Genomic DNA, 121,896 nt, shown 5'->3' with positions numbered 1-121,896 from the left:
TTCACTTTTGCTTATTCCCCTCCTTTCAGGGTGACAATTTACAGGACCATGTAAAACCCCCAAGTACAGTATCTTTAATTATTCCATCCATAAATGATAAGCACCATTCATTTCAGGGCTCTCATTACGAATTTATACCCCTGTTTAATGTGCTCACTAACATCAGACATCCCGCAGCTCCCCAGGAAATATTGAGCAATCCTTTCTGGAAGAGCAGAGCGGATACCACCGGAGCTATTTTGGACTTGGGAAGAGAGCTGGGCAAAGGGGAGGGAGTGTTGGGTTTTAAAGCGAAGAGTGAACAGCCCACATGGGGAGGCCGAGGGGCTCTGGGCTGGGAACCAGGGAGGAATGGCTCCTGGGGCTCAAAGCTTTCCATCCGGATGCTTCCCAGGTGAAACGCTGCCACTTTTGTTACTGGATATTGCAATGGTGGGAAATTAGCTCCTTTTTTATATAAGTGTAAAAATAGAGCTTCATATTCCTATCTATCTATTTATATAGACCCATCTATGGGAAGGATTTTGCAAAGGTTTAACATGATCAAAAAAAAAACCAGGAAATCCCAAATATCCACATTTCAGGACAAACACCATGAGCTGCTTTGACCCCAAGCAGTTTTCAGGGTTACTTACCAGTACAAAGGTCCACATGCTCCCAGTGTCAAAGCAGCCCCCTTCCACATGGCTTTCTGGCTTAGACCCTGTGCGGCTCCTTCCTGGATGTGAAGCCAGGACTGCAAATCCAGTGTGGGGAATCTGGTGATTCTTGTGCCCGCGGATGCTCACAAAGGCTCCCTTGGTTGTGCTGTGCGGTGCCAAGGATGGGCCAGGGCTGTGCCATGCAGTGCTGGGGCTCTGCCTGGTACCCCCTGCTGCTCCATCCCTCTCCATGCACAAGGACACGGACACTGCAGCTCAGGCCTCTCATTTATCACCTCCCAGCAGCCCTTGGCTGGGGCATGTGGTCAGGCCAGCATCACCTGCGACTCCTGAGTAATTACAGTGCTTAAGGAGCAGGGGCAGGCACCTGGGATGGGGCTCCAGTGGATTTCAGGGGAGCAAAGGGGATGGGGACAGGGATGTACCGCAATGCCCCACCGTGCCACTGGGTACCACGCCAGCATCCTCATCCCCATGGTGCTGTGTGTGGGATGGGGATGGTGCCGCTCCTGCCAGCCAAGCTCCGTGCCGCACCGGAGCAGCCTCTGCAGAGTCTCCCCTTGGAGCTTTCGCTCTGTTTCCCTGGGTAAAACAGGAACAGAGTGGGAAAACTCCGGCAGGCAGGAAGCCCCTCGCCTTGGCAGGCGGGATGGCTGCCCGCCAGCAGCGTTTTGATGCCATTACACCGCAGATACAAGTTCTTAAGCATTAAAGATGGCTTTTATGGATAATAAAATCTATCCTTACTGCTTGCCACAGTCACCGGAGCAGCACGCAGCGGTGCAGTGGGGTGCGGGGGACTGTCCCCTCATGCCCCATCCCACCAGGGAAGGTAATGCCCTGAGTCCTGAAGCCATAGGGACAAGAAGGGGACATCATCAGACCCCCAAACCTCCCATCCAGCGGCCAAGCTGGTGTTTTCCAGCCACAGTGACAGGTCCCCATCATCCCAGCCTGGGGACCCCACTTGGTGCTGGGAGGGGGAACTGAGGTTTTAGATATAGTTCATATCTTAAATGTAGGGGCAGATATTACCTGCCAGGGCCCTTTAAAGAGGAATTAATAGTGGCTGTTGTAATTACCAATGAAGAGTAGCTTTCTGCAAGAGATAAGCTCATAATAAGCTGTCACTGCCAGATGGCTTCAGAGTATTAACACCTAAGTTAACAAACACGTATAATTGGGTGTCCCCTCCCCAGGGAGGCCTCTGTGCTGCTGCCATCCCTGTGGGATGCTGCTAGACGCGAGGCCTGATGGATGGGATGCTCCCCAGCTGGGATGCTCGCTGGATTCAGCGCTCCCCAGACAGGATGCTTGCAGGATGGGATGCTCGCTGGACATGGGCTTTGTGTGGAGGGCGCTCACCCCCCCTGAGCACCAGCACAGCCGAGAGGGTCTCAGTTCCATCAGCACCAGCTCCCATTGAAATGAAACATGTCATTCAGGAGAGCCCTTCTGCTCACGTTGGGCTCTTTAAAAGCTCTGTGCTTCCTCCCCCTCCTTTTTAATAAAGCCTAAACTGCGCAGCTAAACTCCTTGACAGAGTTCCTTAAATACGTGCAAATATATATTTGCACTCCTCGGTTTGTTTCTTTTTTCCCGGGGGCTCTTCCATTAGGTAATATTTGTTGCCAGCATTAATTTCATTAGATTTTCATGGCATTTTAACAGGAGCCCCGGTGGTTTTTTCGCATATATTAGCATGCACGAGGAAAGCACGGATCGACAAATTATAGTAAAGTCAAACCCGGTTGGGAGGCAGGAAAGGGAACTTCCGTGTGTGAGGCGGGTGGGCAAGGGGGAGCTGGGCATTCCAAGGGCTCGCATCCCAAGCGGGCCCCGTGCTCTTTGCCGGTGGCCATTGAACGTGGTCCCCGAGCGCTTAATGAAGATATCTCCAAGCGCGTCGTCAGGCCTGATTGCAGCCGGGGAGCCGAGAGCAGGAGCTCGCAAATTAAAGCCGTGTTGATTATGCAAACTTGAGCTCCTGTTTATTTCTCATACATAAAGCATGAGCCGGGGTTCAGCTCTCCCAGGGCGATATTTATTGTATGCAAATCGGGCGCGGGGCTGGGAGGGGAAGTCATCAAGTCGTTATCGGGCGCTGGGTGCGATCAGCCTGGAAATAAGGACTGGGGAAGGGGTTTCATAGGGACCCATGACGGGATCATCACCCTAAATCTGCCCTGAAATCACAGCTCCTCCAGTCCCACGGGCAGGGACACCTTCCGCTAGAGCAGCTTTCTCCTAGCCCCGGGGCATCATGCCCAAGCTTGGGATCTGCAGTGGGTCGAGGTGTATGTCCTAGTGTCCGTATGGATCCTTCACTCTGCACAGGTGCATTTCACTGGGCAGCTCCGGTGGGTCCTGCAGCACTCAGGACCGCACAGAGAATGAAAAATGGGATTTCAAGTTTTTAAACAAACCCAATCTGTGTGGTCCTGCCCGGTGGTGCCACCCCAGGGAAGGTCTGGGAAGGAACCTGTGATGATGATAAATGCAGCCAGGGTGACTCTTCCCTTTTCTTTTTTTCCCTTCCCCACCTCACTTTATAGGAAATGCATGTTGGAAATGAAATTGAAATGAAAATGAATAAATATTTCATGGAATACAATTACCGTGGCTCAGGACCAAGACAACGGCAGCAGATCCTGCTGCACACAGCCTGTTACAGTGAGCTGCTCGCTTGGTTTTTAATCTGCCTTTTTGCTAACACAAATAATGCCTCCAGCCCGCAGCGGGGAGGTGCCTGTGGTGAGATCCATGGTGAGGACCATGGATCTGGGCAGCACCCAGTGCCCAAAAGGGATACACAGGGTGCTGCCGTGCAGGGTGGATTCACTGCAGGCAGACTGACTTCAACACCAGATCAACCTAGATCCTATTCTTTGCCGTAGAAGTGAGAAAAGGGGGAAAACCAGCAGGGGAACAATGAGGAAGAGTTTGAATCCCATACAAGGTCACCTCCTGTCTGCCCTTCCCATGCCGCTGCTGCTCCAGCTCCATGGGGTGGTGGCAAACATCCCTGCTGGGGCCAGCAGCTCCGTGCCCAGGCGCTGGGACACAGCCACTTCCAGCCATCACCAGCCAATGGAGAAGGAAAAGGGCTTTTTCTGGGATCAGAGGATTTATAGGAAGCAATTTGGTGGCCAGAGCTCATTTTGTTTGTTGGCAGTGGGAGATGCTGGGCTGGGGCTGGGGAAGGCACAATGACCAGCATCCCAGGGGGCCCTTTCGGGATCTTCTGGCTCAGACAGCGCGACACGAGTTGGTGTCACCCATGGGTGCCCAGACAGGGCTGTTGGCTCCATCCTCCCTCTCCCTTGCAACCCTCTGTGCTGTACCCCATAGCAGACGCCTCGCTTGCACGCTTCCCCATCCCCAGCCTTCAATCCAAAGGGAAACCATTTAATGCCACCCCTATTCCCTGGAAGGCTCCTCAAGCCAGGTCCTCCGTGTGTTCCCCATCAGGGGTGCGCCGGGGCGGATACGGGGATCCTGGAGCTCAGGCTCTGCCTCCGATGCTGGCAGAGGCAGCAGCACGGCAGCACCGTTCCCGGTGGCAGGAGGCAGGCGGGAACGCGGGGCTTTGAACAGGAATTACAGGGAAAACTCAACAAAATGGCCCAGGCGCGGCAGCGCCGTGTTCCCAGAGCAGGAATAAAACAGACGCGCAGACAGTGCTTTGCAAACAATTTAATTTGCCTGATGCTTTGATATAGATGAGGATGCGGCGAGGCGGGCGCGGGGAGATGAAACGCTCTGCTGGGTGCAGGGGGGGCTGCGCTGTGTGTGATGTGCCAGTGCACGGTGTGTGATGTGCTGGTCCATGGTGTGTGATGTGCTGGTGCATGGTGTGTGATGTGCTGGTGCATGGTGTGTGATGTGCTGGTCCATGGTGTGTGATGTGCTGGTGCATGATGTGTGATGTGCTGGTCCATGATGTGTGATGTGCTGGTCCATGATGTGTGATGTGCTGGTCCATGATGTGTGATGTGCTGGTGCATGGTGTGTGATGTGCTGGTCCATGGTGTGTGATGTGCTGGTGCATGGTGTGTGATGTGCTGGTCCATGATGTGTGATGTGCTGGTGCATGGTGTGTGATGTGCTGGTCCATGGTGTGTGATGTGCTGGTGCATGGTGTGTGATGTGCTGGTGCACGGTGTGTGATGTGCTGGTGCATGGTGTGTGATGTGCTGGTCCATGGTGTGTGATGTGCTGGTGCATGGTGTGTGATGTGCTGGTCCATGATGTGTGATGTGCTGGTCCATGATGTGTGATGTGCTGGTCCATGATGTGTGATGTGCTGGTGCATGGTGTGTGATGTGCTGGTGCACGGTGTGTGATGTGCTGGTGCATGGTGTGTGATGTGCTGGTCCATGATGTGTGATGTGCTGGTCCATGATGTGTGATGTGCTGGTCCATGATGTGTGATGTGCTGGTCCATGATGTGTGATGTGCTGGTGCATGGTGTGTGATGTGCTGGTCCATGATGTGTGATGTGCTGGTGCACGGTGTTTGATGCGCTGGTCCATGGTGTGCGATGTGCTGAGGTGTGTTGTACCAGTGCACAAGGTGGGTGACCCTTCCCACCTCAAACCCAGCACAAGGACCGATCCCAGGGTGACCCCAAGCTCTCGCAGCCCCAGACCCGAGCCTGCTTGCACCATGAGAGCTGTTGAGCATCACGTGTTGGTGTCCCCACACTGGTGCCACTCGGGGACACTGCCTGTGTCACCCAGCCCTGCCTGACACCCCCCCCCCCCCGTGCTGGGGCTGTGGGAATCCTCCCCCAGCAGCCGTGGAACTAAAGAGACAGTGCTGGGAGAGCGTGAGGCGCGCGGCTGTCAGATGTGGGGCACGCTGAAATATTAATGGAACTAACATTTCAATTACCTTTTATCTGTGGAGGCTGAGGCTGCGGTGAGGGGGCTGGGGCGGGCCCCCCCGCGCGCTGTCACCGCCACATTCATGCTGTGCTGGTTCTTTTTATTGGTTTTCATCACTTTTGACATTGCCAACAATGAACCTTGAAGTAAATTTCCAGTAGTGACGGTGTCGGTGGCAAGCCGTCTCCCCGTCAGCTCTCTAAATTAGGCACTGATTTGGGGCTGGGGCGGGAGGAGAAGTGATGGGGATGAGGAGGAGGAAGGGGCAGCCTCTTCCTGACCCCCTCAACCCCAAGCCCAAGCCCCAGGCCCCTGTCCCCAGCGGGACAAGGAGCTGCCACCTCCCCGCAGCCACCCCTCTCCTCCCTTGTGATGCATCAAAACCTGCCCTGAGCAGCGTCCAGATGTGCCCTGAGCAGCGTCCAGATGTGCCCTGAGCAGCGCCCAGATGTGCCCTGAGCAGCGCCCAGATGTGCCCTGAACAGTGCCCAGATGTGCCCTGAACAGTGCCCAGATGTGCTCTGAACAGTGCCCAGATGTACCCTGAGCAGCTCCCAGATGTGCCCTGAACAGTGCCCAGATGTGCCCTGAACAGCGCCCAGATGTGCCCTGAACAGCGCCCAGATGTGCCCTGAGCAGCTCCCAGATGTGCCCTGAGCAGCGCCCAGATGTACCCTGAGCAGCTCCCAGATGTGCCCTGAACAGTGCCCAGATGTACCCTGAGCAGCTCCCAGATGTGCCCTGAGCAGCTCCCAGATGTGCCCTGAGCAGCTCCCAGATGTGCCCTGAGCAGCTCCCAGATGTACCCTGAACAGTGCCCAGATGTGCCCTGAGCAGTGCCCAGATGTGCCCTGAGCAGCGCCCAGATGTGCCCTGAGCAGTGCCCAGATGTGTCCCAATGTGACACATCTTCCTTGCTTAGGTTCCTGGTCCTCTCTGGCTGCTCTGTGATGCTGGCCCTCGGGAGCACCCCATGATGGGGGAACACAGCCTGGCCATGGGTCAGGTCACCGGACACATGGGGGGTGTTTGATCCCAAGTTGGGACCTGGCATCCATCACCCCCCATCCACCCATGATGCTTCTTGGTGCTTGCTGGTCCTGGTTCCCTCTTCTCCATCCACACCGATCTCCATCCCGTGCGCCGCGGTGGTGCCGGGAGCAGCTTCCAGCGTGCCGGAATGTGGGCACACCTCGGCTGAGCCACGGCCCCCCCTCGCCCCAGGGAGGGACGGGGCAGAACTTTGATTTTAATGTTCACTGAGCATGTAAAGGGGGGGAAAAATCCATTTACTGATGGCTCATCATGAGCAGAGCCCGGGGCTGGCGGGGGCCTTGCAGAGCCCTTTGTGCTGTTAGCAGTGGAGAGGGATTCAAGGAGCCGTGAGCAGGAGCAGCACAAGGCACCGATGGGTGCGAGGGCAAATACATGGAGCTGGGAAAACCCTCACTTGGCTTTGATAGTTGGACCTGCCTGAGGCAGCCGGGATCCCATGGGAATGGGGACCCTCCTCCTCTGCAGCTCTGCCCCGTAGCAGGATAAGTGCTGGAGCAAAGCAATCAATTCCTGTGCATACGATCTGGGATAATGGCTTTGCATTGAAGTCATTCCCCCCTCTTGGTGCTGACTGTGGTGGGAATGTTGCATCTTGTCTGTGGCTCGGGAGCTGCCTCCCCTCTCCTCATTCACCCCATGCTTGGTGCATTGTCCCCATCCTTTACCGCATGGCCCAGGTAGACAGCAACGCCCCTGTGCCCCCAGCTTCTGAAGCAGCGGCTTCTCTGGTGGCTGCTTTGAGGCTGAGCCCATAGCATCCTCCCCTAAGGGAGATGGACAGCCCCTGTCCTCCGTGCAGCCCCTCTGTCTCACCACTCCTCCACTCTCAGGGCTGAGATTCCCAATGGGATCAAGACGGAAGAGGTGGGAATGCCCCAGGGAGCTGCCAGCTCCATTGCTTGCCCACGAGACCCACAGGGGCTGCGACATCCCCTCAATGCTCCGGCATCCTGCGGCTCTCCCTGCTCCGCATGACTCCCGTTCTGGTTCATTTCCCCTGCTGAAGCCAGGGGCAGGGTTTCCCGAGCTCTCTGATACTGGCTCTTTCCCACTGGGAGCGCGCTGGGTATGAGATCCAAGTGAAACGGCTGCAGCAGACCCAGGGCTACTTAGAAATTGCCTCGCTTAAATGGAACTGAAATAAACTCAGGGACGTGTTTCACATGGAAAGGTGGCCCCCGAGCCCCCGCCATCCCCTTCCCACCCTGCCCCATCCCCATCCCATGGGGCAATACCTTGATCCTGGGACCCCGCTTCCCCCTTGTGTCGCCCCTCAAAGTGGGGGCCCAGATTTCTCTGCTTTCAGCGCGTTTCGCCAGGCACGAGGATGATGATTAACACATCAAAAGGCTGTTTTGCTTTGCTTAACAATATTATGTGCTTAACTGCTCCATTAATTGAATCACGGCAGAGTTTGTTTGTTCAGGTTGGCTTCATTGCAACGAGTCTATTTTATTTTGACTACTTTCGTGGTGTATTTGGGGGCTTTAGCTGTGGCTCTGCCCTGCAGCAGGGCTGGGCAGGGGAAGCAGCAGATCACGAGCACGGAGAGGGACCAGCTTTTAGCAATGAAATCCCAGCTTCTGGGTTTGCTCAGGCACTTAGGAATGGGACTGGCCCAGCATGGTGCCATCCCCCCTGTTCTGCAATTGCCAGGGCAGTGCTCTGGCCTCAGTTGCCCTCAGTGTCCCAGAGCATCCCACTACCATGGGTATCCCTGAGCATCCCACTGCTCTGAGCATCCCTGAGCATCCCCCTACCATGGGTATCCCTGAGCATCCCACTGCTCTGAGCACCCCTGAGCATCCCCCTACCATGGGTATCCCTGAGCATCCCACTGCTCTGAGCACCCCTGAGCATCCCACTGCTCTGAGCATCCCTGAGCATCCCCCTACCATGGGTATCATGGAGCATCCCACTGCTCTGAGCATCCCACTGCCCTTGGTGTCCCTCAGCATCCCACTGCCCTAGAGTATCTCCTCTCCCACTCCCAAAGAGTCAGTGGCAGCCTCAGCTCAGGGAATCGAGATCATTCTAGCCCCTGTGCTATTTGCCAGCATCCTTATTGCCCTCACACATGGCCCCATGAGGGCTGGGAGCAGGGCCAGTTGCATGGTCACCCACTGGGGACTCTCTGGTTGTGGTCCTCCATCGGAACACGTGTGGCTGCATGGACCACAGGGATGGATGCCCTGATCCCTACCTCCCAGTTTCCCAGTCCCTCTGTGGCTGCTCCATTGCAGGGAAAACGGTCCTGCAATGCATCCATTGATGCTTCCCCCCCTGTGGGTGCTGCAGTGGGGCCTCTGAGACCCCCCTGGAGCCCCCCTTGCACAGGGGTCCCCTTTGCAGCTGAACGACACGAAATCAGATTAAGGGCAGCAGACAAAGCCCTGTGCAGGAACAAACACCATGGGAGCTGGTTGGGGCTGCTGGGAAGCGGGAAGATGGCTGGGAATGGGGTGGCTGCAGCGGGAGTGGAGGTGGCTCAGCCCCGTGACCCCCCACCCAGGGACCCCATCCCGCTGCAGGCACTGTGGGGTCACAAGGATAAACCACCCCTGGAGGGCTTCTGTGTCCAAAGGGAGAAGGAGAAGTGATCCTGGAAGAGCGATGGGGATGGGGACGCGCGGCTCTGTGTGAGCATGCCCGGGGAGGGCGGCTGGGGACACAGCGTGGGGACAGTGACCCCAAGGCAGGACACAGCGAGCAGGATCGCGTCCTCGCAGCAGCGCTGCCGGCTGGGTGCTTTATTCTCATTGCAACTGGTGCTGTTACGTCCCTGCTCTGTTTTCCCTCCTGCCACCGGGACCAGGCACAGGGACAAGCTGGGAGATGCTGGGAAGCGGAGGGAGCCCCATCCGCAGCGCCGGGAGGAGACGGGATCGCTGGAGAATCCAGACAGCAAATAATGTGGCGATGAAAAGAGCTGCTGATGCCTCATTAGCAACTTTGAAAAGCATCCGGTGTAACAAAACGCTCTGCCCTTGTATCGGGTGTTTTCTGCTCATTCCTCCTCTTGTCCTTGATTAATAAGGACATTTGCATCTCAATTGGCTCCTGGCTCCTTCAGAGCCCTGGCTCTGGGCTTGTCCCCACCTGAAGCTCCCCCCGGTCTGCACCCGTTGCCCTGAAAGACCTGGGTGCTCATGGAACGGCATGGAATGAAACAGCATGGAACAGCTCGGCATTGTCCGGCACGGAGCATTGAGCTGGGACCCATTCCTCCCCTCTGCTCGGCAGAAATCAGCGTGAGCCGCCAACATCTGCAGGGCCGGGACATGGGGCAGGGAATGCAGCTGGCGTTAGGGTTAGGATGGGATAGAACAGAGGACAAGGACAGAGAGCCGGGACATGGGGCAGGGAATGCAGCTGGCGTTAGGGTTAGGATGGGATAGAACAGAGGACAAGGACAGAGAGCCGGGACATGGGGCAGGGAATGCAGCTGGCGTTAGGGTTAGGATGGGATAGAACAGAGGACAAGGACAGAGAGCCGGGATATGGGGCAGGGAATGCAGCTGGCGTTAGGGTTAGGATGGGATAGAACAGAGGACAAGGACAGAGAGCCGGGACATGGGGCAGGGAATGCAGCTGGCGTTAGGGTTAGGGTGGGATAGAACAGAGGACAAGGACAGAGAGCCGGGACATGGGGCAGGGACGCAGAGCAAGAGCAGGGAGCTGGGCCACGGGGCAGGAACATGGCACATGCCAGGGAAGCACCAGCCCTGCGGTGCCCAGGCTCCATGGTGCCACTGCTCCACGTACCCCTTTGGCTCTGCCCTGCCGGAGCTCCCGGCTCCGCGCCGGCTCCGCTGTTTATTGTACAAAGGCATTTACAATTGTTTGAACAAGTTCCTGCTCCCGCCTGCGATCCCCCGGGAGCTCATCTTCAAAAACAAATGCATTTGCTGAATGCATATGGAAAAGTGCCTCTCAGTCGGGCAATCCGTCTGGCTGTTTGATGTCTCGTTCCCACAGCATGTCATTTTAAAAGGTAACATTTACTTAAGGGAAAACATGCCCGCCTTGCTCCCTCGCTTCTCTCCCAGCCTTGGAAGATGTGGGGCAGGACAAGGGACCGGCCGTGTGCCACCGGGGCTGCCACGTGCTGGGTGCTGGCACCATGGCAGCCGGTGGTCCCGGTCCTGTGGCACTGCTGGCTGGCGAGGCAGGGATTTGGGGAGCCAGGGCTGGCGCTGCTGTCCCTGCAGAGCATGGGACCCCTATGCCACAGTGGGGAAGGGGGACTGAAGTGCCACCTGCACCCTCCCATGGGGTATGTATGAGCCCATGGGGTATGACCAGGGTGCAAGGCTGCTCCTCCGAGGCGTGACCAGATCCTATCTGCATCCCAACCCCAAGTGACGTGACCAAGGCCAGCCTCAGGGACCCTAAGCCCCCCTGCAGGACAACACACCCGGCGCTGAGAACGCAAAGCCAACCCCATAAGAAGCCACAGAAATCACTGATTCAAACCTCCCGTGCCCTCGGCAAAGCAGCACCGGGATGGGGATGGGATGTGATAGACAGGGTGGCTGAAAGGCATGGGGCCACCACACTGCCTGGCCTCGGTCACATCACTCAGCCTTGGGAGCATCCCCATAGCGGTGTCACAATCCTGTATCCCCAATCCACCCCCGTGTGGGAGTGATGCCGGGGAGCGGGATGGTTGGGATGCGGATGCTGCACACGGGGGTGATGCTGGCGCAAGCCCCCGTTTGCGTCGATCCCAACCTGCCACCGGGAATCAAAGGATCTGCCATGCGCGCTGCAGCCCTTTCTTCTCATATCACTCACACCACTTCCATGCTACATTGTGACAATGGGGTATAATTAAGGTGTCAGCATACCATTTAGCCTTTTCAATATAGAACCAGGAGACAGGCTGGGAAATCTGTAGTCTTCTTTAATGAGGAATGCAGGGGGGAAAGGGAGAGGAGGAGAAGAGGAGAGAGCGGCTTGGCAAGGGCGAGACAAAAGACCCCTTGGTGGTGTTGGGCTTTGGAGGCCACGGTGCTGCTGCCTGCGGGCACTGCTATGGCCCTGATGGGAGATGCCTGAATCATGGAATCCCAGACTGGTCTGGGCTGGGAGGGACCTTAAAGCTCCTCCAGCTCCAAGCCCTGCCACGGGCAGGGACCCCTTCCACTGGAGCAGCTTGCTCCAAGCCCCTGTGTCCAACCTGGCCTTGAGCACTGCCAGGGATGGGACACGCAAGGCACGGGGACCAGTTACAACCCAGAGGGAAGTGAGTGAGTCCAACACCATCGACAGCCCCTTGATGGCCCTAGAAAGGAGTAAATCCTTGCTGCATCAAAAGGAAGCTACAAATCATCGCGGGAGTCGCCCATTCCTAACGATGGGAACTCGCCTTGCTGCAGTGGGAAGCATCAGGGGCGCATGGGTGGATGCGGGGCCAGCCCTGTGCCAGAGGATGCGGCTCCCAGCTCCTCACCGGAGCCCCTGAGGGATTTGGGGGTTACTTCTCAGGGTACACTGATCCCTGACACCTCTGCTGCTCAGGGCACCCTCACGGCCAGGCCTGGCCCCCCATGGTTCAAAGCCGGAGGCCCCTTTGCAGGCTCCCATCTCCATCCCCCCCTTGCCTGCTCCGGCTTTCAGGGCACTTTGGGTGAGGCGGATGCACGGCCCCAGCGAGGCAGACGCGCTCCAGCCCGGATCCCAGGAACAGGTTTCCTTAGCAACAATAACGGAGTGCAAGCGACAGGAAAGCTCTCCCGGCTCCCATCCCTCCTCCGGGGACTCCGGAGCAGGTCTGGGACCTCTGGGAGCACAAGGGCTGGTGCGGGAGCGGAGCTGCCACTGTGAGCCCCAGCAGTGGCATCAGCCCTGGCAGGGTCGGGGCTTCGCTTCCCAATGCATCCCGATGCCATGTGAGCCGGGCAGATGAACCGTGTGTAAGAGCAGTGACCCCAGCACCACCTGAGCAGAGAGCCATGGAATCATGGAATCATGGAATCCCAGCCTGGTTTGGGTTGAAGGGACCTCAAAGCCCATCCAGCCCCAACCCCTGCCACGGGCAGGGACCCCTTCCACTGGAGCAGCTTGCTCCAAGCCCCTGTGTCCTTGAGCACTGCCAGGGATGGGGCAGCCACAGCTTCTCTGGGCACCCTGTGCCAGCGCCTCAGCACCCTCACAGGGAAGAGCTTCTGCCTCAGAGCTCAGCTCAGTCTCCCCTCTGGCAGGTTCAAGCCATTCCCCTTGGCCTGTCCCTACAGGCCCTTGTCCAAAGCCCCTCTCCAGCTTTCCTGCAGCCCCTTTAGGCACTGGAGCTGCTCTCAGGTCTCCCCAGAGCCTTCTCCTCTTCCACTGCTGGCCACCAGCATGGGACAACATCAGGGGTGGTGAGTGCTGGGGTGACTCCATTGAGGATGGTGACGGGCGCTCCCCTCCCCAGCCCATCAATGCTGCCGGCACGGCTGCCCCATTGTGCCGCCTGGAATTGCTAACCTGAGCTTTGAAGCAGTTCATTTCACTTGTGTTCGGCCCTTTCACCTCTCCCTTCATGACATCACAGGTGAGCTGCCCACCAACAGGGTGAAGCTGTGGTGGTGGGGACACGGGGTGCTGGGGAGGTTTAATGGGGCTCAGCCCCCCCCAGCATCGAGTCTTACAGGGGAGTTGATCAACACCTCATCAGTGCTGCGCTTCCTCCATCCCCCCCCCTCCTTGCACCAGTTTTTGGGTGAAAACCCAACCCATTTGGGCTCTTGTTCAGTTTAGCATCACGGGGCCTGTATCCATCCTCTGGGAAACCTCTGACAGGGCAAGGAACAGGAGGTGGCTCCGTGGGACCCCCTGGATCCCACTGGATCTCCCTCCTCCCTTGGCTGTGGCAGCTTTCCAGCCTCAGCAGCGCTGCTGCCCCCTCCCCTGGCCCCGCCGGCTCGCGGGGCGATGGCACTGTGCCTCGAATCACAATTACAGTAAATAAATCCTATTAGAAGGACTTTTACTGCCGCATGCGCCTCATTACAACACGCCCAAAGCCCCGGCTCCCGGGATCGCCGCCGTAATGAGCCCGGGATGGATGGAGGCTGCAAAATGAATGCTTATACAAGTTAATTTGGTTTTATTAGCACGCATCAGCTGGCAGAGGGGATGGGGGAGTGGGGACCACCCCATGAGAGCAGCATCCAGGCAATGAGCTGGACCACTGTGTGTCATCATCCCTCCTGAGCTGGACCACTGTGTGCCATCATCCCCTGAGCTGGACCACTGTGTGCCATCATCCTCCCTGAGCTGGACCACTGTGTGCCATCATCCCTCCTGAGCTGGACCACTGTGTGCCATCATCCCTCCTGAGCTGGACCACTGTGTGTCATCATCCCTCCTGAGCTGGACCACTGTGTGCCATCATCCTCCCTGAGCTGGACCACTGTGTGCCATCATCCCTCCTGAGCTGGACCACTGTGTGCCATCATCCCCTGAGCTGGACCACTGTGTGCCATCATCCCTCCTGAGCTGGACCACTGTGTGTCATCATCCCTCCTGAGCTGGACCACTGTGTGCCATCATCCTCCCTGAGCTGGACCACTGTGTGCCATCATCCCCTGAGCTGGACCACTGTGTGCCATCATCCCCTGAGCTGGACCACTGTGTGCCATCATCCCTCCTGAGCTGGACCACTGTGTGCCATCATCCCTCCTGAGCTGGACCACTGTGTGCCATCATCCCTCCTGAGCTGGACCACTGTGTGCCATCATCCCTCCTGAGCTGGACCACTGTGTGCCATCATCCCCTGAGCTGGACCACTGTGTGCCATCATCCCTCCTGAGCTGGACCACTGTGTGCCATCATCCCTCCTGAGCTGGACCACTGTGTGCCATCATCCCTCCTGAGCTGGACCACTGTGTGCCATCATCCTCCCTGAGCTGGACCACTGTGTGCCATCATCCCCTGAGCTGGACCACTGTGTGCCATCATCCCCTGAGCTGGACCACTGTGTGCCATCATCCTCCCTGAGCTGGACCACTGTGTGCCATCATCCCTCCTGAGCTGGACCACTGTGTGCCATCATCCCCTGAGCTGACCACTGTGTGCCATCATCCCTCCTGAGCTGGACCACTGTGTGCCATCATCCCTCCTGAGCTGGACCACTGTGTACCATCACTGTCCCATGCCACCCCCCATCTGCCCTGGCCATGGGGACACTCCAGTTCCATGCCGTGGTGGAACAGGCATCCTCCCAGTGAGGAACCAGCACGCTGAGCAGGGTCACATCTCATTAATAAAGGCTAATTAAGAGGAAATCATCAAAATGAGGATGGAGTTGTGCTAAATAACCCACACTGGTGCTAGGCAGTTATTAACTCATCAGGGCTGCGACAGCTCCTGTGGCCGATGGGGCACCAAATGGATCACCAGGAGCATCCCCATCCTTGCCCCCTGCCCCATGGCCACTGAATGCCCCCTTGGCCAACCCCATGGCACAAATACCGACAGCCATACCTGCAGGGACAGCCGGGCCTTCCTCTGGCTTGGAAAATATAGATTGCACTGTTAATAATACATACATTTATTAACAGGAGCCCAGCAGCAGATATTACATCCAGCGGCACTAAATTATGGATAGACCTCGTCCCCAACCTTTGTTTTTAATTAAAAAGCCCCTTTCAGTAATTCCAGGCGAGCAGCAGCTCCTGTTTCCTTTCTCTCCCCCATTCCAAGCGCAGGATCCAGCAGCACCGGGGCTGCGCTGATGAAAAGTCTTTGAAGTTTCATGAATTGCTGATGTAATTGAATAAAAATAATATTAAAGGGGGAAAAGGGGAGGGGGAGACAGAGAGAGACTTTCCTCTAACCTAAATCCTAATGGAATCACCTCCCTGCGCCGAGCGGCGTGACAGCGAGACGCTGGATTTGTGCATCTTCCCCTAATCCTAAACCCATTAGGCTCTGTATGAACCACATGTTGCAGGTTATGGCTGGAAAAAAGGGATCCGACAGAGCCCTGAACCTCCCTGGGACTGCTGTGGGGAGGGCAAAGACATGGGACACCCCAATGGCTGCACTGAGCACACTGGGGCTCAGAGCCCTGGACCCCCTCTTGTTCTAATGAGCGCTTTGTTAGTGCTTCCCTTGGGAATCAGGTGTCCTCCAAGGGAGTGGAGGCTTTTCCAATCATTTCTCATGGACATATTAATTCTTGCCTTCCCTCACTTGCTTATCAATGGCTAAGTGCGGCTCCAAGGATGCTCCTGCCAACAGGGATGCACCAGGAGGGTTTGGCTCCATTCCTCCATGAGGGGTAATTGCAGGTTCCACTGCGATCGCCAAGCACCTCTCAGCCTCACGCTCTTTAAGCCCCATGGTCCTTCACGCCTTGTAGCAGCCGCTGGTAACCAGAGGATAACTGGAGCATGGATCCTGCCAACTAAACCTCTACAGAAATCCATGTCTCCATGTGGAGATGAAGAGCAGCATCAGTGCCTTGCTGGAGGTGGTGCTCGGGCAGGAGCTGGTGCTCCGGCATCCACCAGCATCTCCAGTGAGCAGATCCCAATGCCACCACGCATCCCGATGCCAGGAAGGGGACGATGCTCGCTGGGACCGAGAGGACCAGCTCGGCCGTTCCTCCCTTCCTTCTCTCTCTCCTAATCTCTTGCTTCCCAATTTAAACTCCTCTCCAGGATAATGCAATAAAGACATGAAGCACCTAATTTTCAGTGGGGGACAACAGACGCAATGGTGTATTTACCCAGTCATACCATTATGAAATCCTACAATTAAGGCTTCAATCAGATAAATGCAATTACATAATACGATCTTATACGATATAATTAAAAACATCTGCAATCAAACTGAAGCCGATGGTACAGTAATCCTTAATCAGAAATTACCCACCAGCAGCTCCACTGGAGAAGCTCCATCCTGGAACCCAGCGGGACATGGCAGCAACGTCACTGCTCCCCTTGGGCACAGCCACAGGAGGGTGATGGGAGGGAGCTGATGGGACACCTCTTGTCTCAGAATCCATGCCTGAATCCCATTCAATCCCAAGACCACAAGGCTCAGTGTTCCCTGTTCCCACCACAAACCCACACCACAGTCCCACTGGTGCTGGTATTGGACACCGGGACACCGTGGCGCAGGCTGTGCAGCAGACAGGGGGGTCACCCATGGGTGTCCCCAGCCCTGCTAGGGTCTCATCCTGACAGCCCCATGCTGCAAAGTGACTGAGGATGCTCCCTGGGATGCACATGTGGGAATTGGCCGGGATCATCGGCTGGGTTTGGTTGCAGCGGCCACGCCAGCACCCAGGTGTCAGCGTCAGTGATGGGCTGAGCCATGCCAGGGCTGCGTGCCCGGCTCTGGCTGCGGCCCCACAAGCCGCCGGCTGGCACCAAATGAAGACAAATGGGCTGGTGACACATCAGCATCCGTTAACGGACGTGCCAGCGCTGTCAGGAGCAGCGGCAGCTCCCGGGCCTGGCATCCCTTCTGTGGGTATTCCAGGTCACAGCACCCCTCTTCCTGCCTGAGGAGCTATGGAGATAGAATCCCGGAATCCAGAACTGGTTTGGGTTGGAAAGGACCTTAAAGCTCCTCCAGTCCCAACCCCTGCCACGGGCAGGGACCCCTTCCACTGGAGCAGCTTGCTCCAAGCCCCATCCCTCCCCATTTCTCCGGGGCACCCCCAGGACAGCACACGGCGCTTCCCGCTGGTCCCAGCCATCCGCAGCCGATGCTGCCCAGAGGGGGTTCAGGAGGGGCCATGGGGCGAGGCGGGAGCACAAACCCCACCAACCTTTTCCACCCCCTGACCTTTCCCTCTTGGAAATGCCACGGAGCTCCTTGTGCAGCCGGATTAAATGTCAGGGAAGGTGCATGGAATACTGCCAGCCTCTGCGCCGGTGCCGTTCCCCCGTTGCTGCGAGCATCTCCGAGGGGTGCGTGAGCTGCGGTCCAGCCTTCCCTTCTCCCCATCCCCAGGCGGGACGATCCGCGCTCGGCTGGCTGCGGGCGTTTGAGCAGCATGGAGCGTGTGCTCAGGCACTCTCAGACACGAGTAATCTTCATTTGGGAGACGGGAGGTGAAATATGCCAGCGCCGGCCGCCGTAAATCACCCGCGCGGATGAAACATCGCCGGCGCCGGCCACCGCGCTCACTCACCTGCCAGCCCGCATCAATTACTCACTAAACGGCTGTGGTCAGCCCCGACGTGGTGCTGGGGTTTGCATGGGCACGCCGGCGCCCATCCCAGCACCACGCAGGCACATCCCTGGTGCTTAGGGGTGGGTCAGCCCTGGAAAGCTCTGGGTCCTGCTGGCAAAGCCAGAGGGAGCTGGGGATGGACCGGCGGCAGCAGCACCAATCTCATAGCCGTAGGGCTGGCACCGAGCCCCTGGCTCGTCTCCTGCTCTTGGGAACAGCCCTCAGCAGTGTCCCTTGCCTGCTTCATCCAGGCTAAGGAGCTGGAAGCACCCTGGGAAGGCAGGAGGCAAGCACGAGGCTTCCATTCTTTCCCGTTTTTCCCAGGAAAAGACCTCTGGAAAGACAAACCCAAGCCCATCAAATAAATAAAATAAATCCCTGCAAGTTTAACAATCGCTGGGTTGGATGGGGGGGATGTTATTCCTCGTGACAGACAAGGACAATTATCTGCTATCTGCCAGCAGCTTTAGCCTAATTTCATTACTGCTGTGCAATTCTTCCCGAGCCGCTAGTCTATCACTGTCTCCCAGAAAGGATTAGCCGGCACTTTCTTCATCTTCAAATGAATTTTAGCTGTCAGGCCCTTGATGAATAGAAGAGGGAGGACTGCAAACCCACGCAAGCGAGCGTGGCAGCCGGCAAGCACCGGCAGCGCCCGGTGCAGGCACAGCGGAGCCACTGTGACCCAGCAGAGGGGACCCCGGTGCTGCTGGCACGCTGCGGTGAGCGGGGCTGCCCTCTGCTTAGAAGGGAGACTCCGGGAGGAATCAGGCTTCCTTCAGGGACCACATGTGGGAAGCAGGAAGGGCTCTGAGCTGGTGCCCCGGCACAGCCTTTCTCGCGGCATCCACAAGGAGTTAAAATGACAGGATCTGTAATACGAGGGAATAATGAACACGCATCTCTCTTCCTCTCCAGAAGATGCTTATCTGTCAGTCGGGGCCACTGAGGAATAGAGAAAAGCAATTTAAACTTCAGAGCTGGAACTGCCGCGGATGCTGCGGGGAGGGATGGACGCCCAGGGCTCACGGGACAAAGGGATGCTCCGTGCTCCTGGCCAAGCCAGAAGGCGATGGATGTCCCCGTGGGGATGGGACACTGGAGACCAGAACCTCCGAGCGACAGGGACAAGGGCTGAGCTCCTCGGCGCCACGAGCCTGGATGTACCCGGGGTTCCCAGGGCAGGACAGCAGATCCCAAGGAGCACCCCAGGACATGGGATGTGCCGGTGCCAGCACATCCTTTTGCACACGTTCATTCCCAAAGGACACATCATCCCAATGGAATATTTGAGCACCTTTAATGGGATTTCCTCCTCCCTCCGAACTCCCATTTGAGCGCGAGGCAGCCGCAGCCTCTACCTGCTCCCTCACAAACCTGCGCGCCTTTAATGAACTAAATAGCAAATGCCTTTTTTTAGTCAAGAATGAAATTTCATCATATTCATAATTCATATTTTATTTCAGACATCTGCTGCTGATTACATTACATTTAACTAAAATTAGATGATGCTCAGAATGTAATTAAGCCCCTGCCAAATTCTCTGGCCCACCAATACCAGCCTCGCTCAGCGGGGGCCGCTTGGAACCTAATATGTAATTAGGAGCTATTTTCTAGCTGTTTTTAAAGTCTGAAAATTAGCTGCCTTTATTAATCACCCAGACAAATAGAAAGCAGAGCCAACGCGCGCTGAAATCTCTGCAAAGGGCTGGGTTTTAATTATACACCGCGGAGCGCCGAGACTCATTTTGAATGTTGATTTGTTGTGCACTGACATTTTGACAACCGGTTCTCAATTTGTCTGTCGTAGTTAGGCAACAACAAAGCAGACGGTAATACTTAACTTTCAAACCCTCCCGTGCGCCGCGAGGGGAGAGCGGAGCGAGGGAATGGGCTGGGGGGGGAGGACACAGACGGGCTCCCCCGTGGGCGCTCGTCTCAATGGGGTGTAACTGGGGCACCCTGCGTGTGCTCCAGGCAGGAGGGAGCCTCAAGTCCCTGGTGTTGGGGTGCAGAGGGCACAAGGAGCCTGGCTATAGGGGTGATGGCACAGCTGCAAGTTGTCCTTGAAATGGCACCAAGCTGGGTACCCCCCGACCGAGGGGAACCCCGCAATGCCCTAAGCCCTCCCGCTGTGCAGGAGGGTCCCCAGCCCCATTCCCAGCCCCAGGAGGAAGCCTGGGAGCACCATGGAGCCCCAAGGGGCCCGAGCAGCCCCTCACCTCCTCAGTGGCTGCGCGCTGACATTTCCATTCTCTCCCTGACCCTCTTTCTGTTCACTCCGTTATCTCCAATAATGTCACTGCCTCTTCAGCATCCATTCACTGGAGCAGAAAGAAGCCACTGCTGACATGGATTAAACCACAGAACAATACCATCTGTGCCTGGCAGGGGACAGGCAGCGAGTGGGGAAGGCCCAGGTCACGGGGAGACCCACAGGGTGAGGGGACTGGAGCCCTCCGGGGTGGTGAGAGGCACCCTGGCATTGCCGCACCGATGCTGCCCTGCATCCCTTCGGATGGAAGCGGCTTCTCCTCCCCGCTCCCGTGCTGGCTGTTAGAGGCAAAGCCGGGATCGTCAGTCTTCCTGCAGAGCTCGTAACGTGAAAAATGAAGCTCAAGAAAAATTAGCCAAATTACCAGGGTAATCCTTCAGCGGCAATCGCTGCACCACGGCCCATCCGTAAAACAAGCCCGGGGAGAGCAGACGGGAAAGCATCGGTGGGCTTGTGGTGGGGCTGGAGGGACAGGAGGGGATGGGTCCGTGGAGAGAACGGGCTCAAGAGGCTTCATTTGTGCTTCAGTTTTGCTCCCAAAGCAGCAAACGGCAGCCACGGGGCACGAGGGGCCTTGGGGAGCAGCCACCCGGATGCCCACAGCACAGGGATGGGGTCCCTTGGATCCCACACATTCCCTGCAAAGCAGGATGCGGGGCTGAAGGAAGCACAGGAGGGGGGTACAGTTTGGTGCAACCAAAAAGGCTGGGGTTGGGTGCGTGCCAAATGTCCCTTTGGGTATCCCAGGGTTGTAGTGAGGCCCCTGGGAATGCTCTGATGGAGATGGGGAGGGAGGACCGCAGGAAGGAGGGAGCAGTTGCTCCCATGCTTACTTCTAAGTGGGACTGGCTCCAGCTGCTGACTTGGGCACATCTGGTCCCTGTGGCACAGGGAAGGCAGATCCCAGCCCCAGTGTCGGGGCAGGCAGAAACACTGCACCCCACCACAACCCACATCACTCACATCTCAGCCCCTGGGCTCAGCCATCGCCTCGCTCTGGGTCACTTCTGTGCCTCCATCACACCCACAAGTGAAGCAAGAGAGAGCTGAAAACAGGCAGGTAAAGGCATCCCTGGCTGCAGGACCCCAACAGCACAAGGTCTGGGTCGAGCTGAGGACTCCAGGTGACACCTGAAGCAGGGACAGCACAAAACACACTCCACTCGTCCACTGAGGACATTGGCAGCGGTAACAGGAGGCCCCACAGCGACCTGAAGCGGTGAGCTGAAACCCCCCACTTTAATCACCATTTAAACCAGCAAATCCCAATCTTTACTCTTAGGTGTCCCCCCCCAGCTCCCACACGCTGCCTGCGAGCCCATCTCCCCCTGCAAGCTGCTAATGAGGCTGAGCCCCAGACACGCCGCTCTGAAGCGAAGTTCCTTGGCACCGCGCTTGGCATCTCTTTGTGCTACCCATCAGGAACGGCAGACACATCCGAACATCGCGGCGTCAACGCACATTGATTACGCTGTATTAGGAAATGGTAAATTATTTATCAGGCTTTCTGACTTGTGATTAGTGTAAAGCCGTTCCTGGATGCAAATGGGAATTGTAATTAGACATGTAGAGACCCAGCATCTGAAACCCGTTTTTAGTGAAGCAGTGTTAGGTGCTTTTCTCCTTTTGTACCCAGAATAATTATCAAAGAACGCTTTGCACATAAAAACCCCCATCCATTTATTAAAAGCAGACAGTTTACACGTGATCAGGGAAGTGAAGCTGGTCACCACGATGCCGCGATTACGGAGCTAGCACAGCGCGGCTTCTCCTGCTCCAGTCTTCACCCCTGCGCTGGAAGAGGAGGACAAGCCCCCACCTCTGCCACTTCATTACTCAGCTTCGAATGGAGCAATCCCTGAGCGGAGCTGCGCTTAAAACCCAACCGAGCCAAGCAGAACAGTGACAGAATCCCTGTGGCAGGTAGAGAAGAGACCCCAGCCCCTGAGAGTCCGGGTATTTACTTCAGGACGCTCCAGCTTCACGCTCACCTGCCAATTCCCTTGGGTGCTGTGGCACAGCTCATTGCGATTCCAGCAGTAAAAAAGCTGGAATTACGCTCACCTCCCCGGTTTAAATGCATTGAGGTTTTCTACTTGGCCCATTGCAAGTTGAGGCCAGCTTCTGAGGAGGTTGGGGCTGGCTTTCCTACTTGATCCCTTCAAACTAAACCAAACTCGTGTTTGCCCTGCCCCTGCCCCAGCACGAGGCACATCCCAGGGACAAGGGGCAAGGGCAGGCTTGGTGAGGAATGAAACACAAGAGACCCCAGAATAGCAATCGCAAGGAGAACTGGTTTCCTTTAGCCACCCTCCTTGCAGGCACCAGTTGCTGTCTGAAGCAGAGCACATGAACACGAGCCTGGCTGCAGGCAGAGACCATGGGACAGAGTGAAATGAGTGAGAATACCATTAGAAATGAGCCGCATCTTCCCTTTTAATTATCCAGCTCCTGACGAGTAGCAGGGAAGAGCTGGATTTAAAGGTTTCCTCTCCACTGGAGGCTGCGGTCCGGGAGAAACAGAGACACCAGTGTCAAGCCCTGAGCTGCCAAGATGCTTTTCACCCCAAAATGTCAAAGCCCCCTCCACATCCACCTTGCCAACCTCCGCTGCCCGACGCCAGGGGAGAAGGGAAGAGGCACCACATGCATCTGAAGCAGCAGAACCAAGCAAAGGGTCATTATCCCTGCTGCATTCCAGCCAAGCCCCTCTCCTCCTGCCCCTTGGGATGAGCACAGCAGTGGAGCAAGGCGATTCAAAACAGAACTTGGAGAGCCTGGGTCAAACTCACACCCTGCTGCTCCCGGGTCCTTATGGCAGCCCCCATTCCCAGCAGCATCAGGCCCCACACCTGCATCTAGAGGCCCTCAGCCCCACAGCAGAGAAGGTTCCAGGCACTGGGGCACACGGAGCTCCCAGGACAGGGTGCCAGGAGCTCAAGTCTTGCCAGAGGCAGCAGCTTAGCTCTCGGTGAGTGCATGCAGCACTTGGGTGCTTAAAGAGGAGGAGGAGTGCAGGGTCACCCCGGGGGCCCCGATACTGGTCTCCCAGCATTCAAATCCACAGGCACACAGGTCTTGCTTGGCTGCTTCCACGGCCAGCGGGGAGGTGTCTGCCAAGAGGAGGGCAAGAGCAGGCAGTCAGTGAGGCCATCGTATGCTTAAACACGTGCCCCCTGGCACAGGGCTCGTGCCCTGATGATCTGACACACGTCAATGAAGGCACTGAATGGCCCCGTACGAAACAGCACAAACCACACCACCAGGCACCATCCCACACTTGACACATGGCTCCACATCCCACCACGGGCATTTACCCCTCTGCTTCCAAACCTGACCCCACAGGCAGGGCTCTGTGGAAGCGGGGCAGGATGCCCAGGGAGAGCAGGGGCAGGGATTTACTGACCTGGTCTCAGCAGGGTGATGCCACAGCCACCGCCACCAGCCCCGGTCAGCTTGCTGTGCAGCCCATGGGATGCTGTCACCCGGCACAGGCGGTCCAGGGACGGATGGCCGGCCCCCATCACGTTTAAGTGGTGTTGGTTTATGTCAAAGAGTTCCTAAAAGCAACCACACACGTGAGATGAGCATCACAACAGAGGCTCCCTTCCCATCCCAATACATGGGCATCTCATTTCTGCACGGAGTTTGGCCACCAGCATCCCCCAAGGTCCAGCAGCTCTGGGCAGGAAGGTCAAAGCCAGAGTCTGAGCCTTGGGCTGCTCACTTGTCCCTGTCCCCATCACAACTTGTGCTGCCGCTGCTGCCCATCACAGTGGCAGCGCTACAACAGCTCTTGGACCTCCTGAGAAGCCCTGCTCGCTGCAAGCTGCCGGCAGGCACTTATCTCAGGCGCTAAATCAGAGCCCCCCGTGCCTCCTGATGGCTTCACCTCTCCCCTGTCACACGAGTGTCGAGCAGGAGACAGTGGAAGCTCCTCGCTGGCCGTGGGAAGGGCACCGAGCCGGCATCCCTCATTCCTGGCTGTCACCCTGCCCTGCTCTGCAACCCGTCCAGCAGAGCTGCATCCTTCTGACACTGCCAAGTCAGAAACGGCACCGCTGGAGAGGCGACACGGGAGTTATGTCCCTGTGTTTGCATTGGGCAGCTTCCCTGTCCTCACGGGCTGAAAGCCAAGGGGCCTCCCCCAGCACCACGCTGGGAACGTGGCACCCAGCTCAAGTGGGGTCGAGAGGGTCCTTGCTTCGGGGGAAGAGCAGCACAAACCACCCTGCAAGCAAGGCCACCCCCCAAGCAGAGCTGCCCAGCTTCTCCCCTCCCAGTACCAGAGGAATTAAGGAACAGAGGGAAGGGCTTGGCCTGCACTCAGAGCAAACCTGACACCAGGCCCCCAAGCACTGCAAGTGCCTTCCAGCCCATCAGCACCAGCAGTGGAGGATGCTCGATCTCAGTAACACTGGCCTGACACCGACTCCATCATTTCCCTGGCACTGGTGGCTGCTCCCAACGCTATTCCATAGGGCGTCACAAGCAGGGAGCCAGCATCAGCCCCACAGGCTTCTTCACAGGGACCCTGTGCTCCCTCCTCTGAATGATGCCACCAAGCACTCCCCTTGCCTGCAGTGAGCTGCGCACAGGGAGCAGTGGGAGCCACGCTACAGCATTGACAGGCATCTGCCACATCACCTCCCTCAGCTCCACACGGGTCTCCTGCCAGCACCGCACCATGCAGGAAGGGACAACACAGAAACAATCCCTCCCCCCCACCAGAGCATTTCTGCACTGCTCCAAGGCAGGGAGCTGAATTAGCCAGCGGCACGCAGAGCGCATCCATCCAGCTCTGCGCCGGGCTGGACAGACGTCCATCCAGAGCCCTCTTTATATGCCTGAGTGAGGGCACAGCTCTGCCTGTGATGATCCCAGACACCTGTCATCCCCGGATCCAAAACCTGCCAGGAATCAGACGACAGCTTATGACACAGTAGACTAGTTCGATGGCTCAGATACAACGCTGTCCACAAGCGCACGCTGCAGAAACAGCCCAATATAGATAGATAGATGCTGCATATAATCAGCTGTGCCTCTGTGGGCTCTTCAAGCACAAGACAAAACAACAGAGTCAAGACAGAAACCTGCTCACTGCTGGGCTGTTTCCAGGGCATCATATACACGGTTGCTTTGGCATCTTTCATGTGAGGATCTCGGAGCCCACTTCAAATTAGCCCTTCGCTGGCCCCCAGTGCTTCCAACAACCTGAGCAATATGGAATTCAGGTGGAGAAGAGCTGGCTGAAGTTTTGCTGCAGACTCCTTTAGCCCTCGTTAGGGTCAGCCCATTGTGATGGGTACAGAAACGCAGCACCCCCTTGGTGTAAAGGGAGCAGGAGTTTGCTCTGGACCTCACGGGAGACCCTCCCGTGCTTGCTGCAGTCCCAAGCAGCAGCTCACCCACGTGCAGCGAGGTGCAATGCAGCCTGAAGCAGGGAGAAGGCTGTACCCACCATCTGCTAACAGAGCAGCCCTATGCTGCTGTGCAGGCAGAGCTGGCGCAGGGGCTCTGCCCCACTCCAGAGCCTTCCCCCTGTGCCTCTGGACCATGCTCAAGGCTGTGGAGGGGAAAACTGAGCAGCAAGAGCAAGGACAAGCAGAGGTGCTCACAGGAGAGCCGAGGGGAGGGATCCAGATGCCAACAAGGAACTGCATCACTGGTACCAAATGGCTCTTGACCATCCAAGTCACTTGGCACCCACTGCCAGGCCAGGTTTGCCTCAGCTGGGCCACTGCCACACGTCCTCACCCCATGGCTGTAGGCATCAGTGCTCTCAACACTGCAAAACCTGCTCCTTCCACTCAGAAGCACATCTCCCTCCGCCGCCGCAGCCTCTCCTGCTCCGAACAAAGCCAAGACAAACACAGATCTTGGTATGCACCTCATGCATCAATGTCAGGTCAGCTCTGGGCACAACTCTGTTATCCTCCGGAGCCAGGATGAGCGCAGAGCACAGGGAGCTGGCTCATAACCAGTCCATTGCAAACCAGCGGCTGCTGGGCTCTGCTCCTCACCCCAGCCTTGGCAGTGACAAAGCAGCTGCTTCACAGGCAGCGACGGCCGGGAGGAGCGTGGCTGGTCCATGGTGCGGGGAGGCAGCATCCTCCCCTGAATCACTCCATATCCTAGCAGTATCTCTCCATAGCTTAGCAAGAGGAAACAAAACCTCCAGAGCTACAGCTCCACAAAGCACCAGACCCACTCCCTCCCTGTGCACAGCTCTGGGGACACTCGGGCAGCCTTTTCCATCCCTCGGCTCCAGGAAGGGCATTCAGAGCAGCACTCACAGAGCATGGTTTCACTCAGAATTGAACATTTCCTGCTATCAGTTTTTTTTCTTCGCCCTAATGCTCTTTAAATGCCATTTTGATGTTCAACAGTAACCGTGCCTACAAATACGGGCGAACAAGCCCCTTACCTCCAGCACAGGGTAATGCTCTGGTGATGGATTTGCAGGCATCGCTTCCAGAACACTTTGGCACTCCTGAGAAATTGCATCGATGGAGTCCAGCACCGGGTTCATTACAGCAGGGAACTGAGAAGGGGGAAGGCAAGATGCGAGGAGACTGCTCACTGATCTCATACCACGGTGATGAAACCAGACCCAGTCTCATTGAGCTGGACGATTCCTCACCCCATTTAGGGCTACTCATTCATAGAAGAACCCGCTGCAGAGCAGGGCAAAGGTGGGTTGCTCCCAACTGCAGAGAATGGAGGAAGAGGGGGGAAACAGGCCAAAGGAACTATTCCTTTCACTGTTACAACAGGCAAGCCCTGTTAATGGTGGAGAAAGGTGGAGGGGAGCTGAACCCTCATTCCCAGCGCATCCTGGCCTTAGCTAGCATCAGACAGGAATGCAGTGACCACAAGAAGGGTCCCCCCCCATGAACCCTGCAGTCCCACATGAGGAGATCCGAGCTCATGCGGGTTCTCTCCCCACCTGCACAGCACACAGCTCCATCCCCACACAACCACACCTTCAGGATCTTCTCCTTGACACCAGCCACCAGGACCTTGGTGCTTCGAGGGACTTTTGTGTTGGTCAGCAAGATCTTCAGCAGTGGCACCCTGCAACAACAAAGCCATCTCCTTGCCTCTTCCCTTCACAGTCCCCTATCAGCTCCCAAGGCCCAGACACGTCCAGCTCAGTCTGCTCTGCCTCAAAAGGCCTGTTTGAGCAGGACACCCAAGATAAGGAGTCCCACTAAAAGACGTTAAGCAGGTGCTTAAGTGCTGGCTGGGCTCAGGCTTGCTCCTCTCAGATACAAGGCACGACTGCACCAGCGCTATAAATAGGAGTGTAATGTATTTACCGAAATCCATGTTTTTCAAGCAAAATTTTCCCTTTGAAATACTATCTCAGAGACTAGCCAGCACTGGCCATTAACTGCTAATGGAGCAATTTCATGCACTGTGAAAGATTTTAATGGAGGCAGATTATACCTCCTTGGCAGGAGGCAGAGGGAACAGGCAGGACCTGGATTTGTCTCTGCAGCTGGCTCTTGCCTTCCCCATCATCCCACCACCAGGTAAGCAAGAAGTCCCCCTTCCCCACAATGTCATTTGCTGCCAGGAGCAGATCCATTCCTGCTGCCCATAACGCCATGAAATTAATATTGATCCTTTGCACTGTGTTCATCTCATGTCAGATAATGACCAAACACCTCATTGTTCCCATCCACCCCAAACCAAGCCAACACTCAAGCTACCCACACCCAGGGCAAAATCCGGCTCCAAAGCCCTAGCACCACTCTGCTTGTGATCACCCATCAATCTCCTACCCTCCAACATCCACCCAAAGCCTCTTTGACATATTCCACCCATTGTATCTAAGTGCTATTTTTAAGCTCTAATATTACCTCTTTAATGGTGTGATTTTCCCTGATTGGTATCTCAGGGCTCCACCTAAAGTAAAAGACATGCATTGTCTGAGAGATAACAGTGGCGGAAGAGACAGAAGGGCTTTCATCTTCAGAACCTCACCCAGAGCCCATGACAGTAATTGCAAGGAACACCAGCTAAATGAACCATGTTCCCAGGCAGCATGGATCTGCCTAACCCTGGCGACTTAATGAGGGGGTCTGCCCAGCCATAGTTAACCCAATGGCTTTCCCTTTGCTCTGCGATCACATTGAAGACTTTTCAAAAGGCAGAGCTTGGCCAGCCTTAAATCCTTACTAAATAAACCCCAAACAACCCCCAGGCAGAGATTCCATGGGGCAGAGCCAAGGATGGAGGTTTCGAACCGGACTGAACGTGCACACTCACGCCAGCAGCCATCCTTCAGCGTGGAATTTCACTGTCCAGGAGGAATGTCTCACTTTGCTCCTACTTTTCCAGAGGCTCTGCAATTAGGTCTCATTAGAAAGATTATTAACAGTCTCCAAGGACACTTCCAACCCCCTTGGAAGTCTCTGCTGATTGAAACTAAGGGACAGCTGCCTGACTGCATTATCCCTGGGACGGGATTAGGGCTCTTTGTTCACACCAGGATGTTTAAGTATCAGTTATTTGCAGCAGGGTCTCTGCCCATGGGGGATGCAGGCCCCTGGTGTTACTGCAGCCAGTCCCAGCTCGCTGAGGGAAGGATTCCCTCTGCTCAGGTCAAAAGAGGCCCCTGAACTTGGGGGTTTCTGGTGCCTTTGCTGTACCTCAGCACAGTAAAGCAACTGCTGCATTCAGTGTCCCTGCAGCAACCCCAACCAGGCCTCACTGTCTGCTGATGCACACCCTGCAGCAGAGAATGGAAACGCATCTGGTGCTCCACCACCCATATCCAGTGCCGGGAGGAGCAAACACACACGTACCCCAGGTACCAACAGCATTATCCACCCCCGAGGGGTTGCCATGGATCACTCGCTCCCCTTGGAAGGCCCAGTGGTTAATCAAAGCCAGCTCTTCTTCTGTCCACCTGAAAGGCAAGAAAATGACTCCAAAACACAGCCAGAACCACCTTGTGCTGAGTGATGGGGAGAAACTTCAGGGAGAAGATCCTAGCCCTGGCTCAAGTGAGGATCAGGTTTAACTCAATGCAAGCCCAGCCCCATCCCACCTCCCTGACACTGCGTGTTTCCACACATCCTGGCCTCAGATCCTGCTCAGCGCCAGGCAGGACGGTGTATTTATAGCCACAGAAGGTGTGATGTGAGAAGAGAGTAGTAAAAGTTGCATTTCACACATGCCTCTAATTGCCAGCTGCTCAGCTGCCTCACAAACTGGGTCAAAAAGTAAAGCAGTTTTAACTACAGCATCTCCAGCAAAGACTTTGATTTTCTGGGATTAACTCCTAACACTTCAGCTGCACCGGGTGCCAGCACTAAAGAGCACAGAAGGGAACCAAACGCAGACCCAGAAGGTGTTATGCTAACACCACAAAAGCAGCTCTTTCTGTCCTCTTAAAAGCAGTGCCATCAACTGGTTAAGTGCTTTGGGAGTTCAAATGGTGCCACAAAGAGTTTGGTGCTGGGTCAGGCTCAGCAAGGATCCAGGCCCCTGCCTGCACATACTAATGAATGGGCTGTAGCACCACAAAAAGCAAACGCAGAGCTGCCAGTTACTGGCTGCAAATTCCCTGCAATCCAGTGCAGCGATTCCTTCCCCAGCACCCTTCACAACCCCACTGCTCTGGGCCCTCAGGGCATGCACCCACAGAACCTTCACAACTCACCAGTCTATTTCAAACCCACTCACGCCACAGTCTCAAACCCTGGCACCCCAAGGGAAGCTCAGCACCCCCAGCTTGCCCCCTGCTGTGATGCACTTAGGCTCACACAGGCACACAACTGCTCCTCTCTGACCCTCCCTGCACCACCACGCTGCCTGCTCTGCGGTCCAGACGCACAGCACACGCTCCAGGTCCCTGTTCAAACGCCCTGATGCACAGTGCTATCAGATATCCCAGCACCAGCGATGCTCTGCACACATCAGAGCTGCTGTTTGCTGCAGCAAGAACGTGCATTCAACAGGTTTTTGGAACGCAGGGCACGGAACAGGTATCAGATGACGGAGCAGAGGCACGACCATGCATGGAAAAGCATCAGTCTTCCATGAAATAATGAGAGCAGCACTGAAGTCCTGAGAGCCACCTGCTCTCTGGAAGCCGTTTCCTCCAAGTCCCCGCTTCCCTGGGCCTCAGCTGAACGTCTTTATCCATCTCCAGGCACCTTTCATTTCTCTTGCCAATATTTAATCTGCAAAGCATTCAGCAAAGCAGCTCACGCCGCCGCTACTCAAAATAGAAGCGCAGTTTGCTGTAAACCACTTGTTTTTAATCCTCTCTGAGAGGCTGCGGTTCTTCTCCGCACAGGAGTCATTATATCACGCTGTTCTTTTCTTGCCACGTTAAGCAAAAACCTTCTGAAGTCTGACACCCTCATCTCTCACGTAGCCCTCTGCATGCCAGCGGGAGGGGAAAAACCACGCTGCACTCAAGCTGCAGCTCAGGAGTGGGAGCAGGGAATGAAGGCATCCGCGCTGCTCACCTCGGGACCGGCCTTTCATCCCTCATGCCTGCGGCTGGGGGAGAGCTGCCGGAGCACAAACTGCCCTGCTCCAAGAACGGGTTTGGGGGTCAGGAGCAAACCCGGGTTTGAAGCAGAACAGAGGCACCCCCCCCCGCTTTGCTGTTGCACTTTCAGCCCCCAAGTCCACTGAAGCCAGCCACAAAGGGTGCACCTGGCAGGGGGAGCGCACAGTAGAGGTGCTGAGCTCCAGCTGTGACACACATCTTTAAACAGACACCCACAACACAGCAAACCGGTCCGGCAAGGCTCAGCTCCAAGGGAAAGCAACCCAAGGGCAGGAGGAAAGAAAACCTCCTTTCACCAGGCACTTGTAAGGGGGAAACTCGGGCAGGAGATGAGGGGGACGGGTACCACGTGCAGAGAAACACTCATGTGAAAACGCAGGGAAACCAGAAAGGATCTCTGACTCCTTGAGGGCTCAAAGCAAAGCCTGGAAGATGCTCGGGGAAAGAGAGGAAACAGAGGTTAAACAAATTCACCATTTCAAGTGTGTTTTATTTGCGTGGCAAAATAAAGCTGGTTTTTTTTAAGCCCATGGACCTTGCACCAGAGGAAGGAAACGGTGCAAGTTTTACACAGCCTCTGCATCCAGCTGCTTTTATCAGATGTGAGCTATAAACTCGTGATTCCCAGGTCAGAGCCCTGGGGCAGGGCACGTCCCTGCAGCCAGGAACACAGAGCAGCAACAGGAGAGGAAGGGAAAGGAGCCGGGCTCAGGGTACCACCACTGCAGCCACAACCACAGCCCAGGACTTGGGTCAGAGAGACCAAGAGAGGTGCCAGAGCCAGAATTTGTGGGGGGAAAAGGACACAGAGGGGCAGAGAGAGCAGGGCTGCCCGGGGCCGTGCACCGAAGCAGGCAGGGTGATAGGATGTGTTACCTGGCCGTGGGCTCTCCCTCCTTCAGAGGGCAGGAGATGGCTCCACACACAGTGAGCAGGGCCGTGGCCAAGCAGACGGCGTAGGCAGCACTGGAACCCAGCCCAGCTCCTGTGGGCAGCTGCGACCACACCAGTATGTCCACACTGGGAACATCTCTGGAACACAAGCACAGAGGATGCAGCACAAGGAACCTGAAATCCATCTTGAGACAACATTTACAAGGCAAAACACGGCAATTAGGACTGATCACAGGGAAAGCTGGTTGAAAAGTGGCAACATCAGCATAAGCACCAGCACACACAGGGGCTTCAGGAGTGCTCAGTTAGCACAGCTGAGGGGCCTTGCTAAGCCATTGTGCTGGAACAAAGCCTCCCTGAATTGGGTCTGTGATTAGCACAGCTTGTCAAGCTGCTAGCAGGGCACTTGGTAACGAAATACTTGAGTAGCACCATAAAGAGACCCTTCAAAGATTGCTGTAAACAGGATTTAGACGTATTTCTAAATAAAGCATAATTACCCCAAGTCCATAACTGCACAGTTACATCCCACTGGAGCAACAAGCTCCTATGTGTGCCCCTTTTCTCCACTGAACCCATCTGGGTCGTGTTACAGACCCCAACATCAAACCCAGGAGCTTTCCATGGCTGGTGAGTGACATGAACTAGGAACTGGTGGTTTCAGAGCAGGCTGATGACAGCCCCAGTGCTCTCATCACACAACTCAGAGGCTGCGAAAGCACAATGCAGCTACCCATTGTAGTCTTTAACCTTTCATTTCTTCGCTATGAACACTGAGGTCAGGTTCTGATTCGGTTTAAGCTGCCCAGTAACACATTCTGACAGCAAGTGTCAGTCAGGCTTAGAAACTGGACCAGCCCTGAGCTGCAAGGACACCAAATTCTCATGTTTTTAGGGAGATTCAGCCCACGGGAGGGATCAGCCTTGGCTCAGACATGAAACTCACAGCTCATGTCCAGCATGCTAAGGCAGGATGAATTGAGGTGCCCACATCTGTGTCTGCTTCTCTTAACTGTGCAGGAAGGGTGGGATGAACCGCTCCAACTTAAGCACCTCAAAGACTGATGCCTAAATGAGAGCACCTCACCTCCATAGAGCTCAGCTCTGAAGAGCATCACCTGAGGTGCTCAGAACCCAAATGAAGTGAGATCCTCTCGCTCAAAGGGCTGGTTTCTTCCCATGACCTTGGAGAGGCAATTAATGGTGAACACTTGATTCGGGGCAGGAAGGCAGCCTTACCCATGCTTAGCCGAAATAGCCAGGTACATGTAAAGGAAGGCAAGAATGGCAAGGCTCTCGGGAGCCGAGGCTCCGGCAGCAATTCCAGCAAACTCTTTCAGTGTATCCAGCTGCTCTGCACTGGGGGCCTTTGATTCATCAAAGTCAGCTACAGAAGCAAGAGGGGAGAATTGAAACAGAAAGCCAGGAATGGTGAAACGTGAAAGTACTGACAGCACCTCTCCCCTTCTAACAGGCTGGAACAGACCGAGCCCATTCCAGACTTCACCCACAAACTTTCTACCTGAGGGGTTAGGATAAAACAAAAAGCACAATCTCCACCAGCCACTCTGAGCACCCTGTTTCAACCCACACCTGCACTGCATTACAGGAACCGCCTCCTTGCCCACACTTCCCAGTGCATCCATCCATCATTACAAAGAACCTGGCAAACCCCAAACTCTTTCTTGAAGAACGTGGATATTCTGAGGTGCTTCACACGAGGCTCTGGACTCCAAACAGCCAGGAGCAGGCATGGGTGTAAGAGAGCTTTCGGTCAGTGCTGAGAGGTTGCCACCAGTGCTCTGACTTATTAGAGCTTGTTGTGCTTTCTGCTAAGCAAATGCAGGATCCTGGGGGTTAACGCCAGGTCCCTGGGAGCCAAATGGCACGGCCAGGGGCTCTCACCTAGCACAGGATGCTGCAGAAATCCCACTGAGAGCTGCCACGGGGCACAGAGGCAGGAGAACAGCCCCAGACCCTGCCCTCCCCCGGAGCCCTCAACTCAGACCAGCTTCAGAGAGACTCCGTTTCGGCTGCGCCTCCCTAAATACATCCGGATGTGAACCTCGGTCTGCCTGAGCTGCAGCAGCACAAGCTCCTGGGAGCTGACACAGGAGAAGCCAGCCGCAGCGAGGGCCACTCACGGGAACCAGGTCGCAAGAGGCAGGGAGCGTGCAGGGGACACCTCGGTTAAACACACACCGAAGGTGGCCAGAGGCGACGCTGCGCGGGGGGGGGGACACACAAACAACCCAGCACAGGGTCCCTGCGGGGATGCGGCCAGGCCCCAGAGCCCCACACACCCCCCCCCCGGGGCAGCGCTTGCCTGCAAGGCCCCTCCGCAGGGCCTGGAGGCTGGGGGCGTCCCAGCTCCTCACGACGCCGAGCCCGGGCAGGCGGACGCAGAGCCCGCGCTCTCCGCAGGGCCGCAGCCGGAGGAACGTCCTCAGGTCCAGCGCCACGGCCAAGGCCACCTGCGGGCGGCGAGAAGCGGGTCAGGGGAGGCGAGGGCAGCCCCGGCGGGCCGGCGGCGGCAGGGCCCTTACCTTGCCGTGCACCACGGCGTGCTCCCCGTGCAGGATCGCCTTCCCCGGCGCCGACACCACCAGGCCCCGCTCCCACATCTCCCGCCGCCGGACCCGGTACCTCAGCACCTCCGCGCCGGCCACGCTGACTGACGCCCACGCTGGCCAATAGGAACCGCGCTCTGCCCCGCCCTCCTTGCTTCCCAGCCAATAGCCGTGGGAGTTTCGGGGGTGGGTCTTCGCGCTGGCCAATCGGAAAGGCGCAGCGCGCGGTGGCGCGGCGCTGGGGTGACAGCACGCGTGGGAGAAGGGGCGGGACGTCGGCTACGGCGGCCCGGAGGGATGTGGCAGCGGGCGGCGGCCGCGGGCCGGGCCCTGCGGTGCGGAGCGGCGGCGGGGGGGCGGCGGCAGCGGAGCGGGGCGGGCAGGTGAGGCCCGGAGGCCGCGGGGCGGGGAGGGGCGGCCGGGCCTAGGGCCCTCGCTCACGGCCTCTTCCCTCCGCAGCCCCGACCGCGGCCCCCGCAGCGAGCGGGCCCCCAGGATCTACACGAAGACGGGAGACGCAGGTAGCGGCCGGGGGCGGCGGCAGGGGACGCGCGGCGGGGCTGAGCCCGGCCTCTGAGCGCCGCCCCCCGGGCCTTTCCCAAAGGCTTCTCCAGCACCTTCACCGGGGAGCGGCGGCCGAAGGGCGACCGGATCTTCGAAGCGCTGGGAGCCACGGACGAGCTGAGCTCGGCCATCGGGTAACGCCTGCCCCGGGGCGCTCCACATGCAGAAGGGCCCAGCAGCACCGTCCCCCTGCGGTGCGGGTCTTTGGGGCGATCCTCTCCGTTCAGAGCTGCTCCCCCAGCCCCGCAGCAGGGGAAGGGGTAGGCTGTGAGCCAAAGCTCGCTGGAGGGGTGCACTGACAAAGAGCCAAGAGTGTCCTAATCCTGTGTTTTCATAGGGAATCACATCCTGGGGTGCGTTAAGAGGCCTTAAAGCACATCCAGCTCCAAGCCCTGCCACGGGCAGGGACCCCTTCCACTGGAGCAGCTTGCTCCAAGCCCCTGTGTCCAACCTGGCCTTGAGCACTGCCAGGGATGGGGCAGCCACAGCTTCTCTGGGCACCCTGTGCCAGCGCCTCAGCACCCTCACAGGGAAGAGCCTCTGCCTTACATCTGCCCCCAGTCGTGGTTATTTTTCCATTTCCAGCTAACTCTGTTTTTTAACGTAGGCTTGCTGGTGAATTTGGCAGTGAAAAGGGCCACACATTTGTTGAGCAGCTTCACAAAGTGAGTAGTAATGATAACCCTCACCCAGAGCAGTCACTGCATCAGTGCTATTGAAACACAGTCTTAAACTCTTTAATGTTAGACACAGTGCTTCCACTGACACACAGGGATTTAATTAATCCAGTACTGAAATAAATGAATTCTTAAGGCTCTGCCCCTTGATCGCTTGCTAAGAAGTCAATTTCTTTAACCAAGAAGGAAACTGGGAGTGATCAGTTTGGGGCAAAAGCATCTCTAGGTTTATCCAGACCTGTTCCTGGGCATGGTTAAGGACATGGGTCTTAGTGTCAGAGCACTCAGATTTGAAATCAGGGCAAAGTAACCACCTGAGTTCTGCTGATCAGCTCTGTTGCGCAGAAGAATGCAGAAGGAGCCGATCAGAGATGTTAGAAAGCCTCACCAGGCTGCCTCGCAAGTATCCTGAGCCATGGAGAGATGTTCCTTTTGGAAGCAGACCTGACATGGAGCCAGCGTTGCCTGCAGCTGGCACTGCCTTTCTTGCAGAGGTTATGGCTCAGTGTCCTACCAGCAAAGGGGTTAATGTGGACCCTCCCCAGTCTGCTTTCTGCAGTCAGCCTCCGTGGTTTAATATGCCAGTGCAGACAATTCCATGTGCTAATCTGGCTCCTCATAAAGCAATTAGGGAGCACTTACCTGATGCCCCCTGCCAGCAGGCTGTGGGATGATGAACAACCAGCACAGAGCTTGCTGCAGTTGTACCACAGCATCAAAGGCTGGTTCATGAGAGCACTTCTCGTTTTTGTCCCGATTGCCATACCCAGGTCCAGTGCATGCTGCAGGATGTGGGCTCCAACATCGCCACGCCGCTCTCCTCAGCCAGGGAGGCTCACTTAAGTAAGTCCCACAGTTATCCTGGGATAACAGTTCCTGAATGACAGTTGTCCTGGGCTGGTGCTGGGGAGGCTGGTCTGGTACCTGGGAGAGGGAGCTGTTCTGCATATCTAGGTGACTGAAGTCCTGATCTAGAGCAGGATTTTGGGATGCTTTCTTGGGACTTACTGATCCAAGAAACATGAAAGCAGAGCTCTGCCTGAATCACTTCTGCAGTTCTCTTATCTGATTCTTCTTTTCCCTCTGTAGAACGAACATCTTTCAGTGAGAAGCCAGTTCTGGAGCTGGAGCAGTGGATTGACAGTTACTCAGAGCAGCTTCCTCCACTCAGAACTTTCATCTTGCCAGTAGGTACCAGTAGGTACTGCTTATGCCTCTTACCAACTGGAAAGGGTTCGTGGTGTTAGGGCAAATCTCCTTTATCGCTTGCTGTGAGAAAAGAGGTTGTGAGGCTGTTATTTGCATGGACAAATACCAAAAGAAAAGCAGAGACAAGGTCCTGGTTGAGTTAAATGTCCACATCCTGCATGCAGGTATCTCTCCCAGTTGCCTGGCCGTAACACGGGGGCCAGTCTTACATGTGTGTGAGGTGTGATGAGCTTTGCTGCAGGTCCACAGTAGGGTGGATGGCTGCACCCGTTGTTGCCGACACTGATGTGCTGCTGCATTGTTGTTTCAGGGAGGAGGTAAAAGCAGTGCTGCTCTCCACTTCTCCCGAGCTGTCTGCCGCAGAGCTGAAAGGTGGTGAGTGTTGGCTGTAGCATAACAACATAAACCTGCTAAAAGCTGATCAGAATGCTGCAATGAAAGCAAATCGGTGCAGTCAGAGCCATCAGCTGTACTGCACTCAGCTGGAGCTTGAGGCAAGCTTTGTGTGTTTGGATTAGCCAAATTCCAGGAGTGCCAACAGCAAAAAGCAAGTCTTTTCCGTCCCCTGAACTGGGTCATCTGAGCTAAAGAGTTCAGAAAGAACAGACAGGTTTATGCTGAGATGCATCTACTTGTGAAGCTCATGTCTGATTTGCTAAGTGTAGTCTGTGGCACCAGCAGGTGTGGGATCCAGGGAAGCTTTTAGTGGCTTGAGATGTTACTGCTCACACCTTCCTTGTCCCACTTCTCTGTTGGAGATGAAAACTCCCCTGGGTAAGGTCCATAGACAAAAACTCAACATCACAGTGGGTGTCAAAAGCAAGCCAGAAAGGGCTGTGCACAAATCAGGACGTGAGAACAGGGCTGTTGCCTTGACAAAAGGGCCCCAGTTCACATGCAGAAAAGGATGATGACCCTGGAAACTGCTCCCTGTTGTTCAGCGATGCCCACTGATGAGCATCCTTTGGAGGAGTGGAGCTGCAGCCCTCCAGAGCAGTTGCAAAAAGCACTTGCATCATTTATCCCAGAGGTTCCTCTTGGGGAAGCAAAGAGCCTGTAGGGAGTTAGAATGGGGGACTCCAGGTGAGGCTGGGCTGGGAGGGTGCTCCAGCAAATCCAGTCCTTTGTGCAGGCAGAGCTCGAAGGTTAAATACATTCAACATGTTTCTTCTCCTTTGCTAGCGTGGTTCCTTTGGTACAAGCAGGGGAAGCAGATCCAAACGTGGCCAAATACTTAAACAGGTAATACCACCCCCCCCCCCCCCAAACCTTTACTCTGTACTTCTGAAGCGTGCTTGGGCTTGTGCCCTTAGTCTTGGGCTAAAACTGCAGGGTTTTACCTCTCAAGAAGCCTTACTTACAGAATAAGATCGTTGAAGTGAAGTGTTAAAAGTGTTCTTGCAAGGCCTGTCTGTCTGCAGCTGCTGCAGTGGTGCTGAGGGAGCACTCAGCTTTCTGAAGGCTGTTCCGGAAATCGCTTCTCTGTGGTCTCTTTACCTGCAGTCCTTATGCTGTGACCAGATGTGCTTTGCTGTGACCAGATGTGCTTTGCCTGTAACCAGATGTGCTTTGAGTGTAGTTGGGTGTTGCTGGAGACAGTCACGCCTGATGTGAGAAGTGGCTTCACTGCTTTTCCCCTTGCTTTCCAGACTGAGCGACTACCTCTTCGTTCTGGCACGTTATGCTGCAATGAAGGAAGGGAAGGAAGAGAAAATATATATAAAGCCTGAGCTGTAACTGGGAGCTGGAACGTTTATTTCCTTGATTATGGGAAGCTAAATCCAGCAGAGTGCTTTCCCTCATCAAGGAAGGGAAGGAGAACAAGCCTGGATTGGAAATGTGAGCTGCCAAGAACTTCCAGCTTAAATAATTAGGAATTGTTCTTAAATATGGTGCACAACATGCTCTATTCACTGGGCCTTGTCCAAATACCCCTTGTCCAGCACTCTGATCTTTGCCCTGCGTTGGAGTTGAGGCAGGAGACTTGGCCAAACTCGAGCTGATTCCACACAAGTCCCCCTTGCCCTGGCAGTGCAGGTGCTGTGGAAGGGCTTTGACAGGATGCTGAGGAATGAAGAGGAGAAAACAATCCGCTTCCCTTTGCAAGTCACGATGCTCCTGCAGCACAGCAGCTGGGTGGAGATTCAGGGACTCTGCCCACAAGCTTTGAAGTAATAAATGTGAATTTACTTGCACCAGAGGGCCCTTAACTCATACTTCAGTAGTGAGCCTAGCGTACTTTTCTTCTTTAAGCTGCTTTCAGTCCAGCAGCCCTGGCTGAAGCCGAGCTGTGTGGATTTCCAGGAATGCACTAAGAATTCCCTGGCTCTGGCAGCCTCTCTGCATGCACTTGAAGAATCTCCGTGCTGACAATCCAGTGCATCCTCTGCCAGGAGCAGGGCCCACGCAGGATGGAGGGATTAAAGGAGAAAGGGACAAACCCTGCAGGTGATGTGCAGTCAAGCTCTGTGGAGGTACCCCTCTGAGCACACAGACCCCTCTGAGTTTGGCCACATCCTCTGCTCTGGCTGCAGGTGCCAGCTGAAGGAGTGGAGTTCTTGTTCCATTTGAGCTTCTATCCCTGGGGACTGCTGAGGTTTGCAGACAAAGGAGTTGTGAGGAGTAGCAGGGGCTTGGTGCCACCTCTGTTGGTGGATTCCACACCTCGAGAGCTCTTGTTCTGCGCTCAGGGTGCCACTTTCAGTGGTGGGAGCTTCCACGTCCATCGTGCAGTTCCTCTCTTCAATTACTTAAGTACAAACAACCTTAAACTTTGCTTCCCCAAAGGGTCTCTGGCTTTTGTGTTAACTTTTTAATCAGCGTGGGGTCAGAGGGAAGAATGCCCAGCACTAATGGACATCACTGCCTCATCACTCACCCTCCTCTTTCAAGCACATATTTCATGGCTATTGTTAATGCAGAGTCATTTCCCAAGCCTTAGCTTCCACCCCATCCCAATGACAAATGCTCTTGATTTGGACTGTACTGTCAGCTGCAGGGTCACATCAGACAGTTCCTCAGTGCTGCTCCAGACAGGCCATCCAGTTTTATGATAGCTCTGTCTCGGCGATCACAATTGAACGTCAGGAATCCAGAGGCTTTTCAAGTTTAATTGAATAAAATCCTTTGCAATATAAATTCTTCATGAATGCTTTATAAATCAGCTCCGGGATGGAGTTACAGCATCTCTTTTTCCAGCTGGGGGGAAGAAACCTCACTACTGTAATGGGACCAAAGCTGGTATTGATTGCAAGGAGAAATTAATTCAGCTACTGCACTTTAACATGAAGTAGAGATTAAATTTATCAGGGTGCACTCAGCTCCCAGCTTCCCCTTTTCCCTTTCTACCCAAAGATGCTGTAGTGCCGGTGTTGGGGTGACCTTGGTGCTTTTTAGATTAGATATTAGGGTTTTAGACGAGCTCTCAGGCAGAAGCTCTTCCCTGGGAGGGTGCTGAGGCGCTGGCACAGGGTGCCCAGAGAAGCTGTGGCTGCCCCATCCCTGGCAGTGCTCAAAGCCAGGTTGGACACAGGGGCTTGGAGCAAGCTGCTCCAGTGGAAGGGGTCCCTGCCTGTGGCAGGGGCTGGGACTGGATGAGCTTAAGGTCCCTTTCAACCAAAACCTGTCTATGATTCGAACTGCATGACCACAGGACCTAGTGCTATGGGCAGCAGCGAGAAAACATCTTGGTACCATCTGCCAATGGCCCTGGAGCCACCTCCAGTAATGCACAAGAGAACTGGCGAGACGGCAAAGCAGGAATAAAGCATCACTAAAATGAAATAGAGCCTTTAAATCAAATAAACCTCCCTTGCTCTGCATTAGCATTTGCTTTTCCAAGTCCTTTGTCCCCACCCAGCAAATCCAGCCGTACGGCATAGGGATTCCAGTGCCTGCACCTCATTAATATAATGGGAGGAAGGCAGATGCTTTGTCCAACACTGACTGTAGGCAGAGCCCAGATACATTCCTGCCTAGCAGGGTTCCTTATTTATGGTTACGTTGGAGCTGCCAGCGCAGACATATGTTGCTAAGGGTCGTTTACTCTTGTTTGTAAAATGTATGGCTGCTCCTAGCTTCTACACTGTCAAAACTGGAAGAACTGGCCCCAAAATCTCTTGCTGCATGATTGGATCAGACGCCTGTACATCTGTTAACGCGGTAGGAGCTGTAAAATGAAATAAGTTTCACTATAACTCAAGCACCTCTATTACTGCTACGATGTGTAAGCAGCAGAGCCGGCTGCTGCTCTTGCAGAAATGACACAAACATACATTTTGCCAAGTCATATGGAAATTTATCCAAGGCAGCATTTCCTCTGCTCGTGCACCAAAGGGAGGACTCGTAGTGTGCGTGGCCCCTCTCCATCCCCAGGCCTGACGGACAAGTTTTGGGGTACCCAGCTGTGGTGATGGGGAGCCCGCAGCAGTCCTGCACTCCTCCTCTCAAGCTGGAGGACCAGAAGGGGCAGCATCTGCCACCTGCAGTTGCAGGCCCCCAGAATACTCATTTTGCTTGGAAGTGGTCAAAGGAAAACACTCCCCATCCAAACAGCTCAAGCTACAACAGGGGAAGAACTTGGTTAGAGAAGGCTGGGTGGGCAGTTATGACACCCCAGGGTAAGAGCCACCATCCCTGCAGCAGACTGAGCTGTTTGTGTCAAGGAAAGGGCTGTCTCAGTCCCTAAGTTCTGCCCCTGCTGCAGCCTGGCAGAACCTGCCCCATCCCTGCTCCAGCAGCTCCATGGGATGTGCATGGAGAGGCTCAAATCACCCCAGGGGAAGCATCAAAGAACTTCACCTTAGAAACAGCCCCAACATCACCTCTGAACAGGCAGAGTGGCAGTGCCAAGGCAGTGCCGTGTAGCTCTGACCAAGCCATCACCCCCTCAGGTCACCCACACAGAGAGAAGCTGCAGGAATCCCTCATCTTGTTCTGCTCAGGGATGTGGTGACCAAAGCCCAGCACACCCTGCTCCATCCCAACCTCAACCAGCCCTGGCGTGGAGCACAGGCCAAGTGGCTGTGCCCAACAGTGGTATCAGAGGGAAGACCAGTGGGTGGTGAGAGCCAGGGGATGGGCAGAGTCTATAGGAACACAAGAGGAGCAGGGAGAAGAGCCGTCTGCTCCCGAGCACACTCTGCCTGCACTGCAGCAGTGGTGGGAGCCCATGGCTGGGACACGGCAGCACCAGCACCAAGGTCAGTCCACCCCTCCCGGCTCAGCACCAGCGCGGTGCAGGCCTGGCTGCCTGCTGCCAGCTCTGCCTCGGCGGCAGCAGCTGCTGCTCCTTGCCTTTGCTCTCCCTGACGGTGCCATATGCCTCAGTGTCAAAACAATGGCGCTTGCACACTGACTGCAAGCCCCATGCCCGGCTCCCGCCGCGCGCCTGCTCCCCACGGGGCTGGCCCCGAGCACCACGGGCACGGAACCACAGCGAGCACAGCACCAGGGGCATGGTGAGGGCAGGCAGCGAAGGACCGTGCTGCCATGCACCAGACCTGAGCCGGGGGGGAGCTGCAGCAGCAGCAGGCACAGCTCCTCGCTCTTACAAGGATGCTTCCAGAGCCAGACAAGAGGATGAACACAATGCCTGTGTCATTAATGTAAAGCTACTGTTATCACAGAACCATGGAATGGTTTGAATTGAAGGGACCTTAAAGCTCCTCCAGCTCCAACCCCTGCCACGGGCAGGGACCCCTTCCACTAGAGCAGCTTGCTCCAAGCCCCTGTGTCCAACCTGGCCTTGAGCACTGCCAGGGATGGGGCAGCCACAGCTTCTCTGGGCACCCTGTGCCAGCGCCTCAGCACCCTCACAGGGAAGAGCTTCTACCTCAGAGCTCATCTCAGTCTCCCCTCTGGCAGGTTCAAGCCATTCCCCTTGGCCTGTCCCTACATCCCTTGTCAAAGCCTCATATCAGCTCCATGGCTGACCTTAGGGCAGCTTCTAAAATCCAAAGCGCAGCCTTGTCCCACCACCCTGCATTCCCTAAACCTCTTTTCTCCTTCCCCCCACCAGTGAGTGCAGGATTCCTTGGTGTGAAGGTTCAGAATTGGCTCACCAGCTGTCCAAACCCAGTCCCAGCATCTAAAAGCTCTGCTCCCCCCATGCTCTGAGCTGGGGCAGAACACCCAGCGCAAGGAAGAGAAGACATCCAGTCACCTTGCTCATCCCAGGTTTATTCTTCTCTTCCCTGCATTTCTGATACAAGGGACATAACCAAGATCCCACAGAAACAAGTCTTCTATAGGAAGAACAGTCATTAATCTCCTGTGGCAAATCCATCCCTGCCCTACAGGGAGCCCCTGTGCAAGGCCACCGGTGCAGGCAGGGCTGGTCCCCACTCACAGCCTTCTGCTTGGGGTACAAACATACCAAAGCCAGTTGTAGAAAGCAGCTACACAAGAGAAATGGTGCTGCTGCTGCTCACACAGGCAGCAGGGCACCTACCAGGCAATCCTGGTTTACACACTAGCTACAAACTGGATGTAGTGCCTCATAGCGCAGTAATTGCAGGTTATGGGGCTCCTAGCTAAGTCTGCATTAAGATCTTTTCTAGGAATTATACTCCTGAGGAATGAAGGGAAAAAAGGGAGCAAAGATTCTATTTCAGTGTTCAACAGCTCACTTCAGTGAATGCTCATCGTGCTCTACTGAGGCACACTGCACCTCCCTAGGGAAAAAAGAAGGGATCTGGGGTGGTGTTTGAAGCTAAGACTGGTACAAGTCAGTGCCTAACCCTCTCAACCACACTGTCAGCAAGTGCTTCATGCCGAAATGCTCTATGTTAAAAACAGTGACGTTAATAAAACAAATTTACTCTTAATTCCTTTGGACTCGGAGCCCAGGATCTCGAGCCCTCTGAACACAGACATTCCTGCCCTCACCAACACTTCCAGTCACTCCTGTTTAGTAATGAAGCTGACATAGAAAAGGACCCTGGCTTTGCTTTCCAAATGCACATCCAGGCATTGGTTCTAAAACCAGGGTTACCTCTCCAAAAAGCAGCTGAAGCAAGCCAGAAGAGGAAGATGAAGCAAAGGCCATCTCTATACTCTTGGTTAAACAGCGCCAAGTATTTCCTGGTCTGTTTGAGTTGTGAAATGAAACCATGGATTCATTTCACAGATGAATGCCAAAGAGCCCAGGGAGCATCTCCCTGCAGAGCCCCGTGCTGCACAGAATGGGCCTGTGGGAAGGACCAAGGCAAGGAGGTAGGTTATGTCAGCCTCATGCAGGAGTGGCTGTGGTGAGGCTCTGAGCCCATCTGTCCACAAAGCACAGAGGGGCCAGAGCACAGGGTGAGGGTTACCAGTGTCTTACCTTAGGAAGGTAAGGAGGGGATGTGAAATCCAAGGGGAATACCAGCAGCTTCTGTGGGAGCTTGCTTCCTTAGTGAGCAGCAACAGGGGAAGAGGAGAAGATGACTGGTTTTTATCCTATCCTGAACTGCAGAACGTACATGGCTTTCCTTTGTGCCAGAAACCAGCAAGGACAGAGCAGCCCAGGAGATGGGAATCTCTCCTCTCCCTCAGCTCCTGCAGCACAAGGGGCCAAGGCTGGGAAGCTGCAGACACCTGACAAATCAGGCTCTGGACTGGATTAGAAATGGCAGGAAGGGTTTGCACCTTCCCAACACACACACCTATACCCACCTGCCCTTCAGAACCACCTGGAAGAGCTGCCTGCTCCAAGCAAACACCAAGTGTTAAAATAAGGCCAGAAAGAGACAAAGCGACCAAAAGAAATAGTTTGGCAACAAAGCAAATGCGGCTGTTACGCAGAGGCCAAGTCCTGTTTGGAACAGCACATCTCCCTAACAAAAGGGCCTGCAAACAAAGTGAAACTTCCACACAAGCACGAGGAATTTTGCCAGTGGTGGTTTCCAGAGGGCTCTGGGCAGCTCCACACATTCCCCTTCCATGGAGCACAGGGGGGACCTGCCCCACTGGAGCACCACGCTGGGGAGCGAGGGCTGCCCGAGCTGTGTGCCAGCTCCTGTCCTCTGGAAACTAAATCAAGTTAAACCTTTTTCTGCTCCTTGAGCAAGCTCAGACAACCCCTCGCCTCCAAAGCACAGGCCCTGGCATGAGCTTGGCAGAGGCACAGAGGCTCAGCACGCTGACCCTGTGCATGCAGCTTCAGCTCTTAACCTACAGCCCTCTGAAACCTTCCTGAGAATGGTGGGCTTCATCTGCTTGGTTTTAACCTGCTGAATCCAGAGGCTGGGCAAGTGGTTCACCCTCTGAGACACACACAAGGGCCTTGCACAGAGCAAGGGCACGAGGAAGCCCCCGGCCAGTACCTGTCCTGAGTAAAACAGTGGCACATCCAGCGCCGCCGCCTCCTCTCCCTGTGGGCTCTGTCATGTTTCTGCCTTTGTGCAGCCTCCCCCAGGCTGACTTCACCCAGTAAGAAACTGGACCACGTCCTGGGAAAGGGAAAAGAAACACTCCCACAGCAGCAGCTGCCCAGGCCCCACGGGCTGCCGGGGGGCATCACGGTCACTAATCTGACTGGCACTTGGACTGTTCCTTTTATGCTCCCCCGGGGTTTGCTTTTAAAGACGATTTACGTGGGTGTCAAGTGAAGTGTATTGGGTCGGGCCCATCACCTCCCTCCTCCTGGAGCAGTGCCCAACAAAGAGCCAGCCCTGTCTAGCCCAGCAGCTCTTCCCTGTAAACCTCTATTATCAGCTGCATCTCTCCAGCCCTCGAGTGAGCAGCCAGCTCCCACGGAGCTCATCCAGCCTCTGTGCGGGAAGGCCTCCACCTCCAGCAGCAGTCAGCAGCTCTGAGAGCCCCCATCGCGGAGTCCAGGGCCATGGCAACTAGGACAGCTCGAAGCCAGTGTTCATGCTGATGGCGTAGCGCAGCTTCTCCCGCAGGATGCTCTTCTTGCTGTAGTTGGGAAGCTTGAGGAGGTTGAAGCACGTGGAGGAGGTCGGCAGGCGCCCGCCCGGCTCTTTCTTGCGGATGGTGAAGAAGCCCCGCAGCACACTGCCCAGCGTGTCACCCGTGTCCTGGAACAGGGCAGAAATGCATCACCCTCGTGCTGCTCTGCTCTGCTCCTTCCAAGCAGGGTGCCTACACACAGAGGTGCTAAAACCTGTCTGCTAGGAACAGGGAGAGGCAAACCTCGAAGCCCTGCGCCCTGCAACACCTAGAAGGGAGCTCCTCTTGTAACTGCAACTGCCCTTAGACATGCAGGGTCCCTGGGGTAAGAGGCACAGGATGGCCCCAAGGAGAAAATACAACCCTAGAGACAGGCAAAAAGTGCCCAAGTGCTGCTGTATCTGGGAAGAGGTAGGTGCAGCTATATGCATCGTGTTAGAAGACTGTTCTCACTTTGCCCTACAGAACATCTATCTTTGTGTCTTAAAGAGTCTCCTGCTCAGACAAAGAGGAAGCTGGGCAGGACAGGAGGCCTGCAGAAGCCTGGCAGGGAATGTGTAAGACAAGAGCAAGCAGGGTCCTACCTGATCATCAGAGACCTCCACGCAGCGGATGGAAAAAGGAGGCTTGAGGTAGGCAAAGCCCAGCAGTGGAGGCCTGGAGCAGCTGGTAACAAACTGAAAGAGAGATGGGCAGTGAAATACAGCAGCAGTGAGAGCAGCCTGCCTGTAACAGACACATGGCATTCTGACACTGCCTCTCAGTGTCAACAGCACCCAGCTCACCGGAGAACTGCCCAGGCCCAAGCACTCCAAATCACAGGTTGGGCTGAAAGGACTGTGTTTACCTTGAGAAACATGGCTCTCTCCTCAGGGCTGAAGTCATTGCCCAGGATGTCCCACAGCCAGATGATGACTCGGTGACTCCCATGGAAGCCCCCATAGTACACCGTGTGTTTTCTAGGGAGAGAAAGCTTGTGACAGGCTTGTGTCCCCCTGCAGCAGGAGGGTCACAGCTGCCAGGTGATAAGCACTGGAATCAATGCCTGCTATGATCAGGGTTCACTGCTGTGGCAGACACTGCCAGGAGTGAGCCCTCACCAACACCGGGCACTTCATCAGAGAAAAGGGAAGGGAGAGAGGAATTCTGCTCTCAGGGAGCAGTCTAAGAAAGGATCCTTCCCGTTCAATAGAATCATGGAATGGTTTGGGTTGGAAAGGACCTTAAAGCTTACCCAGTTCCTACCCCCTGCCACAGGTAGGGACATCTACTAGAGCAGGTTGCTCCAACCTGTCCTTCAGCACTGCCAGGGATGGGGCAGACAGCTTCGCTGGGCACCCTGTGCCAGTGTCTCACCACCCTCATAGATTAGTACCCCCTTGTTCATTAGGACTTTGTCCAAATCAGCTTTAAGAAACACGTTCTTCAGCTCTATTTGTTTCTATTCACTCCCCAAACTTCCACTGGAAGGAGCAAAACGTTGTGACCAAGTCAGTGCCCTGCAAACCTCCATGCAGCTCTAACAACTGCTTTGGTTTATTGAGCCACACCAGCAGACCCAGTTGCTCACTCACTTTAAGTCCTCGAGGTCGATCTCAGCGTTGTCACCAGAGATGAGCCGCTGCAACTCGGGTGCAGAGAACATACGAATCCACTCAGGCTTAATGATGGACCTGAAGCCACTGATGAGTGCTGCTGTCTGGCTCTTGATCTGCGTGTGCATCCGGAAGTGAGCCATGAGATGGATGTAGCTGATCCTGTGCGTGACAGGGAAGGTGGCAGTGAAGAGCTGGAGCAGTAAAGGAATACCCACCTCAACAGTGCAGGAACGAGGCTGCTGACCTGCCTCTCCAACCCAAAAGGGATTGGCACTGCCTGGAGATGCATTAAACTTTCTTGTCCAAGGCCCTGCTCTTCATGTAAGCAGAAAGAGCTGTTGTTCTGCCCAGACTTTGCTGTCTCCCCCTGCCTCTGGTACTGCCTGAACATTTCTTAGAGCTCCTTCCCAACCCAGGGACTAACTGGCTCTAATAATCACTTGATTAACCTTGGCCAGAGAGAAGCCAATGGGGGGGAGCACGTGTCCAACTCTTCTTTAAAGGACCAGATCCCCAGTGACAGGCACTCCTCTAGGTTTGAAAACACAACTGTCTGGGCCCTGATGCCACCTGCACTGAAACTTATGGCTGGAGAAAACACCACACTAAAAACCACTTGGGAGATTGCCACCTTCATCCCAGGAGTATGGAAGAGGCGTGCTGTTTATTAGAGGGAAGCACCGTCAGGCTTCCTCTTCTCACCAACAATCAAAACAACCGAGCTTGCTGATCCTTCTTTATCAGCTCCTAGGCAGACACCACCAAAATCACACTGACAGGGTCTTCAGCGAGGTAACCTCCCTCCACTGTTAAGAGAGAGACCTATTTCTAGATTGCTTCCACTTGCACCACTTCTGCTCCCTCCCAACTACCAATTTGTGTGCACATCTGCACAAAGGCTTCAAAGTTTCCGCTGTAAGGGAGTAGAGCAACACAGAAGACTTTCAACTTTCTCCCTGAGCTGACTTCTGACAAGGCAAAGAGCCTTTCAAATGCAAACTCCCTGGTCAGAGCTCAAGAAGGGAGAAGACTGGGACCATCAAATTGCAGAGCACGACTAAAAGACAAATCCTCAGGTAGGCTCCAGCTTTCACTTGCCATTAAAGTGAACAACCCCCAGATTACCAGTTCAAACACACATCTGCTTAATAACTATTTTATCCTGCTTTTATGATCACTGAAGGGTACAGAGAAGAAGAAAATGAAGGGAACAAAAAGGTGGGTTTGGTTTCCAGGCTCCAGAGTTGACATTTACGATAACTATCTAAAAGCCGCTTATCTGTGAAAATAGCTACAGGGCTCCGTGTCTCCTCTGATTTCCTGTGCCCAAAGTACGACTGTCGACTGCATTTGAATTCACCACTGCCTCTTCTGAAGAGGGGTGCTTTATACAACTGCCACATGTTATCATTCTGAGAGGATCTGTCTGCTCCAAGGTGTCTTTGAGCATCTGTGCCCTCTATGTTCACGACCGTGTGCCTGAATTGCTTTGAATCCATCTGTCTGTATCTATCACCATCATTAAATCCTGCAGAATCTCACAGGCTCTGTGCCTTTGACCTCAGAAGTGCTGTTTCAAGAAGTAAATTGTCAATTTTTATTTTGCAAATCAAATTTAATGCAATTTCTGCCGATGAACTGTAACCAGGAAATTCCATTAAGATATTTATGTGCTCCTTCTACTCCAATCCATCTCAATTCATTCCAAATGCAAGCCCAAGGAACTAGAATCAAGTATTTTGCAGTGGTGACCTTAAAAATCTAATTGCTGTACTTACTTATTTTCATTGGTAACGGGAATGGTCTTCCCTCCAGGAACAAGTTCATGGCAAACAAGCTGAGGGAAGAAATGATTGTATTGCTAATTACTGCCTGGAACCACAATGGAAAGCAAGGCCCTGCTAAGCTGTTCCTTCCCCATAAAACATTCATTTTCACAATGAAACAGTAGGATTTAAAATGTAAGTAATAATTCTGCTTCTGCCTTGAACCAGTTGCACTGAACTATTAACAGAGTAATTGAACAGTGGGGAACTGCAACTCTCCCACCAGTGCAGCCAGCCCTTCTTCAAGAAGCCTCCTCTCCAGACTGATCCATCACTGCTGAACCGCACGCAAATCAATTCAAAGAGCCCTGGGGGACTGACACAATCCCAGAATCCAGAGGCTGAACGAGCTCAGCTTTGCATAGCTCAATCTAACAGTGCAATCCAAAGCTGTCTGCTCCACAGGTCTCATCTGGGGCCACTGAGTGACAGAGCTCCCTGGAGTCCACTGTCCCTCAAGCCGGGCGCTCAAGGCATGAAGCAGAGCACTCAGAAAGTGAGAGAGCTGGGAAGCATCTTGTCCCTGCCCTGCCAGGCCAGGGCTGGTGCTCGGCCAACAGCACAGCTCAGGGACAACAGCAGGAACCCTCCTGGTGCTTGCTGCAGCAGCAGAGTCAGGGATCATCGTTGCACCAACACCAAGTGATGGGAAGTCATTAACTCATGTATTACAGTGGCCTTGGTGCCTCAGTTACAGGTGACTTCAAGGCCAGAAGGGAGCCCAACACAGGAGAATTCATTGAGGAACCACAGGGTTACCCCACTTGGCTCAGCATGGCCAAAGCACAAGGGAAACAGCAGTGCCCTGGTTTGTTTTGAAGCTCTGCATGCAGCAGCACTCAGCATTTGACTGCTGGGCTCTCCTATGCTGTTTCCTACCTTTCTTTTTCAGGTGGAGAAACCTCAAAGCTCAAACCTCAGCAATCCTGAGGCAGCAGCGAGGCGTTGAGCCCACTGTGCTGTGGATGCAGCCTCTCATGTGTGCAAAGCAGGGCTGTATCAGAACTTCCCTGTCTTCCCACTCAACCTCACAGCTTTGCAGGTGCATTTACACTGCTATTGCTATTGGATGGAAGCTAAGTCCAAACTAACCAGCTTAGGAATAAGCAACTGCAGCATGCAAAGCTCTCAAGGACAAGCTGCCCCAGATAAACACTCCCATGACTTAGGGGTCTCTGAGCTCTCTGCCACTGGATTTACACTGCTAACAGTGCCCAAGCTTAGCACTAGCTGGGGTCTCCCCTCGGAACCTATAGCAACAGCAGCACACACAGACAGCAAAGGCATTTTATTTTGCCTATCCGTATTTTCCAGCTATTTACACACAGCATCACAGAACCAGGGCTCAAGCAAGCAGGTACCTTCAAGACTTCATAAAGGGACCACAAATGGCCTTTTCTTCTCAAGGCCAAGAGACCCCCTGACACATTCAAGTTTCTCTGACAGAAAGGGCTACTACGTTTGAAGACAAGGGATTTCTCCCTCCTCACAGAGATTTGAAAGCAGGGAAAAGCAGTTATGCAGGGAAAGCACAAACCAATGTTTTTCAACTAGAAAGGAAAAATCTGTGGCAGTAGAAAAACTCAGGGCCAGAGGGCAGCCTCTTTTGTGGAAACAGCTCTTTGCCCACAGCTAAATATTGAACCAAGTCACAGAACCCTGTGCCTGAGTTCAGAGAACCTCTGAAGCTGAGCCAGCCTTTCAGCACAGGCTTTTCTTGTGTAAAAGGAGCACAGAGCTCAGCCCTGAGCACAATCAAACACAAGGTCATTTATCAGTCAGTCCCCTCAGGATTCTTGTTCAGATGGGCCACACAGAGCATCCACCATACTCAGAAACACAAGCAGCAGAGGAAAAAACACTGGGCAGCACGAGCTTGGACAGGCTGGCTGAATTTTAGATGCTCAAGACCAGCTCTCAGGAAGCTCAGCAGACACCAAGAGCTGTAGTAGCTTGTCTCCTTTGTGTTTGGAATGCTGGCCCAAGCAGTCATTGAATAAAAACCTACCTGACCCATCACATCTTCATCATAGGACAGCGTTAAGCCCAGGTCACTGATATCACCATCGTAACGCTGGAGGAACAACAGAGAAAGGGGATGAAGGTCAGTAGTTAGCAGCAGGAGCTCTGCATCTTCTTATTACTCTTCTGGTGATCTCCAGCAGGCACAAGGCACCAAAGCATATCTAATACATGAGTTGCCTGAGGCTATGGGGAGACTGCACAAGAGCTGAGGCTAAAACTTGGGATTTCCTGACTGCCAGTTCCAGGTTTACACCTGCAGACTCCTTTCTCATCCCTGTTTGCCCCAGGAAAAACACAGGACAGCCGCCTGCCAGCCTGCTTCAGAATCGCCAGTTCCTTCCAGGGTGTTTAAAAGATGATCAGTACCCCAAAGACATTTGCAAATGCAGTATTTCCAGCAGCAGCGAGGGATTAGGGAGTTGAACAACAGGAAAAGTAATGCTCAAACCTTAATTGAAGTGAGATTCTTATAGAACTCAGAGTCCAGGGAGGGAAGTTCATCCACGGAGCTGTAGAAGACACTGTGGTGGTGCCCAAGGAGCTGGCTCAGGAAGAAGGAAGCAAATGGTACATCCACAACTATTCCCTACAGACAAGAATGCATAGGTAAGATCCCACTGTGTGCCTGTTCTGTGCAGCATCTCCGGAGGCCTGCAGGCATTTCATGTGCTGTGGGACAAGTGCAAAGATTCAAGACAACAAAATCAGCCAAAAACCCCAGATCCTCATAAAATCCATTCATTAGAGGAGGCAACAGGGGAAATTCATGTTTCCTTTGAAAGAACTACCTTACATGGAGAGGGTAATGGATTTTTAATCCACGCCTGAGTAAGTGCCAGACTGCTCCACCATCGGTGCCTTTACCCAGGTCATTTTTCCTCTTCAGTCATTTACCTCTTCAGTAACACCTCTCCAAACATATGACAGATGCTCTCAAAGGCAAAGGGCACCGTCACAGAACTGCATCTGGACAGTGCTGTACCAACAGTGACAATATCCTGATATGGCCCCTTCAGCTCACCTCATACACAGCCTTCCCAAGCATCTTCCCCACAAACTCAAAGAGCTGTAGGTAGTTCTCGTGGATGTAGGATGTTGGGGATGGATACAGCCTCTCATCACCACTGGTTGTCTGCACACAAACAGAGGTAACAGCACAGTGAGCCAGCCTGCTCCTGCTTGCAATGGGTCACTGTGGTCAGCTTCTGCAGCCCTGCATCATACCTTGAACAGATTGAGTGCAGGGTCAAACACTTTTTTTATGATCTCTTCCAGAAACTCTTTGAAGACCCCATCTTGGTCAATCCCAGCCTCATCGACTCCCAGGTCATTCACAAACTTCACCCTGATCACTCCCTTCATGGCATTCTGGGAGAGCTGCCGTAGCTGTTCGTATCCATCCTACACGGAGCGGAGGAGCCAGAGGACAGTCACACAGGGAGACACGTGAAACACCCTCACAGCATGCAGCAGAGACAGGAGACACCTAAACCACAGCAATCTGCACCTGCCACTGTATATTGTGTTCAAACAGACCAGCATTCTTCCTCGTCAGGACTCCAGGTTTGTAGCTGATCTGAACTAAGGTTCATCATCCTGCAACACTACTTCATCCAAAAGCAGACAGACTGGCATGGGCCCCGCAGCACCCACAGAGGAGGAGGTAACAACATACTCACACCCCATACTCCTGCCAGACCGAGTCACTGGTTACTCACCTCCAGCATACGTGAGCGGCGGATAGTGATGTGTGTGACGTGAGGGGATGCAGAGCTGGTTTCAACCAGGCCAAGCTTCTCCTTCTCCTTTGTCACCATGTTACGGAAAAGCAGAACCCTCTTAAGGGGAAAACAAATGTAAGTCTTCATCCACAAGGCTCCTTACCCTGCAGTGCAGGTTGTCCTGCTCCCAGCAAGGCCCAATGATGCCATCTACTCTCTAGGAACAGTGGGGCCAAGAAATCCTCGAAGCTCTGCTTTGGGAGGGACATTGTACATTGTAGAAAAGCACCTTTCCTATCACCACATAAAGATCTCTCATCTAAGGCACTTTGCTTTTTTCTCCAAAGCCACATCATGCACTGCTGGAGGAGTCTATGCAGCTGCCCACACAAATCCGCTCTCTCTCAATGAGAAATCAAGACACATTAGAGGAAGTATATTGGGGAGGGGCAGGAGATGATTTTGTTCCACTGGTATTTCAATCACAAGCTCCATGCCACAAAATGCTCAAGACACACATCCCTTCCACCCCAGGCCACCAGGTTTTTAGCCTCCATCCTCTGCCCCTGCCCCACTCACGTTCTTGTGGGGGATGACATGTGGGATGTACTGCAGGAGCAGCTGAGCTCGTTTCTTGTCCTTGTCCAGCTCCTGGAAGAGCACACTGGGTTTGAGGTCCCTTTACAAAGAAAGGCACAGATTCAGAGATCCCTGAGAAATGCCCATGTGTGGTATAAACAGCTGGGGGTGGGAGAGAGAGGAAACCTGTAATGATTTCAAACACAACTTAAATGCTCAGGCGTACACATCTAAGAAGAGACACTCAAGCAGGTAGGTGCTGAGTCAGTTTTCAAAGCACCACCCTCCATGAGCAGCAGCTAATCCGTATACCACAGAAGAGAAGCCCAATAGCAGGGGTGTCCTTACATGCAAACACAGGGAGCAGTTCTGACCCTGATCTCAGGGGCAGAACAAGAGGCACCCGATTTCAAGGAAGGGATCCCAAACCAGCCTCCACAGGAGGACAAGCCCACAGCTGCACAGGGTCCATGCCTTGAGCTGGACACTTACTTGCGTAACCAGTGATCCTCAGGAGCAAATCGCCTGCGGCAGTCCCTTTCATACAGGACCATGAGCCAGCCATGGACAGAGTGAAACAGCTCCAAGGTCTCCCCTCTGGCATTCTCTGAACAAAAGGAACAAAGCAGCAATGGCCAGGCACCCCAGGTAACACGAGTGTCCAAGAGTAACATGCTCATCATCTGCTCCACACTCCCAGCAGCAGTGTATTTCTCTGAACCTCCACTGCCTTCAGAGGTTAGGAGGAGATTTTGTGCCTCCCAGAAGACAGACAGCACCTTCTTTGATCTTAACCACATCAAAGCCACCTCAGCCAGCTCCAACTGAGCCATCCCAACAGTAATGGACTCTCTCATCTAATTATTAGAGCTGTACCCAGATGATACCAGCATATAGGTCAACACTAGATATCTACAGAGACCTGAGCCAGCCCACTCTGCTTTGGCAAAGCACCGTCTTACTCTTGCCCAACACATGGCCCAGTCATGCTAAACTTAGCCTCTGGCACTAAACAACATACCCATCATGTCTGGTACACAAATTCTTATAGGAAATGAAAAAGTGCACTGTGTTTGGTGCCAAGCAGGACAGTGGCATCTGGACATCAAAAGACTGGGACATGTTCTCATGTCACACAATGCAGTATGGGTTTTGTGCAAAGTAATAATTAGCAGGAGCTTCAAATTCCAAACTCATCATCACTTGTTCTAACAATAACATCACCTGAAGTTACTACAAGAACTTACCTACAATTCCATCCCAGATCATCTTAAATACAAAGGAATTCAGGAAAGATGAGATGGTAACAAGCTCTTCCAGTTTGAACGAAATCTGCTCTTCATAGACCTCTATGTCATCCAGAATCCTACCAGAGCAAACAAATGCAAATGCACAAGTGTAAATTGAATTCCCTTTTGAAATTTTCATAAAGGCCCATTATCCTACAGCAGCAGCTCTTATTTCTATGACAACTGATACCCATGAAGATCTGAAGTCATAAACAACTAACCCTTATTTACTGATTTTGATCGGTATCTGATCCTAATAGAAGACAGCATGAAAGGTCTGAGATAGAAGCAAAGCAACTATTTCTTAGTTAAAAGGACCTATGCACTCATCCTCTGGAAAACTTCTGGATCATTCAAGCCAAGAAAAGTGTCACTACTGAGCAGCCAGGGCAGCTTTCCACCCCTTCTCCAATCCTTTGTGTTGGGTAAGTCTAGGAGTGAGACAGCAAAGGAGTTGTAAAGAGAAGCTCATAAGCTGGGGAGCTTTCTTGCAGCAGTATTGTAACATTCTCCCTCAAGGCTTATCAGGACTCAAAATGCCTAGTTATCTCTAGGGGAAGGCAGCAAGACCTTAACTATTCCACTTGAAACTTTAGGAACACAACAGCTTCATGTTACAAACCTAGAGAGCACCCTCAGCTTGATACCTACGTGATGAGGTGGCGGGAGCAGTCACAGAAGAGCATCAACATGGCCAGCAGCCTCTTGGATTCCTCCGTGTCGTTATTCAAGCACTCCAAGAAGAGCTTTAACCCACCCTGAGGGCCCAGCTCACAGATAAAGGCCCATAATTTGGGCAACAGATCATCCAGGTAGGTGAGGCCTAGAAAAACATAATGCACATTCAGTAAAGCTTGTTCATGCAGGCCCAGGGAGACCAACGTGACTTGGAGCTTGAAGATCCTTTTGCAAAAGCAACACTTCTGGCAACATAAGCATCACATTTGGCTCCCAAGCCTGCCTGCATTAACAAGAGATGCTCAATCCCCAGGGAAGAGGAAAAAAAGCTTTTAACAAGCAATTAGTTTGCACATTTGAAACCCCTTCCTATGATTCTGCAGCTTTAGAAAAGAATGAATTCCTGTGGTCCAATCACCATTAGAGCCATCTTAGAGATGAGAACACAAAGAATGACTTTGTACCTGTGGTCAGCACTACAGCCACAAAGCAACCAAGGCTCTGTGCTTATCCCTCTGCTCTAGTCACTAGACCAAAGCACTGCTTATCTCCTCCTCCATCCATTCCTAAGACAGGTCATTTGTTCTCAAGACGTATGAAAGCAATTCAGTGTTTCCACCATAAAGATTAATATTGCCAGGCTTCTCGAAAACACTGACTCAGTCTTAAGTTTGCTATGGAGTAACCAAGGTTTCATTACAGGAAAACTTGCTTCAGTTTGTATTCTGGGGAGTTAATGCTTGATAAAGAAGTGATGAATGTTATTGATCAGATGTATGATCCCAGATGGAACAAGCCTTCCACCCAGCAGTCAATGAACTGCTGTCAGTAATAAAACTACCAATAAGTCAATAGAATTTAATAAGAAAAACCTTTCTTTTTCTCTCCATTTTAAGTGATGTAAAAAGCACTGATGGGCCCTGACCTGTGAGGATCTGCAGGCGGATCTGTGTCAGCGTTGTGAGCGTGGTCTGGTACAGCACACAGATGCTGCACACCTTCTGCACCTCAGCCGAGTCCACTCGCTTGCCTCCAACAGGCTTGAGGATGTTGCGGACAGAGGCTGACTTCTGGAAAGCTCTTTTGAACAGATCTGGGGGAGAGAGAAGCACATGAGGAATGTGATTCAAACCCACTCACACTCAGACACTTGGCAGCCCTGCAATAAAATGGATTTTGGCAGACTGGGTCACCCCCCCCAGACAGTAGGTTTTGGTGGTCTTATCTGGCAGATCACTGCATTGCTGCTAGCAACATGAGGCAGCTTCACCTTGCTTTTCATCTGGGAAGCTGGGCTCCCACCTTGCCCTGGGAAGTTCTAAGTTATGCAGAAAGCACCTCAGCTACTTGAGAAAGAGTAAAAGCTGCTAAAATAAGTAAGTAATTTTTATAGCACCAAAGAGACACCCCAGGCTACAGAGGCATTCCGAGCAGGAATTACAATCAGGGAGATCAGATCCCCACTTAAGCAGCAGCAGCTGCTGCAAGTAACTACTCAAAGCTTTTAGCCTAAGTGGAGAAGTCAAAGCCCTGCGAGTCTGGGAGAGAGAAAGACACATGTACACACACACAAAGGGAGCCCTGTAGAACTCACTCTTCATAGGAAGGCTGTTCTGAGGGGAAATGGGCTGTAATGGCAGCTGAGCTATTTCCTGATTCTCCAGCAATTTCTTGCTGAGCACATCACAGAAGAGGATGCGGATCATATGGACTCCCCAGAGATGCTGCAGTTGCTTTGTCAGCAGAGGCATGGACTCATTCAATCTGAAAGACAAGTCAGAGAGCCATGTTAGAAGGCAGGCTGGAATAAAACACCAGCCAGTGATAGTGTGATACATTCAACTCACAGTCAAAATGGAGCATGCACCCTCCCTACAGCTGGTCCTCACAGGAAGAACTGATACACAGGTCCTATATTGGGTGTATACTAACTGATTTTTCTAATCTCATATTCTGTGTATGAATGCAGCAGTTTGTATTGTGCAGATTTCATAGTTATAACCTGAAACATCTGAGAAGTTATTCTGAATAGGGTCACACTGTTCATCTCAAACCAGAAACCACATTTCAGCATAAAAAGAAGAGGAAAAATAGAGAGAGAAGCTTCATCGTGGATCAGCAGAAGGTCCTCCTCACTCACCCATAATCCACAGTCTGTGAAAACCAGCCCAGAACAGGATGCCAGTGGGTGAGGTTGGATTTCTTTTGTGACACGTACTTCTGGCAGTAGGAGAGCATGTGAATGAGCACACCCACAAAGTGAGCTGTCTCCTCCTCAAGAACTTTATCATTCAAGGAGCCCAGGAACACAAGATTCCCTGGAGGAACGACCAGCACAGTGAGATTTAAAAGAGGAACAGATGCTGCAGGACAGCGGTTACAGAGAGAGCAGCCAAAATGAACCCAAACCCTTTTCCAAGGTCAGGAGAGAATTTTTGTGAAGAATGGCTACAGGAGGCAAGCTATTTCCAGCACACATCAGTCACTAAGGTGGTATGTTCCTATGGCCACCTGCATCCCACCAATACCTTCTACGAAGTACTATAAAGCTACAATCCATGGTTATTCCAGAGTTACATCTGTTCCTCTAGTTACTTTTACAGCAATGTGAACTTCAATACTTCAGTAGCATGCCTATTAGGGAAGTGAGATTCAAGTCTGATATGCTACAAGACTTTCTCATGGTCCAGGTGAAAAGCTAGCAGGGATAATACACAGTTTAGGTATGATGACAGGTATACAAGAGCAAGTCTCTGCCCCTTCTTCCATTACTAAGGGCCTTAAAACACATTTACAATACCCCCAAAACACATCTCTTATTATTTAGAAGCTATTTAGATAAGGATAAAACCCCCCAGATGATTTGGAGGCAGCTCTGACCCATGGAGAAAGATCTGAATCAAGACTATCTTCCAAGCACAGTCAAACAAAGAAGTGTTAGGGTGCTTACCTAACAAACAGAGAGTGTGACTCCCCTCTAAGCACACGCAGACATCCTGGCATTGTGCTTCCCGACTCAAAAAGAGGATGAATTTGCGGAAAAGCTCATGGGATTCTATCACCACCAGACGCTGGAAGTCAGAATTTAAGTGCCAGTGAGGCTGAGAAGCACCACACAGAACCACACCTCGCCTGCCATCACCAAGTTGGACTGTCACTTCTTGCCAAAGAAAGCAGCAAGATGAGCCTGTGGCACTGAAGGGAGTGTTTGACATGAAGCTGGTCTAGGAAACAAAACACTCTGCAGGTGCACAGGCTATGTTCTTGTTCTAGACAGACGTTTGCAACTGTCTACAGAATACCCATGTGGCCCAAAATGTGTCTTATTTTATTCATTTATCTGTTTTCGGGCAGCTCAGCCCATCACCCACTGGCATCACCTGGACCTCACCTGGAGCATTGTGTGCAGTTCTGGTGTCCTCAACATAAAAAGGACATGGAACTGTTGGAACAAGTCCAGAGGAGGCCACGAGGATGATCAGGGACTGGAGCACCTCCCGTATGAAGACAGGCTGAGGAAGCTGGGGCTGTTCAGCCTGGAGAAGAGAAGGCTGCATGGAGAGCTCAGAGCAGCCTTCCAGTATCTGAAGAGGGCCTATAGGGATGCTGAGGAGGGACTCTTCATTAGGGACTGTAGTGACAGGACAAGGGGTAATGGGTTCAAACTGAAACAGGGGAAGTTTAGATTGGCTATAAGGAGGAAGTTCTTTACTGTAAGGATAGTGAGCCACTGGAATGGGTTGCCCAGGGAGGTTGTGAATGCTCCATCCCTGGCAGTGTTCAAGACCAGGTTGGATGAAGCCTTGGGTGCCATGGTTTAGTTTGAGGTGTCCTTGCCCATGGCAGGGGGGTTGGAACTGGATGATCTTAAGGTCCTTTCCAACCCTAACTATTCTGTGATTCTATGATCAATAACTCTGGGTTTCTAACACCACAGAAGTTATCTGGAGCATCTAGGGATCAAGCACTTCCACAGCAGAGAGCTGAAACTGGCAAACAGAAATGCCAGTGCTCTGTTCCAAGAGCTGATAAAATGGAACAACAAGTGACCCTACGTGACATTCAGTAGGGTTTGGGTGCTATTACATCACCCACTTACCTCAGGTGTTAGAGTAGCAAGATGAGTCATTATAGCAGGCACAGACATGATATGGATCAGAAATGACCTCAGCAGGTTGTCTGAAAACTGTGCAGCGACCACAGGGCTACAGAGAGACAAATACTTCAATGCAAGTAACCTGACCAAGCAATGGGGAGTGTTTCAAAAGCACAAGAAGGACAGCTTTGGCTGCACATCATCCCAAGCTGCTCTGGCTGCCTTACCGCAGTGCAAGAGAGAAGACAGCAGTTAAAGAGCCTTTGGACAGGGAAGGTCTGGATCTTGCCAAGCCATTAGTCAGCAAAATCTGGAAATTAAAATAATAAAAGTAATCAAAAACCACACAAACCCCCTCAGCAAAAAAGATTATGATTACTTCTGAAAGACATTTTTAGACCAGAGAGAAAGAACACCACCAAAGCAACCCAAAACCCCGTTATTACAAGTCATTTGGCAGAACTAAAAGAGCTTCGGGTTAGCAACAGCAGAACAGAGACAATGCAATGGAATCACACACTCTACAGTACTTATTTCTCTAGGACCTGTACCCAGAACGTCTCCAGGCCTTTACAAATGAGCAGGCAGGGCTCACAGCTGCTTGGTAACATAATTCTCATTTAAAGGATGAGGAAAAATGCCATGAGCATCTTTCCCCAGCAGAACAGTAAATAACCCAAATCCATGCAACATGGCAGCAGCAAAGTTTGGGAAGATATTCAAGACTCCTTCCTGTCTGTCTCATGAGAGATGATTAAGTAGGAGTCAGAATCAGCAGCAGTGGCAAAAAGGAGACAGCGCATTTGTTTCAAGTGGAAAGACTCTGCTTTTACTGCTTCAAAGAAAACTGACCACACACAAATTCCCAGTGCTCCACAACCACAACACACCACCACAGAGATTATAAAAGCTTCCTCAGAACAAGGACCACGGCACAGGACTGGGGCTTGTTTTGCATGAAGAGAAGACAGAACTGTATCAGCCCAAGACTGACCTGCAGCACGGAGTAAAATCCCTTCTGATTCAGATGTCCCATGATGTTTGCACAAATGTGGTTCATGGCAGGCCTCAGGGTTTCACCTTATGGGTTAAAGCACTAGTGTTACTAAACTGGCATCACTCTTCACTTCCTTACACACTCTAAAACAGTTCATCACCCCGTAAGTCGTTCTTGCACAAAGTCCCTTATATGCAAAGCCACCATTTTAGCAGCATTTCACATCAAGTCTTAAGGTGCAAGAGTCTCATTTCCTTACAACACTCGTCCACCTTTTCTATGTGCATTTCCTATAAACCCCCAGTGCTAAGCACATTCCAGCATCCTTTGAACACTGCCCTCATGTGTGGGATTTTGAAGCATTATAAAAATGTTGTAACAACTGTTGCTGCTCTAAGGGAAACAGCCTGTCTAATCCCCAGGGAATCGTTGGTGTTCATTCTGTGCTTTGTGCAAGAAGCACAATGAATCTTTGCAGCAAGCACAGGGAGAAGACAAGGTGCACAAACAGCATTTGGTAGATTTTAATAGCAAGTCCCAAATCAGTGACTTAGAAGCACTGAATTGGATGCACCAACCTTTTCCCCGAAGGATTTTCCATGTGGAAGTGTCTGTGAAGGTGACAAGCATTGTGAGGTGCAAATTGACCAGTCTGGAGTCTTGTAGGATGTCAGGCTGCCATAACAAACACCAGTGTTAACAAATTAAATGAGCTTTGGGCCAAACTACAGACCTGTGACATGCAGGGTGCAAAACACAGAGAAAATATTCCTTACCTTAAGCTGCTTGAGAAATTCACAGCAAAACCACAAAATGTCTTTGATCTGTTTGATCCACAGGAGTGTAAGATCCTTGGAGAGCGCCAGGGACACATACCACACCTGAGGAAGGCAGGATACAAATGGGAGCAACATTAGTATGTGTGCTACAGACTGACAGAAAACATTACTTTGGAAGCTTTGTAACAAAGCAACCTCCTCAGTGCCCTGCTGAACCCAGCAGCAGGACCAAGTTACTTCTCTCCCCAAAATTCACTGAAAAACCACTAAATCCCCACACATAGAATGAAGAAAACCCAAACAACCCTCCCACCCCCAACCAAAACCCATTCTGCTGACCTTGGGCTCATTCTCAGCATCCATACTGTTAAGAATACAACGACACAGCTTCTCAAATCTCTGGGGGGAAAAAGCAAGTGGCATTAGTTCTAACTACAGGATGGGCTACTCTGGAAAAGCACAAGGAAGAGCTCAGCAGAGGGAGTCAGACACATCTGTATCAAACCAACAAATATTCCAGACACATTCCCTGCTCTTTCCCCAAGAGCACATCTGCACGTCACGCTTACAGCTACGCAGAGGAGTTCCCTCCTTGACCACGGTGCTCAACAACAGGAGGAATGTCTCAGCCATCCCTGTTAAACTGCCCCTCTCAACAGCACGAGCTGAAGCCAGGGAAAGCATCTTCCTGTTGGGGTTCAGCCACAACAACATAATGCTAATGAGTGCAGCAGTGTGTTCCAAACTCCTGACTATCACAGCTCTGGGGGGGATCACACCCCCAACTCCTTAATGATTATTTCGGTCCAACTGTATTTGCCAGATGCTCACAAGTTATAAAGCTATGCTGAGCCACAAATTTGGCTGCTGTGGGGATCTGAAGCAAGAGCAGAGTCCAGAAATAAGAGTGGGAATGAGCACAATCTAGTCCTCAGCCCAGCAAGGACTGACTTGATGGTGGAAGGGGAAGAAGAAGCAGCAGAGCAGGAACTTTTCAGCAACACACCCAATTACTGTATGAAGAACTGCAGATGGATGCCAGGCATTAAAAGAGTTGGATAACACACACATCTCTTTTTGATGCTGTACCTACAGAAAAGTGAATCTGCAGCACTTGCCCCATCAACAGGGGTTTGAGGGAACAGAGATTAAAGAAGTCACCCACTGCAGCTGCAATTTAACTACAGCCTTTCCTTTTCCAATTGTTTGCCTTATAATTGCCCTCATCATTATTTCATAGACACTATGGCAAAGGGCTTCACTCTGAAACCACAGTTGAGGGCATGGTCAGAAAAGCAGCTGCAATACAAACAGCCAACACATTGCACTGTGCCAGGAGAGCAATCTGTGACTGGCCACAGCGCACCTGCCTGGGGAGCTGATGCAGCTGACAAAGTCAGGAAGCTGCTCAGTTACTGAGGTTGGCACAGTCACCAGGAACAGCATCCATTAAACTACATCCTGAATAGGAAATTGCTCCTGAAAAATTCAAGGCTTCTTGTGTTTCATTCCTACAGGCAGATCTCGCCCAGAAGGACCAGGAAACAGAGATCACATTTCTGAAGCCAAAACACAACACAGGAACCTACACCATCACTAGGAAACTAATTAACCATAGTTAACATGTTAAAATGCGTTCTCAAAAGAAAAGCCCATCAGAGTAGCCCCCTTACCTCTTTGTCCTCTTTGTGATTAAATACGAACAGCAGTTTCCTAGCAATTCTGAAGACGGAAAGAGCACTCCTTTTGCTCGAGCCAGATTCATTTGTCCCAAAGAAATCCTCCACTTCTCTCCTACCAAAGAGGGCAACAACGAGGATCAGAAGGTGAAAACCCAGCGCACGTCTCCAGGCAGGAGCCAAGGGAGGATCCCACACACCTTATCTCCCTCTGCAGGCGGCATCGGCAGAGGAACCTCCTGACCAGAGCCTGCAGCAGCACCGCAGCACGCTCCCGCTCCTTCAGCTCCCGCCGCTCCTCCCGGGCCTGGCGCGCTTTGTCGAGGAACTGGGCTTTGGAGGACTGGCTCGCACTGAACATGTTCATCACCTGGGAGCGAGGCAGCAGAGGCTCACTGCAGCAAACACCTGGGAACAAGGAGCAGAGGGCACAAAACACACAGGCAGGGGGAAGCCTTTATGTTCCTCCTGAAGGTCGACAGCACACAGCGAAGTAGGGCAAGGGGAGAACCCAGCGGCACAGAGAGCAATGTGTGCAGCGCACGGCCCGGGAAGCCATGGTTACTTGGCAATGGGACTGCAGCAACACACAGACAACGAGATCAGAAGCACTACAGCAATGCCCACAACATAATGCAGAGAAGTAGGCTGAGAAAGTTGGGGCTGTTCAGCCTGGAGAAGAGAAGCTGCGGGGAGACCTCAGAGCAGCTTTCAGTATTTGAAGGGGGGCTATAGGGATGCTGGGGAGGGACTCTTCATTAGGGACTGCAGTGACAGGACAAGGGGGAACGGGTTCAAACTCAAACAGGGGAAGTTTAGATTGGATCTAAGGAGGAAATTCTTTCCTGTTAGGGTGGTGAGGCACTGCAATGGGGTGCCCAGGGAGGTTGTGAATGCTCCATCCCTGGCAGTGTTCAAGACCAGGTTGGATGAGGCCTTGGGTGAGATGGTTTAGTGTGAGGTGTCCCTGCCCACGGCAGGGGGGTTGGAACTGGATGATCTTAAGGTCCTTTTCAGCCCTAACTATTCTATGATTCTATAAGTAGATTTTAAGAGAAATCAAATAAATGCTCAGTGTGGTGTCATTGTGCTCCACTCCTTGCACTGCAACTCCCCTTTCTGGTCTTAGCTGCTTTCATTTTCCTCTTTAGAGATAAAGGACAAGAACAGTTCTACAGGCAAGAACTATGTTCTATAGTTCTATAGGCAAGAACTATGTTCTATAGCTCTATAGGCAAGGATATGAGGGAAAAGGCATAGGAGATGCTTGGAAGTTCCTTTATTGCCACCCAACAAGACAAAACGCACAGACCCAACCAGGGCTTTATAAATCCTCAAGAACAAACTCACCTGAGGGCTTACCCCGTCACAGGAGGTGCACGGCAGTCATTCACACCCAAACATGGTGCTCACCCGCTGGCCTCGGGCGGCTCCTGCCCAGAGAGGGGCATTACCTGTGGGCGATTCGGGGGTTCAGGCTTTACCTTTGCAGATCCAAGTGCTTTTGACCGGACTCACCCCTAAATACACCCCCAAGAGAACGTGAAGCCAGAAAGGCTCCAGGAGAGGCGCAGCACCGCTCGCTGTGGCTCCCGGCACGGGCACCCCCTCACGGTTAAGGTGAGGGAGCTCATCTGATGTACAACACAAGCCTAAAGCGCGGCAGGGCCCTGGAACCGATCGGCAGCCACCCGCACAGCCGGCACCGGAGCCACGGGGCACCCACAGCGGGGCTCCAAGGCACGGCCCCTGCCCAAGCCACCCGCAGAGCGGCCGGCAGAGCCCCCCCGGCCCCTCTCGCAGCCCCGCAGGCCTCACCTCGTCCCGCCGGCGCCCGGGCGGCTCCGTCGCCTCAGGCCGAGGCCCAGCGCCCCGTTGCCCGGCAGCCTCCCCCTGTATCCGCGCTGCGGGTCCGCCCGGCAACCCGCACCGCCGCGTTCGTTCCGTTCGCTCGCTCGCTCCCTCACCCACCAGCTCCGCACAGGGAAACCAGCGGCTCTGAGTCTCGCTGATGCCGGGAGCCGAGCCGAGCCGAGCCGAGCCGAGCCGGGCCGGGCCAAGCCCGTGATGCGGAAGCGCAGCGCGGCGCCGCCCGGAGGAGGCTGAGGGGACATCGGAAGGATTTGGCGGCGCACCCGGGCGGGGGCGGAAGTGGCGCGAGGGGCGGAAGTTCCCCCGCCCCGGCGCTCCCGCTCGCTCGGTCCGTGGGGCTGCGCCGCGCCGTTCATGGTGAGGGGGGGCCGGGGGGCAGCGGGGGCTGGGGGCAGGCAGGAGATGGGGACCCGGCCCCCCGGTGGGTGACGGGGTGCGGGGGTCCCAGTCCCCAGGGGCGCGGTGCTGGTGAAGGGGGGGTTATGGGGGGGGGGGGGCGCTCGGAGAGCGGGTGCAGGGCTGCTGTGGGGGGGGATCCGGTCCCCCAGCTGTGGGGTGTGTGTGGGGGGGAGCACTGGTGTGGTTGTCACTGTCAGCCCAGGATGGCGCCTGGGGATGGGGGCTCTGTGCCCCAGGGTGCTGGGCTGTGGCCTGGTGCGCTGGGGCTCCTGTCAGGGTGATGGGGACCGGTCCCTGTGGCTGGAGGGAGCTGGAGCCGGAGCGTGGCGCCTTTGCACTGCAGGCGGCTCCAGACGGGCAGAGGGAATGGGCCCCTGTGGGCACCTCTGCCCGTGCCACTTCCTCGCCGTGTGAAGCACAAGGCGCCCGCGGAGCTGCGGCTCCGTCACGTTTGCTACGGGATCGTCCTGCTTTAAGTGACAGCAGGGCCCAAAGCACTCAGCGTGCTGCGGAGGTGGCAGGACCCGGGGCTGCCTTGAGGTGTCCGCCACCCCCTCACCCTGACACCAGAACCGTTAACAGTTAATGGCTTGATTAAGGATTTATGGTTAGCGGCTCTCAGAGCATTTGTGGGGCTAAGCCAGCAGGGCTCCTGTTACAGCCCGTGAGCTCATTAGCTGACTAACCGGGAGTGACTGGGCACTGTGGGCAGAGGTAGTGGGGACGTGGGACATTGGGTTTTGGTGTCCTAAGGAGGGAAGGGAGTGGGAAGCCCGTGTGTGCTTTAAGGGAATAGAGCTGTGGATAGGCTGTATTTTAACACACAGGAATCGTCCGCTCAAGCTCTGGGTGTTGGGAATTGTTCAGTTACCAGATTATTGGTAAAGGAAGAGCTTAAGCTGTAGAAGCTGTGGAAGAAATGAACACAGTCTTTGTGGGAAGGCACTGGCTGTTGCGGTGTGAAATGCTGCTCAGTGTTCACGGGGTTCCTCAGTGGCCAGGGTCATGTATGGTCTTTGGCTGGGAACAAAGACCAAGTCTAAAACACTTGAGGAGTTCAGAGAGGAGCTGAGGCTGATGATGCTCTGTGTAAATAACCCCAGTGACGTGAGCAGGGTGGTGCGTGTCGGGGCTGCCCGTGTAACCGCTCCCTCCTTCCTTGCAGGAAGAGATGTCGGGAGAAAGCGTGGTGAGCTCAGCAGTGCCAGCGGCGGCCACTCGCACCACCTCCTTCAAAGGCACCAGCCCCAGCTCCAAGTATGTGAAGCTCAACATTGGCGGTGCCCTCTACTACACCACCATGCAGACCCTGACCAAGCAGGACACCATGCTCAAGGCCATGTTCAGTGGCCGGATGGAAGTCCTCACTGACAGCGAAGGTAAGGGGCTGCCCTCGTGTCCTCGTGCTGGTTTCCTTCCCCTGCAGTGGAAAGAGCTCAGAAGAGGTTGGAAAAAAGTGTTAGAGAATGGAGAGGAGCATGTAGTCGTAGGCCCAGGTGTTTCTGTGGTTTGTAAGTCCTGAAGCTCAGCTTATACAGCTGAGAAAAGGTGTGGAACAAAAAGGCTCGTGTGACTTGGGAGGAGTCATACGGAGACCAAAGGGAGACCTTACAGCAGTCTTCCAATGCTTAAAGGGGCTACAAGAAACCTGGAGAAGGGCTTTGGACAAGGGCCTGTAGGGACAGGCCAAGGGGAATGGCTTTAACCTGCCAGAGAGGAGACTGAGATGAGCTCTTAGGCAGAAGCTCTTCCCTGTGAGGGTGCTGAGGCGCTGGCACAGGGTGCCCAGAGAAGCTGTGGCTGCCCCATCCCGGGCAGTGCTCAAGGCCAGGTTGGACACAGGGGCTTGGACCAGTGGAAGGGTCTCTGCCCGTGGCAGGGTTGGAGCTGGGTGAGCTTTAAGGTCCCTTCCAAGCCAAACCAGGCTGGAATTCTATGAGTTGAATAGTTGTCTGGACAGCAGAAGGACAGTACCAAGTCCCAAGGCTCCTATCAGGCCCAGATAGTATGGGATGTACTTTTGGAACACTGACACTGAAGCTCTCAAGCGTATGGAAGATGGTGGGAGAGAGATTAAGAAGCTATGAGTGAGTCAGGGCTTGGGTATTTACGTTGAAGCCCAGGAGGCAGTTCTCTTATCTTGTTCCCTTACCTTAAATCTACGTATAAAACGTGCTCTGAACACTGGGACCCTGGTTTAAAAGCTAAAAGCTGATATTTTGGAAATGAAATAGTTTTCTTATGAGAGTATGGATTGTTTCCTTCAGTGCAACAGAGCCAGAAACTTGCTGTTGTACTAGTGACAATCAAAGGAGAGAGCTGGCGAATGGCTCTCTCCGTGTTAAATGTGTCTGGAAAGAAGGAACATGCAGGATGTCAAACAGCAGCCTTCTCAAGGAGCAGTGCCTGAACACTTCCTTACCAGATACACTGATTTTATCTTCTGATGATCTGAGATTCTTGAAAACATTTGAACTAATGCTATAGCTAAAACGTGTGTGTGATGAGTGCAGCTGGGAGCAGAGGTTCAGAGCAGGGTCCTCATGGATGTTGTGGGAGTGTCACAGTTTAACTGGAAGCACAGCTGATGGGCTTGGCTACCCTGTCTGTAAGGATGGCTGGAGCCTTGGGGACCTCTCCCCCTGCTGCTCAACCTCAGGCCCTAATCTGGCACTTGCCAAGCAGCAATTCCAAGTGAATTGAGGAAGCCCACCCTGGCGTGGTCCCGGCCCTTCCTCCGGGCGTCCTGGGTAGGTACCCCAGGAGGGCTGGTACATCCCGTCCCATTCCCAAGGCTGTAAGCTCAGGTCGGCTTGCTGGAGAGCAGCTGACAGAATCCCTGCTGATGTGAGGGTAGCTGGAGTTTAAAGTGCTAAAATCTCGTACTCAAGGCAGCAAATCCCAAGTTGATTTTGCTCTGGATCCCACAGTGTCCGTGTGGGATTGCTCCGTTCTGCCAGTCTGTGTTTTAATAGGAATTTGATACTTCCTGTCTGTTGTAACTGAGACACTCCCATTGCAGCAGACCTTGCTTTATCTCCCCGGGCCTGGTGTGACACTGGAAACTGGGACAATGGTATTGGAGCTGTTAAAGGAAACCCTTTTTATCTGAACTCCTTCAAAACAACCCCCGTTGGGCACACCCAGAGCCTGGCCCAAACACAGTGGTTCTGAGGAAAAGAGCTGAAGCTGGAAGGAGGCAACTTTTGAACCAGCCTCTGGAATGGGTCATGAGGGCTCCTCTTGGTTCAGGTGCATTCTCCTGAGCCCAGCACCATCTCAGAGCTTAACAACTGCAACCGGGAGACAGGAAAGCCTTTGAGTTCTCTCTGGTGGTGGGCGAGTGGTTGCAGCTTAGAAATGGTCCATGAGCTGTGGCACATTGTCATATTTGACCATCTTATGGTAAAGAGCAGAGAGAAGGGGGTAAGTTTTCCAGGTGCATCCCTTTCTTTCCAGGTTTCTTTTCTGCAGTGTGGCTGTTTCCCTCTCTTAGCTATTGATCAACAGATGGAGGTGCATGTTTTTATCCAGCTCCCAGTAAGACTTGAGCATCAGGCAGGCTCCATCATCAGGCTTCAGTGTCAGGCTGCTGTTTCATCTGTCAAAGCTTAGCCAGAAAATGCAGCCTGGTTCCATTTGAGTGTTTGGATGCTGTCCCTGAGAGTCGTTGTAAAACAAGAGATGAATTCCTACCATGAGGAGGTACCAGTTCAGGGGTTCCTCCCTTGGTAAATGGATCACAGGGCACTTCTGTAATGCTGCCATTAAAATAGCTTCAAAGGACTCTAATTGAAACCCACTTCTTGGGCTCTGCACAGCCATGGCTGAGCGGGACAGGGTCATTTCCCTGTGAGTCATAGGATCATAGAATAGTTAGGGGTGGAAAGGACCTTAAGATCATCCAGTTCCAACCCCCCTGCCATGGGCAGGGACACCTCACACTAAACCATGGCACCCAAGGCCTCGTCCAACCTGGCCTTGAACACTGCCAGGGATGGAGCATTCACAACCTCCCTGGGCAACCCATTCCAGTGCCTCAGCACCCTAACAGGAAAGAATTTCCTCCTTAGATCCAACCTAAACTTCCCATGTTTCAGTTTGAACCCGTTCCCCGTTGTCCTGTCACTGCAGTCCCTAATGAAGAGTCCCTCCCCAGCATCCCTATAGCCCCCCTTCAGATACTGGAAGCTGCTCTGAGCTCTAAGTCCTTGTGCTTTGGCTGTTTGGTTAAAACAGGAGGGCTTGAGCCCCCCCTTGTACCTCGCAATGCTGCTGGAAGTGTTTCCTCATCTCCAGGTGAAAATGAGCAATTCCTCCTCGGTTTCACCATCTGTAAACAGAAAGCTCCAGCAGATTTTTAGAGCCTGCAAAGGGAATCACAGTGGAGATAACAGAGAAGTTTGGGGATCAGAGCTGTGCTCCTGCGCTGCCCTTTACCTTCCTGCACGTTGACGAGCCAACTCTGTCACCGCTGCAGTTGTGGAATGGGGATGTCCTTGGTTATTAGCATGTCTGGTGCTCCCTCTTCTCCTTAAAACGGGAGACCTCACTTTCCATATGTCTGCACTGACAAATGGGCTGTTCCTGCTCTGGTTGGCCACGTAGAGCCTGGATCAGTCTCTTGTTCTTTGATTTCTGTCTCTAGTTCTCCTGCCTCCAGCTTTCTAGTCTGCAGTTGTGAGCACGCTGTGTTTGAGGTAGCAGCACAACGATGGAGATGGAAAGCCTGTAGTAAACTGCTCTTGGGTGCCTCGGTTTTCCACAGCAAAAGGCCGCATTCCCTTTCGAATTGCACCAAATGTTCAGCCTTTACCAGCGATTCCATTCATGCAGAGCACACAGGGGCTGCTTTAACCTACTTTCCTTATTTGTCCAAAATATGAGTCTCTCCCCACAAGCGTTTCCTCGCTGCATTCCTGAGCTGCAGCCTGGAAGAGCGGCCATCTGTTCATTTATGGAAACTGGAGCCTCAGCATCGCCTCCCATTGCTCAGGGTCCAGCCTGGTCAGACAGCAGATGGGGGACAAGAGGCGAAGCTCAGCTCCTGGGTCACGGGTTGACTGGGAAGGACTTTGGTGGCAGCTCTGTCTCCTTTCCTTCACACCGTTGTCAGCACGTAGCTGTACTTCAGATTCCACTTACTGTCTTGCAGCAGTTGATGTTGTGCTGATAACCCGTGTGTTCTACCCAAGTCAATGTGCTTTGGGGGTATGCAGTGTTTGCCATGATGCTGCCCAATCTCTGCTGCCTTTCTCCTGCCAACCTTCTTGCACACCCACTGCATCACAGGGGGTTCTTGTGCTGTTTTCAGGTGCAAGAAGCTTCAGATGGCTTTAGTGAGGAACAGCCCCGTGTGTGTCACAGGGCCCCAAGATAGAAGGCAAGAAAATAACGTGTCAGGGCTTTGGGATAGAGGGAGAGCAGGGTTGGTTGGTTTGAGAATGAGAAGTATTTGTTCCTCTGTTTCAGTTAATGGTTGTCAATAACTGGGGAGCTATGAGAAACAAGAGAACTTCCCACCTTACTCCCCCATGCTCTGCACTGGAAATGCAGGAGGAGGAGGTATATTCCCTGGGCTCTCTGCTGCTCCGCTCCCCAGCTCAAGCAAGGAGCTGGAGTCTCTCCCTCCTGGCAGGAACCTGCTTGGTGTCAAGGCCTTTAGCCATGTTTGCCTCCGCTTCTCCTTACTGTGCCCTTGCTCTGTCCCCAGGCTGGATCCTCATCGACCGCTGTGGCAAACACTTTGGGACCATCCTGAACTACCTGCGGGACGGGGCTGTGCCACTGCCGGAGAGCCGCAGGGAGATCGAGGAGCTCTTGGCTGAGGCAAAGTACTACCTGGTGCAGGGGCTGGTGGACGAGTGCCAAGCAGCCCTGCAGGTAGGTCACAGAGCTAAGGGGGTTCCTGTGGCCTGCAGCGAGGGGTCCACAAGAGGAGGCAGCGTCTGGGCAGAGCGAGATTCTCTGCTGGTCTCCGCTTTGGTGCCTTTCTGAGGCTGGGATGGAATGGAAATAGTTCACGTTGTTGAGCTGCTGGAGGCTGGTCCCATCCAGAAAGATGTCCCAATGTTTAGTGCTGCCCACTCACAGGGATAAAGAGCTGTTCAGCTCCCTCCTCTGAGAGCATTCAGGGAGCAGCAGCCTGGTTCCTTCGCACTGTTCTTCACTGCCATCAGGGTCTTACATGGCCAAATGATCCGCCATCAGCACAAGCACACTGACATCTTCAGCGCAGACCACACAGGACCTTCCCAGTTCATAGGACCATGCCTTAAGGTCTGTTTAATGTTCAGCTGCTGTTTGGTTCTTGTTTCAGCAGAACAAAGATGCATATGAACCGTTCTGCAAGGTACCAGTCATCACGTCCTCCAAAGAAGAGCAAAAACTCATAGCCACTTCCAACAAGGTAGGAGCCAGGCTGCACCCTGGGTTGGGAGGGTGAGAATGAGCAGTGATGTAGCCACAGAGGGGTTGCAGCCCCACTGGCAACCTGTGCGTGGCAGTTGTGCACCAACAACAGTAACAACAGCTGGGCTTGGGCCTGATGGTGTCACATCCTATTGTAGCTTCTCTGCTGCGGGGTCTGGGTCTGGGCTGGCATTCCAGCTCTTCCTGTACTGCCTGTAACCGATCCATGGTTTGTGTTTTACAGCCAGCAGTGAAGCTGCTCTATAACAGAAGCAACAACAAATATTCCTACACCAGGTAAGTGGCTTCTGCTGGACTTGTTTGAAGTTTTAATAGACTAAAACCCATGACAAGCATTTGCTTTCTCTTCACTCGGAACCAATGACAGATTGCTGCTGGCATGCACTCAGGTTTTTCCCTATTAATTTCAACCTTCAGTCAGAATGGAGCTTGCTGTCATCAATGGAAGGTTATTTCTGTGCCAGAGGAGTTCCTCTCATACTTCAGTGCAGCTGGCAGAGGCTCCTGGCCAGCTGCTGGCCTGCATTCCCCATGGGCTGCAGCACGTTCCTTGAATGCAGGAAGCTTTCTTGCTGCAGTGTTCTCAGTAAGTGGTAAAATCAAGCCCGGGACCTTGTCTCCTTTCCTTATTCTGTGTATGTTCCATGATACAACGCTGTTCCCGTCCAGCTGGTGCTGAGCTTGAGCTTAGGATTGGTTTTATTTGGGCAATACAATCTTTACACCAACTAAATGGTCCTGGGCAGTATTATTCCCAGTACTGCTGATGTATTACTGCTTCTTCAGCAGCAGGTTTTCCTGCTTGTGCTAAAGTGGGTAAGTAAGTTACCCACTGCAGGGCTGGATGCCAGCTGTAAGCACTGCCTTGGCAGAGACACAGCGAGTTCAAGGGGACTGCTCACTGCCTGAGCCCCGTTGTGTTCCGTGTGCTGCCTTCGTTCCCTTGACGTGAGCGACGTCTGCCTTCATCCCTTGCAGCAACTCGGATGACAACATGCTGAAGAACATCGAGCTCTTTGACAAGCTGTCCTTGAGGTTTAATGGGAGGGTGCTCTTCATAAAGGATGTGATTGGAGATGAGATCTGCTGCTGGTCTTTCTACGGGCAGGGGCGGAAGATCGCCGAAGTCTGCTGCACTTCCATCGTCTATGCTACTGAGAAGAAACAGACAAAGGTAAGAGCAAAGCCCTGGATGCTTCCAGCAAGGGGCTGCTGGCAGCGGCACCCTGACATCAGCTCTGCTCTGAGCACTCCTTTCTTTCTTGAGCCTCTCTGCAGAATAATCACTGCCATTCAAAGTGGTCCTGGTCCAGGGGGTGCATTGGAGTGAACGCCGCTTCCCCGCGGCACTTACACAGGGTGATTGTGGTATCCCGTAGCGCAGGTTCGGTCCAGTTCTTTATCTGCAAGCAAACGTGTGCATTTAGCTGGGTTTGGTTGACATCCCTGTGTAAAGACAGGTCGTGGTGAGCAGCGACGTGACTTCCCCGTGCTGCCTTACCTTCCTGCCCTGAAAACCACCCCGTTTGCTGGCTCGGAAGCCAAGAGCAGAACAGAAACGATTGCACTGGGAAAGATTCCCGTGCGCAGGGTGCAGTGAGGAGCCTTTGAGACCAGAAAGGCACCAGGGATTAAACCTGAGGTAGCCTGGTGGCCGCAGCCATCGCAGCGGGTGCGAGTGACGCTCTCTTTGCGGGGTGGGCAGGTGGAGTTCCCGGAAGCCCGCATCTACGAGGAGACGCTGAACATTCTGCTCTACGAGTCGCAGGACGGGAGGGGACCCGACAACGCGCTGCTGGAGGCCACGGGGGGGGCCGCGGGGCGCTCCCATCACCTGGAGGAGGACGAGGAGCGGGAGCGCATCGAGCGCGTGCGGAGGATTCACATCAAGCGCCCGGACGACAGGGCCCATCTGCACCAGTGACTGCTGCGGCGCTGCCCGGGAGCGCTGCCCCTCCTCTGCTCCAGCTCCTGCAGCACGGGAGCAGCGCTTCCCCTCGCGCTCAACGCGGGCTGTACATTACGTTTTGTAACAAACTAGGTCATGTTGGGGTATTTAAATGCAGTAGTTGTAGGGCAAGGATCGAGGAGGTGACTGGGCAGCCCATAGATACGGTAAGGACCTGTTGAGCAGCTGGAGAAATGCCCTGAACTTACAGCACTCTTGTCTTTGCTATAGAGAGGAAGGGGGCTGGCTTCCTTTGGCTTTAGTAACTATCCTGCACTTTAAACCATAGAGTCAGCCACACAGCTCCCCTCTAGGCACTCCCTGACCCTCTCTCTCCTCCCAGGCAGAGGTTGGGGTGATCTGAACACACCTGAGCTGCTGCAGAGCTCCCTTCTCCCTGTACCAATAGGGTTGGTGGCTCAGGGTGACTCCCAGGAGGACACGGGACATGTGCTGACTTGATTCCTATAGTGCTGGGGAGCTGCTCCTCCAAGGGTTCAGTGGAGCTTCTACAGCTCTGAGCTCTTTATCCCTTCTCTTCTTTATCTGAATGGTTCAAGGGTGGAAGATGTTCAGATTCCTCCAGAAGGAGGCTCGGGAGCAAACTGCATGGGATTGCTTTTCCTTAGGGTGGTGTTGACACCAGTGAGTGCTCAGAACTTCTGCCTGACCCTGGCTCTCAGCTCACAGCTCAGTGAGCTGAGCTTCCCTTATTGCAGCTAAGGCAGGAGCTGGGTTCAGAGCCCCTGTGCCAGCCCAGAGTAGGCAGGAGCTATAGCTCAGTGCTGTAACCGATGCAGGAGCATTGTCTTGCTCTGAGTAAGGACAACACAAGTACTATGGGGACGAGGAGTAGAGTGGCCCAGAGGCAGTTAGTCCTTATCTGACTTACCCTGAGCACGTCCCAAGTCTCTTCCGAACCGGCAGCTGTGGGGAAGGGCAGAGCTGAAGTGGGTGCAGGAGCCCTCTGCGGTCCAGCTTGTTCTAAGAGTACTTTTCTATTATGAATGAATGTTTTATCTACCTCCTCATCTCTTGTTGCCTATCATGGACTCAAGTAACAATTCCAGCGGAGGATGGTGTGCTACTCAATAGGACTGGATGCTGGAGGCTAATGCGCAGAGCCACAGCTCTAATGCTTGATGAGAGGGAAGGAAACCCAATGTAGGGAGTCTTAAACTTCAGACTGGTAACTTGGCAGCCACCAGAGGACTTTGGCCTGTTCTGGAGGGGTTTTGACCCTTCATGTGGAATATCTCACGCTGGGGTTAATGGCCAGACATCTCCTATGGAGCAGCAGCTCCGTGTCCCTGTTCCTCAGTGAGGGGGTTACAGGGTTTTGTTATCTTCCTGCTGCAAGGATTCCAGCTCCTGGCTCAGGGCTGTTAATGGCACATTAACCTGTTAAAAACCAAAGGTGTTGCCAGCATCACCAGCTGCGTTACTCCAGTGTGTTTCAAAGAGCAGTTACACCCCAAACTCAGTCTAGCTTGGCTGTAGAGGCTAAAATAAAGTATTGTTTGCTTAGGGGTACAGTTTTGAATCAAATTAAGCTGAAATGATTTCGAAGTTAGGCTGAGGTCGTCGGTCTGGTAACCAAAGACTTCTCTAAGCTACGTGCAGATGGGGTTGTTGTACCCCTCTCCTCTCCCCTTTCTTCTTCAGAAATTGCTTCCCAAGAGCTCAGCAGTTAACGTGTAGTTCCACAGCTTCAGCTCTGTCCTGACGGTTACAGGCTTCTTTTGCAGGCTGTCCTTGCACGTGGTTGCAGAAGTCCATAGTGCAGTGGTGTTGTGAAGGACCCAGGGCCTCTCCCTTCTTACCTTCCCGATGTGATAAGCTGGGGGGTGTGGAAGGGGAAGGCCCCCGAATTGCTCTGCTTTTCCAGGTCTCTGTACTTTGATCCTCATGGGCTGGTGCTGGGCTGGGCATGGGGTTGAGGGTCTGTAACAGACGCAGTGCCCTGGAAGGGTCCAGACCCTGCGCTGGCTGAAGCTGCTCAGTGTGACTGCTGTGTCCCAGCCGTTCCCTGTGCTCCTGCCCATCCCTCGCTGTAGCCCTGCAGCAAACCCTGCTCCCTTTGCTCACCCCACAGAGCTGGCTCTCCTGTGGGACAGGCCAGGCCGCCCCATCCTCAGCTGTGCTGAGCTGCCTGCTTCCAACACAGCACCCCCACACTGGCTGCTCAGACCAAACCCAGTCACATCCTGCAGCACGGGAGCAGGTTCAGCTCCAGGAGGTGACACCAGTGCTAAGCATCCGAGAGGTCCCAGCTCTGTGATTAACCTCTCTGTAAATAGGTTCTTAACTGGCTTCAGGAGTTCCTCGTTCAGGTTCTGCAGAAACCAGGGGATGATTCTGTTTGCTCCTTGTACAGCAGTTACAGAGCTGGGGTTCACTCACTCCAGGGGAGTTGGAGTAGTTTCAGGTTTGTTACTGCACTTATGGGCAGGCTCTGCCTTACCCTCCACGTGCTGTAGTTGAGCAGCAAAGATGTCCTCTGTCACCTTCGACCATCCTTTACCTGCTGGCCACTTGTCCTCAGGCTGTGGAGGGAGACTTTGTTAATGGCATTGCACAAATGCTCTCAGCTCTTGAGCCTTTTGACTGTAAATGGTTTTGCCTCCGCAGCTTCCAGGTGAAGGTGGGTGCAGGGCTGAGGTCCTGGCCATGAGCAGCCCTGGATCATCTGGTACTGCCACAGGTAACAGGGAGCACAGCCCTGGCTGCTTTGGTTCTCCAGCCCCACACACCAGACACCAGTAGTGACAGCACAGCAGTGTAGGGTGACTCAAGTCTTCTGTGTGGAAGTGATTTTGTCCAGCAGCAGCTTTAACCCTGGGTTCAATCTCCCATCAGGGTGTTCACTCCCACCTGTATCCACGTAGCTGTAGCACCAGTCTTACCTTAGAGCAAAGGGCAGGTAGATCCTTTCAGTCTTAATGGAGTTGTTCCGTCTCTCAGACAACAGCAGCAAATTCCTCTGTTCTGTACAATCATTCCCTCCTACTTTATACTTATGCACAGGAAAAGCTTCAGCTGCAGCTCAGTTTATGGTTGATGTTTGCAATATGTACTTTTTTTTTAATGTAACACAATAAATTAGAAGATATTTCATATTTACATGGGGGTCACTTTATTGCTTGTCTGAAGCTGGCCTTGGGGTCCATGGAGCTGGAAGAAACAGCAGACATCATCCTCCCCCTGGTTTAGTTTGACCTCCCAGCAGAGAGCTGGGACTCTGCAGAGCCCAGGATGTGCAGGCTCTCAAAGTGCAGTTCCAGCCCAGGCAGAGCCGGAGCAGGAACTGCATCAGTTTGCCCCAACACGAAACAGCAGTGGAACAGCTTCCAAGTGGGAGGTGCAGAGAATTCCCACTTCCACCCCTCCCCTTGGCCACCTCAAGGGGACAGCAGTGCTAAAGGCTTTACCAGCCTGCCCCAGAGAAAAGGTGGTTTCAGACCAGAGTTGGGGCACTTCTGGTGAGCCGAGACTCAAGCACAGCCAGAGAAGCCTTCCTGCTCCTGTATTAACCCCTCCTGACTGGGCAGAGCTCTCGCCTCGTACTCAGTGCCTAGAGATGGACATTTTACATGTGGAACTGCAGGTTTCAGTTCCAATGCCTCCCTGTAGTTGTGTAATGAGCACCTTTGCTCACTGGAATGTTACAGCGAGATAACATCATTTATTTAGCTATATCAAATAGCTTTAAGCTATAAAAAAAGAGCCTAAAAGATGCAAGCAAACTCAAATCACAGCAGCCCTGTGGCATCACAGATCCCAGGGCAGGTGTGAGTGCTGGTCTCATCCTGCAGGCTCCTTTCTGCCCCTGGCCAAGACAGCAACCAGGAACAGGGACTGTTGCTCATCAAGACATTGCCTGGGTTGACACCTGGATGAGAAAAGGAAGGAGTCGTCAGATCAGGTACAAGTGTGATGCCCTTGAGATGTCCTGGCTCTGGGAAAAGAGGCTGTGTGGTTTCTGTTCAGCAGCTGGCATGTAAAGTTACCCCTTTCATCTCCAGGCTGCAAGGACAGCTAATAGGTACCCCAAGGGGATTACATGGCCATGTGCAATTCCTCCATGGAGCTGTCAGCTAGCAGCATCACACACACTAAGCCCAGCAGTGAAGCACAAAGAATCACACCTTCCCCTGTTCCTCTGCCCATGGTAGCTGGGGAAAGCAAGCAGGAAGGTGCAAGGTGCAGTTCCCAATGCAGCCATGACCATCTATTACATGTTATCTTGCATAGGTAAGTACTAACTGAGTAGTTACATCGTGCACCTCTGCTCTGCAAGATGAATCCAGTCCTCCTGAACTCACCCAAAGGGCCCTTGCTGGAACCGAGCTGTGCTTTCTACAGGGGTTGAGCAGAGGAGAAAGCCCAAGTCACATTCCCAGGGCTTGGCTGAGGCCTTACCACTGTCAGTTGTCCAGTTTTGGCTTTGAAGACCTGAGACTCCTGCCCCACACTGAACACCATCGTCCCTTCCTTCCCCGAGCCAATGCGGAACTGAAGGCTGCAAATACAGGCAGAAGTACTCACTAGATGCTTTCCCTGCAATAGGCTTTACTCTTTATTTCTGTTCCCTTGGCAAAGCTCCTTAGATCAGAAGATCTGAGCCCTCCAGCTTACGTAGATTTCCTAACCAATTGCATTATAGCACCCGAGCCAGCAGGGTTGGATGAATGGAGCATCCTGCCTGCGCCAGGCATTTGAATTCTCCTGGAGCAATTAAGCACTAGAAGATAAGCAGATCTGACCTGGAGAAAACCACTGAACACACAATCTAATTACAACTGAAATGCAAAGGGCAGAGAGGAAAGCTGGAGCAGGAGCCCGGTTTCATGTGCCATTCTCAATTCAGGCAGAGATTTGAGAGACAGACTGCATCCACCTGCCCTTAGCTTGGTGGTGTGACCGAGAGGGGCCTGTGCTCCAATGTCACATTTCAGGGCCTTCTCAAGCTGCCAGGGAGAGGAGCATTTATCCTGAAGTGACCCAGGCTTTTCTCAGGCCGTGCTAATGGGATCTGCTGTAAAACCACTAAACCACAACCTCACCCCCAGGTCACGGCGGCAGAAGCCTGGAAAAAAAAAGGGGTTTTAAACTACAGGCACCTATGATCAAGTTGATGTTTTAGGCAGTTGGGTCATGGGCAGAGCAGCACCAGCAAGGTGCAACCTCAACCAGCATAGAAGGAAGCTTCATCAGCATGGGACAGCCACAGCCTCTCTGGGCACCCTGTGCCAGTGCCTCAGCACCCTCACAGGGAAGAGCTTCTGCCTAAGAGCTCATCTCAGTCTCCCCTCTGGCAGGTTAAAGCCATTCCTCTGTTTGATTCAGCCCACAATGATCAGCTCAGGGCACTGTCTGCTGTGAATAGGTTTGACTTAAATAGTCCAGCCCAGGCTCTTCCCTAAAACCCACCCTGCAGGACACTGCCCATTGCACTGCCTTCCTTACCTTCCCTGCGCAACTTTAACGAGGTTTTGCTTATTGGCCAGCATGCAGAGCTTCGTGACAGTCTCAAAGACGTGCTCACACTGAAGGATCACATCTCCCTGGAACAAGAAAGAGGCACGAAGTCATCAGGTATTGCCCAGCACGTAAGGCACCCAGCAGCTGTGCAGAGAAACTCCTTTTAATGCTGGAGCAGTGGCTGCTGCGCAGAAGAGACAAATACCTACACAGCAATTACAACCACTGATACCTACACAGCAATTACAACAGCCATGTACAAGTCTGGTTTGTCAAATATCCTTTTGGAATCATAGAATCAAATCATAGAATAGTTAGGGTTGGAAAGGACCTTAAGATCATCCAGTTCCAACCCCGCTGCCATGGGCAGGGACACCTCACACTAAACCATGGCACCCAAGGCTTTGTCCAACCTGGCCTTGAACACTGCCAGGGATGGAGCATTCATAACCTCCCTGGGCAACCCATTCCAGCGCCTCACCACCCTCACAGGAAAGAATCTCCTCCCTATAGCCAATCTAAATCTTTTAGAGGGACTATTCAGGATTTAGAGCAACTTGGGCTCCAAAAAGCAGGTAAGGGAAGGCTTTCCTGGCGAGACAGCAAGAATGTAAAGGTCCAGCTGATTACAGAAGTAGTAAACATCAGCAACTGTGGAATCCCAGCATTTCGTAGGAAGATGAAAATCCCAAACTGGTTTGGGTTGGAAGGGACCTTAAAGCTCCTCCAGTTCCAACCCCTGCCACAGACAGGGACATCTTCCACTAGAGCAGCTTGCTCCAAGCCCTGTTCACAACCTGGCTTTGAGCACTGCCAGGGATGGGGCATTAATATATTAGATATTAATGCTATTAAACACATCAACTACAGGACCTGACTGTTATCTACCTTCTGTTTGTTGTCCTCAGGAACATGAATGACCACAATCCCATCGCTCAGGTTACTGGTGGAAATACCTTCAAAAGAAAAGCAGGAATTAGAGGGAAAACTGCCAAAGACAGTTCCAGGCCAGTGTTAGGGTGCTGCTCCTGCAGGGAGATCAACTCCAGCCTTCGTTTTGGGAATGCAGGAGGCAGAATGCATGTATTCCAGCCTGGACTGCAGTTCAGACAGTGGCAGGATGAAAAAATACCTAGAAAAGGGGGTGATGTGTGGGTTCCCCTCAATGCCAGCAGAAAGCAATCTCCTCCTGCCTTTGTGTTTCAAACTGCATCCTCCTTCTCCTAACTTATACTCCAAGGACCTGCGTGCTGACACCCAAACAGAGTTTCAGAAGCCCCACATGCAGCAAGGGCAGACCCCCAGGGACTTCCACCCTTACCTTTCAGAGTGGCATAGTCTATCTTCTGCTTGATCTTGGCCATTTCCACCACATAGGCTGAGGACTGGGTCAGAACAAGGAGCCGGTCCCGTGCTTTGAACCCGTTCCTGTCGTACTTTATCACGGGGGTCACATACTGGAAACAACAAGTTGATATCAGCATCACTCAGTACCACAGGGTGCTGTGCTGGAGGCAGGCCAGCAAGGAGCAGCTCTGCACCCTGGAGCAGCAGAACCTCTGCTGACAGCAGTCTGCTTTCTTTCCACTTGGACATTCAGATGGCAGAACGATGCTGTGAGAAAGATGGTTTCCTTGTGCCCTCTATGCTGTGACCATGGGAAGTGCAGCACACACCTACACTGCTGCAGCCCCTATAGGGTTTAGTGATGCTTTTTAAGCATTTATTAAGAGGAATCTGAAGCAATTTGTGTCCAGGTGCATTTTGAGACCTGCCTCCAGTTTAAGAACAAGGACACACTCTCCACACTGCTATTGCATGGCTGCAAGGCAGCCTCAGGCACTATAGAGCACCCAATACTGTGTGACCAGCCAGCTCCAGGGAAGCTGCTTCAAGGGCTGCTGTGCTGCAGCTCTCTTTCCCTTACCTTGATCTTCTCACCGTGGAGGAGCTGCAGCACTTTGGGGTTTATGTCATTCTCTTCTGAGGAGCAAACCAGAAAGATAAACTTGAGTGCAGGTGACAGGCACCATTCGCACCAGCACAGCTGCAGAGAGCTGCACTCATGGTCTTCATCCCACTGTCCTTGTCCCCTTGGTACCCTCCCCTCTTCTGAACTGGGGGTTCCAGCTGCTCCCAAACCCATGTCTGTGATTCTTCCTGCCTGACAAGGCATTCACACGGGGGGTTCAGGCCCTGGCACAGGAGGGCTCATGCCAAGAGGCATGCTGAATATCTATCCCTTCTACCCAGCTCTCTGGGAGCTTCCAAGGACCCAGCATTGCACCCACACCACTGAACTCAGGACAGCCACAGAGGAAGGGAACTCGAATGGTCGGGCCCAAAGGTGATGCTGTCTTTGCCAGATGGGAATTTCTCCTGGAAGCCAAGTCTGTTCTGTCAGGAATGTTCCTGAGCAAGGAGCTGTGCTCCTCAGGGCTTTGGGGTGCACTCACTCAGGCGGGTGTCTGCGAACGGCTGGTTGATGCTCTGCACGTAGCCCTCCTTCTTCCCTCGGAAAACGGCGCTTGTCACCACCTTCTGCTCTAACTGTTTGGAGAAGGAGCAGCCTTTATCCTCCTGGAGTTTCTCCATCAGGAGCATCAGCAGTTGTGCCACAGACACCATTCCCCCTCATGCAGGACCTACCCGATGTGAGCTGCCTTTCTTCCCACACCTTTAGGTCGTTCCCATTTCATACCACATAAAGGGGTAGCGGGGACTAAAGAGCCCTACATGTTTTTCTTATTTATGGATCTTTCCCATTACATGAAGTGCAGTTTTCATTCCATAAAGGTAAGACCCACGGGTCTGTAGAACCACACTGTGCATTGCCAGGGCCGCTGAAGCCAACACCAGGCTCAGGAGTACTCACTCAGTGGGAGGAGCAGCCGTGTGCAGCCTGCCTTTCAGACAGTTGAGGGCGCAGATGTCCCACCTGCACAGCCCGTTTTAACTCACACATTCACATTCCACGTATCACTTACCTGCACTTTCCTCTCAGCAGTAACACCTCGGCAGTATTTCCTCACTAGGTTCCTAATGCAGATCTTCTGTAGCATCTCAGATGTCTACGTTAAGGAAAAGAAAACAGCAGCGAGGTTGTGCCAGCAGCTCCTGCTGCAGTCCTGGCAGACAGTCACTCAGTGCAAGCTGGTTTTTAACATCAAGTTACAACTCCGTTTGAGCTCCCCCAGCCCAGAGAGCTGCCTACAAGGAGCACTGGTACCAGAGCAGGGCTGATGCCCACCAAGCAGTTGAGTCATTTCTAGAGTTACTAAAAGCCACCTTCACCTCTCCCAAAGCCTGCAGCAATCCTCACCTCTTCCAGGATGGATGGAGGCTGGAGCCAGCTCTTGTCCAAGACGTTTTTTGGGATGTGGTCTCTGAGCTTCATCAAGTACTTGTACTGCACAAGCCTCACAAATTCAATGTTCTCTGGGCAAAGGGGCTTCTTCCGATTGATGAAGCCATTTATGAACCTACAGAGAATTCAGAACCAGAGCTTACAGGTTACTTCCAGAAAGCAATGGAAGTGAAGGACAAGTCACAGAAGGCACAAAATGGGCACAGATCATTGAGGCTGCCTCAGGTACACTGCCACCTGTGTTACAGCAGTGGAAACCTTCAGCTTTATAGCATTCCAAATGAATTTGTGGAAGTCAGAATTGATGAAGATGTGACAGGCATTTCTGACCAACCCCATCTGGCAACTGTCCTCACTGCAGTGGTACCTTAGAAACGGGGGGTGAAGGAGATGGTTTTGACTCACTGCACTGCAGGTATTCCAGATTCATTGTCCAGAGACCATCACCACACTGTGACCCACCACCCACCGCCCTCCCCACAACCACCACGCAGTGATAGTTACTTCCTGATTATCTGAACTGCCCACGTCCTCCTTTTGGCCTCTTTCCGTGCCAGCACTCCTCGCCAACACGCCTCCAGCTTGATAGCTGCAAGAATTCATCAGGTCCTTGTGTTAGTATCAGAGCTCTGGAGCTATACTACCCTTTAAGTTCACACAGCAGAGGTTACAGCTGGCTCTTCTGCAGCTCTTCCCATTAGCTGGTCTTTACAGTAAGAACAACTTCTTCTCCACTCTAACTGGCTGACCCAGCATCCCCTGCACCCTAGAACTCTGTGTTGAGATGGTGCCAGCCTCCTGCTGTCCCCCATCCACAGCAAATAGCCCATCTCAGAAAGCTGCCCTTTGAGCTACTCAGAGCTAAACAGAGCTAAAGGGACCTCTGTGAATGCTCTTCACATGGGCATCCCCTGCCTCTCACCCCAACACCCACAGCCCTGAGGGGAAGCTGCAAGTGGCATCTGCAGCAGTGTGGATTCCTGACCTCCCAAAGCTACAAACATAGCCCCAGAAGAGAATCCTCAATTCCAGAGCCCATACCTGCTTCTCTCTTCTTCAGGTACTCCCTTTTCCCAAGGAAGCCTTTGTATTTGGCCTGTAGCCTTGAAACTGGCAAAAAGAGGAGGAAAAAAAAAGCAGAGATGTTGCTCATGATAGGGGATGGAACTGGATGATCTTTAAGGTCCCTTCCCACCCAAACCATTCTAGGATTCAGAAGCTGTGCTCCCAGCAATCAGACACTGATTGCAGCCAAGGCAGAGGAGGGTCTGCACAGTCCCTGAGGAACAGAGGTGCCAAAGCACCAACAGGACCAAAAATAGACTGTGCAGGTAAATGTGCCCTGAGGCAGCTCCATGGCATTTCTGCATTTCAAGCTTCAGTTATACACAGATAAAGGGAGTGGGAAACGTACTTAACAAGTGCTTTCTGATTTCAAATGCATCTTCAGTAGCAAACAGAGTCTTTGGGAAACGAATGAAGATTTTGGTTCTGAAAGAGAGATCATGAACAGCTTATTGGCAGGGAGCCACGGTTTCAGCTGCCCTAACCAGGCTCAGAGTCCTCCAACCCACCACAGTGCTAATGAGTTACATCTCCTCCTGCAACCTCTTCATTTGTCTGGCTGGCACATCCTAAAAGGGTGCCAAGGGCTTGGAAAAGGGTGGCAGGGAGAGGGTAGGAAGCAAAACCCCAGTTACTGCACAAGGCCCCAGGTGCCCTGGAAGGTGCAGTGTGGAGACTTCTGCCTCTACACAACTTGTATTCTCAAGCCATAGGTTGAAGATGATGTTAAAGAGAATCAAATCTAGGAAGCACCACACAACTGAGCAGCAGAGGTCACAGCCAGAGAAAGGATTTACCTTCCTAATTTGTATTCCTCAGGCTTGTAACCAAGATGCTTGATAAGCCTCTCCACACCCTCAACTGCTGGCCCATGCCAGTGTGGCCACGTAGCTGGACAGAGAGATTTATACCTGGAAGATCAGCAAGAGATCAACACAAGTGACTTGATGCTTGAAGAAGTCCTTCCTGAACCTTTTCTCCCCCAGATTCCTAGTGCTTTATCCAAAGCAGAGGATGCCAAAGCAGGACAAACTAGATACAGACAGAAGACGCACACTAAGGTTATTTCTGAAGCAGAACAGTGTCTGCTGACACCTCCACATCTCCTACTGCTGGGACGTGCCTTTCAACAGGCCTTGCTCTGGGGCCCTCGCAGGAGGACAGGTTTACCTGGCCATAAGGCAGCAGTTCCACTCACCTTTGCAGGAAGAGCTCGTACTTGCGCCGGTAGGCAAAGCCGGCGCGTCTCACCCGCAAGTGCTCCATCAGGCCCAGGTACTTCACCTGGTGACGGATCAGGAAATCATCAAACTTCCCTGCAGCAAGAACACGCATTCAGTGGGAAATACCGAGTGTGGAAGCTCCCTCCCTTAGAATCATAGAATGGTTTGGGTTGGAAAGGACCTTAAGATCATCCAGTTCCAACCCCCCTGCCATGGGCAGGGACACCTCTCACTAAACCATGGCACCCAAGGCTTCATCCATGTATTGACATAAATAAGGAAGGGGTATGTACACACCACAGAGTGTGTATACATATACACTGTGTGCCTAGCTATAAGTTAAAGTCTCCCTCACTTCCTTCATCTCAATTGTGTCACCAGCCCAATGCCTTACCAGGCTCCTTGTTGTCGTTTGGTTTAATGCATCGGACATAGGAAGGCTCCTTGGACATCAGGATTTCTATAAGACTCATCAGACTCGTTTTGAACTGCGTTGCAACCTAAGATGACAATGGAAGAACTTCCTTAGCTTTGGAGCTCACGGCTGCAGTAACTGCAATCAACTCATTCCCCTACTCTCATCTTAAAAATAAGCAAAAGGCTGGCGCATGCATTAGGACCACAGAGCTTCTGAAGCACAGTCAGGTGCAAGTCACCTGGACAGAGTGCTTAGCTGGAAGATCTGAACCTCTGCCATGCAGCTGGACATGGAAGGCAGCACTTCAGAACCCAACTACTGCTGGCTGCTAGGCACAGGGCTAATTTTGGAAGGATGCATTAATAACAGCATTAAGGTATGTCACTTTGCTAGCTGCTGTCTCATCAGTATCAACCACCATGATTATAACACCAGCAAAATTAATAATCCACAGAGTTCAGGACTAAGGACAGGATCAGCAGTTAAAGCAAGACTTGGGAAGCTGAGTTTCTATTTAAAGGTAAGACTAAAGATGAAACTCACAGTCTCTGGTCTCCTCCTGTTGTCGAGTTCTGATAGCAAGAAGCAGTCCCTGAGGATGCCATTTTTAGAGTTGCACAGCACCTGGAACAGGAGAAATAGGAGAAAATTAAAAGCTGCCTTATTTAGCAGCTGTGCTATTCCTGCTGTGAGGTTGCTACGCTGGAGCAGCACAGCTGTAAGGACACACAGGTAGGTGCCTAAAGAACAGTGCTAAGAGAAATACACATTCTTGTTTGCTACAGAGATTAAATGCATCTGCAAAACATTTCTTATTGAAGCATGATGATTTAAGTTAACAGCATCCCATTTCTGTCCTTACCTCTTTCAGGTTTCTGTACAACAGATCATTATTCTTCTCCAGAAATCCTGAAGAAGAAAAAGTAGTTTGATTCGTTTGGAGGCCACACGCTTCAGCACAAAACCTGGATATTTATATCCACAAAATTCTCACTGCATTCACATTTAAGACTTCCAAGTAACAGTACCCTCAGAGGGCAGGTATGTTGTAATTCATCTTCCCGTCATCACCTCCCAGATTGGCTTAAAAGCACAGGTAACTTCTAGGCAAGCTCTGTGCTCACACTTACCAACAGCACAGTAAGTGACTTCTCCTGCGTAGTGAAGGAGGCGGAAATCCACCCAGTCAATGGATTTCCGTGTTTTCTGGTCTGCAAGCTTGCGACTGTGGGGAAAACACACAGAAAACCAAGAGAAAAAGGAGCAGACGGACTTCTTCAGCTTGTAGAAAAGCACCTACATGAAGAGCAGCTGTAGGACAGCTGGAAATCTAGTGTTTGTTCCTACTGATGTGGCTCCAACTATGCAGTTACAGCCCAGAATCAAGTCATCATCTACCTGCCCGTTCTGACCAGCTACCAGCAGAGAATGGGAGCCAGCTACCATAAACTCCTCAGGGTACCTGTGACCTATCCATTGCCTTTTGGCAACAATCACCCTTTCCAGAAGTATTAGCATTTCTTCTCATGACAAGCATTTAATATTTCTTCATCACCTACATGAGGAAAAGATAATCAGCTTCCTCCAAGTGAAACTGGTGGGGGAGGATTGTTTGGGACATTTTGCCCTGAAGCAAGAACCCAAATAAGAGCAGGAATCACAATGTCTAAGAACAGCAGGAAAGGTTTGGAAAGCAAGGACTCCTGGGGAAAAAAGGAGAACAAAGGAAAAAGAGCAACTTAACAGTTTAAGTTTCAGCTTTGTAAGCAACCACTAACAGCAGAGCTGCGTGTCACAACAGCACGAGTACAAAGTTCCCTTCCCCTGCCAAGTACAGAGCCTGCTTAAGAAGCTCTAGCTCCATTTCAAGCTTTTAATCAGGCAGAACAGTATTAAGGCACATTGTGGTGACAAGGAAGTTGGCTACAAATTCACCACTTGGCTGTGATGAACTTCAGAGATGTAAAAACAGTGACAGTTCAGCAGTGTGGCTCTGAACTGATGGCTTGTCAAAGCCTTTCAGTAGGCTTCTGCTGGGAATTGCCAGAACAGCCCCATGCCAATGTGCTCATCAGCCACCAAAACTGAATCTGAAAACACTGGAGACCAAGTATTACCCAAAATGCCACCCACTGGGCCCCCAGCATAAGGACATGGATCTGCTGGAGCAAGTCCAGAAGACGCCATGGAGATGCTCCAAGGGCTGGAGCACCTCTCCTATGGAGATAGGCTGAGAGAGCTAGGCTTGTCCAGCCTGGAGAAGAGAAGGCTCCAGGGAGACCTTACAGCAGCTCACAGTGCTACAAGAAACCTGGAAAGGGGCTTTGGACAAGGGCCTGTAGGGACAGGACAATGGGAATGGCTCTGACCTGGCAAAGAGGACACCGAGATGAGCTCTTAGGCAGAAGCTCTTCCCTGTGAGAACTGAGGCACTGGCACAGGGTGCCCAGAGAAGCTGTGGCTGCCCCATCCCTGGCAGTGCTCAAGGCCAGGTTGGACACAGGGGCTTGGAGCAAGCTGCTCTAGAGGAAGGGGTCCCTGCCCGTTGGCAGGGGGCTGGAACTGGATGAGCTTTAGCCCAGGCTCAAAGATCAGCATCAGAGTAGTAAGAGAGCCAGGAAGCCCAGCCTCCCCAACACCTCAGGTCATACTCTACCAGCATAGCACAGCACAGCACTATATAGTGGAGAGGCTGCTTGATTTTCTTTGGGACAAAGCAAAACTTGTTCCCTCCCCAGTACTCTGTTATGGGTAAGGAATTGGAGGAGTTTTGTGTGTGGCAGGATACAGAGTGTAAATGCATACGTCACGAAGTGGGCATGATCTCCTACTTTCTCTTCCAGCTTTTCCAAGAAGCTCAAATCAGTTGCTTCACCAGGTCGTAAGCATTCTTCATCCTGGAACAGCAGGCACCGGGTCAAACTCTGCTCTGAGCAGACTACTCCCTCCTCACTAATGTTTAGTACAACCTTGTTATGCAAAACCAAAGTGCTTGGTTACAATTCGACATGGGTTCTATCTTATACAAGCAACTTCCTAGTTAAGGAAATGCCCTTCTTAAGCATCAGAGTTGCTGTGGAAGCAGCATATTACCTTTAATCCCCATAGCTCTAGCAAGCAGATCCTCTACCTTAATCTTCTGGGTCTTTGTTTGCAAGACCTATCTGTTTACATCCTGACTAATACAGGCCCATCACATAACTAGAGGAAAAATATGATTATGGACCATTACAGTAGGGCACAGGCACATGTTTTAATTTAAACAGCACAAACTCTGTTCTTACCAGAATGGAGATTATTCCTTTATGCTTCTGCTCAACCAAGTCACAGATGATCTTGTTGTTAAAATATGGAATTGGTTCCCACTGGCAAAGGAAAAAAGGAAGAAGAAGTTTAGAGGAAGATCTTCTTGTTGCAATTTCTAAAGTTCTTCAGAGCCAGGTTCCAATCCCACTAAAGAGAAGTTTAGTTACACTGCAAAAGGGTTACAGAATGAGACCCACCGTCTTATAAATACTATCTTATGCTTCCCACATGAACAATGCAAACTGAAAGAAGCAGAATGCCTTCTTCATTGATGATCAAAGGCATTCAGTGTAATGGCACTTCAAAGGAAAAAGGAACAGGGAAAAAATAAGAAGTTACCTCTATTCCTTCCAGTTCATACTCCTCCTGCTCTGCTTTCAAGGTCATCTCAATCAACAGCTGCTGGAGCTTCTCATTACAATAATTAATGCAGAACTGCTCAAAGCTTCAGAAGGGCCAAGTGAGCATTAGTTTATTTCATACCCAATTCTACTTCTCCCACCACGTACTGTTTTCAAGTCAAACAACCCACTAGTATACAGGTCAAACCCACACAATCCTTCCATGCTGTTGTAGTAATGGCTCAAGTCAAAGCAAGCAGCCCAAGCTAAAGCTTTCAGCAGGGGGTCAGCTAAACCAGCGCTCCCAGATTTTGCAGCCACCCCTATCTTGCATTGCTGGGGTAAGAGTAGACTCAAGAAGCCATGTAGGACTCCAGCACATGCCCCACCAGCAAAAGAGGTTACCCTAAGCCTCAGGAACAGCTATTACCTGTTTGTATCCAGCACTTCAAAGCCATAGATATCCAGCAGGCCAATAACTGTTTTCTGAGTTGAATCCTGTTAAAGACATCATTGCTCTGTAATTGCTACTTCAGCTGATGCTTCTTCCCTGCACATTTCATGTTTCTTTCACCTAAATCTTAGGTGTCCTATGCCAATGGAGTAGCCACTTTAAAGCAAGTAATGACCTCCTAAAACTGTTTAAAACACCACCTTCCACACCCAACTAAGCAGTGGTCCAGCTCAGTGCTGTGGGATGTCCCTACATCAATTATATTTGCTGATGAGGGCTGTAGGGCCTCTGCTCAGTGTGTGAGGGGCACTTAGCATCCAGGAGGACACTGGACCAGAAACCAACCTTGTTGGCCAGGGAGCCGTTGATTTTGTTGACCAGCCAAGTGAACGTTCGTCCATAAATCGCCTTTGCCGCTGCATCCCGAGCATAGAACGCCAGATCCACGTTCAATGGGCTTAGGACCTGAAGATAAGATATGCCAGAGATGAGAAACACCCCAGATGACCAGAGAAAGCTTAAAGACCAGTTTTTACCAGTGCTTTTCTCTGTTTATGCAGCCCAGTTTCCCTAAAAGCACTCTAGGGACTAAACAAAAGGAAACTGCTTGGCTCAGATAAAGCTGCCTGCAAGTCCCTGTGCCCAGCTTTTTCACAGCTACTACCTTGTTCAGCAGCAGAACTCTAATAATGGGAATACGATTTGATTTAGCATCTTGGGCTGGAAGAGGAAGGTGATACGGAGGAAGAAAGACAGCCAGAGCGATCTGGTTTTGCTGTAACACTGCTAAGAACAGAGCTCCTCATCCATCAGCACCACTAGCTGGGCCCCCAGCTGCCTGGGGTCACCCAGGATCACTCCCTACCTCTTCGGATCTGGCTTCGATCTTCCGATTGGTGAGAGCTTCCTGAAGAATGGACAAGTGCACACCCAGCAGCTGCAGAAAGAGAAACACCTGCACTCAGAGCATGGCCAGCAGGAGGCTTTAAATAAGCAGTACTGTGTGATCAGTAGAGGATAACCCCCCAGTCCATTCCCAGTTAGACTCATCTTTGAGCAACAATAAGTTTCAGGGAGACATGCTATGGAGAAAAGGGACCCTACAATTCCAGACAGCTTATAACAACAGCTGGGTATTTATACATCAATTCTGCTTTTGGGAACAGATGTTTTTCTCCTTAAAACACAGCAAGGTTAAGGCTTTCTTCACAGCACTTGCAATATTGACCTTTGAAATCCATTTGATCTGCGTGCCATCGCGAATGATGGCATGTCCATTGCTGTCTTCTTCAAACTGAATGTTCCCAAGGTGCAGGACACTGGCAACAATTCCGAAGAGATGCTAATAATGAGAGATACACCATTAGAAAACAGATTCCCACAGCTCCATGGGACGGTACTAATATCTTTCCTACACATGCTCACAAAGAATATTGGCTCTCCACCCACCCCCTCCCTAAACCCCTCCAAAACAATGTCCCATTCTGTCCTTAACACCTCTTCCAAGCAAAGCCCCTTCCATTTCTCTTAAGGAAAGACAGCAGTGCACTCCTCACTTAAATTCCCTTTGGCAGGCTCAGTCCCCTTTAGCACACATACCTCTATATCTTTCTCAGTGAAATCAATGATGGAAAAAGCTTTGCGGACTATTTTCCAGTCATTCTTGTCATTAATAGAAAACACTTTGGCACATCGACCCTGTAGAGTAAAAGACAGATGAAGTAGTACAATTCACTGGCAAAGCAATTTTATTATCAGCAGCATACTACTGGGCATACTGCTTCCATTCCCAGTTTCCTCAGCCTGTACAGATGCAGTCTGTAATTAGCTAGCAAGTTTAGTTCACGCCTGCTAATCCTGAAAGGGGCTCATTGGATCAGATCTTTCAGCTTATACTTAAAACTTCCGTTAACTTGAAGCATTGAGCTTGGATGGTGAATACCATAAAGTCTTATGAAGAGCTTGAGCTCTTTATGGTAATAAAATCTTCTGCCCAAGTATTCTTCACTAATAAGGAGGAAAGAAAACTAAGAGCACTACTATAAAGCGAGCTGTATTCTGCATAACCATACTAATATGAGGTCCATAAATCCCAAAAAGCTCATTTTACACCAGGTTCTGACATAGAAGCCTTAGAAGAGATGCCTTTATACAGTATGTAAGTTGCAGACAGTACTTTACTGCTAGCAGCTCAGACAACTCTTCTCAATGAATCAAGAAGCATCGTGACCAGACTAGGGGGAGCTAGGGTCATTAAAGGGTTTGGTGACACTGGTTTTAAAGCACATTCTCACAGCAGCAGTACAGATGGCACCAGTAAGCCATTCTGTACACACAGAACACAGGGAATTCACCAGGGTTCTTGCTAATGGTAGCAGCTCAGCAGCACACTTAGCATGTGGGGAAAGCTGCATTTGCAACCCTCACAGTTCTAGATGTAAGATGCACAGAGGGGGGCCAAGCTCTCACTGACCTGGATGAGATATGCGTACTTCTGGGGGTTGCGCTCCAGCCCAAGCCAGCAAAGAAGATCCTTGTCTCCACCCTCTAGTAACTGGTAGAAGATATGGAAGTTCCTTTCTCCATGATTCTGGTGGACAACTCTGGATTTCTCAATTAAGTAACTGAGGATGTGTCCTCCTACTGGAGCTCCCTGCCAGGACAAAGCAGCCACATCAGCACCAGCCGATATAAATTATACCAATTATAACATCATTGTGACAGCTGTTTCTTTACACCCAGGAACAAGGAGCAGCATCAGGAATAGCATGTTTTTTACCTGCCATTCTTTGTTTAAGAGTTAGCATACAAGAGCAGTACAAGCTGTTTCTTAAGAGTTTGCTGTCCTTCCAGTGCAGCTTGTGCTTTACAACAGCCTGCATTAGCTTTCCACAGAGCACTGGCAGCATTGCCAGTAATGTAGGAAGCTTTCAGGATGTATAAGTAGTCACCTTACTTGAAAAATGCAAGGCCTGTAAAAATAGGGTCAGAAATCTGCACCTTAAGTCTTAATAAATCCTGTGCTGCCTGGTGAGCATCCAAGAAATTCACTGATCCAGCTTGTTTTAATAGCTGCTCCGTTAAGTTTGTTCTCACCTTAAAATCAAATTGGATATCCATGTATTTCCCAAATCTACTCGAGTTGTCATTACGCAGAGTTTTTGCGTTTCCAAAAGCCTGGGGATGAATAGATACATCAAGTCACTTCTCATCTCACTGAGAGCCTGACCCCCGTGACAGGGCAAAGTTCCAACAACAAAGACTTGCTGAGTCCCGCTACTGACTTTAGTGGGATTAAAGAAATACAAACTAATGTATTCCCCTGGCTTTAATGTGGAATTCAGCTAAACAAATTACTGTTATTCTTTCTTACAAGACATTTCGTACCTTTATTTAGTTTTACCTCAAGAACAGGGTTGGAAAGTAGCAGACGATCACGGACGATCTGCAGCTGCTCCGTAGTTGGACAGGTAACTGCATAATACTGCAAGATCTTCTTGGATGCTTCTGTCTTCCCAGCTCCACTCTCCCCGGAGATGAGGATGAAATGGTTGTTGTACTCGCTGCACATCACCCGGTAGGCATTGTCAGCTATGGCATATCTGAACAAGGATCACAAGCAGCATTCAGGGGAGAAGCAGCCAGAAAAGGCAACAGGAGACAGTGTCAATGGTTTTTCAGCAGTACATTATCAGTACTGGACATGATGGGAAAGCAGAGCTTAAGATGTGAGCCTGACTCAAGGTCTCATAGTAAGACACAGTCTGGGTTTGAGAGACAGATAGGGCTTGTTCCTTTCCTTCTGTTGCTGTAGGACTGATACATGCTGAATGTATTCCTGGTGAATTTCAGTAAAGGGAAGATCTCAACTTCCTCTGATAGAGGCAGACCACATGTAATGAGGAGGTCTAGTCTGCCCATAACTCAGTGTGTACAAGCAACAAAGATGTGTATCCACAAGTGTCACAGAGAAAACCCAATTCATTCATACAAACTGAAATCTTAAGGGATCTACTTACAGATGTGGTGGCAGTTCAAAAAAGTTCACCCCTCGATAAAGCTGCATCTGTGTCACTGTGTAGATATCCAGCTCTTTGTAAGGGTTGACAGACACCAGGAGAGTACCAATGTATGTCTGCAGGGAGAAAAAATACATACGGGAGGAAACCTGTCCCATCACTTGAATGATGGCTCCCAAAAGAGGAGTCAAATAAATGCTGTAAGCCAATGCATCACCTCAGGGCTGCTGAGAAAATGGACACTGCTCCAAAGCCGCCTTAGTTTGACTGTGAAATACTCAGCACTTCTCAGAAGAGCAAGGCCACACCTAGAGGCACTTCACCTGCTCCAGGCTACGTGAACCCCCACGACAGCACTTACATAGATGAGGTTCTCCTGGTAGCGCTTGCGAAGGTTGCTCAGGAAGGCTGCCTCACTGGTGTGCGAGTCCAGAAGCACAAAGTCCTGCACCCCGACTCTGTCCCGGGCTATCAGAGCCCCTTCCATGTTTGCATCAGTGTTATCTTCCACTTCTTCTTTCTACAACAAAGCAGGGATGATCAGAATTGGGTCCTCTGGGGGGAAAAGGATTAATCCGGCAGTACTGCTCCGCACAAGACTGCTTCATTATTCCCAGTGCCGTCCACAAGCAGATGGAAGTTAACTGTCAGGGCTGGGCAGCAGATGTCCCCACACACCAGCAAGAGAGCTGGGCATGTCACAAAGCCACTCAAAGCGGTGAAACAGCGATTTGGGTACAGTTCCACCTTTCCCAGCCCTTCCCCAAAGCCTGAAGGCTGCAGAAAGGACGGCAGTGACAAAACACAATTCTTTTGCACGCTCCACTTGAGAGGCTGTATCATGGAAGTTAACTTTATACTGAAGATACTGCTGAGCATGAAGCTCTTGTTTCCCAAGCTGCAAGGATAAATAGCCTGCTTTTATTTCATTAAATCAAGCTGATATATTCTGTTTGTCTATTTGCTACATGAAGCTTCTTTATACAATAAGTATATAAGAATATACTTATTGTAATGGGTATATTGTAATATTAGGGTATTAATAATAATATACTAATATAATAATAATATACTTATTACAACAAGTGTTTCTTAAGTGGGTTTTTGTCAGGGTTTATTTGTTTTTTAAAGACACCAGGATTACACAGTTCAGAGGGAGATTCCTACCTTAACACCAACCCCAGCTTCAGAGGTAGGCTTTTGGGATGTTCCTGCCTAGCACTGGTGAAAGCTGACAGCGCTGTGGACGCTAAGGGTTGGTGGATTTAGAAGCAGGGTTCCACTAAAAAGAAGAGCAAAGGCCCCAACACACGATAATCTTTATGGGGGGAGTTTAGAAGGTCAGCTCTTAAACAGGAATTTTAATGTTAGTCTCATTTTTAGTACAGCTTGTCCTTAATATTCACAATGAAAACCAAGAACTTCTAATTGAGTGTGACCTAAGCAGCACAGAGCTCTAACCATAGCACAGTCGGTCATAGCCCAGTGGTTGCCCGAGGCTAGAGTTTGTTGTTTTACCAGATAGAAAGGCTAGAAACAACTGGAGGTGGATGTGTCCTTCTGAGAAAGCACCCAGGACAAGCTGGACAAGAGACTTTTACCTTCTCTCCAAGCAGGAAGAGTGAAAGCATAAGCCTGAAAGCACAGTGGCCATCTACCTGATCAGGTTTCCTTAACCCAGTTCTCTCACTCGTATGTTAATTGGGAAGTGACACTGTTCCCATTAAACAAAAATCCCAGCACTTTGTGCTCAGATTTTGACAGTATTTTGCTGTTGCTGAGGTCAGGAGATGTTCTAACACTGCATTTCCCACCCTGGCCCCTCCCTGCTTCTGGAGCTTTACTAGTTTTGTGCTCACCTGGTACCACCATCAGTAAGAGATACCCCTGGCCTCACCAGTGCACGTTACCCCAGCAAGGTGCTGCTCTTGTTAAAGGATTATTTTCCTTCCCTCACCACCGAGGGGTCAGGAGACTTCTCTCCTGCCTATTGAGATGCAAGCAGTAGGAGAAACTCTCTCCCTCACTACAACGAGCTGCTTTTCCCACAGGGATTTGTCTGTCAGCACTGACACTACAAGGAACTATGGCAGATCACAACACGAATCATGAGATGTGCAGCTCTGGAAAAGGGTCAGGACCAACAGGCCACGTTCTTTGGTAACATCTCTACCAAATGAGACCTGGCAAGGAACAGTTAAAAAACAACTTGGAAGCAATTCTGCTAAATTATCACTTATCTTCATCAGAGGCTCAGAGCTTCGTTTTCCAGCAGGCTCTGAAGTTAATTACTGTTTCTTTGGTTTAATGGGGCATTGAAGAGAAGAGATTAACACACAGGGAAAGAGGAGCACCAGTTTGATGCCAGTGCTAGTCTGGAGGCACCAGAAAAACCCAACCCAAACCTTGCCATGCACGCAAACACAGAGGGTGAGAGCCTCAGCTGCACACACTCACACCGGGTCATCTTTCAAGCAGCCAGATCCACAGCAAACTGCCCTGCAAGCACCCCACTCCAGGCTGAGTGGGGCCACACAAAAGGCCACCCATTCCACCGTAACAGCAGCAAGTCTTCCACCCCGACCCCAACCACCCCAACCTGCAGAGACGCTGCAGTTCCTTACCACCACCCTACAAAAGCAGAAGGGTTTCCAGCTCACCCGTGCCTCCTGCTTTGCCCAGCCACAGCATGTCACCTCCTGTCATCGCCTCCTCCGACCCGCGCCTCTCCCAGCCAACGGGGCTGAAGCTCTGGCCCGCTGACACCTCGGATCATGTGTCGGGCTGTCTGCTGCTCCCTCCTTGGGCAGAGATGCCAGCATCCTCCTCGCTCAATGAATTATCCAACATGCTGTCAGCACTCGAGCTGCGAGGAGCTTCATGCCGACAGCACCGCATGACGAGACTTTAAGGTCTCGCCAGAAGACCAAAGACCGAGCCTGAAGATGAAGTGATGAGCTCCAGCCTTCCCAATGGGTAACTTGAGCAAATCCAGGTACAAAATACATCACCCTGGAGAGGCTCCTCACCCCCTGCCCGCAGCTCCCGGCTTGGCTCCCCACTAGAGGTCACTGCAAAACTCATTTTACGTCTGCAACTTGGAATTTCCATGGATTATCCCTTCTTTCATGTGAAACGGACAGTTTGCCCCCCTAAAAAGGACTTCTCGGGTTGGACTCTGACTGCCAACCACTGCTACATGCTGCCAGTTCTTTCCCCTCTGCCCAACTGTCAAAGACAACAACCCAGTCGTTGAAGAAGACAGGCAAAGGGTAAGATCTGGGGAGCTGAATCAGGCAAAGGCATTTGTGACGTATCCTCAGCTAATAAATACTCATTATAAAGAAGAACATCCAAACCTTACAAGAAAAACCTCTCTGTAATATATATCTCCAGACAGAAGTGGAAAGAAACACCCATCTAACGTGTTATTTAGAATCATAGCATCACAGTGTGGTTTAGGTCAGAAGCAAACTTAAAGCTCACCCATTTCCAACCCCCTGCTATGGGCAGGGACACCTTCCACTAGGGCAGCTTGCTCCAAGCCCCTGTCCAAGCTGGCCTTGAACACTGGCAGGGATGGGGCATCCATTTAGAACCATCATGTTTTGGTAACAGAAAGATAACTCTTACCAACAAGAGCACACTCACATTATTATCTCTTGTACAAAAGCTTCCCATTCCCAACTCCTCCAAAACTCAGAGCTTTACGTAGCACTGGACACAGTGATCCTAAAGCACAGTCCAGGCAACTTGTTCATCTGTCTCCAGCTCATACCCCAGGACACCCAGTGTGATACCGAACTTTTATGACCTTTTTTGCCTGTTCTTCTGTTGCTACATCCCTGAAACATAAGCAAATAAGACTCCTGCCACAGGAAGGGAGCGCAGTGAGCAGACATCTCTGGAGCCATCCAGTTTATAATAGACAGGGGAGTCTGAGGCTTGCTCAGGACAGATGGGCTTGGAGCAATGTTGCTAACACAGATTCCTTTGGAAACGTCAGAGGTCTGTTTTGGAAATACTCCTTTAGTGCAAGACACAGCTCCTGACCCAGTCCTGCTCCCTGGTGTGCAACAGGAATTTGCTCATTAAGAGCCCTCAAACCAGGATGGCAGCACTGCAAGGACTGCAGGAAGGGAAGCCCTTGAGCTCTGCTCCACCTTCCTCCACTCAAGGCTGTCAAAATAAGCTGGCCAAAAGGGCAGTGACAGTGCTTGACCATAAAGAGTGATAAAGGAAGATGTTCTGCAAGAGCCTGCTCAGCCAGGTCAGCAGCAGAGCACGGGCAGGTCTGAGCAATCACATCCCTTCAACTCTGCACCGACGTCAAGGTCAAGACTGCAGCATGCCAGTGTGATGCTGGAAGGGGCTACAGGCAGCTGCCTGCACGGTGTCTGCTCCAGGAGAAGGCAGGACCCCATCCCTCCGTCCCCAAAAGGCACCCACACCAAAGAAGTACTGGAAGCAATAGGAACCAAAGAATAAGTGAGCTCAGAGCAACAGGGAAATACTTTACAGTGGAAACCTTGGCTCGCAAGAGTTAATGTGTTCAGGGTAATTTTCAGATGAACAATAACTGCACATAAAATGGATTAAACCAGACCAGATCTCCCCCAGGTGACCAAGTTACGGTCATCCCATTGCAGCAAAGCCAAGAAGCCGAGATGATTTTGAGATACCCCAGTGAGACTGGCCCCTGTATCTATCTCCAGGAACCTCCTTCACATTTATAATGAAACTAAAACGCTGTACATTGACCGTGCTTGGAAATGCAGCAGCAGCACCGTGGAAAAGGGACACCTTGAGTCTGTAATGAGGAACTTGGACCATCTTGCACACACTGTCCAAGGCAAGAGAATTCATAAATACAATTATACTGCGGGAAAATTTACACATTGTAACCTAATTTCTTTTCAAAAGAATACAGAATAAGAGGGTTTTAAGGTTAATCAACAGCCTAGGGAAATGCCAACAGTTCTTAAGGCCTCTTGTCTGTCTCCAGGGCATAGTCTGCTATAGACTTGTTAAAGGGTGACTGTCTGTCTTTCTCAATAGAGGAGAGGTCGAGGTGAACCACTTCACTTTCATAAATCAAAAGAAAGAAAAAAAAGTGAGAAAATCTCCCGAGTTCAAACATTCCTTTAAAGCCCAAACTTTAAATACGAAATGGGCTTCATGGCTGCCATTTTGAAAAACATTAGTTTGCCAAAGGACCCTTTTGATTTCTATTCGAACTGCGAGCGCTCACAGATAATCCATTGAGAATCAAACCCCCACAAAAGGCTTCCTGAAACAATCGCGGCGCTGGTGAAGGACAACATTTTTGTGCCCAAAAGAAAACATTTTAATGCGCTACAATCCATTACACATATATTCCTCCATTTCCTTTCAGTAATTATTCATTAGAAAACATTTAACGTCACTGCAGATTTCACACTGGGCAGTCTGCACACAAAGGAGAAGAGTTGGCCCATTTATAAGGGGCTGAGGCCGCCTTTTCTCATCCGAGAAACTCCGAGGCGGGGGGGGGCTGCCGGACACAACGGGCAGGCTAAATTGTGCGGTTAACGGTCAAAGCCCCCCTGCCTACCCTGACACTCATTTAAAGATGACGGGGAACAATAGAGATTTGTTCTTAGCAACTCTTTCTTGTTACGCGGGGTCTACCCGGGCTGCGCCGCGCCGGTCGGGGCATGGAACCGGTGCTGATGCGCGGTTCCACCTGCCGCCACTCGCTCCTCTACTCCCCCCACTTTCTCCTGGCCCCACTTTAACACAGTGAGACAGGTAAAGGGTATCATTAAAGAGAGTCCTATTCAGCACGTCAGCTCCAATAAAACAATCGCCTGTCGGGTTAATATGAGCGGCTCAGAGTTGGGGGTAGCGCCTGTATGCTTGCGCTTCTGGGGCGGGTTAGGAGAAAATAGCCCTTCTCACCCCAAAATTCCCAGTTCACACCAGTGCCGCCGGGTTACGGTGCTGGAAACAGGCACCGATGCGTTCAGGCACCTGACCCGAAGCATAAAACACTTCTTTATCACCTTTTATTTAACCCAACTGCTAGGAAAGCTCCATTTGCTTCGTCACCCCTCGTGCACCGAGCAGAGCTGCTGCCCAAAACGCTGCTTATGGCCCCACACCCCAGCTACTCTACCCGAGGGGAGGAAAGCAACAACGATCAAAGCTCACATGGGAGACTTAAGACACTCTAAACCCCAGCTACAAACCCTGTCAGGCCAGAACACAGACACTTGACTCGTGCTTTCTCTGTCATTGCTTTTTAGATATAAACGCCAGAGTTTTCTTCTGACATGCTTAGGTTTACCACTGCTGCTGGAGCAGAGGCAACCCCTTCATGAATCCTGAATCTGCATTAACTGCAGAACAGGATGTCTTATTCAAAAGCATAAATTGTTGATCAGCTCCACAGTGTATCCCCCAGCTAACAGAGCACAGGATTCCCAGCTGGAAAGTTAACATTCAGAGTTAAAGCTTCTGGAAGTAAGGAAAAGCAGATGTATTCAACGCCCAGGAACAGGAAGGACAGTCCTTGAGTATCTGTCAGTGCAGATGTTACTGAGAGAGCAGCATTGAACAACAGTATGTTCACATATTGTTATTTTCACAACCACAAATCTTCATTCTTATGCTGTAATTCCAAAATAGGAAAACCTCATGACCCCCCAGTGCAGCACTGCTTTACAGAAACACAAGTGTAAATGCCATGATGGTGAATTCAAGTCCTTGAGACAGTCAGAAGAGAGAACTAGAGGAAAACTGGACCCAAATACACACTTCTGGGCACAGCAAGAAGGCCCCAGATGAAGTAAGTATTGGTATCACATCTCCCATGGAAGCATTGCACTGCAAACCCCGATGATAAAATCCTTTGGGTACCAGAAAGCAAGGAGAAGCTGGCCTGTGCAATCACTCCTCTCGAGGGAGGTGACAAGTCAGCATCAAAATCAGAAGCAGACAAGATGAAGGATGTGCAGGACAACAAACTGCTGTCCAGAAAAAGGTTACAACTCACATTCCCATAGAAAAGCCAGGCTTTATCCTTGCACAAGAGCCCCCCACCCCCTCCAAAACCATCCGGATCTGCTTTGATAACAACTTCAAACCAGTAACTTGCAGAAGCTGCAGCACAAGATGTAATTCACATGAATTGCAGCAAAGGTCACTCAAATGCTCACGTTGATTTAGAACATGCACTTGCTCTGGGCCTGGTTTGTCAGGCTTGAAGCAGCAGCCGATGCCAAGGCTGCAGTTTTGCACGCAGGAGCTCAGAGGCTGCACCAGAGGAAGCTGCAAGCACAGGGTCATTACGTTACCTGGTGTAAATTTACTGGCAGTGTAGTGTTTTAGCAGAGCTGGCAGCCACAGTAGAGCAGGAACATTCCTGGGAATAAATAGCAAACCTCCTTCAAATTGATCCAGAAAACATCTTTATCAGACCTTCCTTGGTTTAGTTTTCCTGGACCCCCTTGAGCACAAAGCACTTTGCTAACAAAGACAAACATGAAGACGTTAGCAACAGGACACTTAAATCCTTCAGGTAGGAAGGGTCTGGTCATGGTACCTATGAGGAACTTATCACTGCTTGCGGCTCCAAACCCAAGCAAGGGAAAAGGTGAGCACCCTGTGTTGACTAGATACAGCAATGGGGACAGAGAGGAGGGAAAAGGAGCAGCACAGCGATCCCTCTTTGAGCATTCAAGTTCCTTTGGCTCCATAGCAAGCACAAAAGGTGCTGTAGGGACCTCTGGCACGACTCAGCCATCACAGTCAAAGACAGTTAATCTAGTTTTGGTGTTAAGTAAAGATCAAGCCTCCCCAAGCAGTCACATACAACCACCAGGCTCTCTGGTGTGCATGCAAGCCCCTTCTCCACTGATAAGATAAAAACCCCTCTCTTCTCCAAGCAGGTGAAATTCAGCTCCTTCCTTCCTCCTTGGTTATACCATCCTGCCCCAAACACCCTGGAAACTGTTCTACCCCTCTTCCTTCGAGAGGAAAGGTCTGACCTGCTCCACATAGAGCGGGTCAGACACAAGTTTAACAACTTATCCCTCCTCATTTAACCAGAGAGCCTCATTTTTAAGCACACATTAGCAGAAAACTTTACAAAGAGCTCTGAACTTACCCCCGCTCCTTCCATATTGTTACAAAAAGGCAGCCTGAGGAGAGGCAAGCCAAGCAGGAGAGAGAAAAATAAATTCCTGAAACACAAAACTACACCCTCAGCGTACAATCCATCACCAGGCAGAGCTGGCTGGAGGCAGAGGTGACTCAGCTTTTTGCCCTTACTGCTAAAAGGCTACAGCACAGCTGAAGCAGGGAAACTTAATCATCTGAAACAGGCAAAACCTGTTAAAATAGGTAAAATGGGTAAGTGCAGAAGTATGTTTTAAAGGAGCAACAAAACATTAATCACTTCTTAGACTTCATCCTTAACAAAATGAGCAGGCAATGCTGCTTCAGGGTTTTAGGAAGGAGAAACGCAGGTCCCAGCTGTTTTTTCTTGGGAGGATGAATAAAGAAGGAGCAGGTTTAACATCAGGAGGGGCGAAGCAGCAGCGTGGGGTTATGTAACAAGAGCAAAGAAGTTTGGGTTTTATTTTTGTCTGGTAACTGTAATTTATGTCAAATATCTGTTTCCTCATGTAACAGTGGGGAGGAAAACTTCCACAGCAAAGTTGCAAAAGCCCCCAGCTACTGATAGCTGTTAGAGAATCTGGATCTGTCAAACAAACATGCCTTAAAAGGGGAAGGGAAGAATTAATTATTGTTTTAAATGGATAAAATAATTCTTCCTCTGGCAAAAAAAAAAGTATTTTCAAGCATTCTTCAAGTATTATTTAAAGGAAATCCCTCATTCCTGTACTGGCACAGTACCTATCACATCCCATGGGTTCTTCTGTATCAGTACTGAGGCTTGGATCTGTGAGTGAGGGGCTCTGTTGTCTCTGTTTTCAGCCAGACCATGCACTATTGGTTTGCAACAAGGACAATCACAATGCAGAGTAATAAACCCGTCAGTGTTGCAATAAGCAAAACTTAAATTGATGTAAGAGCATCACTGCACAGCCAGGCACCCACATCACCTGCCTGTTCAGCAGCCAGCACTTCAACTCACCAAAAGAGATCCCTCCATCCCCCTCTCTGCTACTATGACACATTGAAGCAAACCCACTTTCACTCCATGCTATCACCAGACATAAGATTTGGAAGGAATTAACTACAGCTAATTAAAACTTGAATCCTCTCTTGCCTTTGGTCACTGTATTTCTCTCTCTGGCTCAGTGCATGCAGCTCAAATGTTAGTTTCTGACTCTATCACCTTCTACTGGAGGACAATTCCCTTACTTCTCTTTGGCTTCAGCATCATTTGGTCTTCACGGTGCCAGCTGCAGAGCTCTGTGTCCACTGCTATCCCCTCCCGTTGCCCACAGCAGACCACCTTCACTCCAGCTCCTCACCACAGTGACTCAGTGTCCCTCCTTGCTTCAAGCCTCCCCTCCCAGCCTGCACAGGCCTCCCTCTCTTCCTGTGCCAAGCTCTCTCCAGCCCAATGACTTGATGGAGCAGCTCTCTGTGCTGCCTTTCAACCACGGTTCTCTGAGGACACCACAACTGACCTTCACAAAATGCATCGTGTGTGAACTCTATTGTCCCCCCAAACACAGACACTTCAGTGGGGAAGAGGAGAAAAGGAGGTGCAAAGGAAGCCCTTTTCTTCGGTGGGCTCAACCCACTGATGCTCAAGAAATAACTGGAGGATTAACCAAGTTATCTACAACCAAGCAGATCACAAGATCTTCACCACGTCATTCATTTGCTTACGAGTCAGCTCTGGACCAGGAATCACAGAATCAGCTAGGCTGGAAAAGACCTTTCAGATGTCAAGATTACCTGGCTGCCAGTCCTACAGAAACTGTCACCAGGTTTCGTGATGAGATTTGATGGAGACTGCTGGAGGCAGAGTACCACGCCAATACTGTGACCACTGTCCACACAGGCCAGCTTCAAAACTTCCTAAGCACTTAGAAAGACTAAACTGGACTATTTAAGAGACCAGATTCTGTTAGTGATGCAGTACTGCTACAGAGGTCTCTCAGAGTTTTCCCTGGAAGTTTTGTTATGGGAAGAGAAAGTCATCAGCAGAGACCAAGAAACCTGTAGCCTAATGGCAAGAGCTGTTAGAAACCTGTGAGTTTTAATAGCTCGCTGGAGAAAAGCTGCTTTGATCCTGGACTTCCATCTGTCATCTCCTCTGCATTAGCATGCAAGAGAGATGTCACCCCAGTTACAGCTTTCAAGAACCTTCTTCTTTGTCGAAGGCCATGAAATGAAATTAGCCAGCAGAGATGGCAAGTGAACATTCATGGTACACAGGTATCAAGGATAAAAGTTGTTCTTCCCGCTGAAGGCCCCTTGTCCAAGCTAAACATAACACAACGCTTCTGCACCACGAAGTTCTTGATATTTGTGACTCCATTCTATCAGTTGTGTGCTTTAGAAAAATATTATTTCAAAGTCATTATAGCATCACCTAGCCTATGGAAATGCACTACTTAAATATCTACTAATGCAGTTAATAGAAATATCCTATGGAGCTACATCTCCTGCTAGCTGCTAATGCATCTATCACCACAGCCACTAATAATGAAAGTTACCTGGGTATCCATCTTGAATGCTGTTAGAGTCAGCTCTTAACAATTATTCCAGCTAAACCATTCAAAAGGTGCTTTGAACTTGTTTAAGGTCCTTGGTAACACTGCGCAGCAGGCGAGGAGGCTACGTCCTCACCCGAATAAAGCACCATTAATAATTCACTGTGGGAGTTGGGGACTTGGTCCTGTGGCACCTGCATACACTTAGTGGCCACTTTTCCAAGATAAGAACCAGAAACTCTATCTTCCTTGAGATTACGTTGCAAGCACCGGTGATCTTTGATGTGTTGGTTATAAGCATTATATGTTAATTGCAAACTACTGAAATAGGTGAGTGCATCCACCTGCTGCATTATAGCTGGCCCTGGAGTGAGCCCCATCCAGGCTGTGCCAGCGTCTCAGAGCGAGTGGTGGGTGTGCATCTGCTAGTGCACAAACTGGGATGTCAGAGGCTGTAGGAGCTGACACGAGCTCGATGCCTCAAGGTTAATAATGTATATTCTCTAGGTTATAGGATCTCTCTTCCCAGGCTGAGGCTAAGACATGCTTAAAAATTAAAAGTGCAGATATCCTACAAAGGAGGAACAGGTGCTAAGACTACACATGAATCTTTAATGTGATTCCAATTCAGACTAAATTTTACCAACTCTCCTGCATTGCTGCAACGTCTGTGATCCCTCCACCTCACCGTGCAATACTGCTGTCCCCTCTGACAAGGATACAGCCTTCCCCTAAAGAAAACAGAACCTAAAGAGTGTTGTAATAAATGAATACTCAACTCTCACATTCGCATATTGTATTCTCCCTTTTTTTCTCCAGGGTCCTGACGTGTTGTAACCAGATCTGAGGAGAGGCACTCCTACCTCTGCTGGCATCCGTGCTGCACCGTCCTCATGCTCAGTCCCACACACATTACCTGATGAAAAATAGACCTCGAGCTCCAAGTGTTCTCCAGAGCTGCTTAAATAAAGACAGAAAAAACATTTATTAAAGTCTTTCAAGATTTATCTAGCAAGATATATCTACCAATTCATTCCCCGTTACGTATTGTGTGGTGCAGCTAAAGGACATGTGCATATTTATACACGAAGCACAGCAAAGCAGAATGCAAAGCTATGCACAACGAAGAGTGAGGAGTGCTCACATGACAAAACTGAGCAGCAGCAAAGGCTCAGGCTAACAGTCCCCCAGACTGCCTTCTGTAGCTCCTGTGCACACCTGCCTCATAGGGAATGCTGATAAACACTGCAAAGCCACTCACTTTAGATCTCAGGCACCTGAATAATAAATAGATGAAAAGTATATAAACGATGCACGGATGAAGAGAATAATACATAGATGAAGAGTATATGAATGTGTATTGCTGACTTCAGGGCAGAAACTCTGAGGAAACTCATTAGTTGATGTATGACAAGCAATCAGAGTGGAGTTGACTGTGTCACTGAGTGTTAACAAGAGATGGAAAACCAAAGTGGGCTCACACCCAGTCAAACCCTCAGAACTAAGTGTTACACTGATCCCTCACAATTGCTTATTTTGCTGACAGGAGCTTTTGCACCCATCCTCATCTCAATATCCCTGGTTTTTTTTTACACACACAGGGAGGAATGTTTTCAGTAACCTGGCCTGGGATGTTTGATGGGCTATGGTGCTGTTACCTTGACCAACAATAAAAGTACTGTTACTCTTTCTGGCAGTTACAACCTTGAAGTCGCCACCAGACAAAGTATGCAACAGATCTCTCCATGCCATCCACTCTCAGTGGGGAATGAAGGGAGTTAAAAACAAGCATGGAATTAAAAGAAGGAAATCATATTCTTTGCTGCCAAATGCAAAATGACAATGTTGTGCTTGGAGTCAAGTTGCTCTGATGGACAGATACTGATGGGGCTCTCCAAATAGTCTTTGCAACTCAGGCTTGAAAACTGAACCCAGAATGCTGCTTTACTCCAGTGCCCACATGGGTGAAACGGAGATGGGAATACTGCATTGCATACAGACAGTTCATGGAGGTCTCTCACCCAGGAAATCATTGCAGTGTGCCCTGGACATACTGTAAGCACAGCACTCGGGTACCTGGGCTGATTACAGAGGGAACAGTTCAGTGGCTGGAAGCAGCTTCATGCCGCAGTACCTCTGTGCAGAGAGATCACCTTAAGCGATTACTTATTTCAGGAGTTCAGATTCCTGCCTTCCTGTGACATGATGAATGACTTTTAAGTAACATAATATCTGGTTTCCTCCTCTCTCACACACCCATTTCATTGCCAGCTGTCTTCAGTGACCAGATCCGAAAGGATTGTTTGCAGTCAAAAGGGAAAGAGAAATACTTTACCGTGTGCCCAGCCTCCTCTTGTTCATATTTAATTGAATTCCTGCTGGTGTTAAAATAGTTATCAATTATTCACCCATGTACTCATTCATCCCAAACATCCCGAGTGATAAACAGGACTGCTCTGCTGCTCTGCTAAAATCCCAAATACTTTCATTTTCCTTTTTAATCTGTTCTCCACATCACTGCAAGCTGGCTGGTGAATTATACAGGCCTGTCCTGTATATATTACTTAAAGAAGAAAGCAGGCTAGCAGGCAAGGTACAATAGCGGTGCTGTGTCAGAAGGTAGCATGGGGCAGATCCATCAGCTTAGGACCTGAGTCTCTCCCATCACTGCTGGGGCCGGTGATGGCTGAACAGCACTGAGAAAAAACTCCTCTCCTTTCAACCCAGCAGCTCAGAGCCCTCTTTCAGCCCCAGTTTTAACATTTGAAAAGAGTATTTTTTGACTAGCTAAATTAAATCCTCCACATCTTTTGTTTATAACCCACATTCTTTCTGGAGCCAGTTGAGAGGAAACAAACAAAGCAGACAAAAAAACCCCAGAGGGAACAGGAGATAATTTGATCCTGGTGAAACACAGCGCAACCGCAACCTGCTCCCTGTGAGTCTCTCCAAACCACACTGTGCTTACGTGGTAGTGCAGGAGCCCACGAGCAAATGTTTCAAGCTGCAAAGGCTCTGTCATTGTAAGATTGGAATACATCCTTTTCACGTTGCGTATCAGCACACTGAGCAGCAGATGTGCCACCAATACACGACTACTTGACAGAGCCAGGGCAGTCCCCCTGATAGCCAGCATGCTTTACGCTTTTAAAACCTGCTGAGAAGAGACTGTTACAAACACAAGCCTTTTTTCCTTCCAACTCTTTACTATCAATCCAGGATGGCCAAGACAATCCATGTATCTTACACTGTAAAGCGCACAAGCCATGGAACCATGAATGTAGCCCATCAAAAAGTTCGTCTTCACAAAACAAACCTGAAATCATGCAGATGTAACACAACCTACTGAATGATTCACTCACTGCCCCGGGTTCCTACCTGTGCCATGGGACTTGTTTTACATTTGAAGTTTCACTGGCATCACTCAGAATGGTATTTGGAACAGGAAAATCCACCTTCCCAGGGCCTGGGTCTTGTGGTCTTCTCATGGATTTGGCATTTTAGGAAATAAAACAAAGAAGAGAAAACATCATGTCTGACAAAATGTTGTCTATAACTTTGTCATCATGCCATGCAGTACAATAAACCCTTGCTCTTCTCACTTCCTTTTAAAATGAACACATCCTTCTGCTTGTACTTGAAATGAGGAGGAATTTCTTAGAACAGGGATGTAACTCAGGATTTCACCCTGAGCTGGAAGGCATTCAGGAATGTACCCAGCAAGCAGTGCTGGGACTTAACTGGAGTGCTGGGCCAACCAGAAGTTAATTAGTACAACAAATATGGAAGTGATATTTTTGTCAGCTTTGTTCCTCTGCTAACAACAGAGGGGTGACATGTAAAGCGTTTTAGCCCTGTAGCTGAAAAGGGGTCATTATGGTCCAGAGAAGGTGTCTGTCAGCCCTGGAAGCTCTCTGCTGGCTCCATGCATGTCAGCCCAGGAGCAGTGGCTGTGCATGAGCAGAGGGGCTCAGCACACAGGACACAGCTTTGTGAGTGATGACAGAAACAAAATCAGGTGGCTTAGACAGACCAGAAGATTTGATTTCCAATTATGTTTGGATAATAACTGGGAATGACAAATCCATTTATTAGGATTTAATAAATGAATGTGTAATTTACCCACCATGGGAGCCTATGTCTGCACAGAAATAGGACTGATAGGGTCCGTCAGGATTTGTGACCCCTGCATGCAGCTCTCTGCTTGGCCACAAGCCTCTGGTGTGAATTTACCCCCAAAATGCTTATTGCACACAGGATAATGCCTTACAAAGCAAGTGTGTGTCTAAAATGCCTAGAAACCAGCCTGCTTTCCAGGATCCGAGCCACTAAAGTTTACCCCACCTCATCCTTTCCATAGCATTGTACTGTAGCACATAAATACACCCTTAAAGCTTCAGTTCCACATGTGTAAAACACAACTAAGAGGACTTCCCTCCTTTGCACAGTTGCTGTGAATATTCAAACATGCATTGCTCTGCAGTGCCCAAATGCTAACGTACAAGAGAGCCCTTAAAAATCCCAAGTGCAGATCCATGGTTTCTAGGGGCATGGAAAGCTGTAATAAATCTATTTCAATCTCACTTCTCATGCAGGTCACTAAATCTGTGCCTATAATATTAGGAGTGTGCTGGCTAACTGGCCACAAGCTATACAAAAGCCTTTTCTCTCCAAGTTCAATCAAAAGGACAACAGCATATGACAGACCCCTTGTATCTTTTGGTATTTTAGCCTGTCACAGCAGGGACCTCCTGTAGCGCTAGGAAAAGAGGGGTTTTCTGCTGGCCAAGCTAAAGCTAACAAAAATACCTAATGAGTAGAGGAGCTGAGCAGCTCATGCATTTAGCTATGTCTAAAGTAGCATGTGCACATGGAATGTGGGCAGGAAAATTGGAATTCCAGAGCTGCTATGAGATATACCTTCAAGTGACCGGTTGCACTGACAAAACCCACTATTTCTGGTAACTCTTTTTACTTCCATTAAAAATATTTGGGAGGGAAATGATATCATTCCTCCCCACCCCCATTTTCTCTCTAGAATAGGGGAAATTCTGCCCTACAGCCTGAACACTGTCACTGACTCATGTCCTGCAAGCTCCTGCTCTGACTCTTCCTTTTCTCCCTCTTGCACTGGTTTCTCTCCCTGCTGACCTCCATCCCTCTCACCCTCTGTGGTGAGACTCAGTGCTGCAGGTGTAACATGCTTCAGAAGAAACTTGCTAGGAGAAGTAAGGCACAACTGACTTTTGGTCTGGAAAGGATCCCATACACAGGCCAAGGAAAGCAGTCAGGCAGGGACAGTGACTACCTAAACACCGGGTAATCCTTGTTCTTTTTCCCCAGGACAATCCTAGCCTATAGGCTTGATGACATCATTTCCATGATAAGTATCTGTTAATCAAACACACAATAATATATAATGACTGAATGCAAGCTGTTGGAGCTCTCAGAGTTCCTGCCATTCCAGAGGGACACTTGTCTTGGATTCCTACACACATGTAGGTGAAAACCTGCCCAGTTTGATTCTGCGTGTCACAGCTTATTAGAGAAGTGCTGTAGTTTATTTATCTGACCTTAAGCAAAGCTGCAGAGGGAGCTGCAGCACATGCAGATGTATTAAAGGAAATGTCCCGTGGAAGAAGTTATCTGTTAACCTTACCTGTAAAGGGAAACTTGCATCTGAAAGACCAGTAATTAATCAGAGCCTTCTGTAAGTGGGAAACTTGGTTCCATGACCTTTAATTCAAAGAGGAGTATCACTGATGTATTTCCTCCTTCAGTACCTCTGGCAAAGCAAAAGATTCAATAAAACCTGACTTATTCTTGCAGCCTACTGCTGCCTCACTATGAGCACAAGGAATGGTTTTACAAGCTTTTGTATGGCTGAAGTCTATAAGTAAGGGTGGTGAGATGGGCTCCTTCACTGGCATGGATTGGTCTGTCCTTCCCCATGACAATTCAGTGCATGATCATTTATAATAGAGTAACATGCACCTGTGTAACAGGATGCTTCAATTCCTTCTTTATTCGGCCGTGTCTCCACGGAAAAGCACCACCTGAGGGTGACAAGAGTGCTTGCTTCATGACAGAAGAAAGGCCAGATGCTCTGTTACAAAGCCCTGTTCAGGTAATCAGAGGTATCTTCATTTTGAAGTTCTGAATAAAGCTTCCACTCAGGAATTTTGGGAAAACTTTCAGGAGTTTCTTCCATTTGCATGACTAGTGACTGCAAATCTATTGAAAGCTATCTTAACAATTGCATGTGAAACTATCCCAGGCAGTCCGAGCTCTTCATCACCACCTTATGCCTACATGCTGATTTTCAGCATAGAAGTGTATGTAGTGGCAAGGTTCCACAGGTGCAGGATCAGGTCACACTCTAATTAATGTACATGTCACCAGCAACAGGTGCCTTTTAAATAGTGCACAGCTCAAAGCAGTAAAACTATTTTAAAAGCAAAGCCTGGAACCAAAACCTGTTGTTTCAGGAAACTTTGACTCTGTCATGCCAATGTATATGAGCTATCTGCATTAAATTGTGTTTAATTTAACTCTAGAACTATAGGGTCCAATTAAAAATAATGAGGCCTGTCTCCAACTGTCAGCCTCAATTAGAGATAATGGGAACTGATAGCTCCTGGAATAGATTCATTTTTGTCTGATAGACGCACAGGGGCAGGGGTCTTGGCAGGGGTCATTGGAATAGACCTGCCAACAAAACATGGGTCATTCAAGCTTAAGGAGTCTTAAGGAACCTAGTTATTAAATAAGGAAGTAGGAAGTAAATCAAATCCAAAAGCACATGAATAACCCCAAGAGATTCGTTTTGCTGTTACGTACCCGGATATTGCGATTCATCTGACCATTAAACTGCCCATTCTAAACCAGCAAGATATAGACTGCATAAAGGTTAAATCTATTTGGCAAAAGGAAAACTAGAGAAATAAGTGCCAAACTTCGTATCCCAGTGCCAGTTTTCAGGAGTTTAGCAGGATCAATATTTTCCTCGGGTAATGCTCCAAAAATTGCTGAGCTTTCATTTTACACAAGAGTTATAAAAAAAAAATCATAGAGTGGTTGGAAAATAAACCCAGGAAAAGTAATTTGAATGCATTAAGAACCCTCTCTGTCTTGATAGACATTACATATGATGAGCAGATTAGTTCCTATTCAGCCTCAGCAATAAAAATAGGAGATCTGTCATCTTTTGCTAAGCGCTTTCAAGGCAAATTGAGAAACGTGCCCGAGAGAAGCGAAACCATTTGTCCTTGAAGAACATGAATGGGTGACACGGCGCCTGACAACGCTCAGGCACTAGACAGTCGCTGTCATTTTAGATGAGTAATTCATCTTGAGCTGAGAGGGAGATGTGGAGCTCTGTTGACTGTTTATTCGCTGGAATGACAGTCAGTGTGTGTGAGCACCCCTTGGGCACCGCCCGAGACTGGGAACCTCTCCCAGGAAATGCCTGCGCATCCATTGTCAGCAGCAGCGACTGCAGCTCACGTTGGGCGCTGCTGACACGCCGTGCCTGGGCTCGCCTTTTGTTTCCCTCTGAAGATACCTTTTTAATCTAATGATATCTTTCTCAATGTCTAACGATGCTCCTGCAACGTGCTGCCAATGGCACTTTATCCTCTGCCCCCTCCCCCTTGTCACCTACAGTCATGCTTTGCATTCTAAGTGTGTTCTCCGTGACTCCTGAGGAAAGGCAGAACAAAGTTGAGCATTTGAGCCTCTCCCCAGTGTGACTCTGAAGGAATGTGCCCACTTATAATCTGACCTGTTAGTTTCTTCGTCCTTCCCTCCTTGTACACTAAGAACCTCAAGAGAAGACTATGGCCACGTTAGAACAAAACAAATGTGTCATTGCTAAAGTACAACGTAGGGTTACTGGCAATACAAAGGACCAGTGTTTTCCCCTTCCTCCAGTGTCTTCCCCTGGTTGAAAGCATGGGAGGCAGTCACCCCTGGCTCTAGGGGACAACCTGCTTGACTTGACCCATACATCTGTTTATGACTCCATGGCTATACTCACATGGGGATCAGCCTAGGCAGGAAGATCTTTGGAGCCTGAGCCATGACTATCCCTGCATGCACAGAAGAACTTTGCATAGATTTCAATTACAATCCTTAGTTTTAAAAAAACTAACATAAAAATGCCTGCATTTCCTCTAGTTTGAAGCATAGCCAGCTCACGGCATGCAGGTTCTTAAAGGGATCACAATGGGGATGCCTGACTTTCTTCAGCAGGTGCATCCCCTGAATCGATTCCTATTGCTCCACTGAATGCCCTCAATTTGGAATAAAACTGAGATGTTGCTATCACTTAGAGGTGAAGACTGTCACCAACAGAATAACCAGACGTTTATCTTACACTGCCACTTGAAGAGGGTTCAAAATACAAAGAAACTCAGCAGGCAGTAGATGAATTCCCTGCGGCCCCATCTTAGGAAAAAGGAACAGAACCTTATGGAAGGAAGAGAAAGAGACACATAATTCATCTGGACGATAGCAGAGATTTTCCTTTTTCCTGTTGAGTGGCTCTGGCTTTGAGCAGGCTGTACTGGAGCACTCCCCATTCAGTCAGTCACCTACATACTGTAGCAGAAACTGCCAAACAAGTGGTTTATTCTCTTGTGACAGTAACCCAGGAAACAAATCTATGATGACACTGTTACATGCATTCGTGAACTTAGTGGCCTTGTAGGTCACTGGACAAATCTCCCTAAACTGAACTGTTGACAGTTCTTTGCAGGGTTCCCCACAGGAAACTGAAGGTTAATTGACCATTCTTTCAAACCATGAAATGCTTTTGAAAATGTTAGTTTTAAGTCTCATAGGCTAAAATCTGATGAAACAGCGTGTCTGTACCGTGGTGTCTCCCAATTACTGAAATGAAGAATTCTGCTCAGGGAAGGTGCAGAAAGGGTTTAATTGGACTTGTGTGCCATGGAAACAGGAAACACCCCTCATCTAAACTGTGCTATTCTTTAGAGCAGAGATGCTGAGGCAGCAGGATACCTGCTAGAGCAGCTGTACATAGAGCTGACTACTTCTTCATTACCTTAACTTGATGATGGTCTTATTTAGAGAAGAGATCTTAACTTTTCAGTCTTAGATCCTTAGAAAAGTATGCACATGCTTATCTTCACTCATATGGATAGCCTCACCGACTTGAAAGGAATTATCCCAGTGTTGCTTTCTGCAGGATGCTTCCACCTGTAAAATTACACTTATGCAAACACCAGGAATCCCAGGAAACACTCAGTGCTCTTGAACGACTGGCAGGCAAGCAGATTTGCTTTTATGAGCTACAACACACGCATAAACCAAGTTACATATTCACCTAAGATTTACTGAAGCTAGGAGGAAAATGGAAATCAATCATCCTGTCACAGCTTGTGAAAGTCCTTTATCATAGTGTCTTGGGGCTTTACACATTTGGAGCATTGCCCTGACATCCTGTGGGTGTGATTTTTTATTGAAGATAAAATGTGTCAGTGTATGTGCTGAAGATGCTGCTGAAATAGAAACTAAGAAAAATGGTTTATTTGTTATTAATGTCTTTCTCCAGAAACCCTGAAGAATATTCAAGTGCTTCTAGTCCTGGCTGATAAGCCTGATGTGATCAAGGAGATTTGAGTTCTGCACCATTTAAAACCCCAACCTAGACTATGGCCCTTTCTCTAGCTGTTGTCTTGTCACTGTATTTCTATGTAAGAAATAGCAGTTTACATGTGGCCAGATTGTGATCTTCAGATGGTGTCTGTCTCTGCACAGCTCAGGGTGTAACATACTGGGCAAACTTCATTCCATTCTGTCAAGGTTGGATGATACAGCAGCCTTGCTGGGAAGCAAGGTGGACCCATCAGTTATGATCCACATGTCCATCACTGTGTGAACTAAAAGGACTAAAATGATTTAGTCTTTTAAGGGCTGAATATCCAGCTGTGCCTCCAACTGAGGCAATAAATAGCCCCCCAGAGATGAATTTCCCAAAGTACTTATGCAGTCGACATTGCTTCTATAATAAGAAGTTGTGTATTTACCCAAAGCTGAATGTAGGTGCCTGTAAGGTTTTACCTTTTTTCCTTTCCTATTTTTAAATCTATAAAAAGGAAAAGCTTCCTGTCAGCACAGGTATGGACAAAAGCATTCACTGACGTTATCCACACAACACAACCCATGGAGATCTGCTGGAAACAATCAGGAACATTACTTTAGGGAAAGCTCATTACTACAATGAGACCTACACACCATTCTCTGCAGTGTCCTTCAGCTGTAAATAACCCCCAGTCTACAAAAGAGCAATAAAGAGATCAAACCTGACAATTGTGTCTGCAGCACGCTCTGTTGAAGTAGTTGCTTTCTGTTGACAAACTCGATTGGAAATCATCTCCATCACTGACCAGCAGATGGATTTCCTTCTATATCTGTAAAAAAGAGAACTTTAAAAGTATACATTTTATCCCCAAAATGCAAAATAAAAGAATTACTACCATGCTCACATAGGTCAAGGATTTGCTCTAACTCCACTGTCTAAATTTAGCATGAAAAATTCAGGGTGACAAAAGTTTTTATTCCAACCTTTTACACCTACAGGTTTTAAGAAGGGAATAATTACCTTTTGCACATCCTGATACTAATTGTCACACATGGCACATACACACGTCTGGATCTACAGGCAACTGAATGGTTCAACGAAGCAATTTTAGCTTCAGTCCCACTTTTCCTTTTTCTACACTCCTGTATTAGGCATGGTACTTCTGGAAGTGGTTATTTTCCTGGAGGCTAAATGAAAATACACTAAAACTGCTCCTTAATGAGATTTTGAGGGTTAAAATCTGCTACAGCCTGTGATAAGAGCAATTATGTTGGACATCTGAAGTGGTGGAAAACATGCCAACCAACCAGAATTCTCTTGTCACACACTTACTTCATGATATTTTGTATAATAACCACAGCACTGCACAATTACACTATCTATAACATATGTTTTGCCCCCAAACGGACATGTATTAAGGCAAAATATTCTTGTAGTCCACTCACAAAGATAAAACTGGGCAAGACTTAGGTTTAAATGGCTTGATTACAAACAGACTGTCAGGCTTTGAGTGTCCTTTGGGTTTTGTGGTTCTGCCAGATCTTAGAGCACCTCTAACGACATCTGTATTATCTCTGTAACAGAAGCCCCAGGCCCATTTTTCCAGGCACTCTGCAAATGTACAGTAGTGAGATGGTTTCAGCCACAGAGGAAATCACATACCAAATGCATAGCTCTGTTTAGTATTTTAGAGAAATTCTAAGACACCTACAAGTACAGCGGGAACAGCTGAGGTGAGCAGAGCAAATACCCCCAACTTGTTGTTTTCAGAACTTCACAATTATTCTGTAACACTGCAGTTCCTAAGATTGAACAGTTTCACATTAAAATCAGTGAGTAGGTCAGTGGCAGCTTTAACTTCACGGCCATCCAGTGCAGCAATTCATCTCCATGAGGATGAAGATTCATTTCTTCCATGCCAGACTACCAGCACTTCACACTGAGCAAGACAACTTCCTCCCTCCTGAAACGAGAACAGCAGGTCTTAGGTCTAGGAACAAGAACAAATACTCAGGAACTGCCAAACCCTTTCTAAAGAAATCACCATTTGTTTGTTGCCTAAAGATGCAATAAAACAATAACAGAAAAAAAAAAAAAGGCTAAGAAAAGCAGTAATTGCTTTAGAAAGTGAAAGTGGGATCCTAAAGGAGTGAAAACCAAGTCTGCCTTTGTTTGGGATACATAATATGAAACTTTTCAGCAGTAAAGGCATTTTAAAGTGTTGCTTTTCCTGCCCAAGCCAGGCACTAGGACCTCCAGTGTCTCTGCCGTACCTTAGCATGAGGAAAGCCTTTTTGTCCGTTACATCCATGCATGTAATCAGCGATTGTGCCTTTTGTAAACCTCAGATTCACCATCTGTATGCTCCCAAGTGGCCAGTGGAGCACTAAACCCCCATCCCCATGGGATTAATCTGCAATTTCACACCAAATGATTTTTAAGGATAATTTGTTACGATACAGTATTCTAAAATGAAAAAGAAACGGTCAAAGCTTTTGCATTGTGATGAGAGGAGGGAGCTGTGAAGTTCCCTCTGTTAAAATGGGGTGTACAGAATCCACTTGCATAGGAGCTTCATTCAGATACAAACACAAAATGTCTCAGGAAAAGAACCTTTGGGTAATTAAAACAGCTGCCTTTTGGTTCTGAGGGGAAGAATACAAACAGAAACAGACAATCTGGGCACTGTAGGGGATGAGGTGTAACTTCCCATCTCATTCAGGGACTGAGGAATTGCATGAGGAAGTTGCAGTTTAAAATGTACATAGAATATTTCACTCTTGTACTGAGGCGAACTGAGGGATGAATTGCAAAGGCACTGAGTAAATAAGGAAGAGCTAAAGAATCCACTCTGTCACATAAAACAAAGCTGGACTGAAGAGTGCAAGGAAATAATTCCTTTTAAAGAAGTGCTACCTGCATTTAGAACCCCCATTTCATTAAAGAGAGGGCACTGATCTTAATTCACATCATCATTTCCTCCACACATTTTAGATACTCAGCAGAAAAAGGATGAAAACTACAAAGTGAGGAATAAGATCCAGGGTCAGGACACACTCATGTCCTTTAACAGAACAGTTGATGAGTAAATACAAAGCTGCTTCCCAGCCATGCTGGGCTCTGCATAGAAACAAGTACCAGACCAAACTGGTCTGAGGTGGGGGAAGAATCTGATTTTACACCCTAAATAGATGGAACATTGAGGTCTTCACAGAGTTCTCATAGATTTCTGCTTTTGAGGGTTCAAGTCTCCCTTGCTTTTTTCTCCTTGTCTGCTAAAGCACACTTGAGAGTGTGGAAAAGAAACCAAACTTGTTTTATGATGACCTCAGCTGGCAGTGAAATGAAATCAGTTCATCACCCAAAGGAAGTTAGTGCAGTTTAAATTATAGCCTACAGAAACTGGAGATCATTTAGGAGAAATTCACATGCAAGAAAGCCAATGCCTTCATAAAGCAAATCCCTCTTTTGCCTCAGTTGTTTTATTGCATTATTTATTTGCTACCAATTAGTCACTCCGAAGAAAGGGAGAATTTAATTGCTGAACATTATGTTCTCTTAAAAGCTACATGTGATTTTACAGGCCACCAAAATAAATTACATAGAAACTGGATGCATACAAATACCTAATAGACATTTCTCTGCTAATATTCACTATAAAAATAACCTCAGCTGTGTCACGTGAACTTGTCCCATTCCTTCACTTAGACAAGCCTATAAATTAATATTTAAAAAGATAAATAATAATAAATATAAAATTACATTTTAATTTAAGAAACTTAGCTAATGCATGTAAGAAACAATACATACTGATATTCCTGTTCCTGCTATTCCCTTGGACAGCAGAATGTCTCCAGTGTAACGTTAACTGGTGAGAAAACACCTAAACCAAGAAGAATTGGTTACAGTCAATCTCTGTATGTCCAATATTTGATTTGCAGCTTACCTGGATTCCAGCTTCCCGCATAACCCAGAACAGTCAAAGAATTCCCCCCAAATATATGGAAGCAACAGCAAAACCACGCACAGTGAATTCTCAGGCAATGCTTAGTGAGGAAACTCTGTTCAAAACTGCTTGGCAATTTTAAGGGTGTTTTAGCTGGTAACTGGCAGACTCCACCACTTGCTCTGCTCAAATCACCAAACCCAGCCTGCAGATACCCATGTGCATGTTTCCCAAGGAACACTGCATGTCCCTGTTATGGAGTCACGGAGTAATTTAGGTTGGAAGGGACTTCAAGAAGTCCTTGCCCCAAACCTGTGCCCAAAGCAGGTGGAGGGCAGCCAAATTCTAAGTGTCTCCAAGGGCAGAGACCCACCACCCCTCTGTGCCCCGCTGCAGCGGTGGAATACACTCATTGGGAAGACTTTCCTCCTAATAATGAACTAGAACTTCCCTTGTTGCAATTGCTATGCACTCTTCTAAGTGTCCCCAGAGGCTAAGCTCTTTATCCCTTGACATTTCAGTCTAAGCTCCCCCAGTGAGCAGGATGGGTATAAACCACCCTTGGTCTCTTTACCTGTTATAATCTGGCCCCTCCAGGCAGGAGGTATGCAAATCACCTGACTGAGAGAAGGGAATCCATGCCCTGAATGGGCTACAACAAGGAAACCAGCCAAGCGGAAAGTCCAACACAATGGCTCGAGTAGATTCCATGCAGGTCTCAAAGCCTTGGCTGGCTTTATCTTTGCCCCCCCCCCCCCCCCCCCCCCCCGCAAATATTAAGCTCCAGGAATGCACTTTAAAAAGTGGCATTTTTGAAGTTTCGAGGTAAGTATGTAACGAGTGTAAGATGGTAAGATGAACCTGGAGTAAGTTACAAGACCCAGCAAAACCTATTGCTGTAACTAGGGGAACACTTGCAACTGGGCAAACTCTGTGCTTAGGCACGAGCACTGCTATGACTTCTTTTGTTCTGCTTTTGGTTCTCCAGATGTGCTCAGCCTTGATGCTGAGAAGTATTGATCATTCTTTCTATTGACAGTAATTAACAGAGAGAGATTTGATGTTCATCAAAGTGAACAGATTCTCATTAAGAGTGGAAGATCTCCCCAGTCTTCACGTTCCATTCTCTCGTGCGGTAAACCGTCAAGCTCAAGGACATAGGTTCCTTGTAAGTCTTTTGGGTTTTCATTCTGAAAGTTTATTGAATGTATTTAGATTTCATTTCAGAAGGCTCCAGGGAGATCTTAGAGGAACCTTCCAATACCTAAAAGGGCTCAAAGAAACCTGGAGAGGGGCTTTGGACAAGGGCCTGTAGGGACAGGCCAAGGGGAATGGCTTTAACCTGCCAGAGGGGAGATTGAGATGAGCTCTTAGGCAGAAGCTCTTCCCTGTGAGGGTGCTGAGGCGCTGGCACAGGGTGCCCAGAGAAGCTGTGGCTGCCCCATCCCTGGCAGTGCTCAAGGCCAGGTTGGACACAGGGGCTTGGAGCAAGCTGCTCCAGTGGAAGGGGTCCCTGCCTGTGGCAGGGGCTGGAGCTGGGTGAGCTTTAAGGTCCCTTCAACCCAAACCAGGCCGGGATTCTGTGATTTCTGTACTTATGCCTTGCTATGCAGAGTCCGTATAAGCTGCTTCCATCACGGATTTCAAACTGCTCCTCTATAGAGGCCACCTCTGATGACAAATAAGGGTGGTGCCAGTCCTGATGACGGGCATACAGGCAGGAAAATCTGGTCTTAAAACCCAGGTGAGCCCAGGGCAGCAGAGCCTGTGGCTGACCCTCGCTGACACCGGTCTGACCTCCACTGAGCCATTTCACTCGTGTCCTTCGGGCACTCGGGGGTAACGCTGCCTGTAACGCACTCCTGTGCTGTCAGACTTTGCTATCCGATGGGCACACCATGCTTAAGAAGCCTCTGGTGAAAGAGGAAGCACAAGTATGAAGGTCAGAGCGAACTCTTCCATTAAACACTTTACGTATGCACCTACCTAAACAGAGGTGCCCACATCCACCCCCCACACACCTTGCCCCCCCCCCCAGCCCCACCACCCTGGGTCCCACCTGTCCCTGCCCGCCCCACAGCCCGCCCTCCCCTCCCCGGCTGCGGTGCTCGCTCTCTGGGCCCGGGACCCGTCTCCTCCTCACCCCTCTGCTCCCCGCCGGGCCGCCATGTTCTGCCCCTCTCCTCACGCCCGCCCGCCGCCGGGCCCGCCTGAAGGAGGCGGCTGCTCCCGGGCGCCTTCCCGCGGAGGAGCCGGCCCCGGGCTCCGGCGGGCTCAGCGGCGGGGAACGCGGGCGGGGAGAGGCGGGCCCGGGCGCTGCCTCCGCACCCCTCCCCGCGGGGCAGCGGGCACCGGGGTCCCTCTGAGGCGCTCGCCCCGCTCCGCGCCCCGGGGCGGCCGCGCTCCCCCTCACGCGTGCGCTCCCCCCGCGCTCCAACCGTTTGAACGCGGGGCGGGTCCCCTCCCCCTCGCAGGAAAGTTGCCCGAAGTTGGGCTCTTTGGGGCTTTTTCCCCTCTTTTGGGCGTTATTTCCCCTTGAACCCCCCCACCGCTCCCCGCTCGCCCTCCCTCCCCACAGCCCGGTCCCCCGGGCGCTGGCGGGGCGGGACCCGGGGACCGCGGCGCTTCCCCCGGCCCTGCCCCGGGCCTGACCCCGCGGGCGGCCCCGGCCGCGCATGCTCCAGGCTGGACAGCTCCTGAGAGGGAAATTTAAACCCGGGCTGGAGCCCGGCCCCGCCGGGACTCACCGCGGCTCCGCGCCGCCGCCGCCGGCCCCTCGCAGCTCCCGGTGCCCCTCAGAGGGCCGCCAGCTCCGCCGCGCGGAGCTCCGGCTGGGCCCCGGCCCGAAGGTTGGTGCAAGGCGCGGGGCGCGGGGTGCGGGGATGCGCCGGGGTGGCCGCTGCGGAGGGCTCGGGAGCGCCCCGGGGCATGGTCCGGAGGTGCCGGGTTCGGTTCCCGGGCTCCCCTGTCCCCGGGCTCGGCCTGGACCGCGGCGCAGCCCCGAGGCTTGCGCATCCCGAGCGCTTTTGGGGTGTTTTAGAGCAGCCCCCAGACCGGGTGCGGGGGTCCCAGCTGACCCCGCTGCTCCGGGCCCGACAGCCCCCTTGCTCCCTCCATCGGGGCAAGGTTCCCATTTGGAGCTTTGGATACTTCCTCCTTCCCTGAAACGTTTCACTGCATTGCCTGGTCCAAATAAGCCCAGTGCACCTGCAGGGCAAGGGGATGGAAGTTGGGCTTTCCTTCCCTACAGCCCGGGGTTCCAGCTGCGATTCGTGGTCCCCCGCCGCTGCTGAAGTGCTGGATAGCTACTGCTGCCCGAACAGCTTCCTGCGGCTTCCCTGTCCGTGCCAAGGAGATGATAGAGAGCGATATCCCGTCCATAATGTCAGGAATCCTTAGGAATTCAGGGCAAAACCACCACCCTCCACAGGAGTACAGGTGAGGCTTTTACCGATCTCAACAATACACGCTGTGCTGGCGCTGAGAACTGATGTTGTTTCCCCATTATTTCCTAAAAACTTCCTTAGCGCATAGAAATCCACTTTTCCCCCCTTTCTTTTTAAAGTTAACTGCGTTTTTTCTCCCCTCTGAATTGCATTTCTAAGCTGCTGACCTGTTACAATGCATTACTTGTATAGAAGCATTCCTGTTTAAAGTGTGCTGACGCTAGACTATGTTGGATAAACGCACCTTCAGCGCCTTGGGTTGACCTCACAGCAAACTCTCTCAGCTGTACGAGTGTTGCCAGAGAGGGATATTCTTGTCAACTAACAATTACTGAGACGTTCCCTTTCAGATCCCGTTTTGCATTGCTATGAAGCAGTCACCAAATCAAGTGTAATAGACACCAGAAGAGCTTTCTGTTAAAACAAGCACTGACGTGTCTTGTAAGATGGGTGGGAGCAGAGCTGTGTTTGATAACTGACCTGTACCTATGTGTCTGATACCATTTGGAAGCGTTGCTGGGAGTCACGGGGTGGTTGTGCATGAATTACAGCGCACTGGGTTAACCTGGGTTACAACTCCTCACATGATGAAAGTTCCAGTACAGAAGAGCAGAACGGAGCCCAGCTCCCATAGTAAAATAACAACTGTATTTTCTTGCTTTAATGTGAGGAATGAGAGATTATCACCTCCCCTCCCAGCCTGGGGGGGATTCTCACCCATTCCCATGGTGGGAATACCCATGCTCCGCTGCAGGTATTCTTCTATCAGCCTCCCTCTGTTCGAGATGCAAACCCTGTCCCGCAGCCTCTCGCAGCTCAACAAGTGATCTGTTATACTGTGTGCAGCCGCTGTGGCACGCGGGTTGCGGAGCCCTGTTTTGCTGTTTACTAAAGCCCTGCTTGCTCCAGGCGTTGCTGTTGGCTGTGTCAATATTTGTAAAGAAATGATGCAGTATTTCATGAAGGGGCTGTAGGAGACAGGCTCTGGGTGCTTAAATACAAGTCTGGAGCCTCAGTGCCCTGAAGAACGTCCCACTTTAACAAAGACCCTTTTTATGGGGAGAACTATTCTTTAACTCATAGCTGCACAAAAAAAAAAACCTCTCTTTTTGGGAGGAAAGTCAGGATTTAGCTTGCTGCCAATACAGGATTCCAAGAGTTTCTTCTTTTCCTGAGAAGTCAGCTGCTTTTAAAACCGACTTTCAATCCTCTGCTG

At 51.0% G+C, this 121,896-nt stretch overlaps 6 protein-coding genes across 14 annotated transcripts in view; 3 read left to right on the top strand and 3 right to left on the bottom strand.

Moving 5' to 3' along the window:
• Positions 1 to 22,476: 22,476 nt before the first annotated feature.
• On the bottom strand, positions 22,477 to 34,150 carry MVK (mevalonate kinase). The gene is made up of 10 exons (XM_061466487.1): positions 34,039 to 34,150; positions 33,819 to 33,966; positions 32,732 to 32,879; positions 31,475 to 31,630; positions 28,878 to 28,981; positions 27,930 to 27,975; positions 27,048 to 27,138; positions 26,489 to 26,605; positions 23,468 to 23,621; positions 22,477 to 23,174 (listed from the first exon to the last, which is right to left on the bottom strand). The coding sequence occupies exons 1-10, from the start codon at positions 34,114 to 34,116 to the stop codon at positions 23,023 to 23,025; spliced, it is 1,194 nt and encodes a 397-aa protein (XP_061322471.1). The 5' UTR covers positions 34,117 to 34,150; the 3' UTR covers positions 22,477 to 23,022.
• A 194-nt stretch (positions 34,151 to 34,344) lies between these two features.
• MMAB (metabolism of cobalamin associated B) lies at positions 34,345 to 38,705 on the top strand. Its single transcript, XM_061466486.1, has 9 exons — positions 34,345 to 34,445; positions 34,522 to 34,583; positions 34,667 to 34,760; positions 35,234 to 35,291; positions 36,074 to 36,146; positions 36,393 to 36,494; positions 36,827 to 36,887; positions 37,695 to 37,754; positions 38,162 to 38,705. The coding sequence occupies exons 1-9, from the start codon at positions 34,360 to 34,362 to the stop codon at positions 38,247 to 38,249; spliced, it is 684 nt and encodes a 227-aa protein (XP_061322470.1). The 5' UTR covers positions 34,345 to 34,359; the 3' UTR covers positions 38,250 to 38,705.
• Positions 38,706 to 44,756: 6,051 nt separating this feature from the next.
• On the bottom strand, positions 44,757 to 64,143 carry UBE3B (ubiquitin protein ligase E3B). Its single transcript, XM_061466485.1, has 27 exons — positions 64,025 to 64,143; positions 62,875 to 63,044; positions 62,669 to 62,789; positions 61,335 to 61,394; positions 60,993 to 61,097; positions 60,795 to 60,891; positions 60,214 to 60,299; positions 59,447 to 59,529; positions 59,223 to 59,328; positions 58,074 to 58,194; positions 57,264 to 57,441; positions 56,718 to 56,887; positions 56,049 to 56,216; positions 55,097 to 55,268; positions 54,404 to 54,522; positions 53,649 to 53,763; positions 53,157 to 53,256; positions 52,575 to 52,694; positions 52,081 to 52,257; positions 51,878 to 51,988; positions 51,305 to 51,442; positions 50,840 to 50,905; positions 48,784 to 48,842; positions 46,982 to 47,164; positions 46,255 to 46,366; positions 45,992 to 46,084; positions 44,757 to 45,535 (listed from the first exon to the last, which is right to left on the bottom strand). Exons 2-27 carry the CDS (start codon positions 63,039 to 63,041, stop codon positions 45,344 to 45,346), a joined length of 3,219 nt encoding a protein of 1,072 aa, XP_061322469.1. The 5' UTR covers positions 63,042 to 63,044; positions 64,025 to 64,143; the 3' UTR covers positions 44,757 to 45,343.
• Positions 64,144 to 64,789: 646 nt separating this feature from the next.
• Positions 64,790 to 73,608, top strand: KCTD10 (potassium channel tetramerization domain containing 10). 2 transcript variants are annotated; one of them, XM_061466484.1, is made up of 7 exons: positions 64,790 to 64,903; positions 66,111 to 66,324; positions 70,659 to 70,828; positions 71,268 to 71,354; positions 71,601 to 71,653; positions 72,356 to 72,551; positions 73,083 to 73,608. In XM_061466484.1, the coding sequence occupies exons 1-7, from the start codon at positions 64,901 to 64,903 to the stop codon at positions 73,299 to 73,301; spliced, it is 942 nt and encodes a 313-aa protein (XP_061322468.1). In that variant the 5' UTR covers positions 64,790 to 64,900; the 3' UTR covers positions 73,302 to 73,608. The 2 variants fall into 2 exon arrangements, with proteins under 2 accessions (XP_061322468.1, XP_061322467.1); XM_061466483.1 differs by having other exon boundaries at positions 71,265 to 71,354.
• Positions 73,609 to 76,988: 3,380 nt separating this feature from the next.
• MYO1H (myosin IH) lies at positions 76,989 to 114,116 on the bottom strand. 7 transcript variants are annotated; one of them, XM_061466476.1, is made up of 33 exons: positions 104,826 to 104,959; positions 104,545 to 104,638; positions 93,364 to 93,522; positions 93,003 to 93,118; positions 92,387 to 92,585; positions 92,080 to 92,160; positions 91,457 to 91,636; positions 90,583 to 90,681; positions 90,212 to 90,325; positions 89,849 to 89,920; positions 89,329 to 89,448; positions 88,960 to 89,027; positions 88,528 to 88,633; positions 88,167 to 88,247; positions 87,688 to 87,779; positions 86,013 to 86,107; positions 85,745 to 85,791; positions 85,426 to 85,506; positions 84,859 to 84,964; positions 84,440 to 84,557; positions 84,039 to 84,152; positions 83,591 to 83,667; positions 83,218 to 83,286; positions 82,681 to 82,765; positions 82,132 to 82,291; positions 81,797 to 81,880; positions 81,266 to 81,359; positions 80,737 to 80,792; positions 80,131 to 80,266; positions 79,698 to 79,765; positions 78,795 to 78,892; positions 77,748 to 77,847; positions 76,989 to 77,217 (listed from the first exon to the last, which is right to left on the bottom strand). In XM_061466476.1, exons 2-33 carry the CDS (start codon positions 104,554 to 104,556, stop codon positions 77,194 to 77,196), a joined length of 3,111 nt encoding a protein of 1,036 aa, XP_061322460.1. In that variant the 5' UTR covers positions 104,557 to 104,638; positions 104,826 to 104,959; the 3' UTR covers positions 76,989 to 77,193. The 7 variants fall into 7 exon arrangements, with proteins under 7 accessions (XP_061322460.1, XP_061322461.1, XP_061322466.1 ...); XM_061466477.1 differs by lacking the exons at positions 104,545 to 104,638; positions 104,826 to 104,959 and adding an exon at positions 114,010 to 114,116; XM_061466482.1 differs by lacking the exons at positions 104,545 to 104,638; positions 104,826 to 104,959 and adding an exon at positions 106,998 to 107,019.
• A 6,252-nt stretch (positions 114,117 to 120,368) lies between these two features.
• FOXN4 (forkhead box N4) overlaps positions 120,369 to 121,896 on the top strand; it is a 12,650-nt gene continuing 11,122 nt past the window's right edge. For both annotated transcript variants that reach the window (XM_061466474.1, XM_061466473.1), the window contains exon 1: positions 120,369 to 120,672. In XM_061466474.1, the coding sequence (XP_061322458.1) occupies positions 120,590 to 120,672 (83 nt within the window). In that variant the 5' untranslated portion in view covers positions 120,369 to 120,589. The remainder of the gene's footprint in view (positions 120,673 to 121,896) is intronic.

The sequence above is a fragment of the Pezoporus flaviventris genome, unplaced genomic scaffold (assembly GCF_033815535.1).
Source record: "Pezoporus flaviventris isolate CSIRO_AGI_PZ_B2104156 unplaced genomic scaffold, CSIRO_AGI_Pfla_v1 ptg000041l, whole genome shotgun sequence".
In the NCBI taxonomy this organism is placed as follows: Eukaryota; Metazoa; Chordata; class Aves; order Psittaciformes; family Psittacidae; genus Pezoporus; species Pezoporus flaviventris.
This window is presented reverse-complemented; position numbering and strand designations above follow the sequence as displayed.

What these genes read in the sequence shown, in the direction of transcription:
- MVK (XM_061466487.1), bottom strand. Translation starts at nt 34,116, where the DNA reads ATGTGGGAGCGGGGCCTGGTGGTGTCGGCGCCGGGGAAGGCGATCCTG. An exon ending in TCAAGGAGAAGATCCTGAAG is followed by an intron (nt 26,606 to 27,047) that starts GTGTGGTTGTGT and finishes CCCCCTTCTCAG; the next exon opens with TTCCCTGCTGTAATGAACCC. An exon ending in CATCACCCTGCTGAGACCAG is followed by an intron (nt 23,175 to 23,467) that starts GTCAGTAAATCC and finishes TCCTCTTGGCAG; the next exon opens with ACACCTCCCCGCTGGCCGTG.
- MMAB (XM_061466486.1), top strand. Translation starts at nt 34,360, where the DNA reads ATGTGGCAGCGGGCGGCGGCCGCGGGCCGGGCCCTGCGGTGCGGAGCG. An exon ending in TTGTTGAGCAGCTTCACAAA is followed by an intron (nt 35,292 to 36,073) that starts GTGAGTAGTAAT and finishes TGCCATACCCAG; the next exon opens with GTCCAGTGCATGCTGCAGGA. An exon ending in AGCCAGGGAGGCTCACTTAA is followed by an intron (nt 36,147 to 36,392) that starts GTAAGTCCCACA and finishes TTCCCTCTGTAG; the next exon opens with AACGAACATCTTTCAGTGAG.
- UBE3B (XM_061466485.1), bottom strand. Translation starts at nt 63,041, where the DNA reads ATGAACATGTTCAGTGCGAGCCAGTCCTCCAAAGCCCAGTTCCTCGAC. An exon ending in TGCTCCCGCCACCTCATCAC is followed by an intron (nt 54,523 to 55,096) that starts GTAGGTATCAAG and finishes TTGCTCTGGTAG; the next exon opens with GATTCTGGATGACATAGAGG. An exon ending in TTGGGAAGGCTGTGTATGAG is followed by an intron (nt 51,443 to 51,877) that starts GTGAGCTGAAGG and finishes TCTTGTCTGTAG; the next exon opens with GGAATAGTTGTGGATGTACC.
- KCTD10 (XM_061466483.1), top strand. An exon ending in AGTCCTCACTGACAGCGAAG is followed by an intron (nt 66,325 to 70,658) that starts GTAAGGGGCTGC and finishes CTCTGTCCCCAG; the next exon opens with GCTGGATCCTCATCGACCGC. An exon ending in TCATAGCCACTTCCAACAAG is followed by an intron (nt 71,355 to 71,600) that starts GTAGGAGCCAGG and finishes TGTGTTTTACAG; the next exon opens with CCAGCAGTGAAGCTGCTCTA.
- MYO1H (XM_061466475.1), bottom strand. An exon ending in ATGAACTGGAAGGAATAGAG is followed by an intron (nt 88,248 to 88,527) that starts GTAACTTCTTAT and finishes TTCCTTTGCCAG; the next exon opens with TGGGAACCAATTCCATATTT. An exon ending in GTTCGCAGACACCCGCCTGA is followed by an intron (nt 80,793 to 81,265) that starts GTGAGTGCACCC and finishes TTTGCTCCTCAG; the next exon opens with AAGAGAATGACATAAACCCC.